The 144,179-nt window shown below is 42.9% G+C and overlaps 1 protein-coding gene across 1 annotated transcript; it reads left to right on the top strand.

Moving 5' to 3' along the window:
- Window positions 1-4,194: 4,194 nt before the first annotated feature.
- On the top strand, window positions 4,195-83,679 carry LOC148021398 (ribonuclease III domain-containing protein RNC1, chloroplastic-like). The gene is made up of 5 exons (XM_087699257.1): window positions 4,195-5,446; window positions 80,101-80,302; window positions 80,378-80,578; window positions 81,730-81,816; window positions 82,073-83,679. The coding sequence occupies exons 1-5, from the start codon at window positions 4,515-4,517 to the stop codon at window positions 82,388-82,390; spliced, it is 1,740 nt and encodes a 579-aa protein (XP_087555383.1). The 5' UTR covers window positions 4,195-4,514; the 3' UTR covers window positions 82,391-83,679.
- Window positions 83,680-144,179: the final 60,500 nt, after the last annotated feature.

Genomic DNA, 144,179 nt, shown 5'->3' on the forward strand with positions numbered 1-144,179 from the left:
ACTAGAAGAAGCTGCAAGGATATAATCATCACATCAACATCCTCAGGCTGCATAACATTGATCTCTTCAATTTTAACACTGGACTTTGCAGGCACTATGCTGCGATTAGAAGACTTATCCTGCACTTTGTCTTTCCCCTTATCTTTACACCTTTCATTGCGCAGTTCATGGCATTGTGGCCTAATATGGCCCTTTTTTCCACAACGATGACAAGTAACATCTGCATTCCTGCCACAGGATTTGCTACCTGACTTCCCACGAGACTTGGATCGATATTTCCGAGAATCCCGTCCACGGCCACTGCCACTGCTACTGCCATGCTTTCCATATCCATCATTCCTGCATCTAACTATCATAGTATGCGACACACGAGAGGCATCCAAATTCTTACGGTTAACCTCTTCTTGCAGAAGAGCACTCTCAACATCAGATAATTTCAAGGTAGCAGTAGAGACACATAATGAAGTGTGGAATACATCCCATGACTCATTAAGAGTACCAAGCAAGAAAAGAGGAGTGATATCCTCTGCAAAAGTGATGTCCTGCGAAGTCAAGTTCTTGAGTATAGCATGGAACTGGCTCAAGTGAGCAGACATAGTCACATTCTCCTTCATGCGGCGCAGATCCATAAGCTGCTTCAGTCAATACATTTGACTCATTGGACTTTTCTTGTCATAGAGATTCTTGATTTTATCCCACAACTGCCATGCACTCTATTCTTTCTCAAATACATTTTAATGAACCTCTTTTGTGAGAGATAATACAATAGTGGACTTGCATAACTCATCAAGCTCAAGCCATTCCTCATCTGGCATAGTTGCAGGTGGATGCCCGCTCAACCTCAAAGGTTTGATCTACGATTTCTGCACCAATACATGCCAAATCTGGCTCTTCCAATAAGAGTAATTTGTACCATCAAGCTTAGTGATGTTGAAAATAGCATGATCAGTGGACGAACTCGCCATAATGCAGGCTGGAAGACTGTAGACAGTTCAAAACTGCTTGCTCTTTACTGCAAAAAATGACCAAAAAATCACCAAAATCGAGAGAAAATGGCGAGAAAAGTGTAACCAAAGTTGTTGCCCACCAAGTACTAGTGAAAGTACATCATTTCAGAATATTTCAGCATGAAAAATCCATGTCAATTCATACATATATGCTTGCTGTAATAAATTACAGATTTCAATAAATGAGAGCTAACAGTGCCAAAATCGGATCCCAAGTCAATCAGATACTGCCAAGACCAAAGCCGGCATCATGCAGGCATAACATAGGCATATGATAGTCGATAATCATGAATCCAACACCCAAACATGCCATATAAATATCTGCCAATGAGTAGGTACACCCCCCAGTCAACGGGGCAAAGTGTTCCTGCCACTACCAAGACTTGACACAAGTAGGTGTCAGCTCACAAAGAGAGGGACCCAAAGCAAAGAGTCAGCTCATAAGCATTAGAAGAACCAAGACATATGAACCATGCATCATCCTGAAGGGTAAAAGATCCCAAATAGTCTCAAAAGCTCAAAGAGCATAGACGGCCTGCTCAATGGCTGTCAAGTATCCAAAGATGCTACCACTGGCACAAAAGCCATAAATATCAAGCAACAAAGCTCGAACAAAGCATGTACAAGCACCAGTGACAAGTGCCCAAGATCAAGCATCAATGGTACATCCCGGACATGTAGGCGGTAGAGCATCCGTATGTAGCATCCATAAGCATGTAAGACATCAAGTACATCCCAAGATACAACTCTGGCAAGCCAATAAATAGCTCAAGTAAGCTCCAGGAATCCAAGGTTAAGCCACGACCGAGCTCCAGTAGCAATAAGCTTCAAACAATGTAACTAGCATGTAGTAATGGCATAGGCTAAGCATGTCAAGATCGGTCAGACATAAGCAACATACATGCCATAAGTACATCTAAGACGGAGTATCCAAATGCTTTGCAAAGAGAGCTCAAGCTCAACCAATGATCCTGAATCAAAACCAAGCTCTATGTCGAGTCCCAAGTGTCAATACATCACCATGTATGCCCGAAACATAGCTTGAAAATCATACATGAGTAAAATGACTTCAGAGTGATTTACTGTTTAAAACTAAGAATTTTAGCACCAAAATCAGCTCCAAATGGTTGCGAAACAATAGGCATACATTCCCCTAACATCCGGGTATCAAACAGGACCAACCGGGCATCAAATGACAATGCCAAACAAGTTGTAGCATCAAATATCAGTGTAACACTGTCATAAACTGCCTGTGGACTGTTATGACAGTCCCAAAACAATGATAAATCAGTCCAAATGCTATGCCAACACATCAACCATCAAAACCAAGCATCAAAGAATATTCATATGCCCGAAATGGAGCCTTTCCAAGTGCCAATGGAGGGGGAGAGCTGCTGTTGTGACTGTCAATGCTGAAGACACATATGGGAGGGCTGCGTGATTTCGCCAATTGTAAATGCTGGTCCTGGAGCTGCAAAAAATGGTGGCCAAGCTTCGGAGGGGTTCGGTTGAAGCCAAGGAAGGCCTCAAACAAGCTCTAGCAAGGGGAGAGCAGTCCACATATGAAATGAGAGCTGGGAGTGTAATGGCTGCCCTATTTCAAGAGGGCTAAAAACTGAGGTAAACCCTGTAAAGAGTGAAGCAATATCTCTGTGTGAATGCCTTGAGGGTGCCCAAAGGGGTTGAGAAGGTGCTTGGAAAGCTGAAGATTGACGGGAGCTTGAAGGAGTCGGATATGGGTGCCAAGAAGGAGACCCAATTCGAGTGGGGAGTCGATGGAAAGCTGAGAATGCCATGAACCAAGCTCAAGAGTCAGGAAGCCGAGCTCTGATACCAGTCGAAAGGTGAGAAGGATCGAGGCTTGCACTTGAGAGCTATGGCAGGAGAGCAAGAGCAATAAAGAGAGAGGCAAGAAATGGGAACTCCAATAGTCACAAAGTGTGATCGGCGGGCCTTCCTTTATTCAAACTGTCACTAAAAGAAAAAAGAATAAAGTGACGGTGACGGGCGCTCGCCACCTGCAGTGTACAGTGGCGGTGACTGTCAGTGTAGTAATACATGGGCGGCTAGGTGGAGGCGCCTTTACCCCCAACAATCAATGCTATTTAGATCTTCAGCTCTTAAATTGTATATTGTTTAATGAGGCTAGTTACACACTTAGTGATAGATACCCACTTTGTAAGTTTTAACGAATCAAAACACTTATTTAGGGGTCCAGTATTAGGAGTTCTTTACACATTAAAGAGGATATGACCTATTGTTTTACCTACTAAATTGGTGAACTCCGTGCCCACTTTTGGATGGGGAGTCTTTCTTGCCCACTTTGTAAAGTGACGGACAAGGATGCACTTTTTGCATTTGTAGCCAATTAGAAAAATGATATATTTATTATTTTCTCATTTTTTCTAAATATGTCCTTTTGTTGTGTAGAGATATTGTGTCCATGCCCATGCCTAGTTTCAAAAAAGTACATGCCCACACTTTGAGCAGGGATTGGGTATCCATTGCTTGGTGTGTAACTAGCTTGAATTGGTTGAGTTGTGGCAAGAGATTTTGCAAATAACTTCCCAAAAACCATGAGAAATTTATCAAGATGGCAATTTGACGTAGTTGAAAATCTAAACATCCTTCAAAGTGATTACATGGATGGATAAGTATCTCATTTATAAGTAATTTTATCGCATAGCAAGAGTAGACATTATAAGGCTCTCAATTTTGTTGCTTTTTGGAAGGAATATGCTCTTGTCTTTTTGTTAATGGGTTGCATTTACCAAGTTCTACAAAGTTATTTGAGGGTAGCTCTAAGATAGCTCAAAGTTCAGTAGGTTGAATGCATGGATAAGAAGGTCTTGAGTTCAATTACTACACCCACACAATCATTTGATAAAAGGGACAAAATTGAAAGTTTGAACCTGGGTCTACTAGTTGACAAAATAAGTAGTTTACCACTAGGGTAGCCACTTGAACACATGCTCACACACGTGTGGGTGCACGAGCACGCACATCTAGGAAGCTGAGGCTATATGAAAGCCACATTTCATATGCCAATGTCATTGAAATAGCCTCTTTAGTTTTAACAAATCATAAGGTGTCTTAGAGCCACCCCACACCAAGCGTAGGACCAAAGCTTGAAAGAGGCTTGACTTCAAAAATGTACTTACTAGTCATGTTGAAGTCCATAAGCGTAGGTCCTTGCTGACCGACGCTAGCTTCCTCTCTCTGTGTCTCTGTCTCTCTCTCTCTCCACGTTTATGTTTCTCGCCCTCTCACAGCATGTCATTGGGAGCTTATCCTCTGGTCACCATCGCGTGGTGGTCATAAGCTGCAGGCGGACTATCAGTAACTCGGACATTGGTCAAGGAAACGCGACCGCACGTGCAAGACTTTCACCACCGTGACTTGCCCAGACACAATTTGCCTAGGCGTGGCCTTAACACACTGTGATAGCAACTACACTGTTGGCCATCCACCAGAACGAAAAAAAATCCTTATTCGAGGGAGCGAGAGATGGCAGCCTCTCGCTTGTGCAGCTTTGGTATCGATAGCAGTTCACTGGCATATTCTCCTCCTCTGTCCTTCTCAGACACGCTCTTTTTCAGCAGTAGAGTCAGCAACCCCAATGAAGAGGTGTGTTTTACTGGACGCAAGCGCTTGCGATTGCCGTGCATGAGCAACACTATAGCCAATCCCGCCACAAAGGATAGAGAAACAGGAAGTGGACAGGATGGCAGGCACTCGCAGACAGCCAAAGATGGAAGAAGGTCACTGACTGGCAGAAATGGGAGAGGACAAGGAAGAGTCAGAGATGAACAAAGAACAAAAAGCCGAAGAGATAACTTATCTCGAGACAGCAAACAGCCCCTTATACTCCTTCCCGAGCCCATCGGTAGGAGGGAAGCCATCTGCAAGCCAAGCATCGATGACCATCTCCTCACACAGAAGTTCCTTAGAGGTCCCCTCCTGAAGCTCAAATCCTTGCCTGTTCTCAGCTCCTGCCTCCCTAATGCCCCCTTCAATGCAGAAGATCATGAATGGATGGATGAGAACCTTGGACGCATTAGAGAGGTGCTCAGTATCACTCCAGCTACCAATGCAGCTGAAAAGCTGGGGGAAAACAGTCCACTTTTTCATTTGGACTCTTTGCTTTATCTTGCCTTCCAGCATGATGAAAGCAGTAGAAGCATGAGATCTCAACATGTTAAGACTGCACACTCCCGGCTTTGGTTCCTAGGAGAACATGTCTTGGAGCTGGCTTTGGCAGAATACTTGTTAACGCGGTATCCTCGGGAGATGCCAGCATGCATCCGTGAGCGAGTGCTTGGCTTGATCAACAAGAGAGTGCTACCACATTGGTTCAGGAAGGCATCTTTGGACAGATTCATGTTCCCTGATTATGGCATGGACTCAGAAAGATCAAATGAGAGGCTGCAGGTTATCAGGTAAGTTAAGGCCCATTCTTTCACCTTAAGTAGAAGCCTGTCATGTCTATTAGCCTATGTGCGGATCAATCATGGTGGGATATCATGTAAAATATGTTTGATTTTGAAGTTATTGACACTGCAATTCAATGCCTATGATTAACCGTATAAACCTAGTTTAGCTGAGACTGACAGCCCCTAATCAAGTCTGTTTGGTTCTTCGCTTATACTTTTATAAAATTTTTTGGATACACACTTTTTTTTCCGTATTACTGCATATTACTGCTGGGAAACCTCTATTCAAACAAACACATGCATGCATGCAAACTGACATGCACACATTTTGTTTGGAGTAACATTTAACACAAATCCTTGTTTTGCTCAAGAGAGTAGGCTCCCAAATGATTTCTTGCTGGAAGATGCAGAAATGATGTGCTTCGAATAAGAAATCGACAGCTGTGTTTTATGGTGTACATCCCTCATAGCAGCTGAGATGCTGAAGGCTTTGAGACTATGGGCGGACAGCCACCCTTGTTGAACCCCACTAAAATTAAGGCCTGCATTAACATAAAATTGTGATGTATTAATGCCTACTTTTACTCCATTAAAACAGAACCAAAAAAGACATTTATGGAAAAGGCATCGATTTTATTTGTTGGTAGGACAAATCCCCAAAAGTCCACTATAAAAGGACATGTTGTGGGCATCCATTCCCACTCACTGTTATTAACCATTATCATTCCTTCACTCCTCTTCTTTGAGTGTTCTCCCTTCTCCATTCGTCTTCTCACTCTCTACCTGCCCATATTCCTCAAGGAGTTGCCACATACTGTCCGATGGTGCCACCCTGATGTCCAGCCTGCTGCTTAGCTGCTGGATGCTGCCTGCCTGCCTTGGAGGACATTGCCAGCCTTGGAGGATCATTGCTAGCTGTTGCCCTGCTGTCGCCCTCAGATTGAGAGCGATGTAGCTTGTATTTTTGCTGATGCAGCCTGTGTTTTTCTGCTTTCGATGGCTGCCAACTGATGTCATTTATCATCTTCTCTTGCTGCTGTCTGTGAAGCTGCGTTTCTGCCAACAAACCTTGCATTTTACTGTTCAAGGTCATCATTGACATCATGCTGCTTGGAGGATTGCATTTCACTCCTTCCATTGCCCCCCACATCATTCCTTTTGCCACCTAGAGTTTCCATTGACATCTTCATTACTCCCTCCATTACTGTCCAAGCCCCACATTATAGTTTGCTTGGAGGACTCCTTTTCACTCCTTCCACGCTCCTTCCATTGGTGCTGCCGCCTTGCATTGATTGGGACAATGCACTTATCTTGAGCAGCTCCAACGTCAACAACTTCTTGGCTCTTCTTAGCCCCAGTCCTAGGGACATGGAGACTCGAGCTGATTGTATCATAATTGTATTTCATTCATTATTCATTTGCTCTTTGAGTTTGTGAGTTTGATTAGTGCTAGTGTTCGTTGTACACTTTGCTATTTCCACTATAGACGCTACTGTTAGAGCCATTCGCTTGATGCTTTTACATGGTATTAGCACAAAGGTGCTCTTGAGTAAAAGATCCTTATTCCATGTGAAGAGCTTTGGGGCCTTATAGGGAGCAATGAAACCATCCACATCCCAGATCCCTATACTCCTTTTCACTGTGATGTTTGGGAGAGGACTCTAACTTCTCCTATCCCATTCTTCCATTTTAAGGTTACAACTCTAGTGTTACAGCTTTCTCCTCCTAGGATCAGGGTTGTCTACGTCCAATGGTTGGATCGATCCATCCAATCCATCCCGTCCAATACGATTCATTTGATACCTTTTAAACTCATCCGATGGGTTTTCTACGTGTGCGTACGCTTGTCAAACTGCTCATTTTCTTGTGTGTCTCTTCCTCGTTTCTTTGCATGTTTTTTGCAGGCTGCAACAGCCACTCTCCTCCAACAGGTCTATGATCCATCATATTCTCTCTACAATTATCAGTGTGACAAATCTCTCTCTTTCCCCCCGGCGCCCAAAAAAAAATAAAAAATCAAAGACCATGTGGCATGGATGAATCCTCCCCCCAAACCCCCCATCCAAAGGCCATGTAGCATGGATGAATCATGATGGGCCATGGTCTATTTCTATTGCCCATAGTAAAAATCTCTCCCTCTTTCCCATCTCTATCCTTCAAGCATTCTCTATTCCCTCAAGCACTCTTGCCATCTCAAGCTCTCTACTTCCTTAACCTCTCTACCTTTCAAGTTTCCTACTCCCTCAAGATCTCTCTACGCTCTCAACATCTCTATCCCTCAAGCAAGTTCTACTCCCTCAACTTCTACACTTTCTACTCTCTCAATCACTCCACCCTTCACCTTCTCGAGTCTCCAATTCCATCTTCTTGAGTCTCCACCCTCTCTCTCTTTCTCTCTCTCTCTCTCTCTCTCCCCCCCCCCTTCCCATACACCCAATTATCAATGGCACCTCCTCTTCATGAGGCCTTTCGCTTGCATTATTGTGCGTACTTTGAACTATTGAAGGGGGAATCCAACACTTGCAAGTGGCAATGCAAGTATTGCCCCAAGATCTAAACCTCATCTATTACTTGCATCCTCATTCACATATGCAAATTGGAAGGGAAGGCCACACCATGCCCCGCAATCTTTGATGATGTCCACCAAGAATGTTGTCGAAAATACTTGCCATTGAAGTGGCGCAAAGGCATTTCAAGGGCAAGTGAGGAGGTAGTGTCTCTCGATTAGGGGCCTTAGATCATGAAGAAGTTCCCTCTTCAATCGTCTCTGTTTCCTCTCTTGGAGGGGCCTTTTTAGAAGTGATTGAGCAACCAGAGAGACAGTAGGGTTTGCAGGGAGAGACACAATGTGTGTATGGCAAAACACTGAGAAGAGAAGAGAAACTCAAATTGAATAAATGAAGTGAATCTCATACAAGAGTGTCGTAGCACGAAGGATGCCCCAAAGCAGGGAGACTGCTGAAGAAGCCTCTAAGTTTGCAAACATAGGGATGATGAGGTGTTGCCTAGGTAGGGAGACTCCTATTGAAGAGGAGCCTTTGAATCAGCAATGCAAGGATGATAATTGGTGATGCTTGGAGCAGAGATATTGCCATTGAAGGGTGAAGAGCCTTTGAGAATGCAAACGTAGGCCTGAAGATTGATGCTAGTTGGAGTGACGCCAACAGTGAAGGAAGAGCCAGAAATTGAAAACGTAGGTGTAGCAGCCTTTGATGATAGAAGCGCTAGTAGGAAGTGTGATGCTTGATGAAGGGGAGGGGCGAGGAACCAAAACGCATATGTCTGAGCCTAGAAAGTGGACGCAAGATGATGATGCAGGTGTTAGGTGAAAGGAGGAGCTCCAAAGCAACCAAACACAAGGATGGGCCGTCACTTGAAAGAGAAGATCTAACGCCAAGTAGGTGGATGATGATGCAAGTAGGGGCGAGCACCAAACGCGAAGGAGAGAGAGCAGAGCCAATTACGATTTGATAAGAGTGTACCAACAATGTGTTGGTACACAAAGAGTAAAATGTATTTATACTTAGGGCACATAAGGGTGCATTCATATGTACATGTGCGTGTACTATACACGGGGGGTTAAACCGGGCCTTTATCCCAACAACCTCCCACTTAAAGGTCCGATGTGAATCCCTAACTAACCAACTTCCACTAGTCGTATGCAATGCTCGTGCTGAGCTTTGCTTAGACTTTTAGTGAGAACATCTGCAGGGTTGTCTTGTGTTTTGATCTTGGTCAATTTGAGTTGACCATCTTCCAGAATCTGTTTGATGAAGTGATATCGCACATCTATATGCTTTGTGCGTGAATGATACATGGCATTCTTAGCCAGATACACAGGACTCTGGCTATCACACCCCAAAATTGGAGTACCCATAGACATGCCGAGATCTTTTGCAAGTCTACTCAACCATATAGCTTCCTTAGAAGCTTCAGTAGCTGATATGTATTCAGCTTTAGTGGTACTCAGTGCAACGATGTTCTGCAATGTGGAACATCAAGAAAGAGCCCCACCAACAATTGTAAAGACATACTCGCTGGTGGACCTACGAGTGTCCAAGCCACCTGCCATGTTTGCATCACAATAACCCTGTAAACTAAGTGCACCCTACCCATAGCACATATACTTTCTTTGTGTACCCTTGAGGTATCGAAGAATACACTTGACAGCCTCCCAATGTGTTTTGTTAGGATTTGACATAAACCTACTAACAACTTCCATTGCATGAGCAATGTCTAGACGAGTAGCAACCATAGCTTACATAAGAGAGCCACAAGCTGATGCATAAGGGACTCCCTTCCTAGCATTTGCTTCTAGGTCATCTTTTGGGGTGCTGGATTTACTAAGCTTAAGATAAGGAGGTAAGGGTACCACAAAAGGCTTAGCTTCAGCCATGTTAAATTTGTCCAATACCTTTTCAATGTACTTTTCTTGAGATAAAAACAACAATTTCTGCATTCTATCTCTACGAATCCTCATGCCCAAAATATGCTATGCATTCCCAAATCTTTCATGGAGAAAGCTGATTTCAGCTGATTTTTGAGAGCATCCAAGCTAGTCTTTCTTTTCCCAGCTAGCAACATATCATCCACATACAAAACAAGTATGATGGGGCTGCCATCTCTATCCTTTTTCATGTACAAGCAATGATCTGCATGGCTGCGTGTAAACCCATGAGATAGCATAAAAGTGTCAAACTTTTTGTACCATTGTCGTGGTGCTTGCTTCAGCCCATACAGGCTACGTTTTAGTTTACACACCATCTGTTCTTTTCTAGGAACTACAAAGACCTTGGGCTGTTTCATGTAAATTTCCTCATCAATGTCACCATGTAAGAAAGCTGTTTTTACATCCATTTGGTATAGCTCTAGGTCCAATATAACAGTGAGAGCAAAAAGTACACGTAGAGTGGTCATTTTCACAACAGGTGAGAAAACCTCTTGGAAGTCAATCCCTTCCTTCTGCGCATACCCTTTGGCAACCAGTCTTGCCTTGTACTTGGGTTTCCCATGAATTGTCTTTACTTTATACACCCATTTTTTTGGAAGAGGCTTTCTTCCCTTGGGCAATGACACAAGATCCCAAGTATCATTTGCATATAGAGATTTAATCTCTCTGCATGGCTAGCTCACACCTGAGTTGATTAATCTGCTAACACCCTCTCGCAGATCAGGGGTGATCTGATACAATACAATAGTACAATGATGGGGAATCATAAACTATACAACATAGAACCACCAGAAGAACCATGGATATCCAAGCAGTGAGTGGCCAGCCCACCACCAAGATGTCTCGGAGAGTATCTGACGTCGATGTCGATCATAACAACACCACTTGAAAGTAGAGAAGAATCATAGCAGCTCTCTGTGTTATGTCACCTATGTCACTCAGGATATACAAGACTAATGTGCCAAACATGTCTCTGAACATGTGACTGCCTTTGGTCAAAACTGCCAAAGTGTCCCCTCATGTGAGTGTCAAGATTATGGGAGAGAAGGAAGGAGTCTCACTTGTAGCTTTCTTGCTTGCACAATGGGGGAATACACACAAAGGTGGAGGCTGAAAACAGTTTTCCTATTCTTAGTTTGTGTAAGCCAAAAAGGACTCTAGTACAAAGAAATAGAAGAACCCTATATATGGGTCTCAAACTAAACTCAACTAACTAAGGTGGCATACTAACTGAGCCACGAACTAGAGTAGATAAGGATAGTTGTCATCTAGCTATTATTCATGGGCGGTGTACCAACCGTATCTACAGCTAACAAGTCGGTGACATAAATGCACACCGCCCATGAATAATAGCTAGATGACAACTATCGTACCAACCGTATCTACAGCTAACAAGTCGGTGACATAAATGCACAACGGCCACTCTCGCATATCATAAGTGGAGCTCGATATCTCAACACTCCCCCTCGAGCTCAATCCCAATTCTTGCACACCAAGCAGGTCTATGAACTTGCGCAGCTTCTCTGCGCCCAATACCTTCGTGAATATATCAGCTATCTGATTCTCTGTGCTGACATAAACTAGATCAATAAGACCTAGTAAAACCCTCTCCCGCACATAGTGATAATGCACCTCAATGTGCTTTGTTCTAGCATGATAGACTGGGTTATTTGCCAAGTGTATACTGCTCATGTTGTCACAATAAATGACAACTGGCCCATCTGTAGGCTGATGCATATCATAAAGTAGCTTATGCAACCAAGCTATCTCACATGCAGCCATTGCTGCACCCCTGTACTCAGCCTCTGTGCTCAACAAGGCAACTGTAGGCTGTTTCTTGCTGCTCCAAGTGACTGCAGCACTCCCAAAAGAGAACACATATCCACTGGTAGATCGTCTATCAGAAATACTACTAGCCCAATCAGCATCAGTGTATCCATGAAACTGTATCTGAACCCCAGTCTCATAAAATAGTCCATACTACAATGTGGACTTCACATACCTGAGTATGCGTCTAGCCGCATCCAAATGTGGTTTCCTTGGAGCCTGCATAAACTGACTTACTAATCCAACAGCATAGCTCAAATCTGGCTTGGTAATAGTCATATAAATCAAACTTCCTACTATGCGTCTGTACATAGTAGGGTCTTCGAGAAGCTCACCTGCATCTGCGCTCAACTTCACATTCTGCTCCAAAGGAACTGAAATAGGCTTACAGTCTGTCATTCCATATTTGGACAGCATGTTCAATCCATACTGCCTCTGCAAGAGCCATATTCCACTTGGTGATCTAATCATTTCAATGCCATGCCCAAGAAATAACGCAGCTCTTCCAAATCCTTCATCTCAAACTTCTGCTTCAATAGCATTTTCACATGAATGATATCTTCATCACTATCACCTGTGATAATCAAATCATCAACATAAATGACAAGTAGCATAATACATTTCTTTGTTTTTCTCACATAAAGTGAGAAATCTGCCTTGGAAATCTGAAAGCCAATAGTTACAAGATACTGTTCTATCTTGTCAGACCATGCTCTAGGTGCTTGCTTCAAGCTATACAAGGCTTTCTTCAACCTGCAAACAAACTCAGGATGAACAACATGCACATAACCTGGTGGCTGCTCCATATAAACCTCTTCTTGCAAATCACCATGCAAGAAGGCATTCTTTACATCCATCTGATGTAAAGACCATTCCTTTGATGCAGCCATAGCAATGACTGCTTTTACGGTTGCCATCCTTGCAACTGGACTGAATGTTTTTTCATAATCAATGTCATATGTTTGTGCATACCCCTTGACTACTAATCTTGCCTTGTACCTGTTCACAAAACCATCTGCATTGTGCTTCACCTTATAAACCCACTTACAATCAATTGCATTATCTTTAGGCAAAGGTACCAATTCCCATGTAGCATTTGCTTCCAAAGCATCCATTTCTTCATCCATGGCTTTCTCCCATTTTTCTTTTCCTATGGCTTGCTCAAAAGAAGTGGGTTCTGGTTTCTGTATCACTTTGACTATATATGCATAGTGAATGGTTGTAAATCCATCATATTTCAGCCTATCCACAGGATACCTAGCTCTAGTAGACCTGCGCAAAGTAGGTTCACTCCCAGGTGCTCTCAAAACATCCCTGGTCTTCCTTACTCCAGGTGTAACAATAGAAGGAATACCCAACTCATCATCAATGCTTTGTTTTGAGCCACTGGATTCACCATCCACATAAGAGTGACCTGCATTCACATCAAACATGGGCTGATTTACCTTTTCTTTTCCTTTTCGTGATACTTGCATACCACTATCTGCATTGCTTTGAGAAGATTCTCTTGATCTTAATCTGCCTGTCCATGGCGAAGAATGTGAACCACTGCTAGAGGACGTTCCAGGTCCACTAAAATCTTGTGACTGCTGCTGTGAATTCTGTGCAGCATTACCATTTTGTGCATTTACATTATCAATCACATTTACTGGTTTATAGCAGCTACTCATCTCATTAAAAACATCTCTGCTCACTGTAAACTTACGAGTAGAAGGGTTATAGTATCTATACCCTTTTTGCTGCAGAGAATAATCAATAAAGATGCACTTCTCAGCTTTTAGATCCAACTTGGATCTCAACTCATCTGGCACATGAACATAGCCAATGCATCCAAAAATCTTCAAATGAGAAATATCTGGTTTTCTACTAGTTTACCTCTCCTCTGGAGTCATCCCATCTATTGTTGCAGTGGGTCCTGTTTATTATGTAGACTGCTGTAGCAACTGCTTCACCCCAGTAAAAATCTGGCAAGTCTTTTTCGTTGAGCATGGTGCGAGATACCTCTCCAATATGCCTGTTTTTCCTTTCTGCAATTCCATTTTGTTGTGGGGTATGACTGCATGAATATTGCTGCTTTATGCCATGCTCCTGCAAGAACCTTGCAAACTCATTTGAGAGTATTCTCCCTCTCCATCTGACCTTAGGCATTTTATTTGCAGACCTGTTTCTTTTTCAACCATAGCTTTAAGAGTTTTGAAATGCCCAAAAACTTCACTTTTCTTTTTCATAAAATACACCCAAACTTTTCTGCTATAGTCATCAATAAAAGTGATAAAATAATGATAGCCTCCAAGAGATGCAGCGTTAGTAGTCCACACATCAGAGTGGATTAGTTCCAATGGCTTCTTACTCTCTTGAACATGTCTAGGAAATGGTTTCCTTGTCTATTTTCCAAACTGACAGGCTTCACATACCTTATGTATTTCTGCAACCTTGAATTTAGGCAACCCTGCAACAATGTTTTGGGCTTGCATTGATTTAAGTCGCTATACATTAACATGACCAATGCGTTTATGCCAGATATCAATATCTGCAACTACACCGATCCTATGTATAAACATTGCTGCACTCAATTCAGGCATGTCTGCATCCAACGTAAACATTCTGTCATTCTTCTTTCCTTTTGCTATCAAGCGACCTTTATTTTTCATATCCTCAACAAAGCATCCATGAGAATTAAATCTGACCTGCAAGCCCTGCTCAACCATTTGACCGATAGAAACCAGGTTTTTGGTGATATTTGGGACATGAAATACATCCGACAGGTATTACTTTTTCCCATCCTGGATAGACAAAGTAATTTTTCCAATCTGCACAATAGGATGTGCAGTATCATCACCAGTCTCCACAAATCTTGGTTTTTCCATTTTCCTTGCATCCTGTATCCATTCTGCATGACCTGTCATGTGGTTTGATGCACCTGAGTCAACATACCACACATCGTTGCTTTCTTCTGCACTTGTCACAGAATTGGTCATGTGCTGCACTATAAACAAATGCTCATTTCTATCATCACCATGTCTACTAGAAGATGCATAATTTCCTTGTTGCAATTTTCCATTCATGATGTCATTTTGCTTTTATAGCAGTCTTTAGCCATATGACCCATTTTACCACAGTAGTAGCATTCAACATTACTGTTTGCATTTTAGCCTCTTTGCCATCCACCACGACCTCTTTGGCTCCCCCTGCCTCTAGAGTTACCACCACGTTCTCCTCCATAGGACTGGTTTTCTTGAGTTTGCTGCATATTCTGATTTCTACCACGGCCTCCAGATCGGCCTCCTCTACCTCTGCCTCTACCTCTTCCAGCATTTGAGTAGAAGACAACTTTTTTTGAAGTTCCTCCTGAAGAAGATGCACCACTATTTCTCTGCTCCTCAGAAATTAGAAGAGCAATCAACTCCTCAAAATCAGGAAATCTTTCACGGACGGAAATGGATGTTCGGAACTGTGCATAATCCTTTCCTAGACCATTCAAGGTCACAGAAACTAAATCATCATCTTCCACTGGCGACCCAATGGAAGCAAGTGCATCTGCAATCTTCTTCACCTTCATGTGGTAGTCATTAATGCTCATACTTTCTCTTTGCACATTGTGCAACTCTTGCTTGAGCTGCATTTTTCTGGCTTGCGTATTTGTGCTATACATCTTTGACAAAGTATCCCATGCCTCCTTTGGCGTACTTACATCCTGAATATGCACAATCATAGAGTCTGAAATACTGATAGACAGCCAGTACATAACTTTTCTGGCTCTCTCATGCCATCCTTTAAATGCCTGCATTTGCTGTTGACTGGGAATATCAGGAAGAACTGACTCTTTTTCATTTCCTGCAACAAATTCCCAATATCCTTTTCCCATAAGGAAATTCGTCATTCTAAACTTCCATGCTTGGAAGTTGTTCTTGTCAAGCTTTTCAGTGACAATCTGTGAAAGAGAATCAGACGCCATTACAGAACATTGCAAAAATTCTGTCACTGCAAAGAACACAGCTTCAGCCTCACAAGGGCAAATCTGCAAAACTGACGAAAGTGGTATTTGACCACACAGTCACTTCCTAGTGACGATTTTGCATCAACAGGCAACAAGGGTGACTCTGTAACTCCCAATGTCTCTGCGCACAGGCATACGATGCAATTTCTACAGTAACTTTTCACCGACCTGTAGAACAGTGGTCGCACAACATAAAACATGACCTTTTTTTGAGTGCGTGCAGAAAACTTCCGCCTCCAAAACAGGCCCCGAAATGGCCTCAAATAAAAAAAACAGAGCAACCAAGGGCTAAAGCCCTTTCCCGCAGCATATATTGCCCTCTTGCTACACCGCGAAGGGTGTCTCAATCTGAGACAATGCACTCTTGCACTTTCCGGCTGTGCTACCTGCAAAGACTTGCTCCCAAAACAGAAAAATGAAAGCAACATTGGTCCTCTTATCAGAACACCGCGAACTTGGTTTGCTTTCTTGAGCTCTTTACCATGAACAAGGCTCTGATACCATGTCAAGATTATGGGAGAGAAGGAAGGAGTCTCACTTGTAGCTTTCTTGCTTGCACAATGGGGGAATACACACAAAGGTGGAGGCTGAAAACAATTTTCCTCTTCTTAGTTTGTGTAAGCCAAAAAGAACTCTAGTACAAAGAAATAGAAGAACCCTATATATGGGTCTCAAATCAAACTCAACTAACTAAGGTGGCATACTAACTGAGCCACGAACTAGAGTAGATAAGGATAGCTGTCATCTAGCTATTATTCATGGGCGGTGTACCAACCCTATCTACAGCTAACAAGTCGGTGACATAAATGCACAACGGTCACCCTCGCATATCACAAGTGGAGCTCGATATCTCAACAGTGAGCTCCAGATGAAAGCCTCCTGCTCTCTGTCAAGTAACCAGCCTATCATGAACCTAGATGTTAATCCTAGCTTCAGGATTTGTCCCTGCCGGACTTCGGTTGATGCATCATGGATGTCCCACTCTGGATCCTGTGCATCTGTATAGACATATAGATGAGACATGGCTTCCCCATCTCACCACCCTCTCACACTTCCTCTTTGGCACTGGAGGGTCGTGAGGGATGTCCTCATCACCACCACTAGAAAGCAGCTGAGGAAGGGGTCACCAAGCCCTTGCCACGATTCAAAGAAGAGGATCCCTTCCGTGCCTTGGACTTCGCCTTGGCCGGAAGATCGGAATCGGAATCTGAGGCAAAGGATGACTCGTCGGAGGAGTCCACATTCCGCTTCGTCTTCTGCTCCTGTTTCTTCTTGGAAGCCGCTAACTCTTTGTTGTTCTTCCTTGAATGACCCTTTTTGCCACACTGGTAACATTGGGCCTTTGACTTCTTCATCTCCGAACCCGTCTCTGAAGCTGCAAGAGCCTCACTTGAACCTTCATGATGTGACCGAAGCCTCCCCTGTAGTTGCAAAGTAGCCTTATACTCAAGTAGCATGGAGGGGCATGTGAAGAAAACTGACAGGAGTTGTAGATGTCTGCGCCCATAAAGCATTCGCTACTTCATCAAACTCCCAAGGAAGCTTGTAGAGTACTGTACCAACAAGATGTGCCTCTGATAGGGCAGACTGCATAGTGCGAAGCTGGTCCTAGAGTTGGGTAACACGAAGTAGGAAGGATTGAATCGTATCTTTGGATTCAAACTTTAGTTGTTGGAGCTGGCCATAGAGAGTAACAGCCCTCATGGTGGAAGGAGCCTTGTACATCAACTATAACTTTGACCATACATCTGAAGGTGTGGTACAGGAGGTGACTGCCAGTAGGATTTCTTTGGAAATACACCGAAGTAAGGCCGAATAAGCACGGGCATCATCCGAATCCCATATAAGCATTGTCTCCTCATGGTTGTCTTCATCAAAATCAGATGGAATAGGAGAAGGTTGTCGAGGACGTGCCACAACTCCGCCAACCACGTACCATAACCGCTTTTGAATAAACCAAGCCTTCATCACTGCACTCCACGTGTAATAATTAGGTCCATGGAGCTTGTCATCAGTGGATGTGCATGGAGGAGCCATTTGGAGAGGATTTAGAAAAGAAGTAGAGAAAAGAAGGGATTGGGAGAGGGAACACCAAACCACGAGCACAGACTGCAAAAAGCAAGAGTTCACATGCAGTATAACCCAAAATTTGATCAAATAAGACAAAAACTGCCGTAAAAAGTCAAGAAATCAGTCAAAAACTGTCAAAAACAGTAAAAACGGCCTGATGATGTAAGTGCACAGCTAGGAGGAGATGTAGAAACACCAAAACGCAGGCTGAAATCGATGCGCAGGCTGTACGGATGCTGATGTCAACAAAAAACGCAGGCAAAACTGGTTGCCTAATTGGAGCAGCAGCTGTCTGATCAGCAAGAGGGAAAATAGTCCTGAAATCAGCAAGAAAACACATTAGAAACACAAATCCTGAAATTTGATACCATGTTAGAAGTGATGCAGCAATGGAAGCATAAACAACATGTTGAAATAAACTGTTGAAACACAAGACAAGAGAAAGAATAAACGAGTGAACACAAATACAGATGAGAATTCAGATGTATGCTCGGGAAACGGAATCCATATCGAACATGAGACAACAACATACAACAGTGAATCACTAGCTGTGTGGGCACCCTGGCACAGGCTCTTCTCTCTTGTGAAGAATCCACAAGTTATGACTGAAGTAAACAAAGAGGAGGAGGAGCCCAACAATAAATAGACATAAAATGGGGGGAGCAATAAATGCAGTTAGCTAGCATTAAATGCTCCCTAGCCCTAAAAACGGCACCAGAAAATGCCAGAAAAATACTACATGAAATGCCACAGCCTCTGCAGCACAAACTCACACCTGAGTTGACTAATCTACTAACACCACTTACTGTTGAATTCATATGCCTTGGTCTCTTTGTATGTAAGAGGCTCACCCTCATTTGTAAGCATCACATAATAATGCAAGGAGGGGTCAAACCTATGTGGTTGACTTCTTAGGCGTGTAGACTTGCGTACCCAATGATCAACATTTTCAAGAATTGAGTCTACATCTGGAGGTATATTATTTTCAGCATTTATTGGCTGCTGTAAGCCATTTTCAGCATGTTGTTCATGCTGTACAACACCTTCATTTTCATTACCAACACTTGCATTTTCATAATCAGCAAGCCTATCTTGCTGTCCGTGGCCTCCTGCTCCTATTTGCTGTCCATCGTCATCTGGCTCAAAAATAACCGGCTGATCATCAGTTTCAGCCTGTGGTATAGCACCATGAGGCTCATTTTTTGAAGTAATAGGTGGCTGCAAACTCTGCAATTTCACCTTTTTCATATCTTCATTAGAGGTTAAAGTACCTTTCAACAATTTTGCCTCATTAAACACAACATTGCGGTTGCGAATAATTTTCTTGGATTGAAGTAACCACACTCTGTAGCCAAAGTCACCCTCATCACTATAGCCCATGAAAATGCCTTTGGTGGATTTTGGGTTAAGTTTGTTCCTCAGCTCATCCCTAACATGCACAAAAGTATCACAACCAAATATGCGTCATATGAGGCTGATTTGCCAGACCAAACCTCCTCAGGGATGCCATTATTTAAGGACTTGTTTTGGAGAGCAGTTGCAAATGTGAACCGCGGTTTTGAGTGCCTCTCCCCAAAATACGTGAGGGAGATTAGCAGTGGATAGCATGCACCGCACTCTTTCACATAAATTCCTATTATATCTTTCAACTAGCCCATTTGAACAAGGGTTGTAAGGGGCTGTAAGCTCCCTCTTAATTCCATGCAAGTCACAAAAGGACTTGAATTCAGTGGATGTGAACTCACGCCCATTATCAGTTCTCAAGCATTTCAGCTTCCTACCTGTTTGAGTGGTCACAAATACATGAAAAATTTTAAAAACAGCAAACACTTCACTTTTCTTTTTCAACAGGTATACCCAAATCTTTTTGGAACAATCATCAATAAAGGAGACAAAATATGCAGCACCACCCAACGATTTCACGGGCATACTACATACATCAAAATGCACTAAGTCCAAGACATTGGACTTACGAGAGACACCAGAGTAAAATGAATTTTTTATTTGCTTTCCAAACTGACACTAATTACAAAAGTCAAGCTTAGAGCCTTTTCCATCAACCTTCTTTAGAGAGGTAAGGACACAAAGTCCTTTTTGGCTCATATGGCCTAATCTCTTATGCCATAACTCCAAGTGATTGCAGATTTCAGCAACTGCAAGAAACTTGTCATTCAAGGCTTTATAGTGCAAACAATACAAAGTGCCCTTCTTGGTTCCTTTTGCAATCCGCATGGAACCCTTTTTTACTTTCCACAAAGCACCACCAAACAGTGTAGTGTAGCCATGCAAGTCAAGGTGGCCAATAGATAGTAAACTCTTTTTAATGCTAGGCACATATCTAACATCTTTCAACACAAGTTCTTGCCAATTGTCTAAAGACAAGTGTACAGTGCCAATCCCATCAATGCTGCAAGCATGGTTATTTCCAAGATACACCTTTCCATAAGTGCCTGCATTGAACATAGCAAAACACTCCAAGCAAGGAGTTACATGGAAAGAGGTACCAGAGTCTACAATCCAAGTTTGAGTGACACCATCATCAACTCACAAAAGAACATCAATCACATCAGCTGTGGTAATTTGCATATCCTGCATGTGACATACAAGGGCATCATAATCAACTGCACATAATACATCAGCCTTTGTATCTAAAAGCTTCTCTATGACCACACTAGAGGCCACATTGGCCTTTTCTTTGCCTTTGGTTGCCTCAGATGCATCTGTCTTATCTTCCTTCTCCTTTTTATCTCTTGCATTCTTCTTTCTCTCTTGTTTCTTCTTGTAATACCTGCAATCAGGTTTATTGTGGCTCTTTCGACCATAGTGATAGCAAGTAATGTCACTCTTTTGCTTTCTTTTGCTCTTGTTCTTGTTTCTCTGCTCTGCATTTGCATTTTTCTTTTCAGCCCGGCCTCTTACATTGTAAGTTGAGTTGTTGCCTTCTCCACTAGACATATGTCTAATTTCTTCATTCAAGATAGAACCCCTCACCCTATCATATGAGAGATTGGGGGTATTGCTGAGTGAAACCACCAAGGTCTCCCAAGAGTCGGGCAATGTCATGATAAAAAAGATCGCCCTCAACTTATCATCAAAGTCCAAATTTGCATCTTTGAGCTTATTTAGAATCCTTGTAAATGCACTCGAGTGCTCAGCTGCAAGCTTTGACTAATCCAGTCGCATATTCACCAACTTGCGCATTAAATGCACTTGATTAATAGGTGTGGTGATCTCATAAGTAGTTTTCAGCTTCTCCCATATTGCATAACCTATATCTAAACCCTTAATGTTTGTCAAGTTGTCATCAGTGACATCCATCTTTATGTAAGCCACAACCTTTTTATTTACTTTGGCCCAATCTGCATGAGACATTAATGCAGGTTTATCTTCCTGCAAAGCATCCTCACAATCCTTAGGAACAATATGCCCTGTATGTGGGCTTTCTAAAGGTCAAAGCCATAACCATCAAACTGTTTGATCTCCATCAAACTCTTGATGTTTGAACTGGAAGAAGTTGCAGCCATTTTATCACGAACACAAGAGTAAATGCACTAAATTGCAGAAGCACAAGCTGAACCAGCAAAATACACTGCTGTTCTTTCTCAACCAGGAATAAATCTCTGCTGTTTGTACATAAACCAGCCCACCACATGGGCAAAAATGCAGAAATTTACCAAATTCTGTGCAAATCCCCAAAATTTCAAGTCCAAAATTGTATAAATGTCAGCCAATCTGACCCAGCTGAGGAAAACTTTGCCAGTACATGAAAAGCCCCAAATTTTTGGGATCCAATGTCAAGTAATTTTGCTCAAAGGAGCAAAATTTTGACTAATTTGGCAAAATCCCCAAATTAATTGAGGTCTCTATACGCAATTTCTGACTTCAAAACCACTAACGGGCATAAGCAGTGTCAAATCTAGGAGAAGCCCCAAAATTTCAGGCTCGAATTTGCACAAATCTGAGATTTGTGCCTCCAGTGCATGAATCCCCACCAAGATAAGAGGCAATTGAAAAGATTAGAGAAAAATTTTGATTTAAAAAAAATTGACCCCGGGTTTGGGGGGGGGGGGATCCATTGACCCGCCTTGTCACGTGTGCTGCCCGCCACTCGTTGCTGTCCATCGCCAGTCGCACGCCGCAAGTCATGCCTAACTCTACTGGTCGCGCTGGCGTCGGTTCGTCCCGCTCGGTGCCCATGTGCCTTTTGCCGTTGGTCGCAGGTTCTTGCAACCGTCACCTACTGCCTGCTACTGTGCGCCTACTACCATACGTCTGCTACTGCCCTTCGAACATCTGACTTTACATGCTGAATGTCCGATGCCCAGTAGCCGTTGCTGGGTCTTGGGAAGCGTGCAAAATCTTGGGCTTTGATACTAGTTGTTGGGGAGCTCAGTTGAGAGATGGAATTTCGAGGAGTGAGCGCAAGAGTGTGTCGGCTGGAGAGAGAGAGCAAAGTCAAGTACGATTCGATAAGAGTGTACCAACAATGTGTTGGTATACAAAGAGTAAAATGTATTCATACTTAGGATTGTTGAGTTAAAATATGCATCACTTGCTGATTAGCCTCTTAAACAACCCCAAAATACACTAAAAATGCTCTTTTAGAGTAAAACCCTAAAACGGGGAGCGGTTCGAGAGAGTTCGATGGAAACCCTAAAACGGGAAGCGGTTCGAGAGAGTTTAGTTGAAACCCTAATTTTTGGGGCGTCCTTCCACATCTATAAATAGACAGGCTACCCCCATTCAGCCATCATCCTTGTTTACAAGTTACACCAGCCCACACACCCCCTGCTGCTGTTGGCGCCCAATTTCCAGCCTGCAGCCCGCCTCCATCTGCTGTCCAGCCATCATCAACTGCAGTCACATCATCTTCAGTTTGTCCATTGCTATAGGCGACAGTTCTCAGCTGTTGGCGACTGCTCCAGACTGTCCCAGACTGCTATTGAGCCTGGTGTCCATCATCTCCAGGGTCAGCCAGCCTGCATTTTCAGCATTGCAGGCCTTGACACTCTCAGACACTGTTTTAGCCTACTGTTTACAGCAAACTATGCACAGTTTCCAGCCTCTGATTGGTGGTACATTGCTGCGTTCACCAGTTTCCCGCCTCCAGACTGCTGCATTTTGGTGACCAGCCTGTTGCCATTCACTATTCAGCACTTCTACACTTCGACTGGTGGTCACAGACTTGGGATCCGTCTTTGGTGGATGTCACACTCTGACATTGCTCTGTCCTTGAGTACACTGTACACTCTTACATTCATTTACAGCATTCATTCACTTCAGAGTTGTGTTCTCGCTCTCCCTTCTTCTGTTTGTGTTTGAGTTTTGAGTTTTGCATTTAGGGTTTGAGTTTTGCGTTTTGCGTTTAGGGTTTAAGTTTTGCCCTCTGTGTTTATGTCTGTCTCTTTGTGTTTTTGTCGTGGTCGTACACTCTGTGTGTCCTCAGTGCAGACCCTAGCAGTTTCCTTCACATGGTATCAGAGCCGGTGCTCTTGTAAAGAGTATCTTGCGGATATTGTGGAGAGCTAGTCTTTGTGCGAGGCATACAATAGGACTCCTAATCGAATCACAATGTCCTAGACACCTTCCTCTCCAGTTCTTATGATGTCTTATCAGGCTTCTCCATCATTGAAGGCCTTGAGACGGCATTACGGACCCGGTGAGGAGAACGACACTCCACCTTTACCAGATTTCACTAACATGACAGAGGAGGACTTTGAGGAGTACTATCGTAACAAGTATGGTGATGTTTACGCCCCTCCTACCAGTTTTGCTACCACATCCGGACCGGTTGGTGAGGCTGGCCACCTCTTCATCATGGAGGACATACGTCATTCGGAATGTCTCGCGATTCATCTTCATCATCTCAGCTAGGTCCAATGTCAGGTTTGTATAATTCTTTTGTGTTGCATGAATCAAAATCTTCACCAGTTTTTTCTTTTGAGGTACAGGATCCAGATGGCTTTGCGTATGTGAATTTCATTAGCGGGGGCTTATGAAGCAGACGAAATTCAGGGTTTTGTCTTTCAGTGTAGGGCTAACTTGCAGATTGCTTTGGTCCTCCTTGGGCTAGAGACGTGGGGATGCACACCGTTCCTTTCATGGTTTCATCATCTTAGGAGTGCTTGCTCTTGTTCTAGCATGGCGGTTTCCCCTCTCGAGGCAGATCGTGCAGCATCTCTCTCGATGCTATCATGACGGTGACTTCTACCTTGCTCTTCTAGCGGGGTGCATTATCCACTTCATCTTCTTTCATTCCTTATGGTTCTCGGCACAATATGAAGATCGACATCAGGCTCCTCTTCCTTCTTCGGGATCTACATCAAGGTTGAGAGGGGTTCCTACTCTTCTTGGTATTCTACAGGCTTCAACACTTTCTCTTCGACATTTGCTTCTTTCCCTATTGTACCTTACCCTTTGCATTGCATGATTACATCATCCTTGTACTAGGGTGCTTGGGCAAGTGAAAAATTTCCCCATGAGGGACACTGTCCAAGTGGCACTTGTTGCATGAGCATTCTTCAACATGTAGCATACTTTGCATCTCATTGTGTAGAGCACCACTTGCGCGGATCCTAAGCTGTTTCCACCGACAGTTGTTGTTACCACACCACCATCCTTCTTCATTACATGGATACCTCATCACCTATTTTTCCTCGTCATGGACACCTTGAGTGGATGGGTTAGCTTGTACTGTTTTCTGATCTATTGGGTGTATCCTCCCTCTCCCGTCTTCTGGGTCACTTTTACTCAATCGGCCGTATCCCATCAAATTTCATTCACTTCCCAAAAAAAATAAAATCCAAGTAGTTTCATCCGCCTTTGTAGGGCTTGGTAGGCCATTGGGCAGCCAACATGCACCCTTTGTCCGATTCCTTGTCCTCTCTGGGGTGACTACTTGGATTCCCTTGGTAAGATAACCATCGCCTTTGTAGTCTTGGTAGGCCACTGGGGCGCCAACGTGCACCCTTTGCCCGATGCCTTGGCTGCTTTGGGGTGGGACGCCTTGGGGTACATCACTATCACAATGACTGGCCTAACCTTTCAGCTTAGTTTTGGGCCTGAGAGGGGGTGTTGAGCTAAAATATGCATTACTTGCTGATTAGTCTCTTAAATAGCCCCAAAATACACTAGAAATGCTCTTTTAGAGTAAAACCCTAAAACGGGGAGCGGTTCGAGAGAGTTCAATGGAAACCCTAAAACAAGGAGCAGTTCGAGAGAGTTTAGTGGAAACCCTAATTTTTGGGGCGCCCTTCCACATCTATAAATAGATAGGCTGTCCCCATTCAGCCATCATCCTTGTTTGCAAGTTACACCAGCTCACATACCCTCCGCTGCTGTTGGCGCCCAGTTTTCAACTTACAGCCCGTCTCCATCTGCTGTCCAGCCATCATCGACTGCAGCCACATTATCTTCATCTTGTCCATTGCTATAGGCGACAGCTCTCAGCTGCTGGCGACTGATCCAGACTGCTATTGAGCCTGGTGTTTATCATCTGGGTCAGCCAGCCTGCGTTTTCAGCATTGTAGGCCCTGACACTCTTAGACACTGTTTCAGCCTGCTGTTTACAGCAGATTGTGCACAGTTTCCAGCCTCCGATCGGTGGTACATTGCTGTGTTTACAAGTTTCTAGTCTCCAGACTGCTGCGTTTTGGTGACTAGCCTGCTGCCATTCACTATTCAGCATTCCTACACTCCAACTGGTGGTCACAGACTTGGGATCCGTCTTCGGTGGATGTCACACTCCGAGATTGCTCTGCCCTTGAGCGCATTGTACACTCTTACATTCATTTACAGCATTCATTCACTTCAGAGTTGTGTTCTCTCTCTTCCTTCTCCTGTTTGTGTTTGAGTTTTTGTGTCTGAGTTTTGAGTTTTGCGTTTAGGGTTTGAGTTTTGCCCTCTGTGTCTGTGTCTGTATGTGTGTCTGTGTGTTTTTGTCGTGGTCATACACTTTGTGTATCCTCAGTGCAAACCCTAGTAATTTTCTTCACAAGGGCACGTAAGGGTGCATTCACATGTACAATGTGGGTGTACTATACATGGTGTCGCAGCGCATAGGGTTGAAGGTCACCACAGGGGTTTGGCAAGAAAACTGGACAAGATAGATGGAAATGTGTCTTCAAGAGATAAGTAGATTCAAGTGAATGTTTATAGGTTCAAGAGGAACTTTACAACCTTCAGTTCACCATATACTTTGGCTTTTCTTGAAAAGACAGATTTATACATAAGATGCTTGAATAAAAGGATTAAGAGCTTGAAATTTACGGTCACAAAGATGGATGATTTGCAAACAGGAGTACAATTTCAATTGATACAAGAAGAGTCTTGCCCTTCCTTGCCTATGATTGTAGCTGCTTATTTCAGCCTAGGCATGAAGAAGATCTACAAGATACATTCTCTTTCAATTGATTAATACAATGAAGATAGAGGTTCAAGATAAAGACTGCCTATATTAGCCTTTGAATGATTCAAGGTCATGGAACTAGCTTCATTGTCGCTAGGCTTTCATAAAAAGGTCATGAGATTCATGACTTAGATCAACGTAACTTGAATAAAGCAGCTGCATAAAAGCTTCAGGTTATGGATTGACTGTTATGGACAGCCAAGATTAATTCCAAAGTATGGGAAGAAATCACCAAAAGACTTCTTTAAAACCTCCCTTGAATGAAGAGGGAGCAAGATACTATGTAGAGGGAATTACAAGTCTAGTTTGTACTTGCAATGATTGTAGATGAAGTAGAATCTGTGTTTACTGGTTTCAGCCCTGAAATACCTTGCTTTAGGCTGAGAAGATGAGGCCAAAAGTATCACATAATAGTGCGAAAAGATGTCCTTGAAACTTTCTTACAAAGAGTACAGCTTGTAGTCACTCATGAGAACCAAGAACAGCCCATGTTTTACCAAGATTAAAGAAGAGGATCACAAAATAAGCTTCAGCCCATGAATACCCTGTTTGGGTTGCCAAGGATAATCCAAAATGACACAAATAATCTCCCAAAGAGTAACTTTTAATGCCCTTTCAAGGCAAGAGTGATTAGATGTAGCAATTACAAGTGAAAGTAGAGTACGTTCTCTTCATAAACCATAAGAATTGAAGTGGAGCAACAAAGAGACATGATTCAGCCCAAAAAGAGAGTGCTGGGCTGCATATGACAGTTCAAGAATTGGAGCAACAAAGAGACACGATTCAGCCCAAAAAGAGAGTGCTGGGCTGCATACAACAGTCCGAAATCAGCCCATGTAACTTTCGAGATTCAATTTTGATGGTAGCTCAATCTTCCCCTATCACGGGAGAGCATAAATCAATCAAATGGAGGTGTCTAGCTCCCTGTAAGAGGTAAAGAGGAAGAAAAGGATCCTTCTGTACACAAAATCCCTGTGTTGGCTGCCTATTTCAGCCCCAAATCAAGTCAAATTCCAATCAAGATAGCACCTTGATGATGCTACAATGCTGCCCTCTCATCCAAGAACTTGTTTCAAACAGTAGGTAGCTTCCAATGAGCATATAGATGAAGGAGAAAGAAAGAAGAGCTTGCTGCCCGTTTGCTCTGTTTATGGCTGCCTATTTCAGCCCAAGGCATTCACATAGAGCAAACAAGAAGCTCCTTCGATGCTTCTCTCAAATGTCTATGCAATGATAGCTTGAATCAAGCCTTCCAATGCTCAAGAGTGATCAAAATGATGATCCCACCAGAAGAGAAGGGCTGTTGCCCACCTCTTTATACACATTTACCCTGTTTCTCACAGCCAAGAATGGCCTTCTATTTTCGTCAATGCATGGAAAGAGTGGTACTTACATGTCAAGTAGAGTTCTCTTCAGTTGCTTGTGGTTGCATGGCTTGGCCTCCTCCATGTGTGGTAGTTCTATGAGCTCCTTCCATCTCTCTCAGCTTGTGTCGTGTTTCAGCCTGTCCCAACCCGTAAAATGCGGCGGAAAAAGCGGGCTTCATCTTGCACTTCATGAAGGTCACGACTAAGTCATATAGGCAAGGGTTACACCATATACAATGTCTTATACTTATCCAACTTAATCAACTTTAACCTCTTTGAGAATCTTCTTATAAAAAACACTTGTAAACTTTGAATGTCATGGTTGCACAAGTAGATCATATGCTTCATGAAAACACAGCCTATGGTACCTTGCTAAGTCACTTGAATTATCATGTGTACTAACACCATGTCATAAACTGGTAGACTTAGGTGTTTAAGATTTATTGAACAAGGCAAGTCTTTATGTAGCATATCTAGGATACAAGTGACTAAGCGATACATGTAAAGGATAAAAGTTTTATTTTTAAACCATGGGCAAGGAATCCCATGACAACGGGGGGTTAAACCGGGCCTTTATCCCAACATATAGATGATGATGCCAACAGAGAAGGTGAAGCTTGCTATCATAAATGCAGCCTAGAAGGAGACTAGAGCCTGGCAACAAGGATGGTGGAAGGAGAGAAGAGAGAGAGATGATGGTCTCAGAAAAGGAGCGAGGGAGAGTGGCGTGAAGTGGTGAAGAATGAATGTGTAATGTGTCCGCTCATCCACCTGTGGGACACGTCTTAGCAGCCTATCGGGAAGAGAGTCTAGAAAGCGCCACCTGGCACTCGCAAGGAATGTCATAGGGTTTGTGATCTAGGTCTTCTCGAGTCTGCCCCGAGTGGAAGTATCCGGCCATTCCTACTTAGGATCGATCTGAAGTCAGGGTTTCTTTCCTATCAGCAAAGTCTCTAGGAAGTAGCTAGTGTTGAGCTCCAGATGAACCACTTTGCGTAGGAACAACAGAGTCCAAGCGGATTTATGCTGCACTTGGTTCATGGAGAATGGGAAACGAGAGGGATGCGAAGCTCAACCTCTCTGCCATAAGGCATAGTTCCATTCATTTCCCCTAAAATAGCATAAATCGGGATTCTAACTCTATTGATGCTAGGCTTTCATAGTCTTGTTATCTCGTCTTTTGAGAAAAGCTCCCAGCTAACCGAAACCACCCTTTCGTAGGACGGACCCAAGTCTCGTCCACCGCACTTTTCTCGGTTTGCTTAGTTATCTAATTACCTACCTCATTATGTTTGACATGCAAAAGCAGCTTCCTTAATTAATCAGTTTTAACACGGGTTCCTTCACGTAACTTAGCCACTGACACAAAAACAATGTCAAGCAAGTTCCTTTTTAAAATATATGACCTTTATTTATCATAGTTTCGGAATACATCAAGTATCATGCTTGAAGGCTATCCTAGCAATCAACAGGATTGTTGCTCCAAGTTCCGCCCGTAGACTAGTACACGGGCCTCGAGATCCCATCTCGAGTCATGTCGGCCTCTTGTGCGGGATTCGGAGGCAAGGAATTTACAGCAAGAGCCTCCCCTGGCACCCAAGCGTCCTCCCGCTCCAAGCAGTACCCCTCGTGGCGGGTTCGGTCCACATACCCGGTGCGGCTAACAACCCCCTTGGATAGGGCCAGGCAGACAGTCGGAGGTAATTGAACCTGTCTCTCCCTCCAGGCTTTTAACTTGAAGCATTAAGTGTTTTTCCTTGAGTTAATTCCTTGAGCAAAGAAGTTCAAACAATGTACCTAAGTGTACAATCACGATCATTTCAGAGGTCGTTTGTACGACCAACTGCTAAGGTGTGATTCCTTTTTCTCGGATGCTCCCAGCATTCGATCCTGGATTGTTCGTGACTTGGCGAGATCCCAAGGGCTTGGCAAGCTGGGTTGCTTGTTTCCCATTTTTCTTTGGGTTAGGGTTTGTACCCTACCGACCCTAATTATCCTTACCTTAGGTCTCCTTGCAAGATAGATCATAGACAACCCCGTTGTCTTTGGTTGGTCAACTTGCTGGTTATCTCCTAGATCTCTTGAAGTACCTATGTACCTTTATCTTTGATCTTAATTGATCAAGATTGTCTATCCCCTTGATCATGGTTAGTCAAGATGGTACTGTTTAGAACAGCTCCTACTCCGTCTTAAGTATAATCTTCTTAAGGTCTCTTAATAATACTCACAGGCACTTAAGCTTTTACCTATCCCTCTTGAAGTCACCAAGGACTTTGTCATGGGATTCATGGATCTCAGTCCCATTTGGTAAATTACAAACAACGTTGAATTTTCCCAACAACTTTAAGGCACGCAACGTAATGCCATGCCTTCATTTCAATGCTTACAATTTTGATATAATCCATACGTTATTTTATGCTACATATGCGAAGGTATTTTCTATGCATGTAATCTTAACGTTATCCTCTAAGTAATTATTTACACGATCTATAACATTCTTGAATGATCTAACTTTATGCGATCATTGTATGAGTCTAGCTGCACTTTAATCTTTTCAGTAGATTATTACATGTACCTTAGAATCTTTCTTGCGATACGGACATGCACTTTGTTTCTTTCAATGTCCTTTGAAATGCATTTTAAGCAAGAACTTGTGTAAGGAACAATGCACTTTATGCAAGAATTTTTGGTAATTTACGATGCAATTATCTAATCAATTTAACCTATTGTGATGCCATCTTACAACGGAAATTATCTTGCTTGTTACATACATCACAACTAAGTTCATACCTCGGAAATTATCAAACATGCAATTTAATGTGATGCATGTGAATATGATTTTTCGCCGTGATAATTATAACCTATGATTTAATAACAGAGCAAACTTGGGTTTGGAGTGATGCCGTGATTCCAGTGGTATTGATGCCTGATGAACCGTTTGCGGTTTCGGTGCCACCTTGTTTCGAACCTCCATCCACACTTGCAGGGTTTCCGACCATCTTTGTGGAACTACGCTTCGGGGCCATACTCAAAGACACGTGTACGAGTGATAGAGTTCTCGCACTCTCCTATGCAAAATTCTTGTTGCCTCTCCTTGAGTGGAGGAAGAGATTGAAGGGGAAGGGGTGTATTTCCGGAGATGTCAAGAGGGGTGTGTGACCTCTCTTTAAGGAGGGGGGGGAGAAGAAGCTTCCAGAAGCTTCTCTCTCTTCTCTCTCTCTCTCTCTCTCTCTCTCTCTCTCCTTCTTCTCCTTTCTCTCTCGCCCTCTTCTTCTTCTTCTTCTTCTTCTTCTCTTCTTCTTCTTCTTCTCCTTCTCTCTTTTCCTCTTCTTCTTCCTTTCTTCTTCTTCTTCTCTCTTCTTCTTCTTCTTCTTCTTCTTCTCTTCTTCTCTTTTTCTCCTACTCTCTCTCCCTCTTCATCTTCTTTGCGCTGATCATGGGGGGAGGGGGGGTTTTGTTTCAGCCCACGAGGGGGGGGGGGAACTGCGCTGTTCCACGAGGGAGGGGGACATGATGCAGGCGACCAGGGAGAGGGCTCTGTCCGACGAGGGGGGGGGGGGGAGAGGGCTTCCTTATAAGGTTGGGGGGGGGGGGGAGGTGGTAAGGGGGGGGGAAGATGGCTGTTCACAGCCGCCACCCCCCACTTGGGGGGGCTGCATGCCCCCTCTCATTACTTACTCTCTCTCTCTCTCTCTCCGCCATGTAGTCGGCAAGGGGAGAGAGAGGGAGAGTAAAAAAAATTGATTTAAAATTAAAAATTTTTAGGGGGGGGGGTTCTCATGGAAAAAGGCACGGGGGAATGGGAGGTTCGGAATATATAGGCATGAATAGTCTTGAGTCTCACCCACTGAAGTCTCTTGAATGGTGCTCTGACACTCTCGGAAGGCCCTAGAAAGCATTTTTGAGGCTCGAAAGTGAAACAAAAAATGGGAATGAAGAATGGAAATTGTATAGAATGATTTGGTTTCTCAATAGGGCCTTCTCTATCCCATCGAGGAGAAGCCATTCAAGTGGGGCACCTATGCCGAAGAGAAAAGCCACACTTGCCCAAGCAATTGTTAGAAGTTGATGCAGGAATGGAAGCATGTTAGAACGCCGAAATAACTTGCTTTGAACATTTTTGAGCTAAAAATGCAATAGCTTTACTTAAACAGTCCCAAAACTTGCTTAATCAATGAAGAAACCTTGTTTTTATTTAAAAGAAACGCCATCCTAGAGAGTTTGTGTCCCATAAGCACAAATCCACTTGGGAGGGCTCAAACTTTCTATAAATACATATGGTGCTCTCCATTCAGTCCTCAATCTCGTTTTTGCAGATTTCAGGTGTTTTAACTTGCTGCCCACACGCCGTTTGCGGAGGACATCTCAGCCGAAGCTGTGCATTGCTGTCTACATCAGTTGGCGCTTGTTTTCCAACCCTCTTTACGCAGTTTGGAGCTGATCCCGGCCAGGCGATTGCTATTCTTGCACAGACCTATTGCCGTACAGCTTGCGACATCATCACAGCCCTTGCGTTTGCTAATGCAGGCTGTTGCCAAGCAATCCTGCCTTGCATTTGACAGATTCTCTCTCTCTGCTGTTGCCCAACATCTGTTGCTTGCGTTTGGCAGTTTTTTTACTGCACATTCTCTCCTCATTGCCGTCTGCATCAGATCCAACTTCTCATTGCTGCGTTTGCTGGTGTTCGACATTCGGAGGTTGCCTTGCTGTGATTTGGGATTTGTTCGGAGTACGACATACTCTCTAGCTCATTATCCCTACCATGATATTTGAGATATAGGAGTTCAAGGTTCAATATTCATTCATTGCATAGTGTGTTTGCTGCATGAGCATTGTATATTCAATACTTATATCACTTCAGTTATTTTTTGTGTTCATTGTCTTTGAGTTATCCCAATCCTAACTGTGTTCTTTTATCAGTCTGTGCTTTGTCGTACGATTGTTACTTGTGCTTCTGTGTGAGAGTATTTCTTTACAAACACAAGATAAAAGAGAAATGAAAGAGAAAACACAAGAATATTGCAAAAGAGAACTCAAAGATGTGCTCAAGAAATGGAATCCATATACAAATAACACCTAAATAACGTAGGAATGCTTGGTACATCCTAGACTTACACATGACCTAACTAGATTGCTAACACCCTCTCTCAAATCATGGGTGATTTGATACAATACAATGATACAATGACAATGAGTTATCATAGTTCTTACAACAAAGACCACTAGAATAGGACCATGGATATCCAAATAGTGGGTGATCAGGCCATCACCAAGGTGCATTGGAGAGAACTTAATGTTGACGTTGATCATACCAAAACTTGAAAATAGAGAAGAATCACAGCATCTCTCTGTGTTTGTCTCATCAATGTCTCGCAGTAGTATACATGATCAATTCTATCAAAAATACTTTTGAGCATACGTGAACATGGATTTCTTGCCTTTGGCTGAGACCGCCAAAGTATCCCCTCATGTGAGCTCAAACTAGGAGCCAATCCTGCTCTCTGTCAAGTAATAGCCCATCATGAACCTGAAAGTCAATCCCAACTCTAGGATTTCAAAATTGTTAGACTTCAATCGATGTGTCGAGGAAGTCCCTATATGGAATATGTGCACCTGTATGCTTGTATAGATGAGGCTAACTTGCCCCACCTGACCACCCTGACACATCCTCTTTGGCATTGAAGAGTTATGAGGTCTAACCGCATCACCTGTACTAGAAAGTAGGAGGGGTTGCCAAGCCCTTTTCTTGGTCGAAGAAGATGACCCTATTTGCATCGTGGACTTGGCCTTGGTTGGAGGATTTGAGTTGGAGTTGGAGGAGGCGGATGACTTGGTGAAGGAGTCCGAATCCGTTTGCTTCTTCTTCTGCTTTTTCTTCCTCAAAGCTACTAACTGTTTGCAATCCTTGTGCAAATGTCCCTTCTTCCTAGAATGATAACATTGGGCCTTCGACTTCTTCTTGTCATCACTCTCTTAAGCAGCAAATGCCTCATTGGAGCCGCCAAATTGGGATGGAAGCCTTTCCTATAATTGCAAAGATGCCTCATGCTCAAGAGCATTGAGGACATATGTGCAAAACTCATTGGTATTGATGATGTTTGGGCCCGCAAAGATTGGCCACTCCATCAAACTCTGGAGGGAGCTTGTAGAGCATAGTCCCCACAAGATGAGCCTTTGGAAGGGCAGGCTGCATGTGTCAAAGCTGATCTTGTACCTATGTAACATGAGTCAAGAATGACTATCCTTCAGCTCAAACTTCATCTATTGGAGCTGTCCATAAAGAATAATTGCACACATCATTGAAGGAGCCTCATACAACATTTGAAGCTTTGCCCATATTGTTGAAGTAGCTTTGCAAGAGGTGATTGCCAAAAGAAATTTAGTGATACAGTGAAGAAGAGCAGAATATGGATGGGCATCATCATTATCCCATGTGAGCACGGTTGCTTTATAGTTGTCCTCATTGGATTCAGCTAGAAGAGGAGTGGGGCACTCAAGACGCTCAAAAGCTCCAGAAACAACATACCATAACTGCTTCAACACAAACCTTGCTTTCATGACGACACTCCAAGTTAGGTAATCAGGGCCGTGTAATTTGTCATCAATAGAACAATTGGGGGGGCCATCTGTAGAGGATAGAAAGAGAAAATAAAGGAAAGAAGAGGAGGAGAGAGAGTATAGTCAAAGCACAACACAAAATTGCATTGATGGGAGTTCACATGTAGTGTAGGACAAAAGCTGATCACAAAAACACCGCAAAAACATGGAAAAAGGGCGGATTACAGCTAGAAAACACTATCAAAGGCCAGATAATGTTGTTGCCCAGCATGCAAAAGCATCAAATGCAGTAAACGTAGAAGCTGTTCAGCAAAACATAGACTGGTCAGGCATTAAATGCAGATAATCATCAAGAAACGAAAATTGGAATATGTAAACATAGCCCGTAGAACCCAAAAAATATAGCTTTCAAAGGGTAATAGAGAGGGCATTTGTTAGTAGACAGGTGTTGCTAGGCTGTAAGGAGGTGGCAGCAGTAAGGGGAAATCAGCGATCAGTAGTAGAAGACCTGTAATTAGCAGAAAAACAACAACAAGAGTGTAGATCCTGAAATTTGATACCATGTTAGTGTTAGAAGTGGATGCAACGATGGAAGCATGAAAGAATGCTGAACACAAGATAGAAGAGAAAGGAAAGAGAGAACACAAGAACACTGCAAAAGAAGAAAACTTAGAAATGTGCTCGGAAAATGGAATCGACATACCAAACATGAGACAATTGCATACAATAGTGAGTCATTGGCTGCATGGGTATTGGCACTAGCTCCCTCTCCCCATAGGGTATGCACTTGATCCACAAGTGATGAATGCTAGAGTGTGGAGGAGGAGGCTAAATAAATAGGCCTAAAGAATGCCATAAATGGCATCAGGTCAGCTAGTATTTAATATTGGTTGGCAAGTATAAAATGCCAAAATAGTCATCATAATGATGATTGAAAAATGCCCAATAAACTCAATAATGCTAGCATAGCCTAGACTCGTACGTGAGATGACTAGATTGCCAACACCCTCTCTCAGATCATGGGTGATCTGATACAAAACAATGATAAAATGATAATGACTTATCATAGTCCATACAACAAAGACCACTAGAATAGAACCATGGATATCCAAGCAGTGGGTGATCAAGCCACCACCAAGGTGTTTTGGAGAGAACTTGATGTCGATGCCGATTATACCAAAACTTGAAAATAGAAAAGAATCATAGCAACTCTTTGTATCTTTGAACAATGTCTTGCAGTAGCATACATGGTCATCCTATCAAAAATGCATTTGAGCATATGTGAACATGGATTTCTTGCCGTTTGCCAAGACCACCAAAGTGTCCCCTCATGTGATTCCAAACTAGAAGCCAATTCCGCTTTCTGTAAAGTAATAATCCATCATGAATCTGGAAGTCAATCCAAGCACCATGATTTGAAAACTTGCAAGACTTTAGTTGATGCGTCATGGAAGTCCCTCTCTGGAACTTGTGCACTAGTATATCTGTATAGACGAAGCTAATTGCCCAGACCTCACCACTTGCTCACACTCCCTCTTTGAGACTGGAGAGTTGTGAAGGATGACCAAATCACTTGCACTAGAAAGTAGGAGGGGCTGCCAAGCGATTTCCGTGATTTGAAGAAGATGACCCTTTTTGTGCCTTGGCCTTGGTCTTGCTTGGAGGATGTCGGAGTCAAAAGGAGCTTGTAGAGCAAAGTTCCTAGAAGATGAGCGGCTAGAAGGGTGGATTACATGTGGCGAAGTTGATCTTGTGTCTGTGTAACACGAAGCAAGAATGACTGAATAGTATCCTTCAGCTCAAACTTCATCTACTGGAGCTATCCATAAAGGGTAACTCTTCACATGGTCGAGGGAGCCTTGGACAACATTTGAAGCTTCGCCCATATTGCTAGTCTTGCAAGAGGTGACCGCTGGAAGAACTTCTGTAGAGATGCAACAAAGAAGAGCAGAACATGGACGGGCAGCATCGTTATCCCATGTGAGTATAACTGCTTCATAGTTGTTCTCGTTGAAATTAATTGGAAGAGGAGTGCGGTGTTGAGGAGGCTCAAAAGCTCTAGAAACAACGTACCATAACTACTTTTGCACAAACCATGCTTTCATAACAACACTCTAGGTTAGGTAATTAGGGCCATGTAATTTGTCATTAGCAGAACAAGAAGGGGGAGCCATTTGGAGAGGATAGGAAGAGAAAATAAAGGTAAATAAGAGGAGGGAGAAAGTATAAAGCACAGCATAGACTGCACTGACGGGAGTTCACACATAGTGTAGAGAGAGTGGATCACAAAATAATTGTTGCAAAAGGGCAAAATCTGATCAACCACAGCCAGAAGGTGAAAATTACAGCCAACAGAACTTGAAAATACAGTCAACCTGCTTGTAGGAGGCAAAACACAAACAAAACAGGCATTAAATGCAGCAATAACACAATAAAATAATGGCAAAAATTAAAACTCAGATTGCTGGAGACAAAATGTAGCCAATGGGAGCAACTGATGCAGTAAATGCAGACTGCAGGAGGCTGGAAACAGGGCAATTTGAATTTTGCAGTAGATAGGTGTCACCAGGTTGGAAGGTGGCAGTAGGCAGGGGAAATCAGTGATCAGCAATAAAAGACCTGTAATCAGCAGAAAACAACAGCTGGAGCGTAAATCCTAAAATCTGATACCATGTTAGAATTAAATGCAGCAATGGAAGCATGAAAGAATGCTGAAATAAACTGCTGAACACAAGACAGAAGAGAAAGGAAAGAGAAAACACAAGAACACTGCAAAAGAGGAGAACTCAAAGATGTGCACGGGAAATGGAATCCATATACCAAACATGAGATGGTCACTTACAGTAGTGAGTCACTGGTTGCGTGGATATTGGCACCAGCTCCGTCTCTCCATAGGGCATGCATTGGGGATCTGCAGTGATGAATGATAGAGTGTGGAGGAGGAGCTTGAATAAATAGACCAAAAGAATGCCATAAATGGCATCAGGTTGGCCAGCATAAAATGCCGAAATAGTCATCATAGTGACCACTGAAAAATGCCTAATAAACTTAGTAATGCCTGACATAGCCCAGATTCATATATGAGTTGACTAGATTGCTAACAATCAAAAGTGGATGTAGCAATGGAAGCATGACAGAATTCTAAAATAAATTGTTGAACACAAGACAAAAGAGAAAAGAAAGAGAAAACACGAGAACATTTCTAAGGAGAACTTAGAGATGTGCTTGGGAAATGGAATCCATATATCAAACACGAGACAATTGTGTACAATGGTGAGTCACTAGTTGTGTAGGCACTGGCATCGGCTCTCTCTCTTTACAAGGCATTCATTGGATTTTCAAGTGATGAATGTTAAGAGTGTGGAGGAGGAGCTTGAATAAATAGGCCAAGAATAATGCAATAACTACATTAGATGAGCTAGCATTTAATGCTGGTCAGCCAGCAGTAAATGCATAAATCACCATCAAAATGACCGCTAAAAAAGACCTAACTCACTCAGGAATGCCTAGCACATCCTAGACTCACACATGAGGTGACTAGACGGCTAACAGTAACGGGCTAAGTATTTGGTCTTCTTTCTTTTATCAAAGAGAGGCAAAGGCAATCTGAAATAGAGATAGCACACACCATAATTGAGTGCAATCTCTCTTTCCACATCCTTAAAGCGGTCGATGGAAGCGGATGGTGAAAGCCATTGTCCGTGTCAGTCTATTAGCAGAGTATATCAGCTCATGTGTGAGTCTGAGCGTGTATTGTGGGCTAGGCACATTATGTAGATATTTTAGACATTTTTATTGTGTAGCATTTTATGCTTTATGGCATTTATTCTTGCCAATTGGCTAGCATTAATGCTGGCCGACTTGCCATATTTTATGGCATTATTCATGCCCATATATTCTGGGCTCCTCCTCCTTAGTTAGTCAGTCAGTTCACCACCTAGAGGTCCCATGGAGAGACGAGCCGGTGCCGGTGCCGGTGCCGGTGCCGGTGCCCATGCAGCCAGTGACTCACTGTTGTATGCTATAGTCTCGTGTTTGATATATGGATTCCATTTCTTGAGCATACATCTAAGTTCTCATCTGTATTGTGTTCTTTCTTTCCCTTTCTCTTTTGTCTTGTGTTCAACAGTTTATGTTAGCACATGTTTATGCTTCCATTGTTGCATCACTTCTGACACGGTCCATGTGAGGGATGGTATGGTGTCACTTACCATGACATGCGTACAAGGAAATTTGATGAGGGGAGAGAGAGGATTGATAAGTTGCTTGAGCCAGTGCGTGCCGGTTGGGCAAAGTACGGGGGCTCTATTCTATCCAATGGATGGAGCGATCGTGAAAAAATGGGGATTATCAATATCCTTGTCTGTTGCCTGCCTGGTACGTACTTCCTATGAGCGGTGGATGTTGGTACCACGGGAAGGAGAACCACGGGCTTGTTTATGTATCGGCATATATGACAAGCCATCATTGAGGTAATTGATTTGTTTACTTGCAAGTTACAACTTCCCAAATTTATTAATTTGTTTACTTACAAGTTGCAACTTCCCAAATTTATTAATTTGTTTACTTGCAAATTTCCAAATATGTTGATTCTAACTTCATTATGCATGATCTTGTAGGTTGGTGCACAAAACGTTGTGTAAGTTGTCACAAACGCCGCCTCTAATCGTGCCTCTATGAGAGCTCAAGTATGATGAGGAGAGTAATGTACTTAGTGAAGGTGATTTTGTTGAGGAGAGTGATGACTCCTCAAGTGCTAGCGAGGATGTTTCTAGCTCCGATGCCGAGAATGATATGAGTACTGGCTCTAGAGCCTATGTCATATGAGATTGATCATCTTTGTCACATTATACACGATCCATTTTTGTATACCTTTTTTGTATGAGATTGGCCTTTGGCTCATAATAAAGTTGTTGGTTCACGATTTCTTGAGTCTTGAGTCTTATATCAACTCTTTTTTGCACTTAGTTTTGAGTAAAGTCTCCAAGTGTATGTTTAAGTCCAAACAATAGGTATAGAATTTAATTTATATGTAATATTTTTTTCATTAGATGTAGGTCCAAGATTTATTAGTCCGATTAGTATTGTACTAGTATCGGACGTGACAACCCTAACAAGGTTGTTGGAAAGTGTTCCATGTAAAATTTAAATATACATTTACACATTTGTATTTGCATGTTTATGAATACTTAAAATTAGAGTTTTGTCTTTCAATAACTATCTCCAATTCAAACCAAAGTGCACATCGAAGTCTAGTCTTCATCTCTATTCCCCATTCTATCTTGTGTGCACACTGTCATTGTGTGGTCTTCATTCTAACTTTGAGTCAGTTTGATAGGAGAAGTTCTATTTTCAACATCTATCTTCGATTCAGTTAAAGAGGGCATCTCTGTGTCAGAGTTCCATCTTCTTAATCAACTTTTGATTCGGTCATTCAAGAGGGCATTTACATTAACATTCTCATCAACAAAAGGCTTTTTGAAGTCCTAATTTGTTGGGCATATTTCTATTATAGAGTTTTTGTTTGTGGAAAGGAGAGTTTCATCATTGAGCGAAGTCAAGTAGGTTAATTTTTTCTCTTCTCTTGTAAAATGGCACAAAATTTAGACATGTTCAGTTTGATTAGTATAAAAGATAAGCTCAAGGGACCAAATTATTCTCTTTGGAGCTTCATGGTAAAAAATATCCTTGTCACTAAAGGCCTTTGGGGAATCGTCAAAGGCAATAAGCCTTGCTCGACTCTTACTCATGGGTCCATCATTCAAGAATAAATAGATTTCAACTGATGGGAAACATGGGATATCTAGTGAGTTCTTCAACATTGAAAAGGAGTGTCCTTGTCGCTAAAGGCCTTTGGAAACCCTCAAAGGCAATAAGCCTTGCTCAACCCTTACCCATGGGTCCACTGCTCAAGAATTAGCAGATTTTAATGGATGGGAAGCACACATATTCAAGCCCTTGTATCGAGTTCTTTAACAATAAAATGAAGTATAATTCCCCATATTAGATCTTCTTGCACTACCTAACAAGCTTGGGACACATTAGAATTTATATTTCAAGTAAAAAATCAAGCTTGGATTGCATCTCTCTATAGGCAATTAGAGTTGTGTCCAATGAGTGAGGGTGATTTCATGATGGGCCACCTCACTAACTTGGAAAATATTCAAAAAGAGCTTGAAGGTGTCAGAGAAACAATCCTTGACAAAGAAATAATCTCTTGCACATTAGATTCTCTTCTAAAATTCTTCCATCACTTACATATCTCTAAACTTGTCCCTTGGAGGAAATGTTAAGCTACTTCAATTGTAAGAGTTAGTTGGTTTGCTACTATAGGAGGAGTAAATGTGTAAAAATCTCCATCAAGGTGACTCACAAGCATTTTGTCAGTCGAGCTTGGTAGACGTTTTCAATAGAACAACTTGCACAAAAACAAGGGCAGCTCCTTGTGACTCCGCATTTGGTGCTTGCTAGGGCTTCCTCTGCTCGTGCCTAACGAGTTTCAACCGTCGGAGGTGACGAAAACTCAAAATCTGCTTCAAAAGACTGTAAATGCAATCTTTTCTCCTTCACGAACATCAAAGCTTGTGAAAAATAGCAACTTTGCTCCTTTCCCATTCTTCACTTGTTCACCCTAGCCTTCGAATGTTGAAAATGCAAACTTTTGTTGTGAAGAAACCTCTTGTTAAGGTCTCAAGGTCCGCATACGATCAGAAGAAGGTGCCAGGCACTGTGGGAGTTGTGGAAGGTGTGGCAGCCATTGCAAAGATCAAACCACTATATGGATGAAGGTTGTTGGTTGAAATTTGTAGAAGAGGAGTGGAAACTTGCATGAAAGGGATAAAGTTGAATGGTGGGCAGCCTGTCTATTTGTAGATGTTGAAGGGCGGCCCAAAAATTGAAATTTTGGGGGACCATTGAAACTCTCTCAAACCGCATACCAAATTTTCGTTTTTCATTAATTAAGCGTGTTTTGGGGTTGTTTAAAGATATTAATCAGCTGTAAAGCGTGTTTTAGCTCAACGCCCCCTCTTAGGCCCAAAATTGAGCCGAAAAGGAAAGGTAGGCAATATTTACCCCAAGGTATTTCATCCCAAAGCAGCCAAGGCATTTGATAAAGGATGCACGTCAGCTGCTCAATGGCTTACCAAGACTATAGAGGCAATGGTTATCTTACCAAGGGAGTCAAAGTAGTCACCCTAGAGAGAACAAGGCCTTGGAGAAAGGGTACACATCGGCTACCCACTGGCCTACTAAGCCCTACAAGGGCGGATGGAGCAAAATTGAACTTTTGTTTTGTTTTTGAAAAAGTGGATTTTGGCCTATTAAGTAACGGTGACCTAGAAGACGGGAGTAGGGATGGTACACCTTACACATCACAAAACGGTAGAAGCTTACCCATCCACTCGAGGATGTTGATGATGAGGGAAAAGGTGATGACATATCATGTGAAGAACGGTGGTGTGATGTGCTGGTGGAAATAGCTTAGGATTTGTCTAGTGGTGCTCTACACAATGGGATACATAGTATGCTACATGCTGAAGAATGCTCATGCAATAGGTCCCACTTGACTAGTGTTCGTCATAGGGAAATTGTTCACTTGCCCAGTGCCCTAGTACAAAGATGATGAAATTATGTAATGCATAGGGGAAGGTACAAAATTGGGGGGGTGGGGGTTAATGTCGAAGACAAAGTGCTGAAACCTGTAGAATACCAAGAAGGGTAGGAGCCCCCTCTCAACCTGGATGTCGATGTAGAGGGAGGAAGAGAAGCATGAGTATGTTGGTCTTCGTGTTTGGATTGTGTCATAATGATATGCCCCTCAATGGTGGCAAATTGGATACCCAAATAATAGTGAAGTAGACCAAGATTTGTCATGGCAAAGATTTGCTGTAAAACAGTCTTAAGTACTGCAATTTAACCAACATTGGTCCCAGTGATACGCATGCCATCAACATAAAGCATGAATAATAAATTAGATCCTTGATGTCAAATGTAAAGAGTAGCCTCGGTAGAGCTATTCAAAAAACGAAGATGCAATAGATGAGAATGTATGCGGGGATACCAAGCTCATGGAGCTTGCTTTAAACCATACAAAGCCTTCTTGGGATTTCAAACTTTGTGTTCAAAGTCTTTAACTACAAAACGTGGAGGTTGAGAAACATATACCTCTTCAGTGAGATATCTATGGAGAAGTACCGTCTTGACATTCAATTGATGTACCTCCCCATGAAAGTGGACAGTAAGGGCAATAAGACTCCTGATGGTAGTAATGCAAGAGGTAGGGGCAAAAGTGTTCTCAAAGTCAATTCCTTGTTGCTAGGCATAGCCTTGGGTAAAAAGGCAAGCTTTGTAATTGATTTTCTTTTAATTTTATAAACCCATTTGGTACCTATTGCACGCTTCCCGTGAGGCAAGTCCCATTGCTCCCAAGTGTCATTTTGACATATAGAATCAATCTTTACCTTCATTGTTTCCACCCAATGATCATCTAAAAAAGCATCTTTATATCATAGAGGTTTTTCATTGCATGCTGTAGCCGCCAATGCATATGCAAGAAGATTACCTTGTTCCTTATGAGCGGAGGCTCGTGTGTGGGTAGCCAAAGGAAGATGTTGCTTGCTGTTCCAAAGAGTGTCTAGTAGCTAGTGAGGGACTCTTTTAGGCTGCTGGATTTCAGCTTGTGTGTGCTTCAAGTGATCATGAATAGGGGGCTGCTCATCAGATAAGGTATCATAGTGCTGTTGTGGTTGTAAAACAGGCTGAATAGGCTGCTGTAGTGTATCTGAAGGTGGTGGAAATAAAGGCTGGGAAGAAATATCAACCATGGAACCATTATGGAAAAGTGGCAGTAGGCTGTCAAAGATGACTGAAGCATCAATAATAGGCTGTTTTTAACAGTCCATCAAGGGGTGAGAAGCATTTTCAGCAAAGATAACATCTCGGATGAGAATAACCTTGCTTGAGGGTTAGTAAAGACGGTACCCTTTACTTTCAACATTATATCCAATAAATATGTAGTGAATAGTCTTATCGTGTATCTTGTGCATTTTTTGAGAAAACACATGTGAACACGCTGATCCGGGTTTTTTACAAACCGGATTTCTACTACAAAATTTAGCCAAAATCCTTATCAAGAGCCTTATCCATAGCTTAAACCCTACATCTTATCACTTTGGGTTTACTCTTTAAGCACTAGGTATGCTACATTGCTTCTTGGTTATGATAACTCTAGCGAGTGGGGGGAATAAGTTCTTAGGAGGGATGTCAATGTAAAGGGTAAAAGAGATGGGTTATCTTAGTAAGGATGAAAATGGATTAGACCTAGGATTATAGGATTTTTCAAAGGACTAGTCTCTAACTACACATGGGTTCTATCTGTATCACCAAGATTTGGGATCTATTACCATCATTAGAGGGCACCTCACCCTTGTACACAAGTCAATGTCCACATCATGGTGTCATTTGGATCTCACACAAAAGCTTACAAGCATGGGTCCCCTTTTTCACATGCTTATATGTATTTATATATATATAAGGAACTAAAATCAAAGCAACTTTTGGAAGCCGTTTTTTATAATTTCAATAAATCCCAAGGGAAAGCGAATTTCAAGAAAATTCCCCCGTTGCCCGACCGGTTTCGACCTGCTCCACAAAGTTGTAGAAGAAACTTTTTTCAGATTCTTCACCGATTTGAAGTTACGAAGGCGTAAACTGTTGGCTGCACACAATTTTCTTCTCTCTTTTATCCTTATCACATCAACTTTTCATTTTATTTTTTTTGTAAATATATTATAATAATGTGCTTTGGGTACCCACCTCTTGTAATCTATCTCTCTTTCTCTAGCTTGTTTATCACCACCCTTGGCTTCTTGCATGATAAGCAAGGTGAGGACTTGTCCCATCCACTATTCTTCATATTTTCAAAGATGCCATACATAATCTAGGATTATGTTAATCAAGAAGATTAGCTTAATCTAATCCCTGATGGAGGCTATATAAGGTGTCCATGGAGATGTAAAGAAAGATACAATGACAAGCACATGAGAGCACTCTAGAACACCCTCATGCTAGTCCATCTCTTTGAGATAAATTATGTGTGAGTCTCTTTTATTATGTAGCATTCCATGAATACATAATGGTAAGTTTTCTCTACCTCTTCTCCTCGTCTCCCTCTCTCACTCTCTCTTACTCTCTCTCACTCATATTCTAATATGGTGTCTAGATCATATGTACTCTTTTCTAATTCTCCCTCTATATTCATATATTAAACTTATTAAGTAAGATTTGCAATATGCTCTATTGGTGGGAAATCCTTATTTCCTCATGTTATATTTATGTTCACGGGAGAATTTAGGAGCCATCACCTCTCTTAACCTTCCATTATCTTCATTTTCTCGATGGGTTACAAATTCTCTCGTGAAGTTGTGTTTTGGTTCTTTCCATTCTCTTTGAGGAAAGGGATGTCTTAGCCCATCCTCCCTTTGGCTAGGTGGTACCATTCTTTAGCTCTCTTAGTGAGGATTGAAGGTTGGGTGGGTGAGAGGCAACCCACTCATCTTTTCAGCTCTCAATGCCAATGATCTGAAAATCCTCATATAGGAGAGTGAAGGCTTGGAGCCAATCCATGCCTTATGAGGAGTGGTGGTGCGTAAAGCTCTTGTGGGACACTTGTTCAAAACATAAGCGGCACATAGAATTAGCATCAAATAAAAAATAATTAGGTGAATTCATACTCTTCAGTATGCATTTTGCTATCTCCATGAGTGACCTATTCTTCCATTCAACTACTCCATTTTGTAATAGGGAGCCGGTGTGAAGGGTTTGAATGCGAAAGCCGCTTTGGTTCTCCACCATTGTAATAAAAGTCTTGAAGGAAGAGAAAACTTCAAACTTGGACTTCAGCCGATATATCCAAGTAAATTGGGATTTATCATTAATAAATGTGATAAAATATAGGAATCCACCAATAGATTTGGTCCGCATGGGGCCACAAACTGTTAGCAGAGTATTTGTCAGCTCATGTGTGAGTCTGAGCTTGATCTGGGCTGGGCTGGGCATTTTTATTAGGTATTTTAGGTTTTTTTCTGGTGTGGCATTTTATGCCAGTGGAGCATTTTATGCACCAGTCGGCCAGCTTTAATGCTGTCCGACCAGCATTATTGCTCCCCACTTTTTCAACCTATTTATACTCAGTGGCTCCTCCTCAGTTAGTCACTTCATTTCACCATCTGCAGACTCTGTGGAGAGAGGAGCCAGTGCCAGTGCCCACGCAGCCAGTGACTCACTGTTGTATGCGACTGTCTCGTGTTCAGATATATGGATTCCATTTCCCGTGCATACATCTGAGTTCTCATCTGTATCGTGTTCTTTTCTTTTTCTCTTTTTGTCTTGTGTTTCAGCAGTTTATTTCAGCACATGTTTATGCTTCCACCGCTGCTCCACTTCTGACACAAACATCACTGTAAAGGAGATGCAAAATAGATGGCGAATGAACATGAGAATCCTTAGGAACGGAGAATTGATGTATCTTACCAAGTAAACAATCTTCACACATGTGATTCGATGGTAAGTGAATTTTTGGAAAATCTCTGAATATATTCTCTTTGACTGGAGCTTCGTCAATGCTCGATAGTTAATATGGCCAAGCCTTTGATGCCATAAATGTGTATCATGAAAAGATTCATTTTTTAATAAGGCATTGCCAACAAGATTTTCAGCAAGTTGCTAATCATAAGTATCAAGACAATAGAGACCTCTAGTGAAGGTACAACTTGATCATCATATATTGCACATCGAGGGCCATTAAAAATGACACGAAACCTTGAAGTTGCAATGGTTGAGATGGAAATAAGATTCTTCTTGATATTGGACACATAGAGAACCTCATGCAATGTCAACGGAGTGCCCAAAACAAAGACAACCTACACATGACCAATGCCTTTAACTGGATAAGAGGCATTGTTAGCACACTGACTATACTCCCCCTTAGGTACATCAGAGAGAGAGTAAAGTAATGCTCGGCAAGAGGTGATGTGCTTAGATGCACCACTATCGAAATACAAAGTATTAGTGATAGAAAAACAAGCATCACAAATAGAGGGATTATATTGATACTAAATGAAAAAAGTAAAATTCTCAAACTAAGAATAGTTTGTGGTCTCATGTGTGAGAGCAAGATCAGACTTTTTCTTCTTTTTCTCCAATGCAATGCGTCTACACATTCATTGATGGCGTGCCTCGCCTTTTGGCAATAATTACACCCTTAGGTTTGTTGACTTTACCCTTTGAAGGGTTGGAAGAGGATGGACCAATATGGAAGAATGTTTTTGATGGAAAAGGAGTGGAAGAAGCAGGATGACCAACATGAAAATTTATTGATTTTTAACCAACAACTTTGTTTTTTTACCTTCGGTTTGGCTTTTGCACGATGATGGGTGGGGAAGAGCCCCAAATTTGTGCTTGGGAGGGACTTATGTGTGAATGGGACTTGCTGGTGTTTTTGAAGTAAATGAATTGATTTTAAATATAACGTCTAAATTTGTCGGGCCTAAGGAGACACGATGCAATGTTGACGTGGTAGGCTCCAGGTGACTGGCACGGTTGGGTGTTAGCGCTTCAGGCATGGGTGAGGCAGCAACTTGAAGACAACATAATGGTTGGATATGTTGATGACGTGGCTGTGTGTCGGCTAAAAGGTAGGCAAATTACTAAATCATGTCAAGAGAAGGGCGACAATTACATGATGTGTGGGACCCAAGTGGCATGAAGTGTTTGTCTTAAGAAAGACGCTGCAGCGTGGGTAGCATGGCATGTCAGGTGGTCGCGATTAGGGCAATAAACTAGAGGTGAAAGTCGTTGCTAGAAACAGGTCTATGCAAGCGGCAAATTGTATGGTGGTCGACAGTCAGTTGTCAGTAGATGTGACGAGAGAAGCTCTGTGTGTTGGCCAACATGAAAACTGTGATAAGTTGCTTTTGCTTAGAAGACAAGACCAAGTAGCGATGACAATGTTGGCACAGTGGTGACAAGCATGCAATTGTCGAGGATCACCTTGTTAGAGCGACGAAATCTGGCGGGTAACGGCTTCAGGTGGCAACTTGTTGAGGTATGGTGCTCAATGGTAATGGCCAAAGGTGATCAAAATGAATAATGCCACACTTCTATGCTAATGAGGCACAAAGTGTCTTTATATGATTAGAAAATAACCCTAACGGCTTAACCATCATAGGAAACCCTAATCCTAGTGTCACTTAGTGCTGACACTTACTACCTAGGACACTAGGGCATAGAAACATGAAACGAACGGGAACAAGGACGCCAAAGCTAGGGAATGGGGACATGGGAACAAGAATGACATTCAAAAAATTATAATTCATGAAAAAAATTTAATATTTCACTAATAATCCATGTGGAGTGTTAAAATCATCATGCATCATTCTAAAACTAGTCATTACAAATTGAATTACAACTTAAAAGACTAAAGAGTCAAGCTAGTCAATTATAAAAGGCTACAAATATGAAGTCTAATATTTGAAAGAATATGCTCAGTGTCCCAAAAAAGACTTTAAATATGAATTCTAATCTCTAGACTGAAGCAAAATGTGGCATGCCAAATAGCCCAAAGGGCAACTGCAAGACTGCAAGTACAAATATAATGTTCGCATGAGGTTGCTCTCGTGAAGTGCCAGCCTCATCATTATGTGTATCAAGAACTGTTGCATCTCCCTCAACATCAGCATGTGTCTCCTCTTCTTGTTGCATCTCCCACTCTGTGAATGGATCAGCCTTTGTTGTCATATTGTTACATAACATCCTCAAATTAACACTAATAAATACCAGATCGTTTGTGCTCTCCACACCAAGACGGTTCCTCTTCTTTCAAGCAATGTGAGCATATGTACTCCACAATTGCTCCAAATAAGAGAAGCTGATTGACTGACTCAAAATACAGATGGCTAGCTGCTGCAACTTAGGACCATCCGAACCATAGTCCTACCACCACAAAGTTGTCCCAATCTTACATCGATTCTCTTATGCATCCCCACAACCAAAAGAACCTCAAAAGGTCTTATAACATGAAAGCCGGTCTTTGATATTTCGTCTAGTGCCATGATCAGGTACTAGACGAGACAATATAAATCTCCATGCTTCCATAACCTCAGTGTCATTCTCTTGACCCTTGCCCTGGAACTCAGGATCCACAACAATTGCAACTGCATGTATGGGTGAGCTATAGGAGTTCCACCTTGTCAAACTAAATGGTGTATCTCCTCATATGCCGTTGGGAATAAAGGCCCTCGTGCCTTTTAATGTTCTCGGGTGTGAACACACCCTTGGCACTTATACTTACACATATATATCTATCTAAAAACCTAAAGAGGTATACTCTTCATTGTACCCAAAAAAACCGTGGAACACTCTCTACTCTACTCTCTTTCTCACTCTTTGTCTCGTTGCGCGTAACGAACACTGATTGTCTCAATCTTCATGCCTCCCGATCTCTACAAACTGGTATCAGAGCTGGCAAGAGACAGCTCAGTTGTTGCAAGAGTCCCAGGTGGACTCGACGAGCAGGAGTTGTCATAGTGGAGCAGTTGGTTGCGGCAGGCAGGCTCGTGAGCAAAGGAGACAATCAAGGCAGTGCAGAAGTGCGAAGGGAAGTAGTAGTCACGACGGGCCAAGCGGCTAGTTAGGTACATATGTAATGGACGTCTGATGCACGGATGATTGGAGGCGACTGCTGCGTGAGACGTGGACGATAGACAGAGCTATCTACAAACTGACAGTAGACGGCAATTGGTTGCAGCAGACGGCAGACGGGGCTATCTATGAACGATTAGACAACAGTCGGTTGCAGCAGCTGACAAACGATGGGTTCTTCTGGGCGACAGGATTGTGGATCTTCCGTGTGACGAGCGTTTGGCTAAGATCAACGGCCTATTTTTTTAATTTACTTCTTTTTTTTACTCCTTTTGCCGGGTGTTCACACCTACAAGCACAGAGTGCAAATCTATGTCTTGAAATTTGGTGGTTTTCCCAAATTTGTGCCCAACACATTGCAGAGTTCTTTGGACAAAAAATCGCAGACATTGAATGCGTAGGCCTCAGAAAATTTTTAGGGATTCTCAAATGCAAGTGAGATTTTTCTTGGATGATCAATTTCACTGAAATTTGTGCAATCTTGGCCCGAAAATTTGGGGCTTTTCCTGGATTTGGGGATTGTGATGCAAGACAAGACAATTTGTCTCGGAAATTGCAGGAATTTTGTGACATCTTGCCTCCGACATTTGGGGCTTTTCATGCATATGCACAAATTGGGCTGAAATTTACCCAATTTCTCGACATTGATGCACATTGGACCTCGTGCAATTTGGGGCTTTTGCAATTTTGGCATAATTTGTGCACCATTTGGTCATTTTATGTGCATGCAGGTTCAATTCCATGCAATTTGGACATCCAACACTTGGAAAATTTGGGGTTTTTGCTGAAATTGCTCTATGTTGGCAAAATTGGCCTGTTCTATGCATGACAGAGAAAATGCAAATGTGTGGTTGATGCTTTGAGCACAAAAAATTTGGGGCTTTTGATCGTGCGTGTCAAATTTTATGCCCGTGGGTACATGTACAACAGAAATTTTAGCTAAAATTTGGGATTTCTCATGTAATGTGATTTATATGCCCTTGGAACAATTGTAATCAGTTGTGGAATGCTGTAGCACATGGTTTGGTGCTTCTGAAAATTTAATTACAGATCTGAAATCTCTGCTTCTACGTGGTCATTTATTGCTGGTTGGTACTTGTTTGTACCTTGGTCACTTGTATGCATTTGTTGATTTTTTTGGTCACATTTGGGCTGAAAATCATGGCTGGCAGCAATGACAGCAGTAATCTCATGCACATAAAGAAGCTTGAAGGAGCACATAACTTTGCAGTTTGGCAAAAACAGTGCTACAATATCCCGTTGCAAAAGAAGCAGGCAAAGCCGATTAAAACCAAAGGGGCAAAGCTCGCAGACATGGAACATGAAGATTGGGATGAGTTAAATGAGCTTGCACGCTCAACCATTGAGCTATCGATTTTTGATGCCTTGTTGTTTAACATTGAAGGTTTGGATTCTGCATATGCTATATGGACTCGACTGGAAGAACTGTATGCACAGAAAAGTGTTGCAAGCAAAGTGTATTGGGTACAAAAGCTTATGGATTTGCATATGAAAGAGGGTACAACAATGTCTACTCACTTGAGTGAGTTTAACTCCATTTTCAGCTAGCTAGTTGCCTTGAAGTTCTTGATTGATGAAGAATTTAAGGCTACATTCTTGCTTTGGACCCTTCTAGAGAGTTGGGATACATTCAAGACTACTATGAGCAATTCCAATGCGATTCTTTTGTATGTTGATATAGAGAGTGCTCTACTCATGGAAGAAATGAATTGGCAGAACAATGCGTCCAGTAAGTCTTCTAGTGCTTTGCATACTAGGGGCAGATCAGAGCAGAAAGGAAAATCTGATAGCAAGGGACGCAGTAAATCACGTGGCAAAGATGTTGAATGCTACTATTGTGGTAAGAATGGTCACTTTAAACATGATTGCTACAAATGGAAGAAAAAGAAAGGAAAGGGCAAGAAGACAGATGATAGCAAGGAAGAGAAGAAAGAGGGTCAACCCAAGAAAAACAGTGCCAAAATTGAAGAGGTGAATGTAGTCACTCATGTCAGTGAGGACAGTGGGAATGATGTACTTTTGGTCTCTTTACACTTTGGTGCACATGCTTTACTTGCAGATACAGATGATGACTTGCATACGTGGATTCTCGATTCAGGTGCTTCCTTTCATGTCGCCCCTCATCGTGAGTAGTTCTCTGCCTATACAGGGGGTCGAAATGGTGTTGTCCATCTTGGGAATAACTATGCATGTGACATTGCAGGAATTGGCAGTGTGCAGTTGCAGTTTCATCATGGCTCTGTCTTCACACTTCAGAATGTACGGCATGTACCTCAGCTGAAGAAGAACTTGATTAACGCAGGGCAGCTAGATGATGATGGTTTTCATACCACCTTTGGTGATGGAAAATAGAATATCTGTAAGGGATCTAGAGTAATTACTAGAGGTTGTAAAAGTGATACTTTGTATCCTCTCCATGTATCTAGTGTGAGTAATCATGTTGTTGCTGTGATCGAGCAGCCAAGCATTTCTTTGTGGCATGGCCGGTTGAGACACACGAGTTAAACATGAATGAAAGTGCTTTCTCGTTTGGGTTACTTGCCTCGTCTTCACTATGCTGATTTTGAGCATTGTGATCATTGTATTTATGGTAACATGCACAAATGTCTCACAAAAGTCTCTTTCGTTGAAATCTTCTCCTCTAGAGTTAGTACATTCAGATGTATGTCAGATGCTAGGATTATCTTTAGGGGGAAAGAAATATTTTGTTATCTTTGTCGATGATGCTACACAAAAGGTATGGGTTTATCCTATTCGTAGCAAGGATGAAGTGCTTGACAAGTTTAAAAAGTTCTTGGCATTGGTTGAAAATCAAACTGATAAGACACTCAAGTGTCTTCGCTTTGATAATGGTGGGGAATATGTGTTCAAGGCCTTTCAGGCATTTTGTGACAGCTAAGGGATAAAAAGGGAGCTCACTGCCCCTCATAATCCACCCTAAAATGGAGCTGCAGAGCGTATGAATCAGACCATACCGGATAAGGTCCGTACGATGCTGTCTCATGCTGCATTACCCCATGGTTTTTGGGCAGAGGATGTTATGACAGCCGTACACTTAATTAATCAATCACCAAATAGGTCTTTGGGGGGGGAGTTCCTCTAGAAGCGTGGTCGGACAAGCCACCTTCATATGCTCACCCGAAAGTGTTTGGCTGCGAGGCTTTTGTGCACATTTGTAAAGAAAAACGCAGCAAACTTGAGCCAAAGTCTTATAAATGCATTTTCTTAGGATATGGTGACGAGGGTGAAATGGGTTATAGATTATGGGATCCCGAGAAAAGGAAAGTAGTATGCAGCAATGATGTTATCTTCCGGGAAGATTGCATGCATAAACAACCTGAAAAGACTAAGGAGGTCCGTAGGGTTGTATTTTGGGAAGAAATGCCTTTTGGACAGCAAAATGTGATTGTTGTACAGTAGCAAATACCTGCTGTAAATGAACCTGTAAATGTGGAAAATAATGCTAGAAATGATTGGTCAGCTATTGCCCATGATAATGAGCCTCTACATATGTAGGAACAGTCAAGATAACAAGTTGTTAATGCTAATTTGCAGGCTGATATGCCAGGACAGCATGCTGAAAATAGGAATATGCAGGAACAGCCAGCACAACCTGATAGATTTGTTTGCGGTGCAAACAATGTGGCTGATTATGTCATGTTGACAGACTGTGGTGAATCGTCTTGCTTCAAGGAAGCAATGGATAGATAGGACAGTAAGAAATGGTATAAAGTCATGCTGTCAGAAATGGAATCTCTTAAAAAAATGGCACTTGGGACTTAGAGCAGTTGCCTAAAGGGCAGAAAACACTTCCATGCAAATGAGTTTACAAGATGAAGGTTACTTCTGGTTCCTCAGCAAAGTACAAAGCAAGATTGGTTGCAAAGGGGTACAAGCAGGAACACGGAATTGACTTTGATGAGATTTTCTCTCCCGTAGTCAAGATGACTACATTGAGAACCATTTTGGGCTTGGTTGCAGCTAAAGATATGGAGCTCATATAGATGGATGTAAAGACTGCATTCTTACATGGTGGTTTGCATGAAGACATATATATGCAGTAGCCTGAAGGGTTTGTTGAAAAAGGGAAAGAAAAGATGGTATGTAAACTCAAAAGGAGTTTGTATGGGCTGAAACAAGCACCAAGAGAATGGTATCATAAATTTGATACATTTATGCAATCTCAAGGTTTCCATAGAAGTCAAGTGGATCATTGCTTGTACACTAAGAAGGTAGCGGATGGCAGCCTGATTATCTTGGTTTTGTATATTGATGACATGCTGATTGCTGGCACGAATACTCATGCTTTGGACTCACTGAGCAAAGTCTTCATGGCAGCTTTGATATGAAGGATCTTGGTGATGCAAATCCAATTCTTGGCATGCGAATACTCAGAGATAGGTCCAAAGGATTACTCTATCTATCTTAGCAGGAGAATATCTTCAAGGTTCTGCAGCATTTCAATATGGAGGGGGGAAAAACAATTGGGGCTCCATTGCCTCCATATGTGAAACTCAGTGCAAAGAACAACCCTACATCTGATGATGAGATGGCAGTTTGATATATGCTATGGTTGTTACATGTCCTGACGTTGCCTTTGCAGTGGGAGTGGTTAGCAGATACATGGCAAAACTTGGTAAAAAGCATTGGGAAGCAGTGAAAGGTATTATGAGATACCTTGTAAGCACAAAGAAGTTGTTCATCTTCTTTGGAAAGCAGAAGACATCTATTGTTGGATTTACGGATGTAGACTATGCTGGCCATGCGGATTGCAGAAAGTACACTTTTAGGTATGTGTTTACTTTTACAAGAGCAACAGTCTCTTGGATCTCCAGGCCACAAAAGTGTGCTGCATTGTCTACTACAGAGGCATAGTATGTGGCTGCCACTAAGGCATGCAAGGAGGCTTTATGGCTTTCAAGTTTGGTGGGAGAGCTTGGCATCACAGAGTTACCTGTTCTCCACTGTGATAGTCAGAGTGCTATCATGTTAGCACGGAATCTTGTCTTTCATGCAAAGATGAAGCACATACAAGTGAAGTACCATTTCATTAGAGATGTACTTGACAGCAAGAGCATTGAGCTTGTCAAAGTACATATAGATGATAATCCTGCAGACCTTCTCACAAAGGGTCTTCCAGCAGAGCGGTTTGCTCATTGCCGATAGATGATAGGAGTTGGATAGATATATGTATTTCAGCTTTGTACATACTTAGACTTAGCTAATTCTTTTCTCCTCTTAGGGCACATTGCCTTTAGGTGGGAGGTTGTTGGGAATAAAGGCCCTCGTGTCTTTTAACATACCTAGACTTAGTTGATTCTTTTCTCCTCTTAAGGCACATTGCCTTTAGGTGGGAGGTTATTGGGAATAAAAGCCCTCATGCCTTTTAATGTGCTCGGGTGTGAACACACCCTTAGCACTTGTACTTACACATATATATCTATATAAAAACCTAAAGAGGTATACTTGTCATTGTACCCAAAAAAATCATGGACACTCTCTACTCTGCTCTCTCTCACTATCTGTCTCGCTGCGCGTAACGAACATTGATTGTCTCGATCTTTGTGCCTCCCGATCTCTACATATGCCTTATCATTTGGTGCCAACTCTTACAGCTTTTCATTCAGTCTATCCATAGCCTCATATACCTTGCCAATGCAAGGTTACATAGCATCCATAACCCTCAATAAATGCATAATAGGTGATACCATAGCATCTATTCGCTTTATATCATCCCAAAAAGCGGAGTTATTTGCTTTCTTGAAGCATAAGATACCTGTAGAAGTATCAACCAATGTTGATGAGATGAACTCATCACTAAGAAATAGCTACCTCAAGGCACCATTGCATTCTCTTAATCTGCCTAGCATCAAGAAGTCAAAGGCAAATCTGGTATAAGAGTATTTTAAAAGTGTCTTCTTCGATTGCAAAGAGAACTAATGGCGAAGAAATTGGTGATTCAAAACAATGCTAATCATTTGAGCTTCTTGCTCTATGATGGGTGTAATCCATGACAGGTTAGCAATATCCTTTAGTAGGTTATTCAAGCAATGAGCCATAAAATATAAAACTCTGATATGTGGATAATATCACTGGATAATAGCACATGTTGCTCTAGTTGTTGGCTCTCTATCTACAACAAATCCCACAACATGCTTTGGGCCAATAAGTTCAATACTTGTAACGCACTCTGTTGCAAGTACATTTGCCAACTTTCCTGTCCCTGATGCATCATGTGAAGATATGAAATACATTTCTCCACAAGAATAAGCTGCCATGCCATGAATCGATCGGTTGTATGTATGACTCCAATCATTAGCAATCAATGAAACTCCATTTTTAGTCCACAAGCTCTTTCTAGTTATTGCTACTTGCTCAACAAGGCGCTTTTCCTTGTTGAGCAAAGTGGTGTATAAGGTCTCTGATGATGGAGGTACATACAAAGGGCTATACTCACCAATCTTCTTGCACATCAATTTTAAAAACTTTGATGTGGCTGCATAAAACTGGATGTGATTATAATAGAAAAAATGTGCCACTAATGTATCCATCTCTTCCTTCTTCTTGGGATCCCAACCAACATTAAGTGTGCTCTGTCTACGTGCAACATGTGGCGCTGTTGATGCCATGGCTGATACAATGCTTGCAGTAGGTGCGGAGGTAGCACTTTTTGATATTGATCTTGCTCTAGACACAATTGATGGTGTCACAAAAGTTGCAAGGTTAACTGTAACACGTCGTGGTCTAGATGCAAGATAAGCTTGTTGACCTGCTACATGGTCACGAAGCTCCCTTTGCTTCTCCAAGATCACATTAGGACAAAATTGTACCTCTGAATTTGGCTCATGTAGGAGATGAGCTTGGACCTAATTATGCATAAGACGAAACAAGTGGCAATTGATATTCCATATTCTAATATTTAAGTAACTTCAAAAAATTAAAATCAATAAAAATTTGAGATAGTAAATGCTCGGTTCAACAAATTACCTTGTTTGCTTCACTGGTCCGCTTGTATGGGCAAAGCTTGCAAGCCCATGGTCAAGATCCTCCACCACTCTCAATGGGCGGTCAGCATTTACTTTTTCCCACCATGACCAATCATCGGACCTTCTTTCTCTACCACTGGCACGACAAGTGGGGCAGGAAGATGAAGCCATTTCAAGCTGAAAACCGAAATAAAAATGGTTGAAGAAAAGGCTAAAGAACTGGCTGTTGCAAAGAGACTCAAGAGAAGGGAGAAGGCTCAAGAGTGAGGGAGAAGTTGACAGAGAAGAGGAAAGTAGAGAAAGAAGGAAGAGGGAAGTGGGAAGTTGGAGAAGAAGGAAGAGAGAAGAGGAGTTGATGGTGCTGATAGTTGCAGGTGGGAGCAAGCCGGAGGAGGTTAAAGCAGACCACGCGGGGGAAGTAGATTGGATGTCGGCGGACGTAGGTTGGAGGCTGGAGCAAAACAAGCATACGCAGGAGCCAATTGGGTAAGTGTTGGAGCTCAGCTGTGGATGTGGAGAAGTTCGAGGAGGAGTGAGCGTGAGAATGTGACAGCTGGTGAGAGCGAGAGAAGAGTGAAAGTACAATTCGATACAAGTGTACCAACAATGTGTTGGTACACAAAGAATAAAATGTATTTATACTTAGGGCACGTAAGGGTGCATTCACATGTACAGCTAAATAATGTGCGTGTCTATACACAGAGGTTAAACAGGCCTTTATCTGAACAACCTCCCACTTAAAGGTCCGAAGTGAACCTCTAACCAACTCCCACTAGTCGTATGCAATGCTCATGCTGAGCTTTGCTTAGACTTTTAGTGAGAACATCTGCAGGGTTGTCCTTTGTTTTGATCTTGGTCAATGTGATTTGACCATCTTTTAGAATCTGTCTGATGAAGTGATATCACACATCTATAGGCTTTGTGTGTGAATAATACATGGCATTCTTAGCCATATACACAACACTTCGGCTATCACATCCCAAAAGTGCAGTACCCACAGACATGCCGAGATCCTTTGCAAGTCTGCTTAACCATATAGCTTCCTTAGAAGCTTCGGTAGCTGATATGTATTCAGCTTCAGTGGTACTGAGTGCGACGATGTTCTCCAACCTGGAACACCAAGAAACAGGCCCACCAGCAATTGTTAAGACATACCCGTTGGTGGACCTACGAGTGTCCAAGTCACCTGCCACGTTTGCATCACAATAACCTTGTAAACTAAGTGCACCCTACCCATAGCACATACACTTTCTTTGTGTACCCTTGAGGTATCAAAGAATACACTTGACAGCCTCCCAATGTGTTTTGTTAGGATTTGACATAAACCTGCTAACAACTTCCACTGCATGAGCAATGTCTGGACGAGTAGCAACCATAGCTTACATAAGAGAGCCACAAGCTGATGCATAAGGGACTCCCTTCCTAGCATTTGCTTCCAGGTCATCTTTTGGGGTGTTGGATTTACTAAGCTTAAGATAAGGAGGTAAGGGTACCACAAAAGGCTTAGCTTCAGCCATGTTAAATTTGTCCAATACCTTTTCAATGTACTTTTCTTGAGATAAAAACAACAATTTCTGCATTCTATCTCTACGAATCCTCATGCCCAAAATATGCTATGCATTCCCAAATCTTTCATGGAGAAAGCTGATTTCAGCTGATTTTTGAGAGCATCCAAGCTAGTCTTTCTTTTCCCAGCTAGAAACATATCATCCACATACAAAACAAGTATGATGGGGCCGCCATTTGTATCCTTTTTCATGTACAAGCAATGATCTGCATGGCTGCGTGTAAACCCATGAGATAGCATAAAAGTGTCAAACTTTTTGTACCATTGTCGTGGTGCTTGCTTCAGCCCATACAGGCTACGTTTTAGTTTACACACTATTTGTTCTTTTCTAGGAACTACAAAGACCTTGGGCTGTTTCATGTAAATTTCCTCATCAATGTCACCATGTAAGAAAGTTGTTTTTACATCCATTTGGTATAGCTCTAGGTCCAATACAGCAGTGAGAGCAAAAAGCACACGTAGAGTGGTCATTTTCACAACAGGTGAGAAAACCTCTTAGAAGTCAATCCCTTCCTTCTGTGCATACCCTTTGGCAACCAGTCTTGCCTTGTACTTGGGTTTCCCATCAATTGTCTTTACTTTGTACACCCATTTTTTTGGAAGAGGCTTCCTTTCCTTGGGCAATGACACAAGATCCCAAGTATCATTTGCATATAGAGATTTAATCTTTTCCTGCATAGCTAGCTCTCACTTATTGCTGCATTCACATGCCTTGGCCTCTTTGTATGTAAGAGGCTCATCCTCATTTGTAAGCATCGCATAATGCAAGGAGGGGTCAAACCTATGTGGTTACCTTCTTACACGTGTAGACGTGCGTACCCAATGATCAACATTTTCAAGAATTGGGTCTACATCTGGAGGTATATTATTTTCAGCATTTATTGGCTGCTGTAAGTCATTTTTAGAATGCTGTACAACACTTCATTTTCATTACCAACACCTGCATTTTCATAATCAACAAGTCTATCTTGCTGTCCATGACTTCCTTGTGCTCCTATTTGTTGTCCATAATCATCTGGCTAAAAAATAACCGGTTGATCATCATTTTCAGCCTCTGATACAGCACCATGAGGCTCATTTTCTGAAGTAATAGGTGGCTGCAAACTCTAAAATTTGACCTTTTTCATATCTTCATTAGAGGCTAAAGTACCTTTGAGTAATTTTGCCTCATTGAACACAACATTACGGCTGTGAATAATTTTGTTGGATTGAGGTAACCACACTTTGTAGCCAAATTGACCCTCATCATCATAGCCCATGAAAATGCCTTTGGTGGATTTTGGGTCAAGTTTGTTCCTCAGCTCATCTCAAACATGCACAAAGGCATCACAACCAAATATGCGTAAATGGTTATATGAGACCGATTTGCCAGACCAAACCTCCTCAAGGATGCCATTATTTAAGGACTTGTTTGGAGAGCGGTTGCAAATGTGAACCGTGGTTTTGAGTGCCTCTCCCCAAAATTCATGAGGGAGATTAGCAGTGGACAGCATGCACCGCACTCTTTCATATAAAGTCCTATTATATCTTTCAGCCACCCCATTTGAAGAAGGGCTGTAAGGGGTTGTAAGTGTTAGCCTGCTCTTTTATCATTCTCAGTCTGTCATCTCCTGGTTGTGAGCTCCTGTCAGAGTCTGACAGGAGACAGAGGAGCTCTGTCAGCTTAGTAGTTGCTGTTCTTGTCTGCATTCAGCCTTCGGGAGTCACACAGCCCACACTGGGCTTTTTTAGTGTGCAGTTGGCCCAGATTTCTGGGCAGGTCGGCCAGATCTGGCCAAGTCGGCCAGATCTGGCAGATCGGCCAGTTTTCTGGCCTGGGGCTATATATAGCAGCCCCCCAGTCATTTCCAGTATTGTCTTCTGCAGGTTCAGCACACTCTCCGTCCTCTCCCACTCCGGCATTGGTGCTGCCATTGCTTTCAGTCTGTTCTGGTGCCCTCACTGACGCTCCAGGCTGCGTGCAGGGACTGCTCCGTCCATTTCAGTGTATTCAGCATTCATCTCAGTCAGTGCAGACTTTCTTCCTTCATACCCTGCTTTCTCTCTCCCCTCCTCTGTGTTCGTGTTCTTCTTCCGTTGCGCACTCTCACATGGTATCATCGCCTGACTGAGAGCACGGAGGACATAACCACGTGGAGAGATACCTCACTGCTGCTGTCATCTCATCTACAACTGCCCAGGCGGCCCCTGTAGGAGGCTCTTCTTCCTGCGTTTGCTGTAGACGCTGTCTTCCGAGGCTGCCACGTCATCTAGCGACCCTTCTTCCCTGCGTTTTCCATCAGGCTGTCCCTCCTTCTGCTGGGCGACACATCATCAGCCTGCGTTTTGCAGATCTGATGGTCGCTACCACTCCTGGCGGCACATTTCCTGCTGGCGACTCATTTTCTGGCTGTGTCCTGGTGCCGGTGGTCTCTTTTCTGGTGATCGTCATCAGTTAGCTTTGCGTTTTGCAGATCCAGGTGTTTGTAGGCTATCACAGCCTGCGTCTTGGTGGTTGGTGACCAAACTGCTGGTCATACTTCGACATCGGCACAATTTTCTTTGGTATTTTGCAGATTGGAAGATGTCTTACCAGTTTTCAGGCTTTGACGACTCAGAGGATGAGCTTCTTTCTCATCATTCCTCTGAGCGGAGGCGGGATTATCAGGAGTTTCGATGTCGGGAGGAACCTCCTCGCACTCGTTCTTCTTCAGTCCATGCATCTCAGAGGGTTCCATCTACCGTGAAGGTATCTTTCGTGAAGACTGCTTTAGATGTGCGGATGCCTTCCTTGATTCCCTTCATTCAGGTGCCGATTCTCCCTTCTTTTCCGAAGGAAGATAAGTTGGATGGTTCCAACTTCTCCCTCTGGTCGTGCAAGGTGGCATGCATCCTCGATACATTTGACCTTTGGGAGCTTGTTTCTTCGCCCATCGACCGTCCCCCTGTGGATTCGTTCGATGGCACCTCTATGGATCGTGCAGCCTTGTGGGATAGGCTCAACTCACGAGCCCGTTCCTTTCTTTTTATGAGTCTACATGATTCTGTTGTTGTACACGTTCACAGGTTACAGACCGCGGCGGAAGTGTGGAAGAAGCTTGCGTCTTTGTATCAGCACAAGATGTTTGCCCACAAGATTTCCTTGGAGAAGAAGTTGCGGATGCTCAGTCTTGATGATTCTTCTTCCATGAAGGAGCACATCACGAAGATGGAGGACATGCGAGGCGAATTAGCCTCTCTTGGTCGTATGATATCGTCTGAGGATATGGCGATGATTCTGTTGACTCAGCTGCCATCACCCCGTTATGATGTCTTCTATACCAGCCTCATCACCTCGAGGACCCGTGAGACACTCCTATGGGAGGAGCTTTCCCCGCTTATCTTGGAGCATGACGAGCGACTCAAAGAGGTGGGAGCCAATGTTTTCACCAAGGCTTTTACGGCAGGTATAGTTGGCGGCAAGAAGAAGAAACAAAAGAAGGAGAAGGCCAAGGACAAGAAGGAGGAGGACAAGAAAGATGCGAAGGAGAAGAAGCCCAAATGTCCCCACTGTGGGAAGGGCACTCATCCCGAGGAGAAGTGTTGGCAAAAGTATCCCCATTTGAAGCCCAAGGAGAAGGACTCGAAGGCGGCCCCAGCCACGACAGAATCTGCGTTTGTGCATGTCTTTGTTGAGGAGGATACAGCCCTAGCTTCTACCACTCTGGAGAAGCCTTGGCTCATAGATAGTGGAGCATCTTCACATATGACCTTCCGCCAGGATTGGCTTCAGGATCTTCGTTCCCGAGGGGGTACGGTCACCATTGGTGACAATTCTACGGTCCCTGTTCGAGGCGTGGGGACTCTACCTATGTTTTCTGACAGGCGGTCTTCCTCCGCCAAAGTTCTCTATGTCCCTGATTTGGGTTTTAACCTATTGTCTGTGCATGGCCTTACTCAGCTAGGTACCCGAGTCATTTTTACTCATGATGCAGTCACAGTGGAGAATGCTTCTACAGGTGATGCTCTTTGGACAGGTACACAGGAGGGTGGGCTTTATACGCTCACAACCTTGGCTGCGAGGACTTCCCATGAGCTTGCGCTGCTTTGGCATGCTCGGTATGGTCATTTGAACCTCGATTCTCTTCGGCGGGCTTCTTGGAGGAAGATGGTGGAGGGACTTCCAGATTTCCCTCCTCTTCACACTTTGTGCCCTAGCTGCTTGAGGGGCAAGCAGCATAGGTAGCCTCACCCTCAGGTTGCTTCTAGGAGGGCTACTTCTCCGCTTAAGTTGGTTCACACCGACCTTTGCGGACCTATGGGCACGGCCTCCCTTGGGAAGGCCAGGTATTTGATGCTGATTGTGGACGACTTTAGTCGTTATGTGTGGCCTTATTTCTTGGAGTACAAGAGCGAGGCGTACTCCCGTTTCTGTGAGTGGCAGGTGTTTGTGGAGACCCAAACAACTTCCAAGGTTCGTGGCGTTCGAGCTGATCACGGTGGCGAGTTCACTTCTCACCTTTTCTCTCAGTTTTGCAGGGATCATGGTATTCGGGTGGAGTTTTCACATCCGAACATACCATCTGAGAATGGTGTGGTGGAGCGTGCGAATCGGACCATGGTGGAGATGGCCCGATCTATGCTGGAACATAGGAGTCTTCCTCATTTCCGTTGGGGTGAGGCGGTGGCTACAGCGGTGCATATTCGCAACCGCTCTCTGACTTCGGCTTTACAGGACATGATTCCTTATGAGGCTTTCTTTGGGAAGAAGCCTTCCGTGTCCCATTTTCGCATCTTTGGGTGCGATGCTTTTGTCCATGTGGACAAGAAGAAGAGGAAGATGAAGTTCGACTCTAAGTCAAGAAAGCTTATCTTCGTGGGTTATAGCACAACCATGAAGGGATATCGGCTCTACGACCCGACGACACGGAAGGTTGAGGTGAGCAGGGATGTGATCTTTGATGAGGCTTCGGCCTTTGAGGATCTGATTGATGGTTCCATTACAGGTGCTTCTTCGTCATCGACGGACCCTCCCCCCCCCACCCACCTTCTCTTCCTTCCAGGATACCCCTTAGTACCCCCCCTATTCCTTCTCCTTCGGCTTCTCTTTCCCCTTTGGTGGATGTGCCTCCGTCTTCTACGAGCTCTTCCACCTCCCCTTCGGGATCTTCACGGGATACACAGCCTTCTTCCGATGCGGAGGATCTACCTTCCTTTGGTAAGGGGGAGTCCCTCTCCGATATGGGTGCTTTGCAGGTTCCGGAGACTACCCGGTCTCCCTCGCAGCAGCAGGAGTCTCTTAGGATTCCCTTATGGTATCGCCAGCTGATGCAAGATTCAGGTGTTACTCACTTTCTTGCTTCTTCTACAGGTCCACGTCGATCAGCCCGATTACAGGCCCAGCGGGATAGTTCACTATGTGTGAACTATGCTCTTATGTCTCAGATTCTTCAGGATTCCGAGCCTTCCACTGTGGAGGAGGCTCTTGCACAGGATATTTGGAGACAGGCTATGCAGGCCGAGCTCGATTCCATCGAGCGAAACCATACTTGGGAGCTTGTTCCGCGTCCCGAGAAACGGAAGGTGATAGGTGTGAAATGGGTCTTTAAGACCAAGTATCTTGCAGATGGCTCCTTGGACAAGCATAAGGCTAGGCTTGTTGCCAAGGGTTTTGCACAGCGCGCAGGCTTGGACCACTTTGAGACTTTTGCTCCTACAGCTAGGATGTCCACCATTCGAGTTCTTTTGGCTCTTTCCGCTCACCACCGTTGGCCTGTTTATCAGATGGACGTCAAGTCCGCTTTTCTGAATGGCGTCCTTGAGGAGGAGATTTATGTTACATAGCCTCTTGGTTTTCTTGTGCAAGGGAAGGAGGATCATGTCTACAGGCTGCGGAAGGCTCTTTATGGCCTGAAGCAGGCTCCTCGTGCTTGGTACCAGAGGATTGACCGCTTCTTTCTACAGAGTAGCTTTGCGCGCTCCGCTCATGATCCCAATCTCTACTTACGGGTTGTGGATTCCCTTTTTGTTTTCCTTATTTTGTATGTCGATGATCTTATCATTACAGGGAGCGACACTCAGCAGGTGGAGCATACTCGGTCCATTCTTTAGCAGGAGTTTGACATGACGGATCTAGGGATCCTTCACTTCTTTCTAGGACTGGAGATCTATCAGATGGCACAGGGCATCTTTATCTCGCAGCACAGGTACATCTCCGAGCTTCTTTCGGAGTTTGATATGGTCGTGTGTCGGCCTATTTCATGCCCCATGGACCCTGAGTCCAAGCTTTTGGCAGATGGAGTCACCCTTACAGATGCCACTCGTTACAGGTGCCTTGTCGGCTCTCTCATCTGGCTGCTTCACACTCGGCCGGATCTCTCTTTTGTGGTGGCTTTGTTGTCTTCTTTTATGAAGACTCCTACACAGGTTCACTGGTAGGCAGCTTTGCGTGTTCTTCGCTATTTACAGGGGACTCGATCCTTCGGGATCATGTATGGAGATGGGATTACCCTTTCTGGATGGAGTGATTCTGATTGGGCAGGTGATGTGGATTCGAGACGATCCACTACAGGTTATGTTTTCACCCTTGGATCCGGTGTTGTCTCTTGGAGCAGCAAGAAGCAGCCTACTCTGGCACTTTCTTCTACAGAGGCCGAGTATCGGGCCCTATGTTCGACCGCTATGGACGCAGTTTGGCTCTGTCGCTTACTGGCGGAGATTGGCTTTTCCCAGACCGGACCTACGGAGCTGTGCGTGGACAACCAGAGTGCTCTTGCTCTGGCGAAGAACCCGGTGTTTCATGCTCGCACGAAGCACATTGAGGTTCAGTATCACTATGTTTGAGAGCGGATCGTGGATTCGGAGCTGGTGGTGGTCTACTGTCCTACGGCAGCCAATGCGGCTGATCTCTTCACGAAGCCTTTGCCTCAGGCTTCTTTGCTTCATCACATGCGGTTCTTGGGTCTTCAGACCCTCCCAGGATCTGAGAGGGGGTGTTAGCCTGCTCTTTTATCATTCTCAGTCTGTCATCTCCTGGTTGTGAGCTCCTGTCAGAGTCTGACAGGAGACAGAGGAGCTCTGTCAGCTTAGTAGTTGCTGTTCTTGTCTGCATTCAGCCTTCGGGAGTCACACAGCCCACACTGGGCTTTTTTAGTGTGCAGTCGGCCCAGATTTCTGGGCAGGTCGGCCAGATCTGGCCAAGTCGGCCAGATTTGGCAGGTCGGCCAGTTTTCTGGCCTGGGGCTATATATAGCAGCCCCCCAGTCATTTCCAGTATTGTCTTCTGCAGGTTCAGCACACTCTCCGTCTTCTCCCACTCTGGCATTGGTGCTGCCATTGCTTTCAGTCTGTTCTGGTGCCCTCACTGACGCTCCGGGTTGCGTGCAGGGACTGCTCTGTCCATTTTAGTGTATTCAGCATTCATCTCAGTCAGTGCAGACTTTCTTCCTTCATACCCTGCTTTCTCTCTCCCCTCCTCTGTGTTCGTGTTCTTCTTCCGTTGCGCACTCTCACAGTAAGCTCCCTCTTAATACCATGCAAGTTTCAAAAGGATTTGAATTCAATAGATGTGAACTCACCCCCATTATCAATTCTCAAGCATTTTAGCTTCCTACCTGTTTGAGTGGTCATAAATGCATGAAAAATTTTAAAAACAGCAAATGCTTCGCTTTTCTTTTTCAATAGGTATACCCAAATCTTTTTAAAACAATCATCAATAAAGGAGACAAAATATGCGGCACCGCTCAACGATTTCACGGGCATACTACATACATGAAAATGTACTATGTCCAAGAAATTGGACTTACGAGAGACACCAGAGTAAAAAGAAATTTTTATTTGCTTTCCAAACTGACACTAATTACAAAAGTCAAGCTTAGAGCCTTTTCCATCAACCCTCTTCAGAGAGGTAAGAACATGAAGTCCTTTCTGGCTCATATGACCTAATCTCTTATGCCATAACTCCAAGTGATTGCAGATTTCAGCAACTGCAAGAAACTTGCCATTCAAGGCTTTATAGTGCAAATAATACAAAGTGCCCTTCTTGGTTCCTTTTGCAATCAGCATGGAACCCTTTTTTACTTTCCACAAAGCACCGCCAAACAGTGTAGTGTAGCCATGCAAGTCAAGGTGGCCAACAGATAGTAAACTCTTTTTAATGCCAGGCATGTATCTGACATCTTTCAACACAAGCTCTTGCCCATTGTCTAAAGACAAGTGTACAGTGCCTATCCCATAAATGCTACAAGCATGGTTATTTTCAAGATACACCTTTCTATAAGTGCCTCCATTGAACATAGCAAAACACTCCAAGCAAGGAGTTACATGGAAAGAGGCACTAGAGTCTACAATCCAAGTAAGAGTGACACCATCATCAACTCACAAAAGTGCATCAATCACATCAGCCTTGGTAATCTGCATATCTTGCATGTGACATACAAGGACATTATAATCAACTGCACATAATACATCAGCCTCTGTATCTGAAAGCTCCTCTATGACCACACTAGAGGCCACATTGGCCTTTTCTTTGCCTTTGGTTGCCTCAGATGCATCAGTCTTATCTTCCTTCTTATTTTTATCTCTTGCATTCTTCTTTCTCTCTTGTTTCTTCTTGTAATACCTGCAATCAGGTTTCTTGTGACCCTTTCAACCACAGTGATAGCAAGTAATGTCACTCTTTTCCTTTCTTTTGCTCTTGCTCCTGTTTCTCTGCCCTGCATTTGCATTTTTCTTTTCAGCCCTGCCTCTTACATTGTAAGCTGAGTTGCTGCCTTCTCCACTAGACATACGTCTAATTTCTTCATTCAAGATAGAAACCCTCACCCCATCATATGAGAGATTGGGGTTATTGTTGAGTGAAACCACCAAGGTCTCCCAAGAGTCAGGCCATGTCATGATAAAAAAGATCGCCCTCAACTTATCATCAAAGTCCAAATTTGCATCTTTGAGCTAATTTAGAATCCTTGTAAATGCACCTAAGTGCTCAGTTGCAGGCTTTGACTCATCCAATCGCATATTCACCAACTTGCACATTAAATGCATGTGATTAACAGGTGTGGTGATCTCATAAGTAGTTTTCAGCTTCTCCCATATTGCATAACCTGTATCTAAACCCTTAATGTCTGTCAAGATGTCATCAATGACACTGATCTTAATGTGAGCCATAGCCTTTTTGTTGACTCCGGCCCAATCTACATTAGACATTAGTGCGGGTTTATCTTCCTACAAAGCATCCTCACAATCCTTTAGGAACAATATGCCTTGGATACGGTCTTTCCAAAGGTCAAAACCATGACCATCAAACGGTTTGATTTCCATCAAACTCTTGATGTCTGAATTGGAAGAAATTGTAGTCATTTTATCACGAATACAAGAGTAAATGCCCTTGAAATGCAGAAGCACAAGCTAAACCAGCAAACACACTGTTGTTGTTTCTCAACCAGAAATAAATCTTTGCTGTTTGTACATGAACCAGCCACCACACAGGCAAAAATGCAAAAATCCACCAAATTTTGCGCAAACCCCCAAAATTTCAGGTCCAAAATTGCATAAATGTAGCCAATCTGACCCAGCTGAGAAAAATTTTATCAATACATGAAAAGCCCCAATTTTCTGGGATCCAATGTCAAGAAATTTTACTCAAAAGAGCAAAATTTTGACAAATTTGGTAAAATCCCCAATTTATCTGCGGTCACCACTTGGAATATCTACAATTTTTGACCTGAGTGTCACTGCCAGGCATAAACGAGATCAAAATTGAGAAAAGCCCCAAATCTTCGGGCTCGAGTTGGAACAAATATGAGATCTGTGCTTGCAGTACGTGAACCCCGGTTAGAGGAAGGAATTTCAAAAGGTGATTTTGAAGAAAATAATGGTTTTTGATTTATAAGAAAAAACAGAATGAAGGGTCCGTTGACGCGTCAAGATTGAGAGCGCTTGTTCAAACGCGTGGTTACCCTTGACTGCCGCGCCCGTCAGTTGTGCTTTGTGCCGTGCGGCCCTTGTTGCTTGGCGCTCGTCAGCTGCCCGCTTCGTTCGCCTGCGCTTGATTGATTGGTCATGTCGCACTGCCCCGTCGCTTGTACGCTTGGTCCCCTATTGTCATGTTCAGTGCTCGGAGTGTCCTGTTCACGTTGCACTCTTTTGTCGCTTGCACTGTTCACTTGCTGACGGCTGTTGATTGGGAAAGCATTGGGAAGCATGCATAGAACCTTAAGCTCTGATACTAGTTGTTGGAGCTCAGCTGTGGATGTGCAGAAGTTCGAGGAGGAGTGAGCGTGAGAATGTGATGGCTGGTGAGAGTGAGAGAAGAGTGAAAGTATGATTCGATATGACTGTACCAACAATGTGTTGGTACACAAAGAATAAAATGTATTTATACTTAGGGCATGTAAGGGTGCATTCACATGTACAGCTAAATAATGTGCATGTACTATACACAGAGGTTAAACGGGCCATTATCCCAATAGTAAGTGGCATGCCATGTGGCATTCCTTGTCTCGTTTCGTAGTATGGGGACGCAATTCGTGACGGATTCAGGTCGGGGACGGTGTTTCGGTGTGCCGGGGGCCGTTTCTTGTTTCTATGCACTAGGGGCAACAATTGCATTTAATGACATTTTGAATGCCTAGGGAGCCCAGATCATGGATCAAAGGGCGTCAACATGTAGCCATGAGATGGCCTACATGCTCAAATGAAATAAAAGATATAGTTCCAAGTATACTTGTAGATGTATATTTGTGTCTAGAGTCTCCTTGATTAAAATCAACATATTGAAAATTATCCGGATCTTGTACACCAAAAGGAGAAATATGGGAGGGTTTTGATTCATGACTCTATGACTCAAAGGGGTTATATGAACCTGACACGGGGCCTAGTTGAGATGAAGAAGATGGTTCACCAATCGTCTCAAATGCCATATGTCCTCCTTGATTGGAGAGGTGGCTAGCCTCACCAACCGGTTCGGATGTAGTGGAAAAGCTAGTTGGAGGGAGGTAATTTGGACCATGCGTGATGCACATGAATTCTTTAAACTTCTCATTTGTCATGAAGCTAGAAAAACGAGAAGAAAGGGAAGGTGAATGTGAAGCATTGTCTTTCTTGTTGAGTCCATAATGCCTTCTTAGGGCCTTCAGTGGGGACACCATGGGTTCCCAAGGAGGAGTTTGAGACATTGTGAATTGGTTACGTGTTGTTTGTGTATCTTGCACAAAACCAAGCCTCCACAATACTACAAGATACTCTTTAAAAGAGCACCGGTGCTAATACAATGTGAAGATATGCTAGGGTTTGTGTAGAGAAAACATAGAATGTATGAACACAGCGGAAACACAGTAACTTAGGCAATAATGCAATAAAGGCAAAATACAAAACTCAAAACGCAAAAACGCAAACACAAACAAATAACAAAGAGAACTTTGAAGTGAATGAATCAATGTTGTAAATGAATGAGAGAAAGTATAGATACTCAAGGGCAGAGCTATCCAACAGCTAGGGGCTCTCACGGGAGCAAGCTGAGGGAGGTGATGTGTGTTCTCCATTGGAGATGGATCCGAAGTGCAGTAACCACCATTTGTGTTAGAGATCACAGCCAGGCAGGAGGCTGGTGCAGTCGGACAGTGTGCAGTCGGACTGCCACGTGGCAGTCCGACCCATTGCAGGCAGTCGGCAGCCGACAGGGTATTTCTGGCGCCCTATTTTTTGGCAGATTCTGGCTATAAATAGCCGACATTCCCAGCAGTCTCCCACGCTTCTCTGCTCGCAGATTACAGACCGGTGACACGCGCAGATTTCGTCTCTGTTCGCAGATTTCAGACAGGAGATTGTGCAGACTGCAGCGGACTTCGAGGTGAACAGCAGGTTGCATCGTTGAGGTGGAGACACGCAGTCCAACGCACTGCGCCCGTGTATATATCTGCATATCTTTGTATTCAGCACACTTTATACAGCAGATCTTCATTTTCCACTGTCTCTTTCTCTCTCTTCTCTCCCTGTGTTCTCTCTTTCTCAGTCCTACGCTTCCGCACCGCTGCACTCTGACATGGTATCAGAGCAGTGTTAGAGGGCTGACTGAGCGCAAAATCAACCTGAAGAGGAGTTTCCATCGCGACACAAATTTGCGTTTTTTGCGTTTAAGGGCAGACAGGAGGGCTGCGCCTTGGAACAAGGCTGAAACGAGTGTGGGCGCGCAGGAAAGGAGTCCAGGTGGTGGATTTGCTGCTGTTTACTGCTGTTTGACGCGGAGGAAGTTTGAGTTTTGAGCCTACAAGTGCAGGTTTTGCTTTTTCATCGCCTCCGACGGGTGAAGAAGGCTCAGGACGCGGAAGAGCCTTAGCAGGCTGAGTTTTCCCAGTTAGAGGGGGCTGCTTTTGCGTTTGTGAAGGCATTACAGGTGAAGATGTCTACAGAGATTGACTTGGAGTTCCAGTCGATTATGGACCGGAAGGTGCCTGTCTTACCGACTCTTCCTGCAGATCAGAAGCTCGACGGCGACAACTACCGCATTTGGCGCGTCATGATGTTGGCCATCCTTGAGTCCTATGATTTGGCGGAGCTGGTATAGGAGGAGATCGACCAGCCCTCGGTAAGAGATGAGTCCAAACTCTCTTCCGATGCTCGTGCGGAGTTGGCCAAGGCTCAGTCTCATTGGGACAAATAGAATGCCAGGATTCGTTCCTTTCTCTCTCTATCATGTACTACAGCCGTGATCGCTCACATCGAGCACTTGACGGTGGCTCGGGAGATATGGTTGGAGCTTGATCAGATGTACAATCGGATGACCCTTATGAAGCGGGTTTCTTTGGAGGTACAGATGCGGACCTTGTCCGTAAACAAGTGTTCTTTGCTGCGGGAGCACATTAACAAGCTAAGGCAGTTTCAGATGTAGGTTCAGAATGCGGGGAAGCCGATTTCCTCCGAAGACATGGCGATCACACTTTTGTCCTAGTTGCCGCCACGATTCGGTACATTTTACTCTGCCCTTATTGCTACGGGGCGAGAGTCTACTCTTCGGTGGGAAGAGTTGGTTCCTATGGTCTTGGACCAAGAGGAACAGTTAAAGGGACAGAATGCTTCCAAGTCGGAGGCGCTGACAGGTCAAGCCTCTCAGAAGAAGGGGAAGGACCAAAAGAAGAAGAAGGGGGATAACAAGTCCAAGAAGGACAAGGACAAAGAATCCACATGCCATATTTGTGGAAAGACTGGCCATTGGAAGAAGGATTGCCCTGACAAAGACAAGAAGGATACCAAGGATTCTGGAGCGGTGGCTGCACCCTCATCAGCTGCATTTCTTCATCTAGCTATCATTGAGGATGCTTCACCGAATGCTTCTGATGCTGCTATGATGGCTCCCCAGGCTTGAGAGTGGATCGTTGATAGTGGTGCCTCACGGCACATGACTCCTTCATCAGATGGTGTTGCCCAGTTGCGACCCTCGCGTGGGCAGATTCTCATTGGAGACAGCTCTTCAGTATCTATTGCAGGTCGGGGTAAGATGCAGCTTATTTCCGATGGACGAGGTGGTACCCATACCTCAGAGGTTTTGCATGTATCAGGCTTAGGGTACCATCTCCTTTTAGTTCATAAGATTTACTCCCTTGGCCTTTTGGTGGAGTTTGACAGTATTGCGGTGCAAGTCCTTGATCGTGGATCGAGGAAGGTTCTCTCATCCGGATACGAGGAGAACGGCATTTATAAACTGAAGTCTTCCACCGCTATCTCTACTCTTTTTCTTACCTCTCAGTCACAGTCAGAGTTATGGCATGCTTGGTTTGGTCACCTGAACTATGATTATCTTCGGAGGGCGTCACGTGGACAGCTTGTTCGAGGGTTGCCAGATATAGTGGTAAGCCAGTAGCCATGTGTCTCCTGCATTAGGGGGAAGCAGCAAAGGGATGCCATTCCCCACACAGCTTCGCGGCGGTCTACTTCACCGATGGAGCTTGTATCTACGGATCTATGTGGCGCTATGAGGAATGAGTCCTTGTGTGGAAGCTCGTACTTTATGCTGATCGTGGATGACTACAGCAGGATGACATGGGTCTACTTTTTGGCATTAAAGTCAGAAGCTTTCTCACACTTCAAGGATTGGCTTCTCTTTGAGGAGAACCGATCGGGCCGGAAGTTGAAGACCTTGCGATCCGACAAGGGCGGTGAATTTGTTTCTAATGAGTTTGCTCGGTTTTGTGCAGATAAAGGAATTCACCAGGAGTTTGCCAATACCAACACTCCTCAAGAAAATGGCATTCTTGAACGGAAGAACCGCAGTGTGATCGAGATGGCGCGCACCATGATGGAGCACCGACAGACCCCTCAGGTTCTGTGGGCCGAGGCTGTGGCTACTGCAGTCCACATCCTTAATCGATCCCCTACTTCGGCCGTGGAAGGGATGACCCTGTTTGAGGCTTATTTTGGGACGAAGCCAGATGTTTCTTACTTCCGGGTCTTTGGGTGTGATGCCTATGTTCACATTCCCAAAGCTCACCGTGATAAATTTGAAGCAGCTTCCCGAAAACAGGTATTTGTTGGCTACAGCTCCCAGTCCCAAGGCTACCGACTGTATGATCCCGTCAAGCGGGATGTGTACACTAGCCGCGATGTGCGGTTTGTGGAGGTTCCGGCTATCCCAACGGGTGAGGAGCATCCCGTTCTTGGAGATCCAGGGGAGAGATGGGCTTCTTCTCCAGTTCCATTGGAGCCCGTGCCTTTTGATTATGATTCTGTTTTTGACACAGAGTCTACTGCTCCACCGGTCACCTCAGAGGAGCTCCCACCGGTGGTATTCCAGAGTCTTCTGCTAATGGAGAGAGACGAGGGGAGGTTCGGTCTCCTCCTCGCTGGGCCCGTGACACACTCCGTGATTCAGGGATCGAGGGGGTTCCTGAGGAGTGGGGACCGCAGGATGGTGCGCGGCGGTCACATAGGCACCAGGCCCATTCTACGGAGCTTGTTTGCTCTGACTATTGTTTGATGACCCGTGTTATGCAGGATCGAGAGCCCACCTCCGTGAAGGAGGCTTTACAGTCCGCACCATGGAAGAAAGCTATGGAAGCCGAGTTGGAGGCTATTGAGAGGAATGGCACTTGGTCACTTGTGCCCCGCCCCCCGAATAAGAAGGTGATTGGCGTCAAGTGGGTCTTAAAGACCAAATACCTTAGCGACGGTTCTTTGGATAAGCACAAGGCTCGCCTTGTTGCTAAAGGTTTTGCACAGCGCCCAGGGATTGACTGTCATGATACTTTTGCCCCCACAGCTCGTATGGTGCCATTAGAGCTGTTCTTGCTTTGGCTGGTATAGGAGATGGCCTGTTTACCAGTTGGATGTGAAGTCGGCCTTCCTCAATGGTGATTTGAAGGAGGAGATCTATGTTGAGCAGCCTCCTGGTTTTGGATCTTCAGATGGGAAAGTCTACAGGTTGAAGAAGGCCTTGTATGGCCTCAAGCAGGCTCCGCGTGCATGGAACGAGAAGATTGATTCGTTCCTCCAGTCTCAGTTGGGATATCGGCGTTCCAAGGCCGATCCGCAGCTTTATGTTCACACTTCCGAGAATGGTTGTGTGCTTTTTGTCTTATATGTTGATGATTTGATTGTCACAGGTGATGATGCACAACAGGTCCAAGAGATGAAGTCAGCTTTACATCGGACGTTCGAGATGACGGACTTGGGTCTACTCCATTTCTTTTTGGGCCATGAGATTTATCAGTCTCAGAGGGGGATCTTTATCTCTCAACAGAGATATGTACAGGAGCTCTTGGTGTCTTTTGAGATGGAGAATTGTCGGGCCCTTTCTACTCCTATGGATCCGAACTGGAAGGCCACTTCCCATTCAGCTTCTCCTTTGGCGGATGCTTGCCGCTATCGTCAATTGATTGGGTCCTTGATTTGGCTTCTCAACACTAGGGTTGAACTATGTTTTGCTGTTGGGCTCTTGGCAGGGTTCATGAGTGAACCTAAGACGGTGCATTGGCAGGCTGCTCAGAGGATACTTCGGTATTTGAGGGGGATGTCTGATTTAGGGATTCATTACCCCGTAGGGACAGATGGTTCAGATCTTGTACTTGCAGGTTGGAGCGACTCGGATCGGGCCGGTGATGTGGACCACAGGCGGTCTACTACAGGTTACTGTTTTACCTTGGGTGCAGGTGTTATTTCATGGAGTAGCAAGAAGCAGCCCACGGTAGCCCTTTCGTCTACTGAGGCGGAGTATCGGGCCGGGTCTTCCACCACATGTGAGGCTGTGTGGCTTCGGAGATTATTGGAGGAGCTTGGGTGCCCCCAGACTCGTCCTACTTTGCTGCAATGTGACAATGAGAGTTGCATTGCCTTGGCACGGAACCCTGTTTTTCATGCTCGGACGAAGCACATAGAGATCCAGTACCACTTCATCCGAGAGAAGCTTCTGGATGAGACCATCACTGTGGAGTACTGCAAGACGGAGGACAATCTTGCGGATTTGTTTACGAAGGCCCTTCCCCAGGCTCTACTTCGGAGACATTCCAGATCCCTCAGGCTTCTGCCCTGCCCAGGCTCTGAGAGGGGGTGTTAGAGATCACAGCCAGGCAGGAGGCTGGTGCAGTCGGACAGTGTGCAGTCGGACTGCACAGTCGGACTGCCACGTGGCAGTCCGACCCATTGCAGGCAGTCGGCTGCATTAAATGCAGCCGATATGGTATTTCTGGTGCCCTATTTTTTGGCAGATTCTGGCTATAAATAGCCGACATTCCCAGCAGTCTCCCACGCTTCTCTGCTCGTAGATTACAGACCGGTGACACGCGCAGATTCCGTCTCTGTTCGCAGATTTCAGACAGGAAACAGTGCAAACTACAGCGGACTTCGAGGTGAACAGCAGGTTGCATCATCGAGGTGGAGACACGCAGTCCAGCGCACTGCGCCCGTGTATATATCTGCATATCTTTGTATTCAGCACACTTTATACAGCAGATCTTCATCTTCCACTGTCTCTTTCTCTCTGTTCTCTCTCTGCGTTCTCTCTCTCTCAGTCCTACGCTTCCGCACCGCTGCACTCTGACAATTTGGAGTAAAGGTTGATGTAGCAATAGTTACTGCGGGCTGGACAGCTAGTGGAAGAGGGCTGATGGATGAACCTTGTAAGATAAGGATAGGCTGAATGGGGGTAGCCTAGCTATTAATAGATGCAGAAGGATCCTCCCAAGTCAGGGTTTTACTTATGGGACAAAAAAACTCTCTAGGACTGTACTTGGTTTAATGAAACTTTTGGTAATTTACATGTTTTGGGGTTGTTTTAAAGAGCTAATTAGTTTGTAATGCATTTTTAGCTCACCATCTCACAGCTCAACAGAAAACAATCAATATTCCACATGTGAAGTTGAAAACATAGCAATATTTAGTGCAACCTCGGGAACCTATTGGTTACCTTGATTGTTGGAGGACCGTTTTGTACCAGCCAAAAACTCCAACCAATTCACAGTGATAGTCAAAGTTGAAGGAGAGAGAGTGCGCAATGGAGTGCGAGATAGAGGCGTGAGTAGCAGAGTTGAGAGTTAGAGGGAGTGAACGCTGAGATAGGTGTACCAGATTGTGATAGTACACAAAGAATGAAAGAATGCATTTATATATTAGGATACAATAAGGGTGTGTCCACACCAGTATGACTATACACACAGAGACGAAGGGACTTTACACCCAACAACCTCCCACTTAAAGGCCCGAAGTGGTACCTTTTAAGCTAACCAACTCCCACTAAATGAATGCAATGCTCATGCTGAGCCTTTGCAAGACACTTAGTGAGAACATCTGCAAGGTTATCTTGGGTTTCGACCTTAGTCAGTGTGACAAGACCATCATCCAAGACCTATCGAATGAAGTGGTATCGAACATCTATGTGTTTGGTACGTGCATGGAACATGGCATTCTTAGCCAGACATGCTGTACTCTGGCTATCACAACCAAGCACTGGAGTACGTGAATAAATACCAAAATCCTTGACTAGACAGCCAAGCCAAACAGCTCCCTTAGAGGCTTCTGTGGCTGAAATATATTCAGCTTCTGTAGTACTCAGTGCCTCAATTTTCTGCAATCTTGAACACCAAGGGATAGCCCCACGAGCCACAGTAAAAACATACCCACTGGTAGATTTTCTAGTGTCAAGATCTCCTGCCATGTCCGAATCACAAAATCCATGTAACTCTATTGTACCCTTTCCATAGCATATACACTTTTCTTGTGTACCTTTCAAGTATCTGAAGATACATTTCACTGCTTCCCAGTGTGGCTTGCCAGGGTTAGACATGAATCTGCTAACAACTCCCACTGCATGAGCGATGTCAGGGCGAGTTGCAACCATGGCATACATCAAAGAACCACAAGCTGATGCATAAGGTATACCCTTTATGGCACTAGCAGCTGCATCATCCTTAGGCCAGTCAGCTTTGCTAAGCTTTGTATGTGGCGGTAAAGGCACACCAAGAGGCTTAGCATCAGCCATATTAAACCTGTCAAGTACTTTGCTGATGTACTTGTCCTGTGAGAGAAACAACAAATGCTGCCCTCTGTCTCTTTTAATGCGCATGCAAAATGTATTCATCAGCTGCCCCCAAATCTTTCATGGAGAAGGCTGAACTCAGCTGCCTTTTAAGAGCATTCAAAGTACTCTTATGCTGTCCTGCAATCACCATGTTATCCACATATGAAACCAGCACAATAAGGCTTCCATCATCAGCCTTTTTAGTGTATAAGTAGTGATTTGCATGACTGCGTTTAAATCCATGGCTGGGCATAAATGTAATTTTTGTACCGTTGTCTAGGGGCTTGTTTCAGCCCATATAAGCTGCGTTTCCGCTTACAAACCAAATGCTCTTTTCTTGGAATAGCAAATCCTTATGGCTGCTTCATATACAACTCTTCATCCAAGTCACCATGAAGAAAAGTAGTCTTCACATCCATATGACCCAACTCTAAATCCAAGGATGCAGTGAGAGTTGGCTTTACGGATGCAGACTATGCTGGTCATGCAGACTGCAGAAAGTCCACTTCTGGGTATGTGTTTACCTTCACAGGAGGAGTAGTCTCTTGGATCTTTAGGCTACAAAAGTGTGTTGCATTGTCTACTATAGAGGCAGAGTATGTGGCTGCCACTGAGGCATGTAAGGAGGCTTTATGGCTTTCACGTCTGGTGGGAGAGCTTGGCATTACAGAGTTACCTGTTTTCCATTGTGATAGTCAGAGTGCTATCATGCTAGCACGGAATCCTGTCTTTCATGCAAAGACGAAGCACATACAGGTGAAGTATCACTTCATTAGAGATGTACTTAACAGCAAGAGCATTGAGCTTGTCAAAGTGCATACAGATGATAATCCTACAGATCTTCTCACGAAAGATCTTCCAGCAGAGCGGTTTGCTCATTGTCGACAGATGATGGGATTTGGATAGGTATATGTATTTCAGCTTTGTACATACCTAGACTTGGTTGATTCTTTTCTCCTCTTAAGGCACCTTGCCTTTAGGTGGGAGGTTGTTGGGAATAAAGGGCCATTGTGCCTTTTATATGTGCATGGGTCTGAACACACCCTTAGCACATTTGTACTTTCATATATATCTATCTAAAAACCTAAGGAGGTACACTAGTCTTTGTACCAAACAAGAAAGGTGTTGTGCTCACTCTCCTTTCTACTACTTTCTATTCTGTGTGTGTGTTATTTGCCACGTTCACTCTCAGCTCCATGTCGGGCTCTAACACAACAATCCCAAATCTGCAAATGATTACTAAGACTGCTGCAACATGAATAATCAGCAATACATCAACTCAATGGGAGCTGCCGAACATGTGTGCTGCATACATATGTGCTCATATCAACTTCTGATACACAAAACACCAAGAAATCTCTGCAAATTTTCCAAAATCGCACAAGCAGGAGATAAAAATGCTCAAATCACTCTGCTTATGGCAACTAGATTGCTTCAGCAATACTCCCAAAGTGCATTTCACGGATCAACTTTGCCAAAATCCACAAATTTCAGCAAAAGGCTCAAAATTTCACTATCAAATCAGCCCCAACTGCATTAACACATGTTCTCGAGAGCATAAAATGGGCAAATTTAGCAAAAATTTCACAAAATTTTGCAAAAGCCCCAAATTTTCTGGATCCAAGTGTGCACGAATGTCAGCCAATCTGACTCGGCTGAACAAAATTTCACCAATACAGCAAAAGCCCCAAATTTTATGGGTCCAATGTCGAGAAATTTTACTCAAATGAGCAAAATTTCATTAAATTTGGTGAAATCCCCAATTTAAACGTGCACAATGTCTGCAATTTCTGACGCAGATGCCTCAATTATGCATAAACAACACTAAATTTGGAAAAGGCCAAATTCTTGGGCATCAATCTGCACAAATCTGAGCACTATGCTTGTGTGCGCGAACCTGCATCAGTGAGCAAGGGGCTTGCTTGCAAAAATTAATGAAAAATTCACGAAAATTGCTGAAAACTTGATGAAACACCAGCCGTTGACCAGCCGCCCCGCGTGTTTGTCGCCTGGCGAATCTGCCTGTGCCTGTCCCTGTGAGCTGTTGCCTGCTGTCGTTGACCTGCTGGAAGTGGTGAAAATTGCTGCGTTGACCAGAATCAGCTGTTGCTTGCAAAAAACAAGACTGCACGTGCTGTCGCCTGGCTGGGAACTGTGGACTGTCTGTCCTAGCAATACACGTGTGTCAAAATAGTGACGACCTGACTTGTATTGGCCTGCAAACACTATACGTGACAAGCCTGAAGCATTGTCGCTTGTCTTGCGCGTGCTCCCGCCTGACCAGCGGAGATGACGACTTGCTGATTTCTTGCGAGTGAAGCGCTGGCGATGTCTCGCATGGGCTCCGGGAAGTGCGCACACCTTAGCTGCAGCTCTGATACCAATTTGAAGGAGAGAGTGCACAATGGAGTGCGAGATAGAGGCGCGAGTAGCATAGTTGAGAGTTAGAGAGAGTGAACGCAGAGATAAATGTACTAGATTGTGATAGTACACAAAGAATGAAAGAATGTATTTATATGTTAGGGTACAATAAGGGTGTGTTCACACCCGTATGACTATAAACATGGAGACGAAGGGACTTTACACCCAACAAAAGTGCCATTGATGTGGGGAAAAATCCAATATTTCATGCTTGCATAAAACCATCACTCTTCAATACTATTCTACAATAGGAAAATTGGGAGATATTTTTACTAAGTCCCTTTCCTCAGAAAAAATTGAACATATTAGTACTACACTTGAACTTTTCCCATGCAACCCTCAGGGGGGAAATATTTAGATGTGTCACATGTAACACTCTAGAGGAGGAATGTTGGTAATGTGGTTGAAGTGTTTGCATCAATATTATTCTACAACAGGAAATTTGGTAGATAGCCCCTTTCTTGAGAAAAAATTGAACATATTTGTGCTACACTTGGACTTCTCCCATGCAACCCTAACATATAACACCTCTAAGGGGGAAATATTTAGATGTGTCACGTGACAGGAGAAATGTTGGAAATGTGGTTGAAGTGTTCCATGCGAACATGCATTTATACATTTGTATTTACATATCAATTAAATAATTATTTTGTATAGGTGCATGTGAACACATATTAATTGACATATATGTGTGATGTTAGCACACCACATGTGGACATACTTTTAAGAGAAGTTAGATATTTCTAGAAGTAGCAAGAAGTCTCTAGAAAAAACTAACACTTGTAAACACATACAGAATTCTCTAGAAAGTAGTAGAAAGTTGTACCTTGCTAAAGGTTCTAAGAGGACCTTTGATATGACATGCATTTAATCATTCCATCTGATCAATTTAAGTGACATTCTATCATTGTGCCTCTCTCTCTCTCTCCCTCTCTCTCTCTCTCTCTCTCTCTCTACGTGTGTGTGCACATGCGCGCAATTTAAGTGTCATTCTATTATTGTACCTCTCTTTCTCTCTCTATATGCACATAGCTATGCACAAACACTTTTTCACAGGTTGTAGCACTAACCACCGGGTGTACCTATTGCAATAAGACATGTCACCCCACCTTAGCTTGTTTCATCCAACAATGCTTCCTATCCCATTGAAGTATATGCGCCTCATCAAAGGCACCCTTTGTGCCAACCTGCTTTTCTGGGCAAGACAAATCATTTTGTATTATCAACTATGAGAGTACAATGCTCGAGGCAACAAGACATGTACGGCGTGTGCTAAGTCTTTCCGAGCACATTGAGGCAGTGATAATAAGTCATCTTGGAGACAAACACAAATTGTTGCTGATGTTTCCTCCCCACTTCTTACTCGACTGAAGGCAGAAGACGCCTACTACCACGCATTCCAAGTTCTTTGAATGATTAGTTGGTGAAAGGCTGGTTAGGTCAACCCTTGACCTAAATATTTTCTGATGCAATTAATATGCTTTCATATTTTTTGCACATGTCCAGGATGACTTGTTCACAAATTGCAAATCTGTACTTATATGATTAAGGACGTATAGCTTTAGAGATATGTTGTTTTTAATGTTTTATGAATGAGACATCAGAGAAAATGAAAGGGCACAAGGAGGAGGTGAGTCAAAGAGGCTCAACGAAGCAGCATTGGTTTTCCATCTTATTTTCTGATGCAATTAAGATGTTTACATGTTTTGCAAGTAGAAATAGTCTGCTTTTTATGCACAAATCAGAGAGAAGGAAAGGAACAAGGAGGGAGTCAAGACAGAGAGGCTTACTGAAGTATAGTTTATATATTTCTGCTCTTTTATTTCCAGAGGAGTATTTTGGGCTTTGATTGGAGCTGTTTATCTATCTATGGGCATGGGGGAAATTTATCGCATTCTCTTTGAAGTATTTGGCTTTGATCCAGATGCTAAAAGCTGCCAACCAAAGGAGAGATTTGGCCGTGAAGATATTGATCATGTTTATCCTCTATTTGATGCGAAGCCAATGTCTTGGCGAGACCTTGCTACTAAGGCAAGTATGTGCTTACATTTGTTGAAATTCATTTGTTGCTTTGTTTTCCTGATCTCTTTATGTTATATTTAACAGACTGAGGACGATGCTCTTTTTGCAAAGCCACTACTTTACTGGGCTTGTGTGCCACTGGGTATGGAACGCTTTCGAGGGAATTTGTGGGAAATAGATAGTCTACCATATGTTTTACAAATTTTGGGCTATCCATTGCCTAGTCCTGGTGAAGATTCCAGCGTTACAATTGCACGGAACGCGGCACTAGAACTTGGCCTTCAGGTTTTTAAAAATTTTAATGGTGTATTTGGTTTTTGTTCAGCACAACTGAATTGTGGATACTTTTTCAGAATGGCAGTTTGGACATTAAATGAATAATAAAAAGTGGAAGCATAGTGTTCTTATAAGCTGGTAGCAATTCATGTTCATACACCGTCTTCAAGTGTTCTATGGTCAATCTTGATGTTGGTCATATAAACCCAGTTCAGGATATCCCAAATTTGAAACTGATGGCAAACTTGTCTAAAGCTTTACAAAGTCCCCACTTCTCAAATTTCAGAAAGTCACCTATGTGCTCAAAATAATGTTCCACCTTAAGTCTTTATCACAGCAGAGCGCTAAGCTTTTGTATAGGTAGAAATTCTGTACACCTTCAAGTTCAAGAGACTGATGGATTGGATCTATTCTGAGAATGAGGCAATCCAAGAGTTTGATCACTGAACCTTTGGGCTTTGAGACCAACACTTGCAGTTGGTGTGTTGGGCATGATTTAACGCACACTCTCTTACATTTGCACAAAATTGCGGCATCAAAGCACAAATCAAAGAGGTATTGAAGCTTGATAATTTTCTAGTAATGTATATGTTTAATCTGAGAACTGTAAAAGTATCACAGGATGGGAAAAGTGAGAAAGAAAAGACATATCTTGTTCTGAACTAAAAACAAACGTTGCTTATCCATAGTTATAATAAGAGACCAATTAACAATTGCTGACAGATGACTTCTGATGGTGTTGAATGTATCCAGGATCTGATGGCTTGAAACAACTCATGTGCTATGTGTCTTTTATGGAGGGTCACAAATGAAAATATGCATGGTGTCAAACCTATCCCCACTGCTAGCATTACATTGCCCCAAGATTATCATATACGTGATCATGAAGATGTCTGTTCATACATTTTCAAATTTGATGTCTGATAGCTGTACTATAGTTCATAGTGTATACTGTTCAAGAAAGACTGAAAATGAAGGGGAAAATTAGAGTACCATTCTCAGGGTGGTCAGATATTAACTTTATTTTTTCTTCCCTACATAATAATTGTCTTAAAAACCCTTCATGTGATGATGAAATGTTGACAGAAGCTTGCCTTTGGAGACTGTACCATGGTTACTTTTGAACGCCAGAATCTAATAACAAGTGGAATTTGATGCAGCTTTGCTTTTTGCATCCCTCGAAATTTAAGACAGACCATCCTCGATTTTGCAACGAAAGATTGGAGTACTTGGGATCAAAGATTCAGGTAACTGTATATGTTCTTTGTTAGTAAATGAAGTGGTAGTGACCCGCATTTTGTTTTATTAGCTGGTTATTGGAGCAGAGTTCCATGAAGTTTGGCTTTGCTTAAATGTTTCAAAACATAATAAAAACAAGCTAGTGAAATACTACAGCATTACATTTGAGTGTTGGCTGCTGCTGAAATGGCATAATGCATGTGGTATTCATTTTGTCTCTTGGTTCAACTGGGAAAAGCCTTAAAATCTTTGAATGTTGCACAGGATGTGGTGATGGCAGAGAAGTTGTTAATGAGGAACTTAATTGCAAGGGGACTTTGGCTAAAAGAGAGGCACCGTCAAATTACATATAACAGTGCAATTGGGAGATATTTCCGTGAAAAGAAACTACAGAACTTCATGATTATTGCAGACAGCAGAGTAGAGCTATTTCAGAAGTCGAAACGTGTGAGAAACTTTGCAACTACGGGTGTTGCCATGGCGTTGCATGGTCTAGGTTATGCTGTCTATGGAAAGTCAGAAGTTAGGCGCCTCATGTTCGATCTTTTTGACATTGAGCGGCTGCAGGCACATATTGATTGACATAGACAGAAGTTAAGCACCTCATGTTCGATCTATTGCACATTGAGCGGCTGCAGGCACATATTGATTGATCCAAATACAAGACAAAACTTAATGATCCAGGTTACAGTATTTGAAACAGCAGGAGAGCCTTTTACAGATTGTCAAGTGAAACAGCTTGTTTCTGCATATTGGGCTTGAGGCTATTGCTATATGTCACCACCTTACATGTGAAGGCTATTCTGCAGGCAACAAGAGCCTTGGATAACACAGACACAGGCAATCATGATGAAGATGCCGTCTGCCTGAAGCTACATACTGTGTGAGATCAATGGATGTGAAATCTTGTGTCTTTTGACTGAGTTTTCCCCTGGGGAAGGGTCACTTTTGGAGCTTGGCTTCATGTATGCCTAAACATGTCAAAAACATTTTCGAAGTTTGTTCTGTATCACTTTTTCTGATAGGAGATCAGCAAAGGATGTGTTGCATCAGCTTCAGTCTAGAGAGCACAAATTTTTTATAAGTGCATCTAGCTTTCCATCTTCCATGTTGTATAAAACATATTATGACTTTGTATGGTTCTTCATGTTGGAAGCTGGTTATCTTCATCTGAGCTCCTAGACAGCAGCTCATACTTGCATGGGAACTATCCTTGAGATTGCACATTGACGTCGTAGTTGTCTAAAGGCCAGTTTCTTTCTCCATCAAATTGTTGCTTGTCTTCAAGCAACTGCTGCAGGAGGCTGCACACATGGGTCAAGTTTGATGTCACAGGTGGGCAGCTGGCAGAAGGTTATGCCCAGTTGCTTACAAGTTACAACAGATTGTGTCAGGTCCATTGGCAGTGCGATTCAACTTACAAGTGACAATTTATATCATCATTGTTGATCTTTTAAACACAAGAAACCAGTTGAGGAAATAAGAGAGTCGTCAGTATAACATCAGCGAAATCCAGCAACATAAGCAACCTGACATGAAATAAACTGAGTGCCTTAGCAGGCTTGCATGCACCGGAATAGTCAAAATCTGATTCCTTGTTGGTTTTATTAATCAAACTGAGAGCTGCACACAAGCTCCAAACATGGCATTATACAATCACTTTTATTATGTACTAGTTTGCTTGTGTTTTAAGACTTCACATACCTGCAAGGAGCAACTAGTCCAATGAGATTTTGGTAATGGCAATGGCCAAAATTTTGTGTCTGCAGGTGTTTTGCACTTCTGTCCTAATCCCCAAAGTTGATAGAGGCAATGCTTTAGGCTGCAAACAATGAGGTCCCTCAGTAGGCATTGGCTGTTGATGATATTGAATCTGAGCGACAGTTTTATGGTGCTCAAAAAGTGCCTACATTTTGTGGATGACTTGAGACACGCCCACAGAGTTCCGATGGCTGTCTGTTTGGAGACACAACCACTTGGAAACCTGACAAAATAGTCCACATGCTTGTGGAACAAAGTTCAACCATAATTTTCCAAACTGGTTGGTCAGTGTAATAATAGGAAGATAAAACAACGGAACAATTAGCAAAACAAAGAGACAAACTCTGAGAAATATTCAACATTCGTTCGCCTCAAAACACACACACACATACATGCGCAAATTTATGCATATACATGCACACACACGAATATGCATAGAGTGAAGGAGTCCAGGAGCATATATTGTGTTTTCAAGCTCTCAATAGTGTAGAAGTCTCGATTACACACACTAACATGCACACATGCATGCACATATATGCCCACACATGGATATACACAGAGTGAAGGAGTCCTAGCCCAGATGAGGTATGTAGGCGTGATTTTGAAAATAAACTAGAAGTGTTGAGAAGACTGCATTCTTAGCTTTTGGAGCATATTTTGTGTCTTCAAGCTTTTGATAGTGTAGAAGTTTTGATTACACACGCATATGTGCACACATGCATGCATATTCACAAACACATGGATATACACAGAGTGAAGGAGTCCTAGCCATCTATGGCTTTGGAGTTAGAAGGGGACCACTAGAGAAGTGCAATAAGTTCAAGAATGTTCAGCTACTTAGACATGGGTTTTCTAGCCTCATTGGATTGTAAGGTCGTTCTTCTAGGATTAGGAGATAGATGGGGACAACTTTAATATCTAAGGAGTGGTGATAGAAGCCATATTAGTCATAAGATCTTGTGAACGCGGTGAATGAAAATAATAATTATCTAGTGGCCAAGATTCTAGAACTCTTTCTACTTTTGAAAAGTTGATCTAGAGAAGGTCCAAGCACATTGGGACAAGTTGAGCCTTGGGAAGTTCAAGCTGAATTTTTTGACAGGTAAAGGCTTGTGAGGATATGTAAGTGGAGATGAGAAAGAGTTAGTGATCCTTGAAGAGCAAACATAAGTCATATTCTTTATGTTTTTGCATGTGTTTAATCGGGTGATTGGACATATACATGACCTAACTATTGCAAAGAAAGTGTGGGGCACAGTATAGGGTAAGAAATTGTACAGTACCAATACAAAGGTGTGGAAGGTTCAAACTCAAGAATGAGTTGAATAGCATAAAGAAAAACAGTTTATCAATAAATGATTGCGCTTAAAATTAAGGAGATTGCAAACATATTGGATTCTATTGGATTTCATTATCTACTCCTTCCGTGTTTGGGAGAACATACAAGAGAAGTGGAATGCTTTCAGTCTTGATCGTGATCGTCAATTCACAGTGACCAAATAATGTGTAAGGTCAGGAGTATTGTAGTTTGATCCCTCATCAATGAGAGTGTTAGCCATCCTTGAGTGAGTTGAGGTGAGGCGAATGCGAGGGCGTGTGGTTGGGTTCAGAGGTTCATTAGTGGGCTTTATGTTGCTAATGATGATAGCTCTAACATTTACCATGGTTAGATTAGGAGTGGACATGGTCATTGATCGTTCCTTTCATAGAAAATGTACTGTAAGGTTGACGGGTGTTGGCATTGCTCAAAATATTCGTAGAATGTCTATTCTAAATGGAGTATGGGACTTTGCATTTTCCATGGGTGGTTCATGTGACGAATGCCCAGTTGGATAGTACTTAATCCAACTACCATTAAAATGGTTGATGGGTTGGTCATCTAGGGTTTCTAACTTAACATTTCCTATCCTATTGCTCACATGGACACAAAAAGATTCGATGCCTTGTAATTTTAATTTTTGCTTATGGCCTTTAATTGAGTAGAGAAAGACAAGATCCCCCTTGTTGAAGGATCTTTCTTTGATGCATTTGTGAAACGAGGCTTTATGTCAAGCCTTCTCAGTAAGCAAGGTGTGAGTTGCTAGTAGCTACATTTCTCTCAAGTACTCAAGTTCTTCTAGGTGTTATTGCCAAGCCTTGGTGCCTTCTCATCGCTCTTTGGACATCAATGTGCAAGCTGGGATTCAAGAACTCTATAGGTATAATGGTGTTAGTGTTGTATGTAAGTCGGATAGGAGTGACATGTAGTAGTCTTGTAGGCCATGCGATAAGCCCAAAGTGTTGCTATGAGTTTGTGATCCCAATCTGATTGTGAAGGTGAAACTATTTTTGACAAGACACTAACAAGGACTTTGTTTGTAGCTTTTGCATGGCCATTTGCTTGAGGGTAGTAGGGGTTGGACTTGCGATGGATAATCATGAATGTGGATAGGAGATGCTATATCATTTCATTGAGAAAGTGCATCCCTTGATTATTGATGATCTCAATGGGGCATCCAAAACGTGAGATGACATACTCCTAGAGAAATCAAGCAATGGTTTCACATCATTTTTATGGGTGACCCTAGCCTTTGCCCATTTTGTCATATAATATGTGGCCACAATGATATAGCGGGCTTGCGAGTATTGAGTAGCTAGGCTGGTAGGTCCCATGAAGTCTATACCCCACTTCTTGAAGGGTTGGTGGGTGATTATTGGTGTGAGTTCCATTTTATCCTTTTAGACGGGTAACTTTTTTTTGTTGGTACTCATCTCAATTCTTGACAAATGAGCGGTATCTTTAAATGGTGTGGACCACCATAATTGTGATTGTAGCAATTTTTCGGTTGCGGCAATTGCGTTGATAAGTGGTTTGCAATGAAGTGTTGTTTTCCTTTTTGCATAATAGTAGAAAAGTCAAATTCTAATAGTAAAAAGAGCCAATGAGTGATGCATCCAATTGCACAAGGCTTGTTCACAAGATAAAACAATGCTTGCTAGTCCACAAAGAAGATGAAGGGCGTAGCAAGCAGATAATGGCAAAACTTCATGGCATCATAAACCATTGCTAAGCCTTCGCGTTTCATGGTGGAGTAATTCATTTATGTTTCAATGAGTTGTTAACTGGCAAAGCTCACAAGAAAATACAGTTAATCTCTTCGGGTTGGCACAATACTGCTCTAATTGCAAACTTGGAAGCATTAGTCTGTATGTGGAATGTGATTTTCTAGTCTGAGGCTCGTAAGATAGGTGTTGTTGTTAGTGACTTCTTCAATGCTTTGTAGAAAGCTTGGCATTCCTTGGTCCATGCCTAGATAACTATTAGCTTATACAATGGTCAAGCAATTGTTGCATATTTAAGTACAAAGCATTCATAGTACCTAAGGTAATCGAAGATGCATTGCACTCCATTCAGATTGGTGGGTGGTGGTAGGTTCATGATAACCTTGATCTTTTCTGTATCAATTGTAGTTCCATTGTATGATCAATTTCATAGATAAATTCTACTTTTTATAATTCTCAATCTCTTCCCTTGCATGATGGGCATATCAAGAATTCATTGGATATGGTCTCTGTTTCACAGGTTTAACATTGGGCTTGGGCAGAATTGTGTGCATAAGAACTTGTGATGGAACACTCTTAAGGTTAGAGTACTTTCACGCAAATACATTCGATATTCCTTTAGCAAATCTATAAGATGTGCTTCATCCTCGTCATTGAGGTCCTCATAAATGTACATAGGCTTAGGGGATTCCCTAGGCTCGATGATGTTTACTTCTTTGACCTTTGTTGGTCCCTTAATGGGTTCATTGGATGTGCCTTCATGCTTAGCTCCAATCAATACAACTACTCGATCACTTGTCTTAAAGTTTATGAAGCGAGGTGGTAGGTCCCATGGTTTCTTTTAGGCTCCATGATTATGACTCTACACTACATTTGTCATGCTGGTAGGTCCTGTGGTTTCTTTAGGCTTCGTGACTTTGACTTGACACTACATTTATCATGATTTAAGTGTTTTCTCCTTAGATGGATTGGGAGTTTAGTTATGGATTTCATAGGTTGGGATGGCTGAGGGTCATTAGAATCACCTTTCAATAGTGCTGAGATAACATGGAGCTCAATAGGGGTTGTCTTCTAGGATTCCATCTCAACGCAAATAGCCTTATTCCAATTGCATAGGAGGACTAGACCGTTACTCCAGTCTTCGATGAGATGTGCATTGAGCATCCATGGTTGATCAAATAGAAAGTCATAGTCTACTCCTTTCATAATGACAAAGTTAACCTTGAACAACACTCCTACCATTTTGACTGGACAATGTCACAAAACTTCTAATGATTTGACCTTGAATCCATCAATGATAATCAGGTTGAAGTGCACCAAGTCAATGGGTGGATTGCCCCAAGCTTGGAGTATGCTATGGTTAACTATACTAACACCAACTCCAGTATCTACAATTTCTCGATGCATGGAGTCTCCAAGGGTTTCCATGGGAATCATTGCATGTAGCTCAACTCCCTTCGAGAATGTGTTTACCCATAAAGCACTTAACGTTGGGGGTGCACTAAGGTTAGATTTTAGGACATGGTGGGATCGGCCAAGTTTTTTTTGTACCTTCTATCCAAAATTTCAATCCTTGCTAGATCATTGGACCGCCTTTAAGTAGGGTTTTGAGTGGAATGGTAACTAGGGTTGATGCAAGTGTGGCAATTATGGAGGGTTCAATGTTCACAATTGACTTGCATTGAGAACAACCGAAACCTCTTGTTTCATGGTTTGTGGTTCACATGGTGGCTCTTAGTTTTGAGCTCATTTGGTTTCCATGCCGTTGCTTGAATAGGTGCATTGGGCATGTAAGACAAGCTAGGAAGGATGATTATTTCATTAGCTTGTGCTCTCTGCAACTTGTCCTATGTTGCTTTCACCCATTCTTTGACTTTGTCAATAAAAACTGATTGTTGAACGGGATTAGGATAAGCATGACCCTTAGCAATAATCTATTTTGTAGTTTGTGGTGGTATGATGGCACTTCTGCACTAGAGATAGGAGCAATTTGTGATATCAAGGAGAGGCCTTCACTCTTGAGTTTGAGTTTAGCTCACCTTCTCCGTTTCCTGGAGCTTTTCTTACCAATCATTAAATCATTCATGGTCGTAGGAAATTCAATACTAACTCCCCCTACTTTGCTTTGGGCATGAGTGATGGCATGCACTTTAATGGGGATATTTTCCTTTCTATTGCAAATAGGCTTAAAGGCATTGAAGGCACAATGGCCTTACTAGTGCTTGCCTTGTGTCATGGACAATCAGGATACATGTTCCAAATTCCCACAAGTCCAACAAGAAATAGGGTCTCTAGCATAGGGTACCCCTCGCCCATAGCCTTGTTCTAATATCATGATTGAAATAGATTTGTAATCCATAATGATTGGTTGCCCTTCTTCGACATAGTAGAAAAAAGGGTTCATGTATTCATCATCCTCTATTGGTTCCTCAATGAGGTGGATAGGGGCATCATTAGGAGGATGTGTGATGATAGGGGTCCTACGTATTCCTAGATGATTGATTTTTATGCTTTATGTAGTAGCTCGATTGTTTGGAGGAGCTGGAAATGCTAACTATTGTCCAAGTGGGGGTTGTTTAGGATAAGTAGCACCTCTATTATATTGACACAAAAGTTTTGGACTAGGGAGCCTTTGTGGGGCTTTACAACAATAAGCGGCCTCATGATCAAGACGATGTATGCAATTGGTGCACACTCTTGGTGGTTTGGAGCACTTTGAAGGCATGTGATCTCCACCATAGTGCACACATTGTATATTTTGGTGATATGGCCTCAAGTTTTTTAGAGACTTTACCATCTTGAGCAACTCTTGATGTTGCTTTTTGACATCTGCAATTGGTTCTAGAGTCTCTTTATTCTTCGTGGAGGATTGTCCTATGTGGGTTTGTTGGTGGGATTCGACTATACACTTGTTCCTATTTTTTCTTGGTAGAGGTCGTCCACGTGGATAGGCTCGTCAAGGACTTCGTTAATGATGGACTGAGTTAGCTTTGAATTTTTGGCTAAGGTCTCACAAGCCCTTTCATCATGGATATCCTCGATGAAGGCTTTTGTAATCGCATTCGATGGGGGTTTGCAAGGGGTATGCATTTAAAAAGACTCCTGACCTTAGAGATGTAGTCTCTCATGCTTTCCCCTTCCTATTGTTCAATGTTCATTACCGAACAACGAGGTTATCCCTATAAACCACTTTGAAAAAATGCTCCATGACATCTAGACTAGTGAACTAGGTGCATTCCTTTTTTCTTGGGCAAAGCTCGAAAGCTCGTGCTTGTTTGGCATCACCATGAGGTTTTTTGCCTCGCAGACTTGTTTAATGAACTTGTAAGGATCGTCACCAACTCAATTTTGTTTAATTGTTTGGCCACTAAGGGAATTTTTGCTTCATCTCTATGGGATAAAGTGTTCCCCATTGCAGTCAATATGGTTTGTGTGATGTGCATTCTAACATGAAGTTGATTGGTCAAACATTTGTCTTTGCATGAGGTCTAAGAGAGAGTCTTGCAAAGAGCTTGTAGCTCCATCATTGAACAACATCATGCAGATGCTTTCCATTTTCACTTGCATGGTTGCAAGCTACAGTTTAGTATTAGTGTTAAGATCAACCAAGTAGTTGAGAGTAAGCATTCCTTGTCCTCTCAGCTCTATTAGCTTTTGCTACAGAGCCTCGGGAGTCATGCTTGAAACATTGAAGCCCATGGCTTTGTTGAGATATCAGCTCCACTCGTGATATGCCAGGGTGACCGTTGTGCATTTATGTCACCGACTTGTCAGTTGCAAATGCGGTTGGTACACCGCCCATGAATAATAACTAGATGACAGCTATCCTTATCTACTCTAGTTCGTGGCTCAGTTAGTATGCCACCTTAGTTAGTTGAGTTTGGTTTTGAGACCCATATATAGGGTTCTTCTATTTCTTTGTACTAGAGTTCTTTTTGGCTTACACAACTAAGAAGAGGAAAACTATTTTCAGCCTCCACCCTTGTGTGTATTTCCCCATTGTGCAAGCAAGAAAGCTACAAGTGAGACTCCTTCCTTCTGTCCCACAATCTTGACATGGTATCAGAGCCTTGTTCGTGGTAAGGAGCTGAAGAAAGCAAACCAAGTTCGCGGTGTTTTGGTAAGAGGACTAGTGTTGCTTTCATTTTTCTGTTTTGGGAGCAAGTCTCTGCAGGTAGCACAGCCGGAAAGTGCAGGAGTGCATTGTCTCAGATTGAGAAACTCTTCGCAGTGTAGCAAGAGGGCAGTATATGCTGCGGGACCGGGCTTTAGCCCTTGGTTGCTCTGTTTTTTTGATTTGAGGCCATTTCGAGGCCTATTTTGGAGGCGGAAGTTTTCTGCACGCACTCAGGAAAAGGCCCTGTTTTATGCTGTGCGACCACTGTTCTACAGGTCGGTGAAAAGTTACTGTAGAAATTGCATCATATGCCTGTGCGCAGAGACATTGGGAGTTACAGAATCATCCTTGTTGCCTGTTGATGCAAAATCGTCACTAGGAAGTGACTGTGTGGTCAAATACCACTTCCGTCAGTTTTGCAGATTTGCCCTTGTGAGGTTGAAGCTGTGTTCTTTGCAGTGATTGAATTTTTTGCAGTGTTCTGTAATGGCGTCTGATTCTCTTTCACAGATTGTCAATGAAAAGCTTGACAAGAACAACTTCCAAGCATAGAAGTTCAGAATGACGAATTTCCTTATGGGAAAAGGATATTGGGAATTCGTTTCAGGAAATGAAGAAGAACCAGTTCTTCCTGATGTTCCCAATCAACATCAAATGTAGGCATTTAAAGCATGGCATGAGAAAGCCAGGAAAGTTATGTACTGGCTGGCTATCAGCATTTCAGACTCTATGATTGTGCATATTCAAGATGCAAGTAAGCCAAAGGAGGCATGGGATACTTTGTCAAAAATGTATAGCACAAATACGCAAGCCAGGAAAATGCAGCTTAAACAAGAGTTGCACAATGTGCAAAGAGAAAATATGAGCATCAAGACTACCACATGAAGGTGAAGAAGATTGTAGATGCACTTGCTTCCATTGGATCGCCAGTGGTAGATGATGATTTAGTTTCTGTGACCTTGAATGGTCTAGGAAAGGATTATGCACAGTTCCGAACATCCATTTCCATCCGTGAAAGATTTCCTGATTTTGAGGAGTTGATTGCTCTTTTAATTTCTGAGGAGCAGAGAAATGGTGGTGCATCTTCTTCAGGAGGAACTTCAAAGAAGCTGTCTTCTACTCAAATGCTGGAAGAGGTAGAGGGAGAGGTAGAGGAGGCCGATTTGGAGGCCGTGGTAGAAATCAGAATATGTAGCAAACTCAAGAAAACCAGTCCTATGGAGGAGGACGTGGTAACTCTAGAGGCAGGGGGAGCCAAAGAGGTCGTGGTGGATAGCAAAGAGGCCAAAATGCAAACAACAATGTTGAATGCTACTATTGTGGTAAAATAGGTCATATGGCTAAAGACTGCTATAAAAAGCAGAATGACATCATGAATGGAAAATTGCAACAAGGGAATTATGCATCTTCTAGTAGACAGGGTGATGATAGAAATAAGCATTTGTTTATGGTGCAGCACGTGACCAATTCTGTGACAAGTGGAGAAGAAAGCAATAATGTGTGGTATATTGACTCAGGTGCATCAAACCACATGACAGGTCATGCAGAATGGATGCATGATGCAAGGAAAATGGAAAAACTAGGATTTGTGGAGACTGGTGATGATACTGCACATCCTATTGTGCAGATTGAAAAAATTCATTTGTCTATGCAGGATGGGAAAAAGAAATACCTATCAGATGTATTTCATGTCCCAAATATCACCAAGAACCTAGTTTCTGTTGGTCAAATGGTTGAGCAGGGCTTACAGGTCAGATTTAATTCTCATGGATGCTTTGTTGAGGATATGAAAAATAAAGGTCGCTTGATAGCAAAATGAAAGAAGAAGGGTAGAATGTTTACGTTGGATGCAGACATGCCTGAATTGAGTGCAGCAATGTTTGCACATGGGACCGGTGTAGTTGCAAATATTGATATCTGGCATAACGCATTGGTCATGTTAATGTACAGCGACTTAAATCAATGCAAGCCCAAAATATTGTTGCAGGATTGCCTAAATTCAAGGTTGCAGAAATGCATAAGGTATGTGAAGCCTGCCAATTTGGAAAACAGGCAAGGAAACCATTTTCTAGACATGTTCAAGAGAGTAAAAAGCCATTGAAATTAATCCACTCTGATGTGTGGACTACTAAAGCTGCATCTCTTGGAGGCTATCATTATTTTGTCACTTTTATTGATGACTATAGCAGAAAAGTTTGGGTGTATTTTATGAAAAAGAAAAGTGAAGTTTTTGGGCATTTCAAAACTCTTAAAGCTATGGTTGAAAAAGAAACAGGCCTGCAAATAAAATGCCTAAGGTCAGATGGAGGGGGAGAGTACCTCTCAAATGAGTTTGCAAGGTTCTTGCAGGAGCATGGCATAAAGCAGCAATATTCATGTAGTCATACCCCACAACAAAATGGAGTTGCAGAAAGAATAAACATGCATATTGGAGAGGTATCTTGTGCCATGCTCAATGAAAAAGACCTGCCAGATTTTTACTGGGCGGAGGCAGTTGCTACAGCAGTCTATATAATGAACAGGACTCCCACTACAACAATACATAGCATGACTCCAGAGGAGAGGTATACTGGTAGGAAACCAGATATTTCTCATTTGAAAATTTTTGGTTGCATTGCCTATGTTCATGTGCCAGATGAGTTGAGATCCAAGTTGGATCGAAAAGGTGAGAAGTGCATCTTTATTGGTTATTCTCTGCAGCAAAAAGGGTATTGATGCTATAACCCTTCTACTCGTAAGTTTACAGTGAGCAGAGATGTTGTTTTTGATGAGATGAGTAGCTGGTATAAACCAGTAAATGTGATTGATAATGTAGATGCACAAAATGGTAATGCTACACAGAATGCACAGCAGTAGTCACAAGATATTAGTGGATCTGGAGCGTCCTCTAGTAGTGGTTCACATTCTTCGCCATGGACAGGCAGATTGAGATCAAGAGAATCTTCTCAAAGCAATGCAGATAGTGGCATGCAGGTATCACAAAAAGGAAAAGAGAAGGTAGATCAGCCCATATTTGATATGGATGCATGTCACTCTTATGTGGATGGTGAATCCAGTGGCTCAAAACAGAGCATTGATGATGAGTTGGGTATTCCTTCTATTGTTACACCTGGAGTAACGAAGACCAGGGATGTTTTGAGAGCACCTGGGAGTGAACCTACTTTGCGCAGGTCTACCAGAGCTAGGTATCCTGTGGATAGGCTGAAATATGATGGATTTACAGCCATTCACTATGCATATATGGTCAAAGTGATACAGGAACTAGAACCCACTTCTTTTGAGCAAGCCATGGGAAAAGAAAAATGGGAGAAAGCCATGGATGAAGAAATGGATGCCTTGAAAGAAAATGCTACATGGGAATTGGTACCTTTGCCTAAAGATAAGAATGCAATTGGTTGTAAGTGGGTTTATAAGGTGAAGCACAATGCAGATGGTTTCGTGAACAGATACAAGGCAAGATTAGTAGTCAAGGGGTATGCACAAATATATGGAATTGATTATGAAGAAACATTCAGTCCGGTTGCAAGGATGGCAATCGTAAGAGCAGTCATTGCTATGTCTGCATCAAAGGGATGGTTTTTACATTAGATGGATGTAAAGAATGCCTTCTTGCATGGTGATTTGCAAGAGGAGGTCTATATGGAGCAGCCACCAAGTTATGTGTATACTGTTCATCCTAAGTTTGTTTGCAGGTTGAAGAAAGCCTTGTATGGCTTGAAATAAGCACCTAGAGCATGGTCTGACAAGATAGGACAGTATCTTGTCACTATTGGCTTTCAGATTTCCAAGGTAGATTTCTCACTTTATGTGAGAAAAACAGAGAAATGTATTATGCTGCTTGTCATTTATGTTGATGATTTGATTATCACAGGTGATAGTGATGAAGATATCCTTCATGTGAAAATGCTATTGAAGCAGAAGTTTGAGATGAAGAATTTGGAAGAGCTGCGTTATTTCTTGGGCATTGAGGTGATTAGATTACCAAGTGGGATATGGCTCTTGCAGAGGCAGTATGGATTGGACATGTTGTCTAAATATGGGATGACAGGCTGTAAGCCTATTTTAGTTCCTTTGGAGCAGAATGTGAAGCTGAGCGCAGATGCAGGAGAGCTTCTGGAAGACCCTACTATGTATAGATGCATAGTAGGAAGTTTGATTTATATGACTATTACCAGGCCAGATTTAAGCTATGCAGTTGGATTGGTAAGTCAGTTTATGCAGGCTCCAAGGAAACCGCATTTGGATGCGGCTAGACGCATACTCAGGTATGTGAAGTCCACATTGCAGTATGGACTATTTTATGAGACTGGGATTCAGATACAGTTGCATGGATACACTGATGCTGATTGGGCTGGTAGTATTTCTGATAGACGATCTACTAGTGGATATGTGTTCTCTTTTGGGAGTGCTGTAGTCACTTGGAGCAGCAAGAAAAAACCTACAATTGCCTTGTCGAGCACAGAGGCTGAGTACAGGGGTGCAGCAATGGCTGCATGTGAGGTAGCTTGGTTTCATAAGCTACTTTATGATATGCATCAGTCTACAGATGGGCCAGTTGTCATTTATTGTGACAACATGAGTAGTATACACTTGGCAAATAACCCAGTCTATCATGCTAGAACAAAGCACATTGAGATGCATTATCACTATGTGCCGGAGAGGGTTTTACTAGGTCTTATTGATCTAGTTTATGTCAGCACAAAGGATCAGGTAGCTGACATATTTACGAAGGCATTGGGCACAGAGAAGTTGCGCAAGTTCAGAGACCTGCTTGGTGTGCAGGAATTGGGATTGAGATCGAGGGGGAGTGTTGAGATATCGAGCTCCACTCGTGATATGCCAGGGTGACCGTTGTGCATTTATGTCACCGACTTGTCAGTTGCAAATGCGGTTGGTACACCACCCATGAATAATAGCTAGATGACAGCTATCCTTATCTACTCTAGTTTGTGGCTCAGTTAGTATGCCACCTTAGTTAGTTGAGTTTGGTTTTGAGACCCATATATAGGGTTCTTCTATTTCTTTGTACTAGAGTTCTTTTTGGCTTACACAACTAAGAAGAGGAAAACTGTTTTCAGCCTCCACCCTTGTGTGTATTCCCCCATTGTGCAAGCAAGAAAGCTACAAGTGAGACTCCTTCCTTCTCTCCCACAATCTTGACAGGCTTGCTGAAAACTAATAACCATAGCTTGGAAATCATCAGAACTACCCCTTGAATTGCAAGATCTATCCATGGTGCTGGTTGTAGTTCCCTTGGTCTCTAAGTTGACTAGGTTGATGATTTGATTGATGAGGTCATGCCACATGTGTACTTTCTAGGTCAAGAGTGTGGTTTGGGTTTGGCTCCTTGTTGGTAGAAGGAATACTAAGCTCATGACCACTACATGAGAGCATGCAACTCTAGTCCTAGGATTTGTGGTTTTAGATTGGGTCAATAAAGATGTAGCATTTCTCAATTCAAACATGTGCGTTTCATTAGTTTGTGTGGGTCCTTTGTTTGGTTCATCAATTTTTCTTTTTCCTTTGTTTTTGGGTTATGGATGCTTTTGAAGAATTAGTAATGAACTCTCTCATTATGGGTCACACCCCTAATTGTGATGTGTAAGCAAGGTGTAGGTGCAAGTGTATCATGCAAAAATTAATAGTGTTGTGATGTGCATGTGTCTAATTGTGTAGGTCCAAATGCAATGCAAGAAAAGAGATGAATGGTTTCTAAGGATGCAGTGTGCCTAAATTGCAGTGGGTCTATAATGACTAATTGAGGATGCACATGAGTGGACATGAACACACATAGGTGCACTCACACATGCATAGGTTCCCACAAGGTTTACAAGCACACATGCATTCCTACATGTGCACAAGTGCTTGCTTGCATTCACTTGTACCTTATGAATGGACATTGGTGTATTTGCATGCACAACATGCTAGGTGAATTGCACTTAATTGTGATTACATGCACTAAACTTTATGGAAGATGAATGCAAGGTGATCATGATTCTTAACGGATATGCAAGTATACTTATGAGTTACTAATGTCATCTAAGTGGAGGGTAAAAGATCCTAAGTACAATGGGGCCTAGAATGGGGTAGGGTTACCTGTAATAGGGTGCACAAGCAGACACAAGTAACCACAAGTATGCAAATATGCGTACCAATGCACATGGTTGCATATGTATGGTGGCTCATGTTTTCTTATGCTTCACAATGTAGCTTAGGGGTATGTGAGTATGCAATGTGTCTATGCTCCTTTGAGTGATTGGCAGTTGTCCTAGTACATGCGTAATGGGGGGTCAAGCAATGTGGATGCTATATGTGTATTGGTGTTCGTTAGTAGATGCTCAATGTATATGAGTGAATAAATGATGCACTACCAATGTCAGGGTTTAAGTAGGTGGCTAAATTAGGTTGCGAGTGCACATGAGTGTTGAGAGTGGCTATATGTGGGTGTTTTTATGTGCACATGGTTGTACTATATGTTGCATGATTCCAGTGTGTCTGTGGGCACCCAATGGTTTAGGATGGATATGGATGTACATGAGGTAGGCTACAAGGAAATGGATGCACTATGGGATTATGTGTACCTAGTGAGTTAATGGATTCCTAAGTTAAAGCATGCCATGGAAGTTCAACATGTTAATGCAAGTGGGTGCTACATGACCTATGTGTGGGCAATGCATTGTATGTGGAATATGCAAGGATGGATGAATTGCAATTGATTGACACACTGTGGATGTGCTATAGTGCACTTCTATGAGTGGATCTCCAAGTGAATGCAGTATGGTGTTGGGGTGTGCACTAGATGAGGGTGAATACATTTTGCAAGTGTATCTAAGGGTGGATGCTTAGATGGATGCACTGCATGAGTCTTTGTAGGTGAAATGATTGCCCTTGTGACTATGGATACACTAAGGTTTTTCTGTTGAGTGCACATGACACTAAGATTGCACTAAGTGGTGTGTGTGTAGTGTGTTATAGTATGCACTGATGGATGCACAATGTATTGTACTATGTGTATGCGCAAAGTAAACACACTATTTGAGTTGATGGTTGTATACAATGTATAGGTTGGTGTGAAGGGATGCACTAAGTAGTGAGTGTGTGTTAAGTGGTTGCATTGCACATGGATGCACACACGGTGTGTGATCAAGGTTCCCTACCCTTTTCACACTTCCTGCTATCCTCCTGTCCTATAGGTTCGATCCAAGATGTGGAGTGGAACTATGGATGTACTTGTGAAAAACACGGAGCTAGAGTATGGCAGGAGCTATGGTGGATGGAAGATGAAGGCTAGATTCATGTTGACATAGACAATGAGTAGACAACTATTACACAAGTTAATTAGGTTCCAAGATGGAAGTTGGGACTCATAAATACAATCTTATGTATGAGATTGACAATGAAAATGACACTAACTAAAAGAGGAAAACATCATGATATTGCATTACTCATTGTGAAATTGATAGTCAAGTATAATGCTTTATAAAAGCTCCATGGGTAGCATTCTTTAGCACCACTGTGCTTATGGGATTCAGGACCTCTTCTTGGATTGCTAGTATTTTCCTTGCCTAGTGCTCCATACAAAGAGGTTGTCACATGGGTGTGATTGCATATTTCTCAATAGTACTCTTGTGTGAGATGCCTCATGTGTTAATGTGCCCAAAGGTTTGCAAAGTATATGTGTGCAGTACTATGTGTGTGAGTAGGTAGGTGCACTATGTAGATAGGTGGATGCATAGTGTGGGGGTACTTGGGGTGGATGCTCAATGCTATGTGTGTGGTGCTATGTGAGGGTGGATGTATGGAGTGCACAATGGCTATGAATGGATAACTATGTGGTAAGAAGTGTATCATGTAAAGAAGGCGAATGCATAGTGGGGTGTAGTGGAATGCACAATTGGTGTGGGTGCATGCACAATCACAATGAGAATAGTGAGTGGATGCAAGCTGTGTAAGCAAGGGGGGAATGCATAGTGGGGTGTAATGGAATGCACAATTAGTGTGGGTGCATCCAGAATCACAGTGAGGATAATGAATTGATGCAAGCCGTGTAAGTTTGGAGGTAGTTGCATTATGATTGCAAAGGGGTGCATATAAGGTTCTTTGGTTGCACAGGTGGTGAATGTATAACAAGTGGCTAGTAGTGCTTCCAAAGGTGGGGATGGATAATCAATGGATGCACCATGGTGTGTGACTATGCAACCATACAGATGCACACACAGTTTGTCACCAAGGTGTCCCTCTCTTATCTTACTTCTTGTTGTCCTCCTGTTCGATAGGGTTTTTGTGTGTCATATGCTCAATAATGGAATGTTGGACATCCTCTTATCAATTCAAGAGGTTTGAACATGTGGCATGTCGGCTAGCTCTTACCTAGCCTCTTACACATTAGAAGAAAGCCAAAGCCATTGTAGTGAACCCCTTTGACCCTCCTTCAAGAATGAAGGTGGCACTTGGAAAGCTTCACAACCCACATATGCACCCACTCTCCCTTTTCACCCTCTACAGCCTTCACATGCAAGGTAGGAGCATGAAGATAGGCATGAAAGAGTACTCAAGAGAAGGGATGGAGGCTTCACTCTTGATCCCTCACTCCCTTCCCTCCCTCCCTCCCTCCCCCTCCCCCTCCCCCTCCCCCTCCCCCTCCCCCTCCCCCTCCCCCTCCCCCTGCCCCTCTCTCTCTCTCTCTCTCTCTCTCTCTCTCTCTCTCTCTCTCTCTCTCTCTCTCAATAGAAAGCAAGAAAGTGACAACAAGAAATTAGCATACACATGAACAGCCCCCACTTTTTGAGCCAAAGGGTAGTCTTTCATGTATGTACACACTTTAATTCCATGTTCCTATGCTAAGTGCTACTAAGTTTAATTACAATTTGTATGGAAGAGAGCTTGGCCTTTGTTTATGACACTTGATTTCCTTTTCCAAGGCCTAATAATTGCAAAAAAGTTTGTGGCTTTGATGTTCTTGTTTCTCTTCATGTCTTCTTTTCTTCAATCAATTAACATTGATCCCCCTCCTAGTTGAGTTCTAGTCCCATGGTATTAACTTCCATCAAAGCGAAGTGTAGCTGGCACAAATAGTGCTGTGATGGTTGATACAATGGTCCTATGAAGAGGATGCATAGATGATGATGAAGGATAGGGGGACTTGGTTAGGGCAGAGACAAGGAGGGTGGTGGTTGCCATAGGTAGAAGAGGACATAGAAAGAAGAAGGTGTGGGACACTAATTGTTGATGGGTCATCTGGTGCTCAACGTACTTGTCATGTTGTTGTGCACTCCCTGAAGGGTGTATTTATCTGTCAGTGCCATGTGGAGTGTGCCTGCCATACAATTGGGAGATGGGTTGAGTTCCGAGTATACTTGGAATATTGTTTCACTCTTGAGGACCTAGTTGGTGTGGGATTAGTTGTGCTACCACACTAGGTCTATTGAGCATGCTTGAGTTATCTTGACCTTGATGTGCCTTGAGATTGTGATGTGATGGCATGGGCTAGGGGATCCACCCCTAGGTGCTGTGAGTGCGTCAATGTGTTTTTTATTTTTCTTATTTTTCTTTTCTTCTTTCTCTTTTTTTGGGGTGAATAAGTTTGATAAGTAGTCACACTACTCAAGGGCTATAGCTTGAGTGCATGTAGGAGGCATCCCATGCTAACCATATATTCTTTTAAATAATTGCATAATTGTGGGGGTAACTCAAGGAAGAAGGGATGTTTACACAATGCAAATCGATTGTCCACCATATCTTCTAGCAACTCAATATAATAAGGAGGTAGTAGCATGGCTCTAAAATGAAGTCATATAATTGCCACTTGGTTAATCCTTGTATTCACATAAAAAAATAGTGGTGTAATGAGAAGACAGAGATAGTTGCATGTCGTGATAAAAGAGGGATCGAGGAAGTTAGTGAATCTTCTCATGAAGAGGGTTAAAGATGGGATGAGGTCAAGGGGCTAGAATCGGTAGGTTTCTTCTTGTCATTGGATCTTACATTTGGAATTTTGGAAAAGTTATACCTACCATGTTCTCCTTGTACTCTTTGCTGTGCCAGTAAGGGTAGGGGCAATGGAGTGGGTTTACCTTTGTGATGTTGCTTGAGTAAACAAAATCCTGCCATGCTGTCTTATCATTTTCTAGGATGGGATATCTCCACTTTGGCTATCCTGACTAGGCTCCCCATGGTTTCATGGTAAGGAATCTGATTTTGTTGCCCATGGCCTAACAAGATTCCTAAAAGGCTTCTTGTAATAAAGTAAAAATGCCTTAATGTCTTAGCCAATATTTAGCATACTAGGGGTAAGTATAAAATGCTAAGTTGTAACTAGCCAAGCATCTTTTTTCCATTTCTAACATTTCATATTTGAGGTCTCAACCTCCCACCATCGAAGAGGGTGCATACTCTTAGCCACCACATACCATGTTGTAGCCTCTCATCAACTGATTCTTAGTCATTAATGGAAATATTATTTCAATCTAGCCACCTTGGTTATGATTTTTTGGCAAATTAGTCTATTTCTCTGTATTTCTAGTTTAACTGTTTCATGTGGGAATTAGCTTCTTTACATTGGTATCAGAGCAAATCTTTGATCCGATGGAAAGGTTATTTTCATGGTGAATCTGGTTACAAGACTAGGCATAGGGTAACTGGAGAACAAGAATTGGTCACATGACACAGTTAAAGCCGTGACTAGTTAAGGTTCTTTGCAATAAGTCATGACTAAATTTGAGGATCTTGAAGAAGGCCTGAAAGAATAATGGTGAATTCAAGGTTATTTTAGCGGCTCATGGTCAATTTGGGGCCATTTTGAAGGTCATTGGACTTAATTGGAGTTTAAACAGGGTTTGGAAAAGGTAAATTGTAGTTATTTTTGAAGTAGGCTTTTCTTTCCTCTTTCCAAGCTTCCTTGTGAGAGCTTTCATGGAGTTTTCTTCTCATATCTCTCTCCCATGGCCATCACTTCTCATGCTACCTACACTACCTACAAAGGAGGATTGTTGAGGTCTTGAGCAATTAATAGACTACCTATATGACTTATCTTTAGCCATTTTTCAACATGTGATGTAAGAGGAGGCGTCTAGACAATTTGTGCAATTTTTACAACAGCCTCTTCTCCTTGAAATAAGCAAACATGGTCATGAGGAAGCTATCTATACCTTCATTTGCTTGATCAAATGCAACCTTGACTTGAAGTACTAGCCATCTCTTACTTGATCTTTCACTCTCCTTCAACCTTGGAGCTCTCATCATAACCCTAGCTATGGCTTAAAACTTGGATAGTATGAAAATTTTAGAGATTCTTTGAAGTTATGAGTCAATCTTGGTGCCTTTTAGCTTCAAGAAGTAAAAAGAAAGCATCTACAACTGACATTGGGCATACATTAAAGCTTTAAAGCAAGATTGAAAGCATTTTTCCCATCTCAAATTGGGGTAAAACAAGGCATCCATCAATCTTCATCAAATTTATCTTTCTTGAGGCTTCAATCTATGGGCTTTTGTTGTCTACAATTGGGGAAGGTTAGATTGAAGATATTCTATCAAGGATTGACTTAATTGAAGAATTCGATCAAGATTGAAGGCATTTTCAACCTCTTGAACATGGCAATGTCTAAAAATTCTTGAAATTCTTGATTCTATTAAGAATTTGGATTCTTCAAGGCTCAAAGGATCTTCTCCTACAAATCATCGTGGACTTCTACTCAAGTATTGGATTCTCTTGATGCATTGGAGCAACCTTTATGATTGGGAGTTGAAGTTACATGGAAGCAATCATCATGGGACAAATTTTTCTTGAATCCAGCCTTATGTTCCTCAATCTTGATCCATTAATAATGGATTGTGTTGAGTATTGATCAAATTGTGATTCATCTACTAATCTTCATCAATATTAAAAGGAAATTCTATTGCTTTTAGCTGAATCTCTCTTTCCATCCTATTGTTAAACTAGTCCTACAATTGATAAAGAGAGATTGAGTGTAATAGATCCTCTTATGTCGCCATGGAAGAGCATGTAGAATTCAATCTGGGGCTGATTTGATTGCTTTATGAATTCCCTTTTCTATCCATTCATAAATTTATGTCAACTTGATTGCATAGTGCTACTCATTGCCTATCTAACTTGGAATTTGGCTGGATGATTGAACATTGATGCTATAGGATTGAAATAATGATGAAAATGGTAAGTGGGATATTTGTAAAAGTAGTAAGTCAGTGCAAAAGGCTAATGCCCTATGCCTAACCCTTTCAATTCAGTCATTTTCTAATACCCACTTCCATTTCATTGAAGAATCCAAAGGTTTTTTTGGTCAATGCATAGCATTCTTGATTGATTAGCCATTAGAATGTACTTGCCATTGTTAACCCCAAGTCGAGATGGCGAAAAATGAAGGAAAAAGCAAAAGGAAGATGAAAAAAGAGCAAAGACACGCAGGCGGCCTCTAAAGATGAACCGGGGCAAAAAGCGCAACTTTAAATAAAAAGGCGCCTCAAAAAACTTAGAAAACTCTTGTAAAGGAGCGCCAAGCTCTCTCCTGTGCCAATTGTAAAATATTAGATGGGTGTAGGCTAGAGGCACAAGGCTAGAAGAGGGAAATGGAAAAATGACCTTGCCACAATGGCCGGTCATGTAAAAAATGGGTGGGTGCCCATGGGGTTTTAGGGTTTGTATATATAAAGTTCAAAAAGTGAATAAGAGATCATTCTTTGGTGTGTGGTAACGAGAGTCTTCTTCTTCTTCTCTCCTTCTCATCTTCTTGCTTGTGTGTGCTCTTGAGAGAGGGAGTGTGAGAGGGTGAGGGAGTGAGTGTGTGAGAGTGAAGGATTAAGAGGGTGAAGCTCTTCACCATCTCCTCTTCTCCTCTTCTCTTCTCTTCTCTCTTCTTGCGCACACGGCTATGGAGGATGGAGCTTGGAGGTGAAGGAGGCTTGAGGATGCTTGAGCTAGCATCTAGGATCGTGGAGCTAACGACGTGTGTGAGAAAGGAGGCAACTCATATCAGCACTAAGGTAAGCTCACTACACTCGTAGGATCGACGGCGCGTTCTCGTCGTGTTAAGGGTTGAAGGTCTACAATCGGGGCTTAGTGCAGAAGAGGAGTATGGGTTGAAGGTCTACCATCGGGGCTTAGTGCAGAAGAGGAGTATGAGATTCAAAGTTCAGGAAAGGGAAAAAGATTGGGGTTACGGGTTTTAGAAATGATTTAGATGTGGAAGAAGAATTCAAGCTTTTTTTCTATGTATTTAGCATACATGAATGGAATAAATAACTCTATCTTGATTACATCAAATGCCTTTGGATACATAATCCATAACATAAAGGATATACTCAGATTCTTAATCCAAATATGAATATCAAATGCAAGCTCTAATGGCTTTTATTTCAAGTACATAGATGGATTTCAACTCTAGGGAACAAGTATTATGTTGGTAGACTTTAAATACATTCAAGATTTGGGCCAATGGTACATGAAATGCATTGAAGAAGCATAATCTTTACTTCAGCCCTGTTTTAAAACAAAAATTTCCAGCCCATAATCAAGCTAAAAAAGAGTGCATAAACTCATGAATAAGTTCCTCTAATCATTAATGAGTAAAGTCCTGATGAAAAGAGGTCATTTTCTTCTATTACAACCACATAAATCTCTTGTTTGCTCATAAAATGGACAAGAACAGTGGGTTGCCCTATTTATGACTGGTTATTTTAGCCCATAACAACCCATACACCTTCAAAATCCTCACCCTTTGCTTGCCCCAAAGTCACTCAAGCACTTGGGTACAAGTCGGGCTTCATTGGACCATGAATAAGGTAGACAAAATGAGAGAAGACGTGCATAAGAGTAGGCAGAATACTTTTCTCTTAGATTTCCCCCTTTTATGGACTGTCATACCATGCATTTTTGTCAGACCAAATGGACGGATAAGTGAAGCTCTCATCTTGTTTGCATCTTCATCTTCAGCTCCTGTTAATCTCCAGTTTGCATGCTCCAGAGCATGCACCATGGCTTCAGCTCTCTCCAGTTGTAGTCAGGATGTGCAAGCCCGCATTTTGCACCAAAAAATGCGGGCTGCATCCTGATCAGGCCCAGGTCACTTTTTGACCTACTCAGGTCACTTGCTGGTCACATTCGTCCATTACTTCAGGTCCCTCATGAACCTAGTGGACTTTTGGCATTTTTCTTGAGTTCTAACCATATTTTTACACTTGAATCAATGTGATTTATCCTGCAGATTGTCAATTACTTCCAGCTGACCAAGTTGTAGGTTCCCATAGACTTATTTTTCATCAATATACATTGTACAACTGAAAATTATATGCTAAATACAAAAGAACTTATGTAACTAAGTTGGTTATTGGGTAACAATGACTGAATTTTGTATGCAAATTCCTCATATAACTCCCAGTGAAGTTCTTTTGTGTTCATAAGAATCCCATGATTTATATTATGAACAATAAACTCTTTGGCATTCACCCCCTCCTAACCTACACATCCTCTGGCATGTGCCATTTCATAAGATTACAGGTTAAGGAGGGTCTTCTTCTGATATATCTTCATCTTCATCCTCTAAGTTTTTTTCTTCCTGCTTGTCTTCAAGTAGAGGGCCCATATCTAAGTCATCAAGCTCATAAGTTGAAGATTCTCTTCGTTTGAAGAGCTTGATTCGTTTCTCGGCTATTGGTATTTTTATCATGGTCCCATCCATTTCAGCCAAAGAGTAAGTAGCATTATTATGTACTACTTTTACAATATATGGTCATGAGCACTATATTGATTGTCCAGGCTGCTATCATAGACAATTACCCAATCATTCTCTTGAATAGCTCTTGGACGGAGTTGATGATGCTTGTCAAACCTCTTCTTATTCCTTAATCTTGCTATTTTCAACCTTTCAATGGCTGTCTTGACATCTTCTGGCCTTCTTTCAAGTTGCCTTATGCGCAGAGTCATCAACTCTTCTCTATTCATGCCTTCATCCCATGGTAGGATACTCCATGTGACAATGGACTCTTCAATAGGCATAATCGATGGCTGTCCATATATTAGTTCCAGCCGGCATATAACCTGTTACTGCACTATGGGTAGTTCTATCAGCCCATAATGCGAATGGTAGCATTCTAGGCCATTCCCTCATCTTTTCTTTGCAAGATTTTGCTAAAGCTTTAAGAATTGGTTGATGACCTCTTTCGCTCTTACCATTGCCTTCAGGGTTGTAGGCTGATGTAAGAGATAACTTGATTCCCAATTGAGCAAAGAAATGGCGAGCCTCATCAGCATCCAATTCTCCTCTATCAGCAGTTACTTTGGAAACACAGCCATACCTGCAAAATACTTCTTCAAGTAAAAATCTACAAACAGCTTGAGTAGACTTTGTTGTCAAGGTTTTTCCTTCCACTTGATTTGTGAGATCTTCTCTAGCAAGTACTAGATATCTCATGTTCCAAATTCCTGTAGGCATGGTTACTAAATCAATAACCCATCTATAGTGAATGGATAAAGGATAGGTAGGTTGAAGCCCATCTCTATGCTTAACCATAGAGTACATTTGACAAACATGACAAGACTCAACAAAATGCTCAATGTCTTTATACATGTTTTGCCACCAAAATTTCTCTTTTATTTTGGCAAAAGTGCCCCATATGTCTCTATGACCAGCCAATAGGCTTTCATGAAATTCTTGCATGACCTGTCTTTGAGTCTTTTTGTCTCTTAAGACACGAAAAAGCGCCCTTCCTTTCTTTTTCGTATGCCTCCAAAGGTAACCATCTTCAAGAAAAAAGCCATAAGCTTTTCTCTTAATTCTCTTGAACTCTTCATTAGACCAATCTTCCTTCTTTGTCATAGTGCTAAAAAATTGGCCAATTTTTAGCCAATCATCTGCATAATATTCTTCTTTAAAGTGTGAACAAACCATAACAAAACATTGAGCACACTGTCTACTAGATACCCACTGTTCTTCTTTGGTTGTTTCATTCTTCCTTGCTGATGTAAAATTTGTTTTAGCAGCTGAACCTGTTGTACTTGCTGTAATTATTATTGTACCTGCATTTTTGACTGCTGAATCATCATTAGATTCAGCTGTACTTGCTGTTTTTAGATTTGTACCTGCATTTATAGCATCATTTATAGACTGTGATTCTTCTTCATCCATCATTTCTTCTTCATCCTTATATCTGGCACGTGAAAGCATGTCAGCAACTAGATTATCTCTTCTTGAAATATGTTTCAAATCAGGATTTAAGGATTTAATATAGGCTATCCATCTTAGCATGGCTATGTCGGGAGTGGAACAGTTGGCAATCATGCCCAAGAGTGGAAGGCAATCTGTTTCAACTATTACGTGTGCGCCCATAAAGTACTCCCTGTCACATTTCAATGCAGTTACTACTCCCCAAAGTTCTCTTTTGATTTGAGCATACCTTCTTTGTCGTTCATTAAGACCTTCGCTCTAAAGCGGATTGCATATCTGTTGCCTTCAAGGTCGTCTTGTGTCCACTGTGAGTATAATAGGCTGTCCATTAGAGTAATTAGCCCTCTTTAAAGTGGGGGCTGAAATCAACAATTTCTTCAGTTTCCAAATAGCTTGAGTATGTTCTTTTTCCCATATAAACCTTTGGCCTTTTCTTAGCAGTTGATAAAGACTTTCAGCAACATGAGCAAAATGTGGTATCCAAATAAGGTAGAAGACACATGCACCAAGAAATCTTCTCACCTCTGAAACATTTGTACATATTTCCTGCATTTTGCTGATAGCATCAATCTTGGATGGAGAAGGCTTTCGGCCATATGGACCACACATATGCCCGACCACAAGAACTTCTTCGACTCCAAAAATAGATTTAGCACCTAAAAGAGTAAGATGGACTTCTTCTAATTTGGACAAGATTTGAGCACAATCATTAATACGACCGGAAACAAACTTGCGACATCCAAGTTCATTGAGTTCTTCATTTTTCTCATGAACTTCACATCCTTTGATTGGTACATCATCAAGGAATGGAAGAGTTAATTGGGGAATATAATCTCTTAATACTTTATGCATGGCATTCATCATGTGAGCTACTGAATTCGTAGCCCCTTGAGGTAGAGTACACATGTGGGCTAAGCCAAGAGGTGTCTTCATTGTGGTAATATCTTGGCTTTCCAAAGCAAGCTGAAATTAGTCATAGCCTGAATATAAATCTACTGTCCTCATGGATTATTGCCCTGTACCAGTGATGGCGTTAGGAAGAGGATGAGGTAAAGGCCTAGGAGGGTAGACGTAGGATCCAATCACCTGTTGGACTTGTGGTCACCCAGGTCATGTCTCATCACACTGCCCTGAAAGGGAGCAGCAAAACAGAGACAAGGTTGACCAAAGGTGTGCTGAGTGCGGAATCACCCATCTCTTCGTCAATTGCCCGAGGCGAAAGCCGTCGTCTAGCTCAGCCAACGAGCCATCTGTCCCATTGGGGCTGTTTGGTGTCGAGAACCATGATGGGGAGACCACGTCTATCCCATTGCGGGTCATGACCCGTGCCCAAACAAAGTAGGTCGGCATCTCTCTGCCAGGACTTAGAAATCTCGATGTAGCCTCGATAGGGAAGAAGAGCTGTAGACCGAGGAGGAAGAGGTTGGAAGCTAAAATCTCACTAAAAACGGAGAGTGCTACAACTCTGCCTACTGGAAAAAAGGTCTTTGACGCAGAGGCAGAGACGTCAGCCCCTAAGATAGCCGAAAAAGGAAGTGCTGAGGTAGGGGAATACTCGCATCTGAAGCGACAATTAGAGGCCATAGAAAAGGCGAAGGAATGGGTGAAGGAAGCCCAAGAGCATCTAAAAGACGTTGAGCCCATCATAGAGGATGGGATCAATGATCTCTCCAGCATAAGTACGCCAACCTCGCCTCCACAACCAAAGCAACTGCACCACAAGCGGTGCTTCTAAGGCCAAGCCTCGGGGCTACAGGGCCGTAGTTCAGTCACGGCCACTGGTCAGGATGATCCAGGTTAGGGGAGAGATGAACACCCAACGATCTCATGACCACGTTGGTGACTACCCCTATAACACTTAGCCTGGGGGATCTGCTTAGGCAACACCCCACCCTATGGCAAGATCTTAAGCAGTGGGTTGAAGGGTCACAAGAGCAGGTCACGGCAGACCCTCATGACCATGATGCAGAGACACAAATACCAAGTTTGACACTGCACTCTATGCCGAAATCCTTGCACGTCAATGCCTTCTGGGAAGGTTCCAAGATGCATGGGGGCTGGGGGTGTTGGGGGTAAAGGCGCCTCCGCCGTGCCGCCCCGTGTATTACTACACTGACAGTACCCGCCACTGCACACTGCAAGTGGCGGGCGCCCGTCACGTCACTTTATTCTTTATTCTTTTAGTGACAGTTTAAATAAAGGAAGGCTCGGTCACACATTGTGACTGTTGGAGTTCCCATTTCTTGTCTCTCTCTTTCTTGCTCTTGCTCTCCTGCCATAGCTCGCGTGCAAGCTTCGATCCTTCTCACCTTTCAACTGGTATCAGAGCTTGGCATTCTCTTGCTCGAGCTCGACTCGGTGCTTCCCGACCTTCGCATCGACTCGCTTCACGCATTGGGTCTCCATCCCGGCAGCCATAGCCGACCTCTTGAGCTCCCGACTCTCCCCGGCTTCCCGAGCTCCATCCTGGCCTTCTTGAGCTTCATCAGGGCCTTGCCCTTGAGGTATTGCTTTAGCATTTGCAGGCATTTGAGTGTATTCTCAGATTGAAACAAGGCAGGAACAAAGGGCAGCCACTCTTCTTGAGCTCCATAGCTCATATCTTCCCTCCCCTTTGCATTGGGCCTTCATGGCTTGGTATGTGCCTACCTTGGGCCATCATTGAGCCCCCCATTACCCCCTTTTCAGCCCATGTGGAGCAGCAGCAAGTTCAGCACCAACAGGGCAGATTGCATCATTTTTTCCAGGCTGTGAGCACTCATCTACTTCAGCTCCACACTTGGCCATTGCTTCTTGCTCTCTACCTTGATCAAGAGGGCTATAGACTTCATGTTTGATGTCATTAAAGCTTTGGGCATTGGTCTTGATCTTTCGGGGCTGATTTCTTCAGATTTGGGACTGTCATAAACTGTCATAACAGGCTGAAAACAGGGCAGCACCATTGACATTAGCATTTGTTGCTTATACTCCATTCCGGTTGTGCTATTTGATGCCCGTATGCGGTCTACATGATGCCTAGTGCCTTGGGAATGTATGCACATGATTATGCCATGATTTTGGCTTGAAATATTGGCTGATTTGGGACTGTTATTTACTGTTATACAGTGCTGGAAACAGGGCAGCCACACTTGGCATTGGCATTTAATGCTTATACTCTACTCCGGTTACCTTGTTTGATGCCCGTATGCGGTCTACTTCCTACCCGGATGTATTGGGGATGTATGCATTTGGTTTGACCATGATTTTGGCTTGAATTTGGGGCTGAAATCTACTGTTTAGAACAGTAAATACATGCTGGAATAACAGTGGGCTGAAGGTACTTTACATGCTTTGGCACTTACCTACCGATACCGGATGTGTGCTTTGAGCTTTGGCATGATATCTCTGACATTTGGGGACGACTTGGAGCATATGTATGAGATTATGGGATGCTTTTGAGCTTCACATTAGCTCCGTCTTCACTGGCATTTGGACCGACTCGGCATGCTCGTGGACCGCCTATGCCTCATGTCTCTGCTTGACAGTTAGGCTTTTGCATTACATGCTTTGGTTCGTGACATATGCTATTTGGTTCATGTATGCCATACCGACATTTGGAGCTTGGATTTGGATGTATTTGAGCATTCCCGGCTTACTTGATCACTGATCTTGGTTGCTATTTGGATGTCATTGAGTTGACCGAGAGCTTATTTGGGCTTATGTATTGCTTCATGGTTAATACGACCGGTGCTTCATGTATGTCATGCTCTCTCAGATGCGCTTGATGCATTGACAGGGTCACTTATCACTGGTGCTTTCTCTTGGGTTGTTTGAGCTTCTGAGCTCGCTTTGTACGCCTTTTGTGCCAGTGGGAGCATTTTACATGCTTTCTTGACCTTTGACAGTTGCATGCTATTGGAGCACTTACATGTATTTGGAGCAGTTTATGTCTTGAGCAGCTACATACACATTGAGACTTTGGGATCATACTCCGATCTTTATGGATATGCATTGATGTACTCTTGGTTCACAGGATGCTTATGAGTCGAGTCTCATATTTGGATCTTTCTCTTTGAGCAGATACCTATTTGTGTCAGGTTTTGGCAGTTACATGAACACTTTGCCTAGAGTGTCTGGGGGTGTGCCTTTCACTGGCAGATGTTATTTTGACATGCTTGGTGTTGAGCTCATGTTCTTTTCACTATCATTGGCCTTGCTTATGTCCATTTCATGCCGGCTTTGGACCTAGCATTGTTTGCTTGACATTGGATCCTATTTTGGGACAGTTTGCTCTCTAGACTGCATACCTGCAATTTATTACAGCAAGCAGTTATTGGTGGACTGAGGTGTACTTTTCATGCTGAAATATCCTGATTTGGTGTACCGCACCTAGTACTAAGTGGGCAGCCACTTTTGGCACACTTTGCTCGCCCTTTGGACCCCGTTTTGGTCATTTTTGGGCAGTTTCTGCAGTAAAACAGCAAGCAGTGTTGGACTGTTTGGGCATTTCCAGCCTGCATAATGGCGTCATCTTCGCATGATAGTGCCATCTTTAACATTACAAAGTTGGATGGTACCAACTACTCTTACTGGAAGAGTCAAATATGGCAGGTTTTGGTGCAGAAATCTCAGATTAAGCCACTTCGGTTGAGTGGGGAGCAGCCTGAAACTATGGACATTGACGACTGGCTTGAACTTGATGAGCTATGCAAGTCCACGATTGTATTGTCTCTCACTGAACAGGTACATTATAATGTATTTGAGGAAGCACAGAGTGCATGGGATCTATGGAATAAGATCAAGAATCTTTATGATAAGAAAAGTCCGGCGAGTCAGATGTACTGGTTGAAGCAGCTTATGGATCTGCGCATGAAGGATAATGCGACTATGTCTGCTCACTTGAGCCAGTTCCATGCTATACTGAAGAACCTGACTTCGCAGGATATCACCTTTGGAGAGGAAGTAACTCCTCTTTTCTTGCTTGGAACTCTGAATGAGTCATGGGATGTATTCCGCACTGCTCTTTGTGCCTCTAGTGCTACTCTAAAATTGGCAGATGTTGAGAGTGCTCTTCTTCAGGAAGAGGTGAATCGCAAAAACTTGGATGCCTCTCGTGGTAGTCATGCTTTGACAGTTAGAGGCAGGAATGACAGGTATGACCGTGGTAATGGCCGAGGCCGTGACTCGCAGAAGGGTCGGTCTAAATCTCGTGGTGGCAAGTCGCGTAGTAAGTCGCGTGGACGCAATGCAAATGTCACTTGTCATCATTGTGGGAAAAAGGGCCATATTAGACCACAGTGTCATGAGTTGCGCAATGAGAAGCGCAAGGATAAGGGGAAAGATAAAGTGCAGGAGAAGTCCTCTGATCACAGCATAGTACCTGCGAAGTCCAATGTCAAGATTGAGGAAATTAATGTCACGCAGACTGAAGAGTCCGATGGTGGTGATGAGTTTATACTTGCAGCTAGTTCTTCTGATGCTTCACACTTGACTGAGACACCTAGTATGTATGCACAGTGCTGGTTATTGGATTCAGGTGCGTCCTTCCATGTGACGCCTTACCGTGAGTGGTTTCACTCTTACCGTACTGTATCTGGATCAGTCAAACTTGGAGATGACAGGTCTCTTGATATTGTGGGCTGTGGAGATATTCAGTTGCAGTTTTCCACTGGCAGTTCCTTTTTGCTCAGGGATGTACGTCATGTACCTGCGCTTACGCGTAGTCTTATGTCTGCAGGACAGTTGGATGATGCAGGATTTCATGTCTGTTTTGGGGATTCTACCTGGAAGATTACCAAAGGCAGACTTGTGCTTGCTAGAGGCGCCAAGGCTGGCAACCTCTATCCTCTTGTTGTATCTGGGTCTTCTGTAGACCATGTTTTGGCAGTGGGCTCTATCCCACATGTATCACTTTGGCATGCCCGTTTGGGGTATATGTCTTTGAAAGGAATGAAAATGTTATCTGGTTTGCAGTATCTTCCGCCTTTGGATTATGCATGTTTTGACTCGTGTGATCATTGTCTTTATGGTAAGCAGAATAGGTCTACGCATAAGAAATCGGGTAGGCCACGCATGAGTGAGCCCTTGGCATTGGTGCATTCCGATGTTTGTGGGCCTATGCCTTGCATGTCTATGGGTGGCGCGAAGTACTTCGTTACCTTCATTGATGATTTTTCTAGGAAAGTGTGGGCTTATCCCATAAAGCAGAAGTCCGATGTCTTGGCAGTTTTTCAGAGATGGCTTGCTCTTGTTGAGAACCAGACTGGGTATAGGCTGAAATGCCTTAGGACAGATAATGGGGGAGAATATGTCTCGCATGCTTTTGAGCAGTTTTGTGATGACAGGGGTATTAAGCGTCAGTTGACCGCCCCTTACACCCCACCCCAGAATGGTTTGGCTGAGCGCATGAACAGGACTATTCAGGAGCGTGTGCGCTCTATGCTTAGCCATGCAGGCCTACCCCCGAGTTTTTGGGCTGAGGCAGTTAGTACGTCAGTGCATGTCATAAACCGATCGCCTTCCAGTGGATTGGATTTCCAGGTTGCAGAGGAAGTTTGGGCTGGTAAGCCACCCTCTTATGCACATCTCCGTGTCTTTGGATGTGAGGCATTCTGCCATGTGCCCAAGGACAAGAGGAGTAAATTGGATCCAAAGAGCATTAAATGCATATTCCTTGGCTATGGTGAGTCAGGAGAGATGGGCTATCGCCTATGGGATCCGCAGGCGCGGAAAATAGTACGCAGCCATGATGTCGTCTTCCATGAAGACAAGATGCACAGGCAGCCTGAGAAGGTGATTGAGATCCGTAGAGTGATCTTTCAGGAGGAGCCTAAAGCTCCAGCACAGCCAGTAGTACAGCCTGCAGCAGTTCCTCCACAGGGCCAGGATGTTGGACAGGTAGTTAGACAGGCAGCAGAGCCTGCGGTGAGACGGTCTGCTAGAGATAGACGTCCACCTGACAGATTTCAGCCCTCTATGCATTATGTTTTGGTTACAGATGCAGGAGAGCCTTTCACTTATGATGAGGCTATGCGCAGGGGTGACAGTCACTCCTGGGAGAGGGCTATGCAGTCTGAGATAGACTCCCTGCATAAGAATGAGACTTGGGATTTGGTTGCCTTGCCTAAGGGCAAGAAGGCTTTGCCATGCAAGTGGGTGTACAAGCTGAAAAGTACCCCTGGACACCCCAAGCCGGCATACAAGGCTAGATTGGTAGCAAAGGGTTTTAAGCAGGAACATGGTGTGGACTTTGATGAGGTCTTCTCTCCTGTGGTTAAGATGACCACCCTGCGCTTAGTCTTGGCTTTGGTTGCACAGCTTGACTTAGATCTATATCAGATGGATGTCAAGATGGCTTTTCTACATGGGGACTTGCATGATGAGATCTATATGGATCAGCCTAATGGCTTTGCAGAACCTGGCAGGGAGCACCTAGTGTGCAAGTTGAAGAAGAGCTTGTATGGCTTGAAGCAGGCACCTAGGGAATGGTATCATAAGTTTGATGCCTTTATGCAGTCACAGGGCTACAGCAGGAGTGCTATGGATCCGTGTCTTTACACGAAGAAAGCCCGTGATGGCAGTTTGCTTATCTTGGTACTCTATGTTGATGATATGCTGATAGTAGGGAAAGCTCATGATGAGCTAGATGCTCTTAAATCTCAGCTGAAGAAGAGCTTTGAGATGAAGGATTTGGGACAGGCCTCACATATACTTGGGATGCGCATTAAGCGCGATAGGCATCAGGGACTTTTGTATCTCTCACAGCGGGAGTACATTCATAAAGTCCTTGAGCGCTTCCTCATGCAGGACGTAAAGCCTATTGGCTGTCCATTACCTTCTTATGTGAAGGTATCACAGGCCGATTGTCTGCAGACAGATGAGCAGAGGGCCGAGATGGCCAAGATCCCTTATGCATCAGCCGTGGGCAGTTTGATGTATGCCATGATAGCCACTCGTCCAGATATTGCACATGCAGTTGGTGTTGTGGCACGCTATATGGCTACACCTGGCAGCAGACATTGGGATGCCGTGAAGGGTATCATGAGGTACCTGAAGGGCACAGCAGATATGTGTATTTGCTATGGCAGCCAGGATACAGGGGTCGTGGGGTACACTGACTCCGATTATGCAGGACATGCAGATAGTAGGAAGTCCACTTCTGGCTATGTATTCACCTATGCTGGAGGGGCTATCTCTTGGATGTCCAGGGTTCAGAAGTGTACGGCTTTGTCTACCACTGAGGCCGAGTATGTTGCAGCCACTGAGGCTTGCAAGGAGGCCATATGGTTAGGCCGTCTAGTTGCTGGCCTTGGGATAGATGCTACACCTACACTGCATTCGGATTCTATGAGTGCCATTCAGTTGGCTAAGAATCCGGTCTTCCATGCGAAGACGAAACACATTGAGGTGAGGTATCACTTCATACGTGGTGTCGTGGAGGACAGGTCTGTTGACCTTGTCAAGATCTCCACTGACGAGAATCCTGCAGATTTGCTCACGAAGAGCCTCACTACTGAGCGCTTTGCCTTCCTCAGGAGGTTGATGGGCGTTGGATGAGATGTCACCTTTCCTCATCCCTTGTACCTATGTACATTTGTACTGTCTTTTCTTTTTCTTTTCTCTCTCACTAGGGCAGATTCGCCTTTAAGTGGGAGGTTGTTGGGGGTAAAGGCGCCTCCGCCGTGCCGCCCCGTGTATTACTACACTGACAGTACCCGCCACTGCACACTGCAGGTGGCGGGCGCCCGTCACGTCACTTTATTCTTTATTCTTTTAGTGACAGTTTAAATAAAGGAAGGCCCGGTCACACATTGTGACTGTTGGAGTTCCCATTTCTTGTCTCTCTCTTTCTTGCTCTTGCTCTCCCGCCATAGCTCGCGTGCAAGCTTCGATCCTTCTCACCTTTCAGGGGGCTGGGGTTAGTGTGCTTAGCCATGCAGTGCTTCAGACTTGGGGAAACCCACCTGTTGAGACTGCTAGGTTTAATGTCACACTAGCAAACGATATGAGAGTCAAGCCATTTGAGGTGCTTAAGAATTGGCCAGTGAAGATCGCAGGTGTCCAGTTCTCCATTGACTTTATAGTCATGAAGGGAGTGGACTATGACATCCTATTAGGCCGACCCTGGATGCGCAATGCTAGAGTCATCGAAGATTGGGGTAACGGCTTGATCTTCCTTGGCAATAGGACGGACACCGTGAGAGTAGAGATGGACACCTGGAAGACCTCACTAGTCAACTTAGATGCCATCTCTGCTATGCTCAAGGGTAATGCTCAGGTCAAAAAGTCCTATGGGCCCTTGACCAAGTATATCCCATGCCCAGAGGACAAGCGGGATTGGATGCATGTCCTTGCTACAATTGACCTACCGTTCTCTGATCACGAGGCGTATGAGCAAGCCATCAAAACAATAGGCAAGGCTAACGACACACCCTTCGTACCAGTTTGCACGATGGCAAGAAGCCTTCGTGGGAAACCGAAGCTGGTCAACTTCCAAGTCCCAACCAACAAAAGGAAACTCTAGGAGATACTGGAATATCTAACGGACAAGCTAGCTGGCATTCCAGCTGCAAATTTCAAACCACTCCAGGATCTCTTAGATGAATCCAAGTGGCAATGGACCAGAGTGCATGACTTAAACCTCATGTCTGATTGGGCCCTGGTTCCTGACCAACGACCAGAGATATACCAAGCCCTAGGAGACGACGAGCAGTCTGATGAAGAGAATTCTAACAACGAATACAAAGATTGCCAATCATTCAGTGATGAAAGTGAGGGTAAAGTAGATATCTTGGAATATGACACTGAAGGACAATAAATAGAGTAGATATGCGAAGACTCCAAGCCGTAGAAAAAGAGTATCTTCAGGATGGAGCGAGGAGTCATGCGTGTGGAATGTGGTCGCGCTTGGTTGGAACACGTAGGAGCCATAGACCTTGAGCAAGCAGGCCTAGCCCAGCCAAGAATGACATCAATGCTTAGGACTGAATCACCATCTGAACTGTGCCCACCAGGGGAGACCACCTCTTCTAGCGAAGACGGAGGGTTTGACTCTGAATCAGAGGTTAGTTTGGATAGTGATCCAGAAATCCCTAGGCCGCCCACAACTAGACGCACCAAGGGGGACCTACCCATCCACTTGAGGTGCAGACGATCAAGGCAGGAAAAGGCAAAATAGCCCAAAGATACATGAACGATAGAACAATGAAAACCGTAGGACCTCCCTAAACAATTTATGAAATTAAAAAAGGGGATAGGATGGTAGTTCTGTTAGGTGCCAAACTCAAGCGCAGACGAGCAAACCAATTGAGGGACCAGCCAAGGACAAAGAGGTGGACCTAGCCCAGGAAGGGGAAATACCCCGACCAGTCTTCATTGTCGATGACTTGACTGATGAAGAAGAAACAAGTCTTGTCGCTCTCTTGCGAGAGTACGTAGACGTGTTCACCTAGTCCTTAGAAGAGCTGAAGGGGGTAGATCTGAGTGTCGTGACTCACAACATACCCATGACATCAGACGCAAGGCCAGTCAAGCAACGACCGTACCTTATGAATCCGAAACACGCTCATGCTGTTAAGGAATAGATTGATAAGTTGATGAGAGTGGGATTCATCTACGAAATTGAGCACACAGACTGGGTATCGCCCATAGTCATCGTGATGAAGAAGAATGGAAAAATCCGAGTGTGCGTTAATTAAAAGAAGGTGAACGCTGCTACTAAGAGGGACAACTATTTGTTGCTATACACCGAGCACATGCTTGAGAGAGTGGTAGGCAAGGAAGCCTACAGTTTTCTGGATGGCTTCTCAGGGTACAACCAGGTGCAAGTGCATCCTGCGGACTGCCTTCACCACTGAGTGGGACGTCTTTGCTTACATAGTCATGCCACTTTCCAATGCCTCATGTGCACCATCTTTAAGGACATGCTTCGCAAGGAGTTAGAAGTCTTTATCGACGACCTCTGTGTCCACTCGACTTGGATCGAACACCTAGACAAACTCCGAGCAGTCTTCGAGCGGTGTCACTTATATCATCTCTCCTTGAACCCCTTAAAGTGCCAATTTTGGGTGAAGCATGGATGCATCCTAGGGCATGCGGTGTCGAAGAACGGTATTGCCATTGACTTCTCGAAGGTCAGGGTCATTGTTGACCTTCCATCCCCAAACAACCACAAGGGAGTTCAATGCTTCTTAGGCCATACTGGATACTATCGGCAGTCTGTATTGAATTATGCGTTGATTGCCAGACCCTTTACAAGCTGCTTATTGTCTTCGAATGGACCAAAGCATGCCAACGGGCATACGAAGAGTTGAAGAAGGCTCTAACCACAACACCAATCCTACGAGCCCCAGATTGGACCATTACCTTCCACGTGCATATCGATGCTTCTAAGTTTGCCGTGGGGGCAGTGTTGTGCCAACCTAGAAACACAATTTAGACTATCCAGTGAGCTTTGCTAGCAGACAACTCACTGAGAAGAAAATGAACTACTCGAAAATGGAAAGAGAGGGATTAGCCATGGTATTCGCTGTGAAGAAATTCTGGCATTATCTTTTGGCCACACCCTTTACCTTCTTCGTGGACCATTAAGCCTTGCTCTATCTAGTAAACAAACCTTGCGGTATAGGACGCATAGCTCGATGGCTCCTTCTGCTTTTAGAGTTCGACTTCTCCGTGGTGGTACAGAAGGGAAAACAACATTACATGGCTGATCACATGTCACGCATTCCCACCATAGAAGCCACTGGACAAGGTGTTGTTGATGAATTACCCGACGCCCATCTGTTTAACCTGTCCAGCGAGAGAGATCTATTTAAGGCTAATCTAACGCCATATTGGGCAGATGACGTAGTCCAGGTGCTTGAGCACGGACTGCTTGACCGATCGATAGAAAAAGACCGACTTAGGCAATTAATCCTTAATATCCAGCCCTATCAGCTAATTGTAGGCCAACTCTATAGGCTGGGGCAAGACGGATTGTTGCGCAGATGCGTATGCGAATATGAGATGCACGATGTGCTCTCAGAAGCACATGACGGCATTGTCGGAGGGCACTTTAGCGGAGACACAACAGCACAAAAGGTGTTGCAGTCTCAACTGTGGTGGCCCACGCTTTTCCATGACGCAGCACAATTCGTCAAGCACTGTGACGAGTGCCAACAAAGGTCCCAATTCACAAAAAATAAATGGAATTAACCCCAGTTATTGCTCTCGACAACCCTTTGAAAAATGGGGAATTGATTTCATTGGACCCATCAGTCCTGCGGCACAGTATTCGTAGGCCAAGTACATCATTATCGCCATGGATTATCTCACTAAATGGACAGAAGCGCAAGCAACACAAAAAAACGACGCTAGAACGACGGCTAAGTTCTTATGGGAGCAAGTGATTTCACGATTCGGCTGCCCCATCGAACTGGTCAGTGACCAAGGCACGCATTTCATCAATGAAGTGATCACGCATCTCCTATCCACCTTCCTCAGCATCCATCACAAATCCTCGCCTACTACCCTCAGGCAAATGGCCAGGCCGAATCAACGAATAAGATTCTTGTCAATGTCCTAACCAAGGTTGTCTCTGCTTCATGCAGCGACTGGGACAACAAGCTAATGGCAGCCTTGTGGGCTTACCGCACAGCTTATAAAACGGCTGTCGGTCAAACCCCCTTTAGGCTGACATATGGAACATAAGCGATTCTACCATTAGAATTCTTCGTTTCTAGCCTGAGAATAGCGCTTCAAGAATGATGGGAAGGGAAGGAGGCATGGACACAATGCCTAGTTGAACTCAAACGCCTCTCGGAGACTCGTCTTCTAGCCACCCATGCGCTGATCTGTGAGAAAGCCCAACACAAGAGCTGGTTTGACCAACATGTCAAGCATCGCGAGTTCGAACAGGGTGACTTAGTGCTCCTCTACTCAGTTAAGGGGCATAAGAAAAAAATGAAATTTAGAGGTCTTGGACCCTTCAAAGTTCGTGCGATCAGCCAAACAGGCAATGTCGAACATGAGACCCTAAACGGTGAAGGAATAGGCTTCTTCAATGGCAGTCGTGTCAAGAAGTACTACCCTCCTACGCATCCTTTGCATGAGCCACCGATGTTAGAATCGCTTGTCAAAGTACGAATAGCCACAATCACTGAAATTGACGATGAGGATGAGGAAGACGTAGAACCTGCATACCTCCGTATCACGGTCATGGCAAAACAAACATGTGCTTTCAATGCCTTGATTGACGAGGGAGCAGACTTCAATGTCTTAACCCACGATCATTGGACTCAACTTGGCAAACCACAACTTCAACCCACCACTGCCAAATTAAGCCCATATGGGGTCCATTCCTATGCACTACTCGGCAAGTGCAAAGCAGCCGTTTCTATCGAGTCTGAGACTGTTCCAATGATTTTTTACGTGTTGCCAAATGCTAAAAATGGAGGCACAGAGTCACTACTGGGGCGAACCTTCAAAAGGCAGACCCATTGCAATGTTGACTACACGTCGCAGCACATCCACCTTGCAATAGGCAATGTTCGCATTGTTACAGCTTTCAGCAAGGGCTGCGCAACCTCATCCCGAGCCACAAAGCCACCGATAGAAACATATGTAGTCAGGTCTAAGGAGGGGGGTAGTGCGCGGCCGCCACTCCCCGAGTTTCATAGACTGCAACCCATAGCAGCCAAAGCTAAGGCCCCACAGCCTCGCCTTCAATGGATGCCTAAATAGCCGCAACAACCGCCTAGGAGTCAACGCTCCTACCCTCATAAGACTAGAAACTCTAAACCTAGGAGGCCCAAATGCAGTTATAGGAATAGACGTGTAATCAGTCAAAGATGGGTCCCCAAGGCCCTCTTGCACGCACAAGGCGACTATGAGGGCAATCCTTGGCTATGGATACCTAAGGCCCACACAGCCAGAGGCACCACTCGTACGCCAACCTCAAGCTTGATCATCCCAAAAACTGTAGAACCTCAAAACCACAAGTCACAGAGCTTCCCTGATCTGCAACCATCAAGTTCATCCACGTGTGAACCCAAGAGAGTCGCCCAAGCCTATCGACCCAAGCGATAACGACCGTTACAAGAGTCATCACCCGCTAGAGTCGATTCGACTTTCCAAATCCATCCTGAAAGCAGTAGGTTGTCACTCGAGGCTGTTGCTAACCCAGCCTTCGTCCCAGCGACCCAATCGCAAGCTCAAGAACACTCATCACCACAACTTTTCATCGCCAAAGGCTCAAGTCCTACCAAATCCCAACCACCTGCAGGCTTTAGGCCCTCTTACGAGAGGAAATCCTTTCTCTCACTAGCAGCTGATTTAGCTGAAAAGCGGTCAAGGTAGGGGTATCCTTTGATGTGTTCTTCTATAGGACGACCCCGTAGAGTGGTTAACACTTGATATGAGGTTGGCGCGATGTATGTGGGGTCGTACTCTGCGGTTTTGATAGTGCGGCGCTGCTCAACGTTGGTCATTATTCGGCATCCTTCAACTTCCCATTGCAATCTAAGAGCGTACCAATACCTTAAGAACTGGGATTCCGTCTCGGCAAGTCTTGACAGCTCTGCAACTTCTTGGTCAGTGATGGTAGAAGTGGCTCGATGATCATACAACGTGATGAGGCATCGTCACTGCTGAGCAATTTAGCAACGAAGGTAGCGGCTTTTGCAAATGCGAATTCAAATGTTTCCCAAGAACAAGGCATCGTTTGAACTTCGGTTGCGAAGGATTCATCCAATATATTCTGATTCTTATGCAATGAGTGAAGCTTAGACTACATAGCCCTCTCCCAAGAGTGACAATCACCCGTGTACATAGCCTGATCATAAGTAAGAGGCTCTCCTGCATCTATAACCAGTACATAATCTATAGAGGGTGCAAAATGGTTAGGAGGTCCTCTATCTCTAGTAGAATGCCTCAATCCAGGCTCTGTTGCCTGACCGATATCCTGTCTCACATTAGCTTGTCTAGCATTTGGACCATGGGTATCAGGTGATGCTGCACGCTGTTTAGCACTGTGGTGTGGGCTGAATAGGAGCAAGTGGCTCCTCCTGAAAGATAACTCTGCATACCTCAACCACTTTCTCAGGTTGCATATGCATTTTGTCCTCATGAAAGATGATCTCATGGCTGCGGATCACTTTCTGCGCCTGCGGATCCCATAGACGGTAAGCCATCTCTCTTGCATCTCCATAGCCAATGAAAATGCATTTGACACTTTTAGGATCCAGCTTATTGGATTTGTCCTTGAGCACATGGCAGAATGCCTCACATCCAAAGACATGCAAATGATCATAAGAGGGGGGCTTGCATGCCCAATGCAACCTAAAAGTTAATGCCTGTGCAAGGTGACCTGCTAATGAGATGCATTGCAGTAGAAACTACCTCAACCCAAAAGTGCTGCGGTAAGCCAACCTGGCTAAGCATGCTACAGACCCTTTCCTGAATGGTCCTATTCATGCATTAGGCCATACCATTTTGGGGAGGGGTGTAAGGGTACCCCGATCATCACAAAACTGCTCAAAAGCATGTGATACATACTCAACCCCATTATCTGACCTTAGGTATTTTAGCCTTTTCCCAGACTGGTTCTTTGCCAATGCAATCCAACATTGAAATGTGTCTAAGACATGAGATTTCTTCTTTATGGGATAAACCCAAACCTTACATGAGTAATCATCTATGAAAGTAACAAAGTACTTTGCCCCACCAAGTGACTGACAGGGCATGGGCCTACATACATATGAGTGCACAAGAGCTAAGGGCTCACTCATGCGTTTCTTACCAGACTTTTTATGAGTATTTCTAGTCTGCCTACCATACAAACAATGATCACAAAAATCAAAATGCGATGAGTCAAAATGCAAAATATACTGCAAAGCACGGAGCATTTTCATTCCTTTAAGAGACATATGCCCCAAATGAGCATGCCAAAGGGATACATGGGGAATAGAACCCACAGACAAAACATGATACAATGTAGCTCGAGATACAAGTAAGGGATAGAGGTTGCTAGACTTGGCACCTCTTACAAGTACAAGATTGCCACGAGTAATCTTCCATGCAGAGTCTCGAAAAGACACAAAATACCCTGCACCATCAAGCTGTCCAACTAACATAAGGTTGCGAGTCAATGCAAGTACATGGCGTACATCATGCAAAACAAAAAAGCTACCAAAAGGAAACTGCAGCCTAACATCTCCAATGCCCACAATGTCAAGAGACTTGTTATCACCAAGACGCACAGAACCAGACATGGTACGATAGGTATGAAACCAATCTTGACAGGGTGTCACATGAAAGGATGCACCTGAATCCATGAGCCAGCACTGCGCATACATAGAATGTATCTCAAAAGGCTATAAGGCATCCCATGAATAAGCTGCAAGTATGTAATCATCATCGGAATCAGTGGCTTGCATGACATTAACCTCTTCTATCTTCACACTGGACTTTACAGGTACAATACTGCGCTCAGAGGACTTTTCCTGAACTTTTTCTTTTCCCTTTTCCTTGCGCTTATCATCACACATTTTATGGCACTGCGGCCAAATATGTCCTGCTTTCCCACAATAATGACTTGTAAGATCAGACTTCCGTCCACGGGACTTGCTGCGATCACATGACTTGGACCTGGACTTCTGAGAGTCCCTGCCCTTATGATCATTATCATGCTTGCCATGTCTGCCACCTCTAATGGTCAATGCATGTGAAGAGCGGGAAGCATCATTGTTTCTCCTGTTGATTTCCTCAGTCAATAAAGCAATCTCAACATCTTTGATTTTCAGCCCATCAAGCTTGTTCGTGCATATGGCAGTACAGAAGACATCCCATGATTCAGGCAAGGTGCTAAGCAGAAACAACGGGTGCAAGTTGTCTTTGAACTCAATACCCTGTGACTACAGACTCTTCATGATAGCACAAAACTGACTGAAATGAGATGAAAGGGAGCTCCCTTCCTTCATGCAAAGGTCCATTAACTACTTCAGCCAATAAATCTGTGACGCAGAACTCTGCTGCGCATAGAGCTCCTGAATCTTCTCCCATAAATCCCATGCACTCTAATTTTCATCTTCAACAACATTATGATGAACCTCTTCGGAGAGTGACAAAATAATGGTAAACTTGCATAGCTCATCAACTTCCATCCAAACATCATCATCCATATCCTCAGGTTTAACACCCTTGAAATGCAAGGGTTTAATCTGCAACTTCTGCACTAAAATCTGCCATATTTGGGATTTCCAATACCCATAGTTGGTACCATCAAACTTGGCAATGTTAAAGAGAGATGTATCTTTCAAATGACAAGCCATATTGTCCCAAATCAAAGCAAAAAAGAAAAATTGCAGGTTGTTGTAATTAGCATAAAATGCACTAAAACCACTACTAAAACTGGCTGAAAAGGGTGTATTTCACCAAGAGAAGCACATGTCCACCAAATATGACCAAGATAACACCAAATAGTAGGCATTACCCTCATAGAAGTGCTCAAAATCTGCATATTTCAGCTTGTTGTAATAAATAACAACAATATGTAAAATTGTTGCAAAATGAAGCAATCACTGATACATATGTCACTACAACTGCCATGTAACAAGATACATCCAACAGTGAGTTTCCAGGGGCAAGAAGGTACCAAGAACTGTCAAATCAATAACATGTCAAGCAAGAGACATCTCATAGGTCTAGAAGTCATGCATGTAATGGGTCTCAGGGTAAGAGAAGAGATCAAACACAAGCATGACTGATAGAGCAAGCATCCAAGATGCATACAAAACTGACAAACCTGTGACAGAGATAGGTGCCTGTCCCAACAGGCGTATCAAATCAGCCCACACTACAGACAAACTGCAGACATAAAGCTCTCAAGAGAGAAAATGCATGTAACTGTCCCACAAGCTCAAGCTCATCTGTAAATAAGACTCTGTGTACATCTGAATATACCAGGAGGCTCCCACTGGAAGTGAAAGTCAGATGCAAAGAGAGCAAGCAACACTCTAATACATCGAATACATAGCATCAAACATCCCAAATCCCAGTAGGGTACATTCGGAGCATAAATCCCAAGCTATCTTAGACCTGTAAAGCATAAGCTCGAAAGCATTCAAAGAACATGTAACTGACAACTAAATGTAATGCCCAGTATATCCAAAATGCTGAAATACATCTGAAGATGAAGCTCCAAGTAATTGTCAAGCATGGGCAAACCAAGTGGCATCCATATCTGACCAAGGCAAGAAGCCTAAATGCCAAGTAGTGACAATAGGTATAGACAAGTCCAAAGCATGCCAACCAAATTTGGAGCTCAATACAAGCTCAAAAGCATTCCGGAACCAAGAAGAAGAATTTGAAAACCTCCAGATACATCGATATGATAATTCAAACCTCCAGGAAGCACCCCATATCTATGAACCAATGCATACACCAAGTAAATGAGCTTCAACCCACTATAATACAACAAGCAATTTACTGTTATATGAAGCTCAAACGGTGCTCAAATCTGCTCCAAATCAGTCCCAAAGCATAGAATAGCATCCCATAACATTCGAGCATCATCGGACATCAATAGGCATCAAACGAGAAATGCCAAGAAGCATTAAATAGTAAATGTCAAGTGCTGCCCTATTTTGACAGTCCTGGGACTGTGTATACATCAAAGGGCTGAAGGGGTTAGCATTCGAATCGGGCACCGAGAGCCAAGATCCAATGCTGAGGAGTCCAAGATGATCGGGAAGGTTGCAAACAATGCCGGGAAGCCGGGGAAGGAGTTGGAAATGCCAGGAGGGGATCAGCCCAGCCCCCAAAAAATGTGCCACATTTTGCACTGGCTACTCCTGGGGGTTGGGGGATCTTCTATAGCCCTCGAGGGCACTTGGCAAGGTCGAGGGGGCTCTAATGCAGCCCAAGAAGGAGCTGTTGAAGGTTCGAAAGCTCGGGGAGGAGGCGGGAGATCAAAACATACCTGCAAATGAAGGTGCCATGGCTACCATTGAAGTTCGGGTTGAAGCTCTTCAAATCCGAGCTAAAGAGAATGTCGGGCAAGCTCCAATGCCTTTGCTTTGATACCAGTTGAAAGGGAAGTGGAACCCAGGAGGAAGAAGCTTGGCGGTGAGAGCTATGGCAAATGGAGAGCAAGAGCCAAGAGAGGGAGAGACTAAAAAGTGGGAACTCCAACAACCACAATGTGTAGGCGGGCCTTCCTTTATTCAAACTGTCACTAAAAGAATAAAGAATAAGTGACTATGACAGGCGCCCGCCACCTACAGTGTGTAGTGGCGGGTACTGCCAATGTAGTAATACATGGGTAGCTAGGCGGAGGCGCCTTTATCCCCAACACTTCCCCCCTTTCAATCAGTTCATCCACTTCAAGTGGAGTGATAGTTTCGATTGTTCAAACTCCTTTAGCAAATCGGGTTGTTACCATGGTGGCGCAACCCATTGCAATTCTTATTGGAACGATGGATTTGCAAGCCTTAGGGTTTCCTCTACCCATTTTTAATGGGTTAGCAGAGGAATATGCGAGACTTCACATCAATGAATTCCAGAAGTTAATATTTAACTATTGAATTCAAGATGAGGGACACTTGATGATGTTCTTCAACGGGAAGACTTTGAAAGTACAAGATGTAGTATGGTATCACAGCTTAGAGGTTGGAACCATAACTATGATCAACTTATTCTTTGTAGCCTTTCAAATAGAGTTTACCCCTGAAAGGGGAGGTTAGTATTGGCTACATGTCCTCAATGTTACATGTCAAGAACTACATGAAAATGTCTATGGGTATGCCAAGAAACCAAAGGCGATATTCCGTAAGTTGCAAACCTATGTTTCTATTCCAACTGCTACTTAGTTGCAGTACTTTTTGAATGGGATAGACTTCTACATTCAAGTGCAATTGAACAGTATTGCTCTTGCCGACATTGATATAGCTATTACACGAGTAGAAGAGGTAGAATCATGATTATAAGTGGCTTATGCCTCTAGGTCAAAGTGGGATCAGAGTTTAGGGTTTGAAAATACTTGCGCTAACGAATGGAGGTCAAATGATACCCATGAGTCCTCCTAATGGGAGAGGAAGCATAATTCCAAATGTGCTAATGTTGCAAGCTCCTCCTAGTGTAACCATGCATATGGCTAGTCAAATGGCTCCATCGACTGTTGAAAGCCCAACAATAAATTCTACCATTGTTCCAAGGAACCAACAGCCAATCCCTAATTAAGTAGTTAGGCCAATTGAATGACATGTAGATGATCGCAGCTATGAATCAAGTGCCTCGAATGTCGTTGGCAAAGTTAAGGATATGATGAAGCACTATACTGATATGATTAGCGAACAATATAGAAAAATAGTCGTTGATGTCAATTTCCTTAAGAAGCAGTAGAATTTGATAGGGAGTCAATGCTCTGAAGAGGGTGGCCCTTCAAGATTTAGCTGTAAGTAGTATGGTGGTCAACATTTCCCTAAGGAATTGTCCAAATGTTAAATGTGACATATGTGGGAAGTTCGACCATTTAGCTAGTACCTATTGGAGTAATATTTGCTCTCTCCATCAAGGAAGTAAACATCGAAGTCTAGTTAATCATCGAGTGCAAGGGAATAATATCCAACAAGATGAAGGACCGAAACAAATATTACAAAGAGGAAAAGCTATGGTAGATGAGCTACCTAGTGGCAGTGGAGTTAGCCTTATAGAAGCAGTTTGTGTCAATGGTACTGAAGCTTCTAATCTACGGGTTATTACGAGAGGTCAAAAGGGTAAAGATGTCGAAAAAGCCCAATAAAAACCTATTGAGGGAAACCCCAAATAAGATGATAAGGGGATGTAGTCCTTAATCCCAATATGGAAGGCAAACCTCTCAAGGCCATAGAGGAGTCGCCAAAGAAGGATGAAAAAGCCAAGAAAGAAGCACTAAAGCTAGTGAGACTATATACCATACATCATCTACTTTTCCTTCTTGTGTAGGCAACCCCTTCTTCACATGTTGCATAGCAAATAACGTGTCATCCTCCTACATACCACTAGAAAAGGCATAATTACCATTATCTTCCTCTTGCTCTCTGATCATTCTACTTCTTGTAATAATCTTTAGCTACGTGCCCATATTTGCCACAATAATGACAATCCTTACTTGCATTTCATTTTTGTCCATGGATCATTTAGGACTGCTGCCAAGTACCTCTTCCTCTAGATGAGTAACCCCCTCTTCCATGAGCATTAGAGGCATCTCTGTTTGGTTGAGATTGCCTATTTTTCCATCCACTACCTTGCTGTCCGTGGGCTGCATATGCATTTCTAGCCCCTCTTCCTCTAAAGTTTGACCTTCCTCTTCCACCTCTACCCCTTTTATTTGAGTAGAAGACATTGTCCCTGCTTACTTAGACCCACTTGAACTTGTATTGAGTCCAAGCTTCACTTCTTCATGCAAAAGAAGTGTCATAAGTTCATCAAAGTCAAGATGCTCCTGATGCACTGATATGGAAGTGTCAAACTGCTTGTCCTCCACTCCAAGTCCATGGAGAGTAGTGGCCACCAAATCATTATCCTCAACTTCAACTCCAATTGAGCCTAATTGCTCTGCAATGGTTCTAATCTCACTCACATAGTCTTCAATAGACCTTCCATTCTTGGATGTGTGGCTGAATTTTTACTTCAATTGTGTCTTTCTTGCATGAGTGAAATGGCCATAATTCTTCATCAACTAGTCCCAAGTGACTTTTGGTGATGTGAAATTTGCAATTTGCATAGCTTTTGTGCCTGACACACATAAGGATAGCCAACGTAAGATCTTGCTATCCTTTTCCAACCATGTCTTACCTTAATTGATCCTGTGTTGGAGGTCTATCATCCGGTAACTTGGGCTCATCTTCAAGACTTGTGACTAGATCCCAATAGTCTCTTTCAATCAAGAAGTTTGACATACTGAACTTCCATAAAACAAAGTTTTTGTAGTCCAACTTATCACCTATTATTTGGGTGATACTATCCTTCTCTCTTGTGTTTGCCATTCCAAAAGTCTTCAGCTTTGCAAAACAAGATTTGATGTGTAAAGTCAATTACCCCAAAATTCCAACAGGCAATGCACATCAATGACATGTAAAGAAACCAATTTTTACTAAAAATTTACAATAATAAACACTATTGCATTCTCAGCCAATACATTTACTTTTGTTTCCAAGTATGTGTATGAGAGGACCGCTTGTACTTGTCCAGCATGCAAACTATTGGTATTCTCAATTAATCATAGGCTAGGGCCAAAAACGAATTGATAGAGCTTCTGTATTATTGATATGCTTGATCCAAATACTCTTCAAGCTTAACATCATATCTTTGCCTCTCAACATCAGAGTCAATATCACTTTCTTCTAGTTCCTATGACTTGGTTGGTGACATGAGAGCCATTTAAATCTCACTGTCACTATTTGCTTCGTCAAATAAAGCTCAATATTCCACATCTTCTAAATCTTTCTTGCCCTTCATAGAAGCAAGACAAAACATCTCGCCTTCTACATACTCCTCTTGATGATGTTTCTGCTTTGTACCTCTCAAAACATCAACCACCTTTGGAAGCTTGTGAAGTCAGGGACACCTGCAAATAGGCTCTCAGAGGAAGCCATAGCTTCAAATGTAGGCATGATCCCATAATGATTATTAGCACTAGGCAACTCTAGGCAAGTTCATTTGTACAATGGCATTAGTAATTAGATTGCAAGTAACCAAAATGGACTGGTAGCACCAAAAATAGAAGTAAGCCAGGACTCCTTCGATTACTATAGTTCATTCCAATAACTGCGAACTAGATCCTACATGATCATGCTTGTAGATGCAGTTTCAGATCACTGCAGAGAAAAAGAAAAGTTGATCATCCATAGACAAGATGCCATAATCTCCCTTTTACTGCCATAGTTTGATCATAAGTCTCCCCTTTACTACCATTATAAGACTAGTAAGTGTTGCATGTATCCACGGAAGTGATGGGAATGAAAGTCTGGCGATGGCCAAATCAACAACTAGATCCCTGTGTTGACGGTAGAGTCATATTTTCCTTTTTGTTTGAGCATGCTATACTATATTAAAGTAAGTGTTGACAATCAATAATACATGGAAATGCGGATCCTAATGGCGAGGATACAAGCGGCATTAGTCCACTCTTGGCTTCAATATCAAAATGATGCAGTATAGGAGTTATCTGCTCAATATTTAGGATGTGGGTGGGTAGAAGACTCTATATTCTTGCTGGAGGAATTACTATGAACAAACAAATGGAATGATATGAGAGATTGAGAGCTTTTATACCATGAAAGAAATTAGACAAAGAAAGGGACAAAGGTCAGGCAAGAAGGAGAGTAGCCATGCTCTCTTTCCAACTTCCATCATCTTCCACACACTAACAGTGTATACAACCAAACATACAGAAGTAAAGTAACCTAGATGTAACCATGGTTGAGTCAATGTGACCCAAGCCTTATAGCCTTATTCAACTAAGGTAACAAAAAAAAAAACCAAAGGTACATGAGCTTGACTCTCAACAAATCACCCCAAACTCTTAGAGTAAAACCAAGATACCTATAGTTGTTAAGCAACTCAATAAGTATCACCTCAATAATGACCCATACGCCTTTGTAGATCAGTTTCAACAAAGTATGCGAGGTGAATGGCCTTATGAACCTTGCTCAATGTGCATAAGTTTTTGGACTTTGCCTAGGAGACAAAGAATGGATGTGGTATACTAGCCTAGATAATGTTGAACATAATAACTTTAATAACCTCAAGGATCTATTCATCAAAAGATTCTTTGAGGTAGAATACTCTCACAACCTTATTGTTAGGTTGATGAATGCCAACCAAAGGGACAAGGAGGATATTCAAGATTACATTACTCACATGCGAGTCTTTTTAAGAGAATCCCATAAGTAGAATGACCTAAAGAACGAGCAGTCTCCACTGCATTCATAAACAAAATTCAAAAGCAAAGAGCTTTACAAGGCTTTGGTGAGAAACTTGAACCTGTAAAGGGATGTGTTAACTAGGATTTTCAAAGAAGCCATACATGTGGACAACCTGCTTAAGAAGAGAAGTGCAAGAGCCACAACTTGAGATAGCATTGCCTCTAGATCCTTAGAGAGAGATACACCCATAGTGAAATATCCAACTAGAGCACATGTGACAAGGGAAAAAGTGTCGACCAGAACCAAGATTTGGCAAACATGAAGTTGGAGTTGTCTAAGCTCAAGAGATGATGAGAAGGCCCACACGACCTCATGTACAATGTGTGCATTGTGGAGGAAATCACCTTCTAGCTAAGTGCTTGGATCCCAGATCAAGACCATATGCCAACTGCAATAGGTTTGGCCATGATGCGATGCATTGTAGATTGCTAAGGCAATATCCATACCCACAATTGTACAATCAACCATATTACCTAGGGAATAGGCCACTAAAATTTGGAAGGGAAGCTCCATTAGCTGCTGTAATACTTAATGACTTAAAGCTAGCTATCCCTAGGATGGTCATCAACCAAATAGGGATACCTAAACCACCTCAACCCATTGTGATCCATCTATCGAGCGACACTTTGATACATTACATAGAGGAGCCGAATGAGGATGACGTGTATGTAAACCCTCAAATCTCATATGACAAAGAGAGTAACCCCAACTTGATGGATTTTAGATTAGTAGTGGTGATGGCATTAGGTAGTGGAATAGATAGAGGTCTAGAAGGACAAAACCAAGAACCCAGACGACTTTCCTAAGGCATATCTCATCTTGTCTCCTTGAAAGGGAGCAAGCCAATCGAGATAGGGTGGTCAACCTGAGATGCCTAGAATGCGGGATCACACACTTGTACAATGAGTGCCCTAGGTGAAAAACCTCCTCTAGTTTGGAAATCATGCCATTCATACCATTGGGGCTGTTTGGAGTTGAGACACTTGATGGTGAGGTCATGCCGATCTCGTTGAACATCATGACCTAAGTGCAAACCAAGCAAGCTTCAATAGGAAAGAAGAGCCATAGAAGAAGGAGAAAAAGGGTTGAGGAAAAGGTTACATTCAAGATAGATAGTACCACCATATTACCCAAGGGGAAGTAAGTCACGATGCAAAAGGAAAAATGTCTGCTCCTAAGACAACAGAAAAGGGGACTGCCAAGATTGGGGAGTATCCTGACCCAAGGCACTAATTGGAAGTAGTAGATAAGGTCAAGGAGTGGGTGGGAGAAGCCCAAGAGCACCTAAATAATGCCAAACCTATCATTGAAGACTAGATTGATGATCTCTCTTGTGTCAGCACACAAGTCTTGTCTACACAAGTAAGATGCATTTGCACCCTAGGTAGCACCGCATATACAAAGCCTAGATGCCATAAGTAGGCAGACCACTTGAACTCATTGGGGGAAAAGAGCATAGAGCCTGATGAAAAGCAAGTAGGAAATTTGCTCATGACATTGATATTATCCCCTGTGATTTTACCTCTGAGAGAGTTACTTAGGTACAACCTAACACTATGGTAAGGATTGAAGTAGTGGCTAGAAGGACCTGATGTGCTTGGACCGATTGGCTTTCTTGACCATGACACCACAATAGAATTATGAAGATTAACCCTAAAATTAGTGCATCAGTCCTCCTTGCATGTAAATGTTTTTGGGGAAGGCACAGAAATGCATGTAGTCTTACCTGTCATAGCATTAGGAGATGCCACAAGAAAGGGAATCGTAGATATGGGAGTAGGAGTTAGTGTGCTCACCATACAGTCTTGTAGACTTGGAGTAACCCACCTATGGAGAATGCAAAGTTTAATGTCACACTGGAAAACATAATGAAGGTTAGACCATTTGGAGTACTAAAAGATTGGCCCTTGAAGATAGCAGGAGTTCAGTTCTCAGTGAACTTCATAGTCATGAAAGGAGTAGACTACGACATCCTACTAGACTGACCCTAGATGCAAAATGCATGAGTAATAGAAGATTAGGGTAATGGTCTAATATTCTTAGGCAACATATCAAAAGTTGTAAAAGTCAATATGGACACTTGGAAGACCACATCCGTCAACCTAGATGCCATCTTTGTCATTTTGAAAGGAGATGCACAAGTTAGAAATTCCTACAAGCCACTAATGAAGTATATCCCTTGCTCTGAGGAGGAATGGGAGTGGATACATGTGCTAGACACCATTGATTTTCCATTCTCAGATGACCAGGAGGATTATAAGTGGGCTGAAAGGACAACCAGTGAGTCCCACAAAGCCACACTATCTCAGTTCCCCAAGAGTAGAACCATACCATCGGTACCACTCTACATGATGGTCAGGAGCTCTAGCAGTCGACCAACACTTGTCCCTTCCCATGTTCCATCTAACAAATTTGAACTCTAGAGCATTATTGAATACTTGATGAGAGAGCTAGCTCTGGTAGCCCAACTGCCAATCTCAAACCCCTCAAGGATCTCATGGAGTCGTCAAAGTGGCAATAGACCAAAGTGCATGACTTGAACCTATTGTAAAAATGGATACTAATCACGAATGAAGAGAAGGATCAGAGTGGAAGCCTAGGAAATGACAAGTAGTCAGAATATGAGGATTCAGATGGCAAATGCAAAGATTGCTTCTCTATAAATGAGGAAAGTGAGGAAGAGGTCGAGACAATATAGTATGATATAGAAGACTGAATGATTGAATAGATACGAGTAGATTCCAAGCCATGAAAATCTAACATCTTTAGGATCAAAAGAGGAGTCAATCAAACAGAATGCAACTGGACCACCTAAGTGTAATAGACTATGAGTGAGCCAAATTAATTTAACCTAGCACTGTACCACTCTTTAGAATAGAATCATCCTCAGAGCTCTGACCACTTGGGGAAACCCCTTCTTCTAGTGAAGGTTGTGAATCTAACACTAAGTTAGAAGAAGTGAGCTTTGAAAGGGATCCAAAAATACCCCGATCACCTAAGACTAAATGCACCAAAGGGGATCTGCTAGTCCACCTAAGGCATAGGCGATTGAAGGAGGAAAAGAGGAGATAGTCAAAGGGGGTAAAAGCCAAAAAGAAGAGGAAGCCCTAGGATTTACTGAAGCGCCTCATGAAATTCAAAAAGGGCGATAGGATAGTGATCCTACTGGGAGCTAAAAGGCAAGGAAATGCAAAGAAAACCAATAGAAGGGCCTACTAAGGTTAAGAAAGTTAACTTAGTAGGGGAAGGGAAAGAGCCTTGACTCATGTTCATATGAGATAACTTGATTGAGAAAGAGGAGGTTGATCTCATCACTCTCCTATGAGAGTACATGAATATGTTTTTTTGATCTTTGGATGAGCTAAAAGGAGTAGATCCAAAGATCATGACTCATAACGTCCCTATGAGTCTTGATGCAATACTAGTTAAGCACCAACCATATCTGATGAACCCGAAGCACACACATGCCGTTAAGGAAGAGATACATAAGTTGAATTCATCTACGAAATCGAGCACGGACTGGTTGTCACCTAAGAATAGAAAGATTCAAGTGTGTGTAAACTATAAAATGGACAATCTTATAAAAAGGTCAATGCTATGACTAAGAGAGACAACTATCCACTACCCTACATGGAGCACATGCTCAAAAGAGTAGTAGGAAAAAAGCCTACAATTTCCTAGATGACTTTTTAGGCTACAACCAAGTGCGTGTAGACACTGATGATAGACATAAGATAGCGTTTGCTGGGTGTATTTACCTACATAGTCATGCCATTTGGGTTGACAAATGCACTAGCTACCTTTCAATGCCTCATGTGTGCTATCTTCAAAGACATGCCAAGGAGAGAATTGGAGGTGTTCATTGATGATCTATGTGTCCACTCTAGTTGGAGGGAACACCTAGATAAACTTTGCACAATCTTTGAGTAGTATATATTGTATAATCTCTCCTTGAACCCCTTGGTGTGCCAGTTCTAGGTAAAACATGGATGTATCCTAGGGCATGTAGTCTCTAATAATGCCATTGCCACAAACCTCCATAGTCAGAGTTATTATTGTTTTACCTCCATGAACTATAAGGGAGTTCAGTGCTTCTTCTTGAGACACACAAGGTACTATCGATAATTCATTCTAAACTATGCATTGATCACTAGATCCCTTTACAAATTACTACTTGTATTTGAGTGAACTGAGGAATGCCAATACACCTATGAGGAACTAAAGAAGGATCTTATGACTACAACATTCTTATGAGCCCCAAATTGGAACATAACATTTCACGTGTACATTGATGCATCAAAGTTCGCTATGAAAGTTGATTTATGCCAACTTGCTGAATATAATCTTGATTATCCTATGAGCTTTGCTAGCAAACAACTCATGGATATGGAGATGAATTACTCCACAATGGAAAGAGAAAGCCTAGCTATGGTGTTTGCTGTAAAGAAGTTCTGTCATTATCTTCTAGCTATACGCTTTACCTTCTTTGTTGACCATCAAGATTTTCTTTATTAGGTGAATAAACCTTATACTATAGGACACATAGATAGATAGTTACTTTTGCTTTTAGAATTTGGCTTCTTCATAACGGTAAGTAGCATTACATGGTAAATAATATGTCTCGCATACCCATAGGGTAAGTAGCTGAATAGGGCATTGTAGATGACTTACCTAATGCACACATTTTCAGCATGTCTAGTGAACGAGACCTTTTTAGGGTTAATCTAACACCATATTGGAAAGACGAGATAGTTCAAAACCTAGAGCATGGAATTGCCTAAAAGACCTATAGAGAAGGCTAGGCTAAAGTGCCTTATCGTCAAGATTCAACCCTATTCATTAATAGCCAACCAATTCTATAGGCTAGGATAGGATGGGTTATTGTGAAGTTGCATGTGTCAGCATGAGATGCATGATGTACTTTTTGCTGAGGTGCATGGTGGAATTGCTGGGGGACACTTTAGTGGAGATCGTACATCAAACAAAGTGCTGTTATCTCAACTCTGGTGGCCCACCCTCTTCCATGATGCAGCTAAGTTCGTGAAGCATTGTGATGAGTGCCAAAGGACCAAAATCCCCATCTGTAAGGACAAGATGGAGTTGATCCCAGTAATAGTATGACAACCCTTTGAAAAATGGGGATTTGACTTCATTGGGCTGATTAACCCTGCAGTGCAGTACTCATAGGTGAAGTACATAATTGTAGTGTTGGATTATCTCACAAAATGGGCAGGAGCTCGGGCCACCAAGAAGAATGATGCTAGGAACACAGCCAAGTTCCTTTGGGAGTAGGTGATCTTATTATTCGACTACTGCTGCATTGAACTAGTTAGTGATCAAGGCACGCACTTCATTAATGAAGTGATTGCCCATTTGCTATCCACCTTCTTGATCATCCGTAGGAATCCTCACCATACTACCCTCAAGCTAAGGGTTAGGAAAAATCCACAAATAAGATCCTAGTAAATGTCTTGACTAAGGTGGTCTCTACCTTGCACACAGACTGGGACAATAAGCTCATGGCAACATTATGGGCCCATAGAACAACTTATAAGATGACCACAGGGTGGAAAACACCATTCAAATTGACCTTGGGACTAAAGCAATCCTGCCAATGGAGTTCTTCATTCCAAGCTTGAGAGTGGTAGTCCAAGAGACATGGGATGGAAAGGAAGCATGGATGGAATACCTGATAGAGTTAGAATTCCTATCTAAGACCCGACTCCTAGTGACCCATGCATTGATCTGTAAGAAGAAAAGATGCAAGCTAGTTTGATAAACATGTCAAAAAACGTGACTTCGAGTAGAGCAACCTAGTACTACTGTACTTTGTAAAGGGCCATAAGCAGAAGATGAAGTTCAAAGGATTGGGACCTTTCAAGGTCTATAACAATAGTTAAACTGGCAATGTAGAGCATGAGACTCTAGAGGGAGAGAGCACGGTTTCCTTAATGGTAGTCCACTCAAGAAGTACTACCCTCCAGCGCATCTACTGCATGAGCCTCCCATGTTGGAACCACCTGTGAACATAAGAGTCACCATCATCACTAAGATAGAGGACGAGGATGAGAAAGAAATACCACCTATCTACCTATGCATATTGGTTCATTGCCCACAAGACACATGCCTTTGGTGCACTCATTGATGAGGGAGCTTACTTTAATATTCTTACACACAACCATTGGACCATCATTGGTTAGCACTAGTTGATACTAAACTCAACTCGTTTGGGGGGACAAACTGACTCATTGTTGGAAGGTGCAACACCTAGTCAACATACTGTAGCAACTTGGCCTAGTGCTAAGTGGAGGAGCTCTAGTGCCAAGGATGAAGAGGTTGATGATTGTAGATGCAGAGTCAAGAAAAGACCCAAAGAAGCCCCGAATAGAAGCCTCAACAACATCCATACCCTTGGCTATGCTATGCCCAGGAATTATGGTGAATACGTTAAAGAGCTGCTAGCCCAACTGGAAAAGGCGAAGGAAGAGAGGAAGGCAGTGTTCACAGAGCTAGAGGTAGAAAGAGAGGCATTCTCAACTTATCAGAGTTGGAAAATACAAAGAAAATATCCACCCAGCAAAGGAAAATAAAAAAACCTGAAGAAGGAGTTGGAAGCAAATAAGGAAGAAGAGGGCGCAAAAGAGCCCCATGATGCAAAGGCAAAGGAGGAGATAGAGGTGGTGATGGATTTCTCAGCCCTCTTACAATAAAATAAGAACATGGAGAAGCACCTTGAGCAACTGAGGAAAGTCAGAGATGAGCTCAATGAGGAACAAGAAACAGTGAAGACCCAGGCCTATGCAAAGCTTCGTAAGGAGAAACAACAAAATGGACATCTACTCAAAGAATTACAAGATACCAAGGCACATAAAGGCAAGTTGTCAGTTGGAGGTGGGAGATGAACTCCATGTGGTCATTCTAGAGAAAGAATGACTAGAAAAGTAGCTGAACTGCCATAAATAGCATAAGGAGAAGATGCTCAAGATCGGGAAGGAGTAGGAACAAATGGTAATAATGCTATCTCAATGCCAGGCTCAAGGCATAGAAAGGATGGAGGAGAAGGCAAGGGCTCGGGAAGAAAAGATTTCTAGAAGGCTCGGGAAGAAAATATTGCTAGAAGGCTCAAGGACCTTGGCGAACACCTTGCATTGGTGGAAAGTGAAAAAATCATGGCATTAGCAAGGGTGAAAGTAGTGGAGATAGGCATAGAAGTCCAGCATGTGACCTGAATGGACGGTGAGGACATGATAGAAGGGAAAAAAAGGAAGATGAAAATTACAAGAAGAGCCCCTAAGGTACTATCTCTAAGAGAACACCCCCGCAACCAACACTAGCATAAGCACAAAGCAACAATGGTAGTTCTTAAGGTAGGTTGGGCTCTCCACAAAGGAGCTGGAGGAGTTAGGGTTAGGAGAGCAAGAACAAAAAATGCAATGTCCCATTGAAAATCCAAGAGAACCAGTGTAGGAAGAGGGGCCAAACTTCAGGCAAGGCGAGATGAGGAAGAGCAACAATGTGAACCTAGCCCATTATGTAGGAGATGCCACTTGAAGATCCCAAGGGAAGCACCATTCTAGAAGTGGTTGAAGCAAAAAGGAAGAGAAGAGAGATGGTGGATCAAGCACATAGGAGGTTGAGGGCCCACAAGCACAACAAGTCCTTGAGTCCAGATCTTGCAAAGAGAAGAATGATATCTTGTAAACTAGGTCCAAGAACTAGCTGTCTAGGAGTAGTGGGAGAACAAACGCCAACCTTTTGAGTTATCCTTCCACTATCCTCACTCTTTAGATAGGGTCCTATCTCTAAGGGTGACGGAGCAGGTGATCAAGTTTGCCCAACAACTAGGAAACTAATGGATAGAGGAAAGAGAAAAATACCCTACAAGGTGGCAGAGAGAGCCTATGAACTACTAGCAAGACAAGGTTTGGGAGATCCCAAAGACCGTCAGTAGATATGAAGCCCACAACCAAAATAGCAGTGATGTGTTTGGGACTCCAACCTTGATGCTTGGATGGCCTTCTATAACATTGTACCAAAGGAGCACAATGATTCCACCCACATGCCATATCCACAAAGAATAGGGGTATCCGAATGTGCATGATATGTATGATTTTTACCAAAATCTATAATAACATGAATGCAGCGACTTTAAAAGCCCAAGGTGAGTGCAAAAAGGAAAAGGCTCATTTTAAATATAAAAACCTACCCTAAATTTTTGCAAAAGAGCACTAGTCTCCCTCCTGTGCAATTTGTAAATGTAGGTGAGCATGGGTGAAGGAACAATGTAAATAGGAAAAACGGACCTAGGCCAAAATGGCCAATCATATAAAAAAGGGATGGGAACCCAAGGAGGGGGTAGGGCATGTATAAAAGGCAAAAAGTGAATGAAGAAGCTCATTCTTGTGTGTGGCTAAAACTAGGTCTCTTCTTTTTCTTCTTCTTCTTCTTCTTGCTTGTGCTTGTGCTTGAGACATGGAGAGAGGGAGTGAGTGTGCGAGGGTGAGGAACCTTGATGGAGAAGCTCTCCATCTTCTCCTCTCTTCCTCTTCTATTCTATTCTCTTTTCTTGTCTCGCCCATGACAATGAAGCTTGGTTCTTGGAGCTTGAGGATCGAGGTTGCTTGATCTTGCACCTTGGATCATGGAGCTACCAAAGAGCTCATGGGAGGAGGCAACTCTATCGGGCATGAAGGTAAGCTCACTACACTTGTAGGTGGAAGAGTGCACATGACTATGTGAGAGGTAGTCATTGCACTTGACTCAAAACACTTGAAACAATAAGCGGTCCATGGGTCATGGCAGTTGAGCGTGAGCTCCCACAAGCTTGTTGATGAATATGAAATAGGTGAGTATCGGGTAGCTGATCATCAACTCATATGGCCTTTTTGCACTGGTCCCTTGTGATAAGTGGTTTTCCATAAAGTGTTCTTTTAATTTTTCTTACAAAAATAGAAAAATAAAATTCTAATAACAAAAGAAGCTAACAAGTGATGTGGCAAGTAACATAGGGTTTGTTCACAAGATAAAGCAATACTTGATCATCCACACAGAAAGTGAAATACATAGTGAGAAGATAATGGCAAAACTTTTTTATAGCATAAACCATTTCTAACCCTTTGTATTTTATTGTTGAATAATTCATGCTAGTCTTAATGAGCTATCAATTGTCAAAGCTCACAGGAAAATCCATGTTTTGTTCATCGAGTTGGCACAACAATACCCCAATTGCATTCTTGGAGGCATCAATGTGTACATGAAATGTGATTGTCCAAGTTTGGGGCTCTTAAAATTGGTGCTATCATGAGGGCCTTTTTCAATATTCCATAGGTGGCTTGGCATTCCTAACACTATGCCCAGGTGACTAGTAGATTATAAAGTGGTCAAGTGATTGCAACAGAATTGAGTATAAAAGGATGATAGTTAGTATGGCTAGGAACCCCTTCGGATTAGGGGGTGGAGAGAGGTTCATAATAACTTTGACCTTAGTTGTGTTAGTGTAAATTTCATTTTTGATACAAGAACCATGATGATGCCATTTTTGCTCAAAATTGGCATTTTAGAGGATTCAAGGACAAGTGATATTGCCAACATCTCTCGATGATGAGCTAGAGCTTCTCAAGGTGCTCATCCCAAAACTAGAATGGACACAAAGATCAATCATGAACACCATGAGCTATTCCCATAGTATGTCCTTAAAGATATTGTATATGAGTTGTTGGAAGATTGGTGGGTGTTAGTCAGTCCAAAAGGCACGATATTATAACACTTCCTACTCAATGGCAAAGTCAATTTTTGATTGGTCATTCGAGTGGACTTGGACCTGATTATACCCATAAAATTGATCTAAGAAGCTATATGCTTCCTTCCTTGCCAATCCCTCAATCATATGATTTGTATAGGGCATGGGATAATGGTCTTGTGGCATTATAGTATTTAGTTTCTTATAATCAATACATACTTAGAGTTTGTTGTTTTTCTTTAGTACCACAAAAATTGGTGATACCCAATCATCATTAATATGCTTAAATTCATAAATGAGTCCTAATTTTTATAGTTTCTCAATCTCTTTCCTGACATGATGAGCATAGAAAGGATTCATGGGGTATGATCTTTGCTTGATATGGTTGGCATCATGCTTAAGAGGAATGGTGTGAGTAAGGGCTTGCAGTCGGACTCCCTTAAGATCGAAGTAACCTCATGTGAAAACATCTTGATATTATTTTAACAATTCTACAAGTTGTGGACCTGACCTTACTCGATGATTATTGGTCAACTCTATTGACTAGGACATGAAATTCTCCTTCAACAATGTGTGTGTGAACATGACATGGAGTGTGTGCTCCAAGAATCCCATGGACACATTGTTGGTGGCCATTTTGATGGTTTGACTATAGCACCTAAGGTTTTATAGATCTAGTTATGGTGGCCCACCTTGTTCAAGGATGCATCACGTTTTGTTAAGAATTGTGATGAGTACCAATACACCAAACATCCTATTGCAAGGACAAGATGGAGCTAACACCTGTCAATGCTCAACAACCTTTTGAAAAATGGGGGATGGACTTTGTAGGACCTATCACTCTAGTTGCCCAATATTCACAAGCACACTACATCATTGTGGCAATCCACTATTTGACTAAATGGGATGAGGCATGACTAACCTACAAGAATGATGCCCATACAATGGCTAAGTTAGAGTTTCCAACTCTAACCAAGATGTGGATTCTCATTTTGGTAAACAATCTCCAAAGTCTCATGTAGAGTTAGATTCTACATCCCCTTTTTCCCTACGTGCACAACCACTTTCTAAGGAGTTGCTTATACTACCTCCCTCTGACTCACCATCTCCATCTGTTGCTCCAGATCCACCTATTGATCCTATTTCCATACTCATCCTTGAGCCCTTAGAATCATCATAGGCATCCTCCTCTTCCACTCTCTCTCGATCAGTCTACCAGTTGGATCAGACAGTCCAAGCTAAAATCCAACATGGGAAACGAATACAAGCTCATCTTCAAACTAGTTCCACCAATCCTAATCCACCTTCTAGTCTAAAACCTTTTCTCATCTATCACTCTCTTAGTGGCATGGCAATAGAATTAGCCACAAAGGACAACTCTTCAAAAGCTAGTTGGTTACTTCAATTCGACTCTATGTTTATCACTTTTGTTTACTATGACTTGTCGACAATGAGGCACTTGAACTTGCTACTAGATGGAGTCCCACTTGGGAGGAGAATAAACATCTCTTCTACAAAAGTCCTTTAATCCAGGCTAGATATGCCAAGACTGTTGAGATATTTGCAAGCACACCTACTGTAGCCTCTTTGTATGAAGTAGTCTGGGCTTAGGACATGCAGGCAGATTGAATCCCATATGCACAGAAAGGGAAAACTGCTACACATCCAACAACTATAAAGCATTGTACTTGACTATCACTTTTCATAATGAATGAATAAATGATGATGCTTTTCTTTATCAGTTAGTGTCAATCTTGTACTTGTCAGTCCAATACACAAGATTGTGTTTATGAGTGCAGGCTTCCAACTTGGAACCTAATTCACTTGTGTAACAATTGGTCTCTACTTGTCTACGACATCATAAGTTTGGTCTTCATATTCCATCCGCCATAGCTTTTGCCATGCTCTAGATCCTCATCTTTTAACATGGTATCAGAGCCCAATCAGGCATGGCATGAATCCCTTCTCTACTCTCTCAGTCCCTCTTAACCTCATGTCACCTCAATGAGCTTATCTCTCAACTCATCTCTACTTGTTCCACCTTGGTAGCCATAGCCAGGTCTGCACCTATCTTCCTTCAAGCTTCTATAACTTTCCCTACAGGCCATATCTCTCCAAGCTCCCTTCTGAAGATTTATTCCTTGACTTCCAAGGCTTCTCTGCATTACATAAGATCTTGACATTGCCCTATCTACTACTCAGGATTGTCCTTTCTCTCAGGTTCTGTCCTGTGTGGCCTCCATAGCCAGGCAGTACCTAGTCACCTTGGAGCCCCTCGATCTCACACTACAAGCCATTATTCATCACTATTCCTTCTAGGGGAATCTTCTCTAACTTTAGACACACCTTCTTGGCACATAATGTCTTGACATTGGTGATACTTCACCCTGGTATTTTGAGAAAACAAGCACATTGTTCAAAATAAGGCATAGTCTGATTAGTACAGTGTTTTCCTCCTGTGTGCAGCGCGATCTGGTCCAAGACCATGGGGCTTTGGAAGCCCATATCATAAGATTTCTTTCTATAAAAAAAGTTTGGAAAATTATCAAGTGTGCAGTCCACACAGAGTGAAATACGAGGCTACCTCAGAAACCCTAAATCAGACTCCTTAGCCAAGATTACTTAAAGCTTCAATTTTCTTCATTTTCTCACTCCTCTTCTCACACTCAAGCTCCTACCACTCTGAACTGAGTAATCACTTAGTGTTTAGCAAATATTTCATCAACCAATCATCAAGATTTGGAATATTTGGAGAAATCAAAGCTCAATGGGACAACATCATTGCTACTACAAGTCTCAAGCTCTTCAATTTCTCACTCTTTTCAGTCAAGTAGAGTTCCTACCATTCAAGATCTGCTACAACACTTAGTCTTCTAGAAAATATTTAATTGATTTACTATCAATGAGGGGTTTCAAGTTGAAGGGGTAACATAAAAAACCAAGCAATAAGACATTTAAGCTCAACATCAAGTTCAAGACCTCTAGATCCTCTGCCACGCTGGCTAGAGTATAACACAGTGTCTCTACTCTGAGATGCACTGGAACCTGTATTCAAACCAAGTTTGACTTCCTCATGCAACAACAAGGCAACTAGCTCTTCCCCAGCTAGGGGGCTCTTCTCTGATAGAAATGGAAGTGTCAAAAGCTTTGTACTCTTTGCCTAAGCCATTCAAGGCAACAACAATCATATCATCTTCTGACACACTTGAGCCAATGGTAGCAAGTTGATCAGCTCCTACATAGTGTGTTTTCACGCTACCATTGTTTGTGTTTTTTGACACATGCGGTTTCAACTCTATTGTTGAAAAGTTTCAAAGTTTCAAGACTCATTCTCAATGGAAATTATGAAGACCTTAATGTGGAACTCATTCAGGATAAGTAACATGATTATTGTTACTCATTTATACTACACTGGAAAAATGTCTATGCTACTTACAGGAGGAAATGAAGCTGTCTACACTCCAGTACAATCAATGATCTCATTAGAAAACCTTGAAGTCATCTCTGCTCCTTCAAAAATGAAGATTCCTTTGCTTGAGGGGACATGGACATGAAGACCAATGCAACTAATGCAAGCAAAGTCATAGCAAAGAAGAAGAAGAAAAAGAAGAAG

Source organism: Lygodium microphyllum, chromosome 18 (genome assembly GCF_053477565.2).
Source record: "Lygodium microphyllum isolate KBCC chromosome 18, Lygodium_microphyllum_v1.1.10, whole genome shotgun sequence".
Classification (NCBI taxonomy): Eukaryota; Viridiplantae; Streptophyta; class Polypodiopsida; order Schizaeales; family Lygodiaceae; genus Lygodium; species Lygodium microphyllum.

Excerpts from the sequence above, each read along its gene's own strand:
- LOC148021398 (XM_087699257.1), top strand. The coding sequence starts at position 4,515 with ATGGCAGCCTCTCGCTTGTGCAGCTTTGGTATCGATAGCAGTTCACTG. Across the intron at positions 80,579-81,729 it reads CACTAGAACTTGGCCTTCAG|CTTTGCTTTTTGCATCCCTC; the intron begins GTTTTTAAAAAT and ends AATTTGATGCAG. Across the intron at positions 81,817-82,072 it reads ACTTGGGATCAAAGATTCAG|GATGTGGTGATGGCAGAGAA; the intron begins GTAACTGTATAT and ends AATGTTGCACAG.